Source organism: Oncorhynchus gorbuscha, linkage group LG12, assembly GCF_021184085.1.
Source record: "Oncorhynchus gorbuscha isolate QuinsamMale2020 ecotype Even-year linkage group LG12, OgorEven_v1.0, whole genome shotgun sequence".
In the NCBI taxonomy this organism is placed as follows: Eukaryota; Metazoa; Chordata; class Actinopteri; order Salmoniformes; family Salmonidae; genus Oncorhynchus; species Oncorhynchus gorbuscha.
Genome location: NC_060184.1, coordinates 66,077,868 through 66,222,046, shown reverse-complemented (window position 1 = coordinate 66,222,046; position 144,179 = coordinate 66,077,868). Strand labels below are relative to the sequence as shown.

General features: G+C 43.3%; 1 protein-coding gene across 6 annotated transcripts; it reads left to right on the top strand.

Moving 5' to 3' along the window:
* The first annotated feature begins 43,054 nt into the window (after window positions 1-43,054).
* On the top strand, window positions 43,055-127,139 carry tpk1 (thiamin pyrophosphokinase 1). Of its 6 annotated transcripts, XM_046292669.1 has the most exons (10): window positions 43,060-43,141; window positions 43,252-43,304; window positions 44,076-44,155; window positions 68,486-68,560; window positions 70,126-70,195; window positions 73,828-73,900; window positions 93,235-93,330; window positions 100,355-100,501; window positions 106,513-106,624; window positions 124,986-127,139. In XM_046292669.1, the coding sequence occupies exons 3-10, from the start codon at window positions 44,110-44,112 to the stop codon at window positions 125,129-125,131; spliced, it is 765 nt and encodes a 254-aa protein (XP_046148625.1). In that variant the 5' UTR covers window positions 43,060-43,141; window positions 43,252-43,304; window positions 44,076-44,109; the 3' UTR covers window positions 125,132-127,139. The 6 variants fall into 6 exon arrangements, with proteins under 6 accessions (XP_046148630.1, XP_046148628.1, XP_046148624.1 ...); XM_046292668.1 differs by lacking the exon at window positions 43,252-43,304 and having other exon boundaries at window positions 43,057-43,141; XM_046292671.1 differs by lacking the exon at window positions 68,486-68,560.
* The last annotated feature ends 17,040 nt before the right edge of the window (window positions 127,140-144,179 follow it).

Here is a 144,179-nt window from a genome sequence, read left to right as displayed (position 1 = left end):
CAAAATAAGGCCTTCTGAAATACTTGCTGTATTGCGTTAAGGATTTACATTTTAATTATAACATATTTAATGACTTAAATGTAAATGTAAATTTCGATTTCACTTGGTGAAGGCCACAGGACTGAAAATAGTTTAAAGAAACAACCATGTCTCTTGTCACTAACAGATACACATGTACAGTCATGGGTGGTAACTCTACAATTCAATCAAAAGGCAAGGCATGGTATAACATATGCAAATAAAGCTATAGACGAAGCAGTGTGTTAATGTAACCCTGAAAAGTGTGGACCCAATTTAACACTGGAGAATATGCTGTATCGTCAACAAGAGTGGGATAGAGAAAGGGTAGGTTGATCACTCGGTCATATGTGAATTTGCATTCCAAAAATGTAAAATGTTAATGTATCTATCCCTTCAAGAGTATCTTAAATAAGTCAAAACATCTGTCATCAAAAAATAAAAAAGCTGTGCTTTACTTTTCCTACTAGCACTTACTTTGCTGATAGCTTCTTTATTGAGGAAAAATATACTGACTACGACTGTTATATGTGGGGGTCTCTCCTAGCTATCTTAAGATGAATACGCTAAGTCGCTCTGGATAAGAATTTCTGCTAAATGAGTCAAATGTGAAGTGTGAAAATGTAAATTAGTTTCATGATATGATCTTGTAGACCTATATTTGATACATACTGAAGTATACTAAACTCAGAAGCCTATCAACTAAAATTACTGTAAATTAGTTTTTTCAAAGTTGCCGAATGCCAAGTATGTCCACTTATATAAGTGCATTCGTAACCACCTAACCATTACACAACTTATGTTAGAGCAAGATTCACGCAGCAAATTAGCAATTACATTCTTTGTTAACCAAATTCAACTCTCTCGTTGACATCCTTACAAAATTCCTCACTTCGTGGTCTTATTTTCATGGGCAGATTTTGTGCGGAGGAGACGCTTCACCGTTTCCTCTCTGACAACACATAAGAATGCCAAAATGGCTCCTACACTAGACTATATTTTCAGCATTTCGCTCCTAAATGAAATTCTGCAGAATTGACTTATGTTAATTAGTGACCTTCAGTGTCAATCGCTCTGTGGATTATTAGCATATTCTCAAAATAGCACTGGAAGTACTGAAGATTATAAACATCTACACTGTCTTGTGCACTAAGCTTTCCATATGTCTGCTTGTATTATGTTACACTTTACACCATTATTATAATAATACCGTATGTAGTCTAAAGTGTGACCAAATACAAGAAGACATATACATTTCAGTAGGCTAATGTTGGAATATTACTAATATTAGTAGTAATATTATAAAATGATTATTATAATATGTATTATTATATTAAATAGCCTAGCTTCTATCAGAATAGATCATTGTATGTTATAGTATCTGAATATACGGTTAGCCTACATGTTATATTGTCAGAATGTACTGTGTACTGTACTTGTGTACAGTATGTTGAATGACTGAAATATACAAAAAGAAAAGAGGGTTGAGCACACACCTGTGGAGGAATACATTTTGGAGTATACAAGTATACCAATGTCCTGGGGTTCAAATAGGTGTTAACTCCAATATACTCCTATTTGTTTTTGTAAGCATACTATACTGTTGTAGATCAGTGTGTTGTGAAAAGCCAGAGCAAGGCTTGAACCAGTGACCTTGTAATTACAGGGTAAGTACATGATCTCCTGTGCCATAAATGCACAGACTACTATGTCTGGGATTCTTGAATGTCAGAACAATCCTAGTCCGACAGAGAAAATGTATTTTTATAGTAGAGCTACATATATATTTTTTATTATTTGAACTTTTAAAAAAAAGACATTTAGGGGTATTTTTCTAAATATTTTCAATATTATTAATTTCCATGTCAGGAAATTCCCTTCTCCAGAGCAAAGGATAACATTTTCAAAAAACTGTCAAGAATAATCTATAACTGATAAAGGATCTCATGTAGTTTCTTCCTAATAGCCCTCTCTGACTAATATTTCTCTCATAACTGTGATTCCTGAAAAAAAAAACGAAATGAATCAGAAATGAGCATCTATACCATGACAACTCCTTCTTCATCTCCTGATTACATGTAGTGCAATGAGACAACGCATGGTCCTGAAAGTCGTCTACTTTTGAAATCACCAAACAATATCGAAATCACCATGGTCACAACCATAACCTGTCAACTCCATCTCCCTTATAGATTAAGATAGAATATGAGTTTTGGTTCAAATATGTTCATTTTAAATAGGTTTTATAGTCATAAAGCAACTGAGGAAAAACACAATTGCTACTAAGTGTAGCACTTCAACAATGAAGAAAAAAATGCAATTTTGTCAACTCCGTAAAACAGAAACTCCATCAGATGTTTGACAGTCACCACCGTCAGAGTGCTGAAAGGTCTAATAGAATGGTTATGTTTTATTGGGGATTTTCAAATTAAGAATTTTTCACATTTTACAAATGTTTTTATTGAACTTTTGTTTTTAGAGACAAAACTGTCTTTTGAGTATCTGTTGTCAACTCCATCAGAGGCTTGTCAACTCCATCACGGATGGCTAACCCCTCTAAGATACATTTTCTTGTCAATATTTGGAATACATTTTTAATCACTGTTCTGCAAAATATGCTTAAATTAGTACATTGAAGTACATTACACGGCCAAAAGTATGTGGACACCTGCTCATCGAACATCTCATTTCAAAATCATGAATATTAATATGGAGTCGGTCACCCCTTTGCTGCTGTAACAGCCTCCACTCTTCTGGGAAGGCTTTCCAATAGATGTTGGAACATTGCTGTGGGGACTTGCTTCCATTCAGCCACGAGAGCAATAGTGAGGTCGGGCACTGATGTTGGACGATTAGAACTGGCTCGCAGTCGGCGTTCCAATTCATCCCAAATGTGTTCGATGGGGTTGAGGTCAGGGCTCTGTGCAAGCCAGTTACAGTCTTCCCAACGATCTCGTCAAAACATTTCTGTATGGAAATTGCTTTGTGCACGGGGCCATTGTCATGCTGACATAGGAAAGGGCCTTCCCCAAGCTGTTGCCACAAAGTTGGAAGCACAGAATCATCTACAATGTCATTGTATGCTGTAGCGTTAAGATTTCCCTTCAATGGAACTAAGGGGCCTAGCCCGAACCATGAAACACAGCGCCAGACCATTATTCCTCCTCCACCAAACTTTTCAGTTGGCACGATACATTCGGGCAGTTAGCGTTCTCCCGGCATCTGCCAAACCCAGATTCGTCCGTTGGACTGTAGGATGGTGAAGCATGATTCATCACTCCAGAGAACACATTTCTACTGCTCCAGAGTCCAATGGCTGTGAGCTTAACTCCTCTCCAGCCCATGCTTGGCAATGCGCATTGTGGTCTTAGGCTCGCGTGCTGCTATGAGGCCATGGAAACCCATTTCATGAAGCTCCCGACAAACAGTTCTTGTGCTGAAGTTGCTTCCAGAGGCAGTTTGAAACTCGGTAATGAGTGTTGCAACCGAGGACAGATTATTTTTATGCGCTACGCGTTTCAGCACTCGCCGGTCCCGTTCTGTGAGCTTGTGTGGCCTATCACTTTGCGGCTGAGCTGTTGTTGCTCCTACATTTCCACTTCACAATTAAACACAAAACACAATTATTTTCCATCAATATTGCCCCTGTCTGTCGGTGTGGTGCGTGCTTTTGTCTAACACAGTGTGTAGCCAGTTGTGATAACCATCTTGTGGCTGGGTTGAAATAAATACTTTCCCCAAAACCTTATCAATTAAATGTTAACTGCAAAATAGGCTTACCTAACAGAAGTATATCATGACTAAGTATATTATTTGTATCTATTATTTGTTATTTGCAATCTTTGCCATGAAATGTGCAGCAGCAATACCAAACCATCTGCTATACCGTCACATTAGATGACACTTTCATTACTAGCTAGATGCACAATTAAAGGGCCAGATATGCAATTAAAGGGGCATTACACCAAAAAAAAATCAAAATTTGTTTGTTTTCTTCCAGACTTTTTCTTAATTAAAAAAAAATTCTGATCTGATTTACGCATTGACATGGACACAGAACATTCAAGTTTGTTGTTTTAGTATGAACAATTGTAATTCTAAAACCATGAACATTTTCAGAGTGGTGCAGCGGTCTAAGGTACTGCAACTCAGTACAAGAGATGTCACTACAGTCCTTGATTGAAATCCAGGCTGTGTCACATCCGGCTGTGATTAAGAGTCCCAAAGGGCGGCGCACAATTGGCCCACCGTTGTCCAAGGTAGGCCGTCATTGTAAATAAGAATTTGATTTGAAGTGACTTGCCTAGTTAAATAAAGCTTAAAATAAAAATTGAGAACATAATTTGGGAAAATAAAGATTTTATTACAGTTTTTTATGAACCCTTATTTTACCAGGTATATTGACAGAAAACTTTTATAGTGCAACTAAATATTAGGAAGGTGTTCTTAATGTTTTGTACACTCAGTGCTATAAAACAAAACAAAAATAAGTTTGGAGATGCCTATTACGTATTTGAATCATCTGATGTTAGAATGAAACAATCCAGGCCTTTAAACACTCCTCGGACAATACATGTAGATGTAAAAAGCCTTTTATGTTGTCTGACGGAGTTGACATAAATCCACTTTATTGCATTTTATGAAGATTCATTTTTTAAAAGTTGTTCATTTACATAGACCAAAGTATCAGCTATCACACTATCTAAATATATACAGTGGCAAGAAAAGTATGTCAACCTTTGGATTTCCTGAATTACCTGGATTTCTGCATACATTTGATCTTCATCTAAATCACAACAATAGACAAACACAGTGTAGAGAAACTAATAACACAAACATGATTGTTGTTTTCTTGAATACATCATTTAAACGTTCCCAGTGTAGGTTGGAAAAAGTATGTGAACTCCTAGACTAATGACTTCTCCAAAAGCTATGAGATTAAGAAGAATCCTAGAGTGTCAGCTAAAGACTTCCAGAAACCTCTGGAACATGCTAACATCTCTGCCGAGTCTACAATACGTAAAACACTAAACAAGAATGGTGTTCATGGGAGGACACCAAGGAAGAAGCCACTGCTGCTGCACCTCTGAAGTTCGCAAAAGAGCACCTGGATGTTCCACAGCGCTACTGGCAAAATATTCTGTGGACAGATTAAATTAAAGTTGAGTTGTTTGCAAGGAACACACAACACTATGTGGGAGAAAAAAAGGCACAGCACACCAACTTCAAAACCTCATCCCAACTGTAAAGCATAGTGGAGGGAGCATCATGGTTTGCGGCTGCTTTGCTGTCTCAGGGCCTGGACAGCTTGCTATTATCGACGGGAAAATGAATTCCCAAGTCATTTTGCAGGAGAATGTTAGGCTATCTGTCTGTCAATTGAACCTCAACAGAAGCTGGGTGACGCAACAGGACAACGACCCAGAACACTGAAGAAAATCAACAACAGAATGGCTTCAACAGAAGAAAATATGCCTTCTGGAGTGGCCCAGTCAGACACCTGACCTCAACCCGATTGAGATGCTGTGGCATGACCTCGAGAGAGGTTCAAACCAGACATCCCAAGAATATTGCTGAACTGAAACAGTTTTGTAAAGAGGAATGGTCCAAAATGCCTCCTGACCGCTGTGCAGGTATGATCTGTAACTACAGAAAACATTTGGCTGAGGTTATTGCTGCCAAGGAGGGTCAACCAGTTATTAAATCCAAGGGTTCACATACTTTTCCACCCTGCACTGAGAATGTTTACACGGTGTGTTCAATAAAGACATGAAAACGTATAATTGTTTGTGTGTTATTAGTTTAAGCAGACTGTGTTTGTCTATTGTGACCTAGATGAAGATCTGAAGATCAGATCAAATTGTATGACCAATCTATACAGAAATCCAGGTGATTCCAAAGGGTTCACAAACTTTTTCTTGCCACTGTATTTCAAATGTAGTTAATATAATGAAAAGAATATAGATTGTCCCATCGTTCAAACATCTCTGAGGTAGATGATGCAGTGCTCTGTCATACAGAGATGTCTACTTTGGTTGCCACTTAGCACTGGCCCACTTCACCCATTAATTGTCATGTTGCTATCTTCAGGTTTCTGCACCCAACATTCTGCTAATAGGCTATTCATTCCATGACAATACCTACCTCTGGATGATGTAGCGTTTCTGTATACTTGTAGTTCCAAGCCTCCAGCCAGCCAATGACGTTAACATCTATTCAGTATTCAGGATAAAAGATCCAATATTGCCATGGCCTCGCACTCATATGTTCATTCACTACCCAAATTAACTAGAGATCCAATTTAGCACCTTCATAATGTTCTCCCGTATCTGATCTCAAGCTCTTTTCAACCCCAATAACATGACACAGAGGAGAATTCAAAGGTCTGTCATATCAACGCAGGTGAAAGCTACTGTACATACACGAAGAAGAGAGAGAGAGTAAGAAACAGAGAAAGGGAGAGAGGGGAAGAAACCATAACTTTAGAGCAGCGGTCTCCAACCTTTTCTAGCATCAGAGCTACTTTTTATTATATATATAATATGTTGCGAGTTGCTCATGTTTTTCTAGCTTTCAAATGATAGAATAACTATCTTTGAAGTAATGACTCGGGATGTCGGTTGTAAGATGAACACTTATTTGTAGTAATAATACTTCTGTTACATTTTACCACTTAGAATTCTACAAAACAAAAAAAGTTGCTAGCAAAAGCCAGAATAATCACTTGTCACTTGTACATAACTGCCGCGCTCTCGTTTTTCTTACTTCCTGTTTCAAGGCATTCTGGTACTTGTACATTATTGTACGTATGTAAAAATCTGTAAAAGAAAAATCTTTAGATACAGCTCAATTCATTAACTGTAAACATTCACTCTCTAACCCATTAAAATTACAACACAAGAAGGCACATTCTTCACTTATTCTCTCCCTTGCAACTCTTCCGAAGGTCCTTAGTGTACAAGAGAAAGTAGTGCACTATCTTTTCTGTCAATACACCTGGTAAAATAATGGTTCATTAACAACTCTAAGGGGGTGGCTATAAAATCAGAGATTTTTTTCCCGAAGTCTGTTTGATATTTTCCCAAATGATCTTCTCAGTTGACTTTTCCTGGTTTTAGATTACTTTTGTATTTTTTTTATGTCTGGAAGGAAACTATCACGTTTATATATTTTTGTGTAATTCCCCTTTAATTGAGCATCCGGCCCTTTAATTGCACATCTAGCTAGTGAGGAATGTGCCATCTAATGTGCTGGTCTAGTGATGGTTCTGTACTGCTGCTGCTCATTTCATGGTAGAGTTTGCAAATAACATATAATATACAAATGATATACTTCCTCATGATATACTTCTACTAGGTAAGCCTACTCTGCAGTGAACATTTAATTGAGAAAGTTTTGGGGAAGGTATTTCTGTCAACCCATAAGTTATCACATCAACTGGCTACACAACTGGATTGATAGACAAACACTCGCACCACACAGACAGACAGACGGGCAATATTGCTGGAAATTAATTGTCAGATATTGTGTTATGTTTTGCTTTTTAAGCCAAGAATGGCTAACCAGGGGTGTGATAATGTCAACATTGCGTTGATTAGATAATAGTTGAGAGCTCGCCGTGTCAGATACTTGTGAGATTTGTTTATGACAGTTTGTGGTGTAATGTGAAAATTGCATGTACTTTCAGAATTGTTTGGCGAGCTGCTTGTAGGTGGACTGCGAGCTACTGGTAGCCCATGATCAACCTGTTGGAGACCTCTGCTTTAGAGTGAAAGAAAAAGACAAAAAGAGAAAGGAAATTGCTGACCTCATTGATTTACTGTTAGCAAACAGGAAAAACAATCTCCCTTTCCAATAACCTCTAGGGTCATACAAGTTTCATTTTCTCAAAAAAAGAGAGAGAGGGAGATAAAGTAAGTGCTCTCACATAAGCAGCTTTATTGTAATGAATAATGTCAGGGAGTAATTGGTTTCTGAAACGTTTCATGAGCTCAATTAGCTAAATGAGTCTAAAGGATGGAGAGAAGAGGGGAAAGAGAGAAGGAGAAGCAGAAGTAGGGACAGAGAGAGAGAAAGAGAACATATAGAAAAAAAACAGAAGAAAGAAACGGCACAGATCCTGATGACACCCTCTCTCTCCTTCCCCCATGATTGGTTGGGCAAGGATTCTGAATATCTACTTCCTTTGTCCTCATTGGCCCTCAGATCTCTAAGAGCTTAGGATAGGTGGAAGAGAGGAACATTGGGGGCATTAACCACAGAACTGTTCACATCAGAAAGTTTAGTTCATTATAGCATTACAGAATGGTGCTGTCCTCACACAGGTCAAAGAAGGAAGACACTGATGGTGGTATTTTGTATTTGTATTTATTATGGATCCTCATTAGTTGCTGCCAAAGCAGCAGCTACTCTTCCTGGGGTCCAGCTAAATGAAGGCAGTTCATACCATTTTAAAACATTACAATACATTCACAGATTTCTCAACACACTGTGTGCCCTCAGGCCCCTACTCCACCACCACCACATATCTACAGTACTAAATCCATGTGTATGTATAGTGCGTATGTTATCGTGTGCGTGTGTGTGTGTGTCTGTGCCAATGTTTGTGTTGCTTCACAGTCCCTGCTGTTCCATAAGGTGTTTTTTGAATCTGTTTTTTAAAATCTAATTTTACTGCTTGCGTCAGTTACTCTATGTGGAATAGAGTTCCATGTAGTCATGGCTCTATGTAGTACTGTGTTCCTCCCATAGTCTGTTATGGACTTGGTGACTGTAAGGAGAGACCTCTTGTGGCATGTCTGTTGGGGTATGCATGGGTGTCCGAGCTGTGTGCCAGTAGTTTAGACCGACAGCTCGGTGCATTCAACATGTCAATACCTCTCATAAATAAAAGTAGTGATGAAGTCAATCTCTCCTCCACTTTCAGTCAGGAGAGATTGACATGCATATTATTAATATTAGCTCTCTGTGTACATCCAAGGGCCAGCCGTGCTGCCCTATTCTGAGCCAATTGCAATTTTCCTAAGTTCTTTTTTGTGGCACCTGACCACACGACTGAACAGTAGTCAAGGTGCGACAAAACTAGGGCCTGTAGGACCTGCCTTGTTGATAGTGTTGTTAAGGCAGAGCATCACTTTATTATAGACAGACTTCTTCCCATCTTAGCTACTACTGCATCAATATGTTTTGACCATGACAGTTTACATTCTAGTGTTACTCCAAGCAGTTTAGTCATCTCAACTTGCTCAATTTCCACATTATTTATTACAAGATTTAGTTGAGGTTTAGGTTTTACTGAGTGTTTTGTTCCAAATACAATGCTTTAAGTTTTAGAAATATTGCTTGCCACCCACTCTGAAACTAACTGCAGGTCTTTGTTGCAGTCATTTCAGTCGCTGTAGCAGCTGACGTGTATAGAGTTGGGGAAGTTATTATTATTATTATTATTATCTCAAAGCTCATAACCTGAGGGGAGATGGCCTGAGGGAAGATGCAGTTAGTTTCAGAGTGGCCCGAGAGCCCGTGGCCTGAAGGGAGATGCATATAGACCACATCCCCCTCGTCCAGATTTAATGTCAAAGCATTAGATATGTACTCATTATACCCATCATCCTGGACATTATTATACATCAGTCTCTTGTCATTGTGGTAAAGGTAAACACCAAGGGTTTGTAAACTGCGCTCCTCAAAGGCAGTGCATCTGATGTAGTAGACTTCTCTCACTGGTGCTGTGAAGATGCCTGCATCAGAGGAGAAGCAGAGAGTGATCATCACTGTCCATCTCTCATAGACACTGCTAGTAATACTGAACTGTAGCTGGATCCAGTGTGTGTTCAACTCACATTTTATTTGTCACATGGGCGGAATAGAACAGGTGTAGACTTTACTACGAAATGCCCCAAGACATTTCGAACTGGCAACAGACAAACAGAGAACACAGGTCTAAATACACAGGGGATAATGGGGCGGATGGCCGACACCTGGAGGGGGGTGGAGACAAGCACAAAGACAGGTGAAACAGATCAGGGTGTGAAAGTCAGTGTCGAGGCACAGATCTGGGGAAGGGTATCAAAAAATGTCTGCAGCATTGAAGGTCCCCAAGAACATGCCTCCATCTGTTATGCAGGTGAGTGAGGACCCAAAAGCGGTTTAACAGAAACAGAGTCATTTAATGTCCAAACACAGGGAATACATATATCCTCTTCAGATGTATCAATAGACAAAATAGACAACCCGCAGAGAGGGCGACAAAATAAATCATATAGTCCTCTGATCTATACAGGAGAGTCCCCTTCTAGCAGTAGAGGAGAATAGCAGGGTTAGCGGCAACAGACTGCTGGTCTCTCCGGGTAGGAAGGGTTGTAGAGCACAGAGGTACCTGATCACACGTAGCATCTGATGAAGAGGCAGATTACGACAGGACGGGACAAGGGTGAAGCAAACGAGAATCTGACAAAGACAGAAGCAGAAACAGAGAGAGAAATAGAGACCTAATCAGAGGGAAAAAAGGGAACAGGTGGGAGAAAGTAAACGAGGTAGTTAGAGGAGATGAGGAACAGCTGGGGGAAGGAAAGAGAGAGAAGGTAACCTAATACGACCAGCAGGGGGAAACGAAGTGAAGAGAAAGAACAGGAACAAGACATAACATGACAATACATGACACCATCATTAAAAGGAAGAAGTTTGGAACCACCAAGACTCTTCCTAAAGCTGGCCGCCCGGTAATCGGGGGGCCTTGGTCAGGGAGGTGACCAACAACCCGATAGTTCCTCTGTGGAGATGGGAGAAACTTCCAAAAGGACAACCATCTCTGCAGCACTTCACCAATCAGTCCTTTATGGTAGAGTGGCCAGACGGAAGCCACTCTTCAGTAAAAGGCACATGACAGCCCGCTTGGAGTTTGCCAAAAGGCACCTAAAGACTCTCAGACCATGAGAAACAAGATTCCCTGGTCTCGTGAAACCAAGATTAAAGTATTTGGCTGGAATGCCAAGCATCACATCTGGAGGAAACCTGCCACCATCCCTACGGTGAAGCATGGTGGTGGCAGCATCATTCGGTGGGGATGTTTTTCAGTGACAGCAACTGGGGTGAAGGTTCACCTTCCAACAGGACAATGACCCGAAGAACAAAGCCAAGACAATGCAGGAGTGGCTTCAGGACAAGTCTCTGAATGTCATTGAGTGGCCCAGCCAGAACCCGGACTTGAACCCAATCTAACATCTCAGGAGAGACCTGAAAATAGCTGTGCAGCAATGCTCCCCATCCAACCTGACAGAGCTTGAGAGGATCTGCAGAGAAGAATTGGAGAAACTCCCCAAATACAGCTGTGTCAAGCTTGTATCATCAAGGCTGTAATCGCTGCCAACGGTGCTTCAACAAAGTACTGAGTAAAGAGTCTGAATACTTATGTAAAAGTCAAGGGGTCTGAATACTTTCCAAAGGCACTGAATATACTCTCACAAGCTGTCACTCTGGCCTCCCTGGCTGAAACAACATGAAGAGAAGCATTAATAAATCAAAAACACAATGAAAACCAAACATCAATTCTACTTTTTTTATAAACAGGAATTCAATTTGAGTTAATCAAAAATGTTGATTAGACCATTAAGTCACAATTAGATTGAATGATCAGTGTTCATTTCCTCTCTCTTCATCTCCTCCAACTCCGTCTCACTGGAACTCAGTCTGCCCTCCAAGACTGCAGTTAGTGAAAAACAGTAGTTAACCAATGTAATGGAGTTGGTCTGGTGAGCCATGCTCCTGTGATGAGTAACCTGGACTGAGAACTAAAGGCTTGCATTATCTCCCTAACCTAAGCGTCTTTTAGGACAGACAACAAAGGTTCAAATCCACTCTGTTACACTCACATACACTAAAATTATGCAAAGGATTATAGTGAATCTCTTCTTTTCTTTACCTGCTTACCCACTCTCGCTGACTGTCACTCCCGCCTCCGGGGTTAACATCACTTGCAACCAAACACAGTTCCCTCAACAGTCAGTTCCAAAGGAACAATCAGTCCAATTATGATCAAGTAATAAACATAAACAAAGAAATTGAATTTCAACTATAATTTATTCTTACACAATGATTATGTGTGATGTGGCATTATACTATTACCTGCATTCTCTGTCTTCAGCTCCTCCAACTCCTCACTGGCTGTCACTCTGACCCCCATGGCTGACAGTTCAGCTGCTTGTCCTAGAATTATGGGAAATATTTTCTCCAAAATCTGTAGATCTTTTACTGTACTGACTTCACAATGAACCAAACAAATGTTAATGTTTCTACATAATGAGGCATTACCTGCATTGTCTTTCTCCAGCTCCTCCACCTTGTTCTTCTGGAGCTGCTGTTGAGTAGTGGTGATGCTCAGCTCCTCTCTAAGAGCCGTCACCTCCTTTTTCTGCTCCTCCACCTTGTTCTTCTGGAGCTGCTGTTGAGTAGTGGTGATGCTCAGCTCCTCTCTAAGAGCCATCATCTCCTTTTTCTGCTCCTCCACCTTGTTCTTCTGGAGTTGCTGTTGAGTAGTGGTGATGCTCAGCTCCTCTCTAAGAGCCGTCACCTCCTTTTTCTGCTCCTCCACCTTGTTCTTCTGGAGCTGCTGTTGAGTAGTGGTGATGCTCAGCTCCTCTCTAAGAGCCGTCACCTCCTTTTTCTGCTCCTCCACCGTGTTCTTCTGGAGCTGCTGTTGAGTAGTGGTGATGCTCAGCTCCTCTCTAAGAGCCGTCACCTCCTTTTTCTGCTCCTCCACCTCCTCACTGGCTGTCACTCTGGCCCCCATGGCTGACAGTTCAGTTGTTGATCCGCCAATGAACTGACCTCATTAATCCCAATGCTTCTAATAAATCCTGCTACAACCTCCGACGAGCCATCAAACAGGCAAAGTGCCAATACAGGACCAAAGTTGAATCCTACAATGCTGGCTCTGACGCATAACAGATGTGGCAGGACTTGCAAACTATCACCGATTACAAAGAGAAACCCATCTGAGAGTTGCCCAGCGATGCGAGCGTACCAGACGAGCTAAATGCCTTCTATGCTCGCTTTGAGGCAATCAACACTGAACCATGCATGAGAGCAACAGCTGTTCCGGATGAATGTGTCATCTCGCTCTCCATAGCCGATGTGTCAGACGGAATACAGGGCCAGACGGGATACCAGGATGCATACTCAGAGCATGTGACAAACAGCTATCAAGTACCAGGTCCCCACTGTCCTTCAGTTTTATCTCCATCTCTTTATTTTAAGACTCAATCATGGACACTCTTACTGACAGTTTAATCTCTATCTCTTCATTCTAAGACTCAATCATGGACACTCTTACTGTCAGTTTTATCTCCATCTCTTCATTCTAAGACTCAATCATGGACACTCTTACTGTCAGTTTTATCTCTATCTCTTCATTCTAAGACTCAATTATGGACACTCTTACTGTCAGTTTTATCTCCATCTCTTCATTCTAAGACTCAATCATGGACACTCTTACTGTCAGTTTTATCTCCATCTCTTCATTCTAAGACTCAATCATGGACACTTACTGACTTACTTACTGACAGTTGTGGCTGCTTGGCGTGATGTTTTGTTGTCTCTACCTTCTTGCCTTTGGGGTGTTGTCTGTGCCCAGTAATGTTTGTACCATGTTTTGTACTGCTTCCATGTTGTTGTTATGTGGTGTTGCCATGCTATGTTGTTGTCTTAGGTATCTTTTTATGTAGTGTTGTGGTGTCTCTCTTGTCATGATGTGTGTTTTGTCCTATATTTTTTTTATCCCATACCCCGTCCCCACAGGAGGCTTTTTGCCTTTTGGTAGGTCGTCATTGTAAATAAGAAATTGTTCTTAACTGACTTGCCTAGTTAAATAAAGGTTAAATAAAATAAATTCAGCCTGGCTTCAATGTTCTTCAGCAGTCTTGGACAGTCAGCTCCGCTCTCTGTTTCACCACCATGTCTCTCAGCTCCTTTAGCCGTCTCTGTAGCTTCAGTCTTTTGGCTCTCGATATGAACCACTTCCACCCTGATCTCTCCCTTCACTGTGACCTTGTTGAGTGATGCCATTATCTCTGACCCCTCCACTCTCTCTCTGAGCCCATGCTCCAGACAGACAGACAGACAGACAGACAGACAGACAGACAGACAGACAGACAGACAGACAGACAGACAGACAGACAGACAGACAGACAGACAGACAGACAGACAGACAGACAGACAGACAGACAGACAGACAGACAGACAGACAGACAGACAGACAGACAGACAGACAGACAGACAGACAGACAGACAGACAGACAGACCAGCAACACCAGCAGAGCTACAGCACCACTTATTCTGAAATAAAACCCCTTCGGAAATGATGTAGCCTATGAATCTCAGTCCCCTTCTTTCTTTAAATACACTCACAACATAGTGAGCCAATGAATTAGAATTTAGCATATGTTTCTGAAGCACACTTTAAAACTGAAGCCAAGTATTCGGATCAAGGGAGAAACTGGGTGAAGTGACCACATAGCAGGTCATTTAAATATGTTGCAAAAAGGCCTTTGGAGAGGGTGTATTTTTATATTTGGAAGCTTTTACCGGTAAACTGGTCACCAAAAAAAACTTGTTCGTAATCGCCAACATGTTGAGTTGTGTAGGGTGTCATATGTTGTAAGGGTTGTATCTCTGTGGCGTTACCACGGTGACAGTGGGAAAGTTTGTGTCAGAAAGTCATGTGCTGCAATGGCTTAGGCTGATAAGTAACATGACTGAGTCATCGTTTTAGGTCTGCCTCTGCCGCATATGCCTCCAATCCTCCCTTCTCCCCCTATCTTCCTCATCTCTCCCCTCCATACTCCTCCTTTCCTTTCTCTTCCATAATCTTCCCCTCTTCTCCTCTCTCTTTCCTCCATCCCCTGTTCTCTCCCTCCCACTTGATCTCCTCTTTTCTTTCTCCTTCCTTCCTTCCTTCCTTCCTTCCTTCCTTCCTTCCTTCCTTCCTTCCTTCCTTCCTTCCTTCCTTCCTCTCTTTCCCTCTCCCCTCTCTCGCACATCGACATTAACCTAATTATCTAGTGGCTGTTAGTTTACAGTAGGAAAAGAAGAGAAACCATTTCCAATTACCTCTAGGGTCATACAAGTTTCATTTTTCCAGGAAAGAGAGAGAGAGCTACGGTATGGTCTCAAATAAGCAGCTTTCTTTTAGTAATGTCAGGGAGTAATTGGTTTCTGAAACGTTTCATGAGCTCAATTAGCTAAATGAGTATAAAGGATAGAGAGAGAAGGGGAAAGAGAGAAGGAGAGGCAGAAGTAGGGACATAGAGAGAACAAGCGAGAGATAGAGAGAGAGGGAGAGAAACAGAGAGAGAGAAGGGGAAAGAGAGAAGGAGAGGCAGAAGTAGGGACGTAGAGAGAACAAGCAAGAGATAGAGAGAGAGGGAGAGAAAAGAGAGAGAGGGGGAAAGAGAGAAGGAGAGGCAGAAGTAGGGACATAGAGAGAACAAGCAAGAGATAGAGAGAGGGAGAGAAAAGAGAGAGAGGGGGAAAGACAGAAGGTGAGGCAGAAGTAGGGATGTAGAGAGAACAAGCAAGAGATAGAGAGAGAGGGAGAGAAAAGAGAGAGAGGGGGAAAGAGAGAAGGAGAGGCAGAAGTAGGGACATAGAGAGAGCAAGCGAGAGAGAGAGGGAGAGAAACAGATAGAGAGAGAAGGGGAAAGAGAGAATGAGAGGCAGAAGTAGGGACATAGAGAGAGCAAGCAAGAGATAGAGAGGGAGAGAAACAAAAATACAAAGAGAAGAGGTCAAATTGGAGAAAAACGTCAAGGATCCTGATAAAGCAATTAATCCCCTTTCTCCCTCACCCATGATTGGTTGACAAGGATTCAGATTCGGTAACTCTCTCCCCTTCCTCTGCCCTCATTGACCCTCAGATCTCTAAGAGCATAGGATAGGTGGAAGCTGTATACTATAGCTTCAACTTTATCAGGATAAAGCAATAACAATTTTTATCACTTCAAGTTGCTGATACTAAAATATCAATGATACAAGAGAGGGTTATCTGGCTTTTGTAATGCTTATTTATTGGTTAGAGAGGAACATTGGGGGCATTAACCACAGAACTGTTCACATCTGTAAACAGGATTAATTACAGCATGGTGCTGCCTTCACATAGGGCAGAGCAGGAAGCCACTGAAGGTGTTGTGGTTATTACTATTATTCCAGAGTCCACGGCCTGTAAAGAGATGCATGTAGACCACATCTCCCTCATCCAGCTCTAGAGACAAAGCATTAGATATGTACTCATAATACTGATCATTGGTGTCATTATTAAACATCCGTCTCTTGTCATTGTGGTAAGGGTAAACAGCCATGGCTTTCCCAGTGCGGTTTTCAAAGGCGGTGAACCTGAAGTAATAGACTCCTCTCACTGGTGCTGTGATGATACCGGTATCAGAGGAGAAGCAGGCAGTGATCATCACTGCCCATCTATCAGACACCGTTAGTAATACTGGACTGTAGCCTGATTCAGTGTGTGTGTGGTCAGTACTTGTAGTTGTGTTGTAGGCCCTGCCAGTGTTGGTGTAGACTTTACTGTAGATCAGTGTGGTGTCAGTAATGAAGGGTCCTACCCCTCCTGAAGTCAAAGCAGCAGAGAGGCCACTTTTGATCTGTCTGAACACAGATGATGTACTGAAAATAAGCACACATTATTAAAATGCATCTTCATGGCCTTCAGACCCAGGTTCGATCCCAGGCTGTGTCACAACTGGCTGTGACCAGGAGTCCCATAGGACAGTGCACAATTGGCCCAGCGTCGTCCGGGTTAGAGGCTTTGGAGGGCGGACTTTACTTGGCTCATTGAGCTCTAGCGACTCCTTGTGGTGGGCTAGGAGCCTGCAGGCTGACTTCGGTCATCAGTTGAACTGTTTTTTCTGGTGCAGCTGGCATCCAGGTTAAGTGGACGGGCATTAAGTAACGCGGTTTGGCAGGTCATGCCTCTCCCGAGCCCGTTGGGGAGTTGCAGTGATGAGACTAGATCACAATTGGATATCACGGAATTGGGGAGGAAAAGGGGGATTTAAAAACAAATGCATCTTCATACTGAGAAGAACAATTGATATTTTTTGTCAACGACTAAATTATAATTACCTTACAATCAATGTAATGAGTTTTTAATGGCGTTCTGATTTACCTGCGTTCTCTGCAAGCACATGTGCATATCAAATACACTGCTGGAACGCTGATTAAGGTGTTTACTAATAAGAATAATGAATGCTCAGGAAAGGAGAGACAGAAAAGGTTGTCATTTTCAAATAAAATGGAATTCAATATAAGATGATGTTGATTAGATGATGTTGATTAGGCTTATCAAGTAACAATTAACTTTACTCATCTGTTTTACCTGCATTCTCTCTCTTCAGCTGCTCCACCTCCCTGTCTCTGGTTTATAGTTTGGCCTCCAAAGCTGGATTTAGAAAGAAACATTTGTGCAGTTTTACTTAGTTAACCTATGTAATGTAAGTGGTTAGGTGAACCACGCTCATGTGATGAGTAACTGTCACATCTACTCCCTCTTCCCCCCCACTGGAGTTCGAAATCAGCAGTATACTAACATAGGTCCTGGAATCCATCATTTCACACAACTGGCACCAATCATTACGCACACCTGCACTTCATCATGAGGCACTCCTGGACTCCATTACCTCGCTTATATCCTCCCCTATATCTGGAACTCCTTAGGGTTTCCCCCAGTCAGTATTGTTTATGTGTAGACGCCACTGCTATGTTGTCTCAGTCTGTGTTTGTTGTTTTATTAAACGTACCACCTGCTTCTTGACTCTCAGTGTCTTTGTTACAGAATACTGATTCAAACAATGGAAGCAGCAGGAAAACAGTATCTCCCAGACAGTCGATGAGCAGGGATACCTTCTTTGTCAAGACCACGACCAGCTGGCACAACTGGGGACTGCTATGGAAGAGGTTCTTCGCAGTGTGCAACGTCTCAAATATACCCAGGAGGCGTTGCCGTCAACTAGCGGAGGATACTCTACAACAAGTCCACCCAGCAAGCCAGCACAACAGCCCATTCTGCAACTCGCTCAGGTCAGCAATGCCCGTTTTTCCCTCCCGGATAAATATGACGGCACCCCATCTAAATGCCGGGGCTTCCTACTTCAGTGCTCCCTCTACTTTGCCACCAGATGGGAGCCCCCGCCACCAGGAGGTCCAAGGTTGCCACGGTTATTTCTCTCATGACTGGGCGGGTGTTGGAATGGGCCACAGCCGTCTGGGAGAGAGGAGAGGAGATGAGAGGAGCTAGATTCATATGTGGGGTTCATGACTCTGTTTAAATGCATCTTCGATAATCCCTCGGAGGGCAGGGAGGAGGGGGGGTGGTGGTGAGTACCTACTCCAATTACGGCAGGGGGACCAGATGGCACCATCCAGTGGATGGAATTAGCCGGTGCTTTGTACGGTATTCAGAAGAGGTCTGCGAGAGGAGGTCCAGACGGAACTGGCCTGTTGAGACGACAACCTCTACATGGACGCACTCATTGCGATGGCCGTCTATCTGTATAATCTACTTCGCGAGCATCAGTACTCTCATCGCCTCACTCCCTCCCTCAGGGAACACTCTGGTTCAGAGCCTGAACCCACTGAGGTAGGGGTCACACGCCTCCCTGCAGCAGAGCGATGCAGACAGAGACATCTGGGGCTCTGTCTTTATTGTGGTCAAGGAAGGCACCAGATCCAGCAGTATCCTGTACTTCCTAACCTGGGATCCATCATAGCAGCACCACCATCTTCCACCTCCTGGGGAATGAGTGAATATTCCCTCTTCGTCACTTCCTGCTAAACTCTTTTTCGTGTCCATCACACTAGTTGACTGTCCCTCGTGTACTGTGTCTACAGCATTAGTGGATTCCGGTGCTGCAGGGAACGTTTCGGGAGAGGGTCCTATCCAGATTGCACCTATAATCCCATTCTTTCCCAGCCCCTGTGGTCTGGGACGTAGATGTGGACATCAGTCAGGCTCTGGAGAGGGGGCTTCACCCACTAACTGTCCTCCCGAGTGCATCTATGTTCCCACAGGGATAAGGGATTGGCTGCTGACCTGGGCACACACAGCTGTCATTGCTGGTCATCCAGGTATTTCCCGCACTACCAAATCCATCTCTGAAAAGTACTGGTGGCCAACCTTGGTGCAGGATGTCACTCGCTACGTCGTTGTTACTGATCTCCCCTCTTCTGACGGTTTCGCCACCATTTTGGTGGTTGTGGATATATTTTCCAAATACTGTCATTTTATCCCTCTCTGATCTCTCAACTGCTCTCCAGGTTGCTGAGGCACTATTCCAGCAGGTCTTCCGGCATTATTCCCTTCCGGAGGATATTGTCTCTGACCGTGGCCCCCAATTCACATCACGGGTATGGAAAAGCTCGGGATCACGGTCAACCTCACTTCCGGGTATCGGCCTCAGTCCACCAGGCAGGTGGAAAGGATGAACCTGGAGCTGGGGAGGTTCCTGAGGAGTTACTGTCAGGACCGGCAGGTAGAGTGGGCACGATTCCTTCCATGGGCCGAGTACGCTAAGAATTCGCTACGTCACTCCTCCACTGTGCTGACTCCCTTCCAGTGTTCTGGGTTTTCAGCCGGCCCTGGCTCCGTGGACCCCAGTCCAGACCGAAGCTCCTGCAGTTGATCAGTTCAGGCATGCAGAGGTATGGAGCGACACTCATGTGAGACTCCAGTGTGCTGTCTACCATCAGAAGGAGCAGGCAGCCCGCCACCGCAGTGCGACCCCCGTTTTCCATCCTGGAGATCATGTCTGGCTCTCTGCCAGGAACCTCCCACTCCGCCTGCCCTGTAAGAAGCTGAGCCCCTGGTTTGTGTTGCCGTTAAAGGTTCTCTGGAGGATCAACGAGGTGATGTATAGGTTACAGGTTCCCAGTGACTACCGTATCTCACCTTTCATGTCTCCCTTCTCAGGCCGGTGGTTCCTGGGCCCCTAGCTGATGCTGTCCCCACAACACCCCTCCGCCCCCCCTGGACATCGAGGGGTTCCGGCCTATGCCGTCAGATCCCTACTGGACTCCTGACGTCGTGGGGGTCGGCTCCAGTACTTAGTGGACTGGGAGGGGCATGGCCCAGAGGAGCGGTGTTGATTTCTGGTGGAGGACATTCTGGATCCCAACAACATCCGTGATTTCCACCTTTGCTGCCCGGACCGGCCCACTCCTCGTCCTTGGGGTCGTCCCTCTGGTTTGTGTTGTCCTGCCGTAGGAGCCGCGTGTCGGGGGGTACTGTCACGTCTACTCCCGTTCCTCCCCTCCAGCGTTCGACATCGCCGGTATACTAACCACCAGTCCTGGCATCCATCATTACGCGCACGTGCACTTCATGAGCGACACCTCGACTCCATTACCTCCCTTAGATTCTTTCCCCAGTCAGTATTGTTCCTGTATTCATGCATAGATACCACTGCTATGTCTCGTTCCATGTTTTACTGCTTCTCGACTCTCAGCGTCTTTGTTACAGTAACCTTGACTGTCACAAGCTAATGGCATATCTGACTGACGGTCTTGCAGCATGCAGAAAATGCCAGTTCAAACCCAGTCACTCACCTACTTATACAACAGATGGCACTGTCTTGTTTTCCTTATGTGGTCTCAATCTCACTGGCTGTCACTCTGGTATCCAGGAATAACACCACACGAAAGGAAAATCAGTTAAATAAACAGTCACTTCTAAATGAACAACCAGTTCAATGATCACGAATTGCTACGAAATTGTAACCTTCATTTATTCTTACACATTAGTCATGTGTGATGTGGATTCAAATCACCTGCATTCTCTTTCTGCAGATCCTCCACCTTGTTCTCTCTGGCCGTCACTCTGGCCTTCGTGGCTGACAGTTCCGCTGCTTGTCCTGGAATTATGGGAACACTATTTAATTCTCAAACTGATCTTTTACTGAATTATCCTCAAAGAATTACCAAATGATCTTCCATATCCATGCATAGTGGTCGCTTACCTGAGTTCTGTTTCTCCAGTTCCCCCAACTTGTTCATTTGGCGCTGCAGTTCAGTCAGTGACAGTCAGCTCTACTATGCTCCACCACCATGTCTCATCTCCTTCAGCTCAGTCCAGATGTCAGGGGTGGTGGTAGTCTGGCCAGCCATCTGTTTGTGGGTCGTCTCTGTAGCTTCAGTCCCTTGGCTCTCAATCTGAACCTCTCTCTCCTTGCTCTCTCCCCCTTCACTGTGACCCTGTTGAGTGATGTAATTCTCTGACACCTCCACTCTCTCCCTGAGCCCATGCTCCAGACAGACAGAAGAGCAGCACCAGCAGAGCAACAGCACCACTTATTCTGAAATGAAACCTCTTCAGAAAGGATGTGGCCTGTGAATCTCAGTCCCCTTTCTTTATATACAGTCACAGCATAGTGAGCCAATGAATGAGAATTGAACGTGTTTCTTACATAAGCTTTAAAACTCAAGCCAAGTATTCTGACCTCATAGAAGGTACTTTGAATCAGATGTTATAAAAAGGCCTTTGGAGTGGTGTATTTTGATATTCCTATGCGTAACAGTAAACTGGTCAATCTTATGCTTTGTTGGTAAACTGGTCAATAAACTCTCCTCTTCCACCTACATTTCCCTTCTCTACCTCCTGCTCCATCTGCTCCTTTCTCCCTCACTCTCTCCCCAACAAGCTGTCAGTCTCACTACAGAATTAGACGTTCATCCACGTTTTCCAAACGTCACATTTTCAAAGTGTTTTTGTTGCTCATGCTGCTCTGTATCGTTCCATTTCTCCAAATGTCCAAATTTGATGTTAAGGGTTAAGTTTAGGCACTAATTCCCTAAAGTTGATTGATTCACTGGTGTGTCAATCTAAGTTTTAAAAATAAATCCCCATAACAATCTGTCAGTTTAAGCTAGAGACATGTTTTTTGTCCATTGGAAGCGTCTCAATCCACCACATCAACCAGTGTCGCACTTCCGTATCAGTGGTGAAAGGTGGCAGAGCTACCGCGCGGTTTGTCAGATCATGAGACATAATGAAAATTGGTCTTCTCACAAAAACGTCTGTAGGGTCCAAACTGTTTGACCTACAAACTTTTATTATGACCACTTTCAGTTTCAGAGGACTCGTCTGAAGTCGGTGCCATTGATGTGCCAACATCTGTTTGTAGCGTCCGAACCGTTTGGGCTACAAACTAATGTGACCCCACTGTGGAAAGGGGAGATTCCCACAAACAATGTGGTGTACTCCATTGTGCTCTTCAACCCCTACAAGTGTCACGGGACTTGTCTAAAGGTAACTGGTACCGTTTGTTTTATGAATGGAACTATGAAGGTGAAAGGGGATTAATGAAAAGGGGTTAAATACAGTGCCTTAAGAAAGTATTCATACCCTTTAAGTTATTCCACATTTAGTTGTTACAGACAGAATTCAAAATTGGTTAAATATATTTGTTTTCTTACCCAGCTACACACAATACACCATAATGACAAAGTGGAAACATGTTTTTAGACATTTTTGCAAATTAATTGAAAATGAAATAAAGAAATATCTCATTTACATAAGTATTCACACCCCTGTGTCAACACTTTGTAGAAGCACCTTAGGGTAAGCGATTACAGCTGTGAGTCTTTCTAGGTACTTCCCTAAGAGCATAGCTTTCCTCACCTGGATTGTGTAACATTTGCACGTTATTCTTTTCCAAATTCTTCAAACTCTGTCAAATTGGTTGTTGATCATTACCATGACAATCATTTTCAGGTCTTGCCATTGATTTTCAAGTAGATTTAAATCAAAACTGTAACTCGACCATTCACTGTCTTAATGGTTAGCAACTCCTGTGTAGATTTGTTTGATGTTTTAGGTTATTATCCTGCTGAAAGGTGAATTAATCTCCAAGTGTCTGGTGGAAATCAGTCTGAACAAGGTTTTCCTCTAAGATGTTGCCTGTGCTTAGCTCCATTCCATTAATTTTGTATCCTGAAAAACTCCCCATTACTTAACAATTACAATCATACCCATAGCAGCCACAACTATGCTTGAAAATATGGAGAGTTGTATTCAGTAATGTGTTGTACTGGATTTGCCTCAAACATAACACTTCATATTCAGGACAAAAAGTGAATTTATTTTCCACATTGTTTTGCTGTATTACTTTAGTGCATTGTTGCAAACAGGGTACATGTTTTGGAAGAAATGTATTCTGTACAGGCTTCATTTTCTTAACTCTGTCAATTAGGTTAATATTGTGGAGTAACTGCAATGTTGTTGGTCCATCCTCAGGTTTCTCCTTTCACAGCCGTTCAACTTTGTAAATCTTTTAAAGTCACCATTGGCCTCTGTTTTCTTCCTCCCCGGCAACTGAGTTAGGGAGGACGCCTGTATCTTTGTAGTGACTGGGTGTATTTATACACCATCCATAGTGTCATTAAGAACTTCACCATGCTCAAGGGATATTCAATGTCCATTTCTTTTTATACCCATCTACCAATAGGTGCCCTTCTTTGTGAGGCACGGAAAAACATCCCTGGCCTTTGTGGTTTAATCTGTGTTTGAAATTCATTGCTGGACTGAGGGACCTTCCAGATGATTGTATGTGTGGGGTACAGAGATGAGGTAGAATACTTATTTATTTCAAGACATTTAATCTTTTCCTTTGTCATTCGTTTGTAAAAATTTCTAAAAACATTAGACATTGTGTGTAGGCCAGTGACAAAGAAATCTAAGTTTGATCTATTTTAAATTCAGGCTGTAACACAACAAATGTGGAAAGTCAAGGGGTGTGAATACCTTCTGAAGGCACTGTAATGAATGAATGAAATTCATTACATTTTATTTTTTTGTCTAATCTCCAGTTGGCAACCCATCACTTATGGGATTAATTGACACATAAACAAACATTACAATAATTTAATGTGATAATTCAGTGATAATTCTTCTTCCGGTGTTCTCTGCAGTGCGCATCACATACAGAGTGAAACAAATTAAAGATAAAATCAATACGTAATAGTAAATAATGTTATCCAAACAATAATTATGTCCCTGGAGCAGTAAAAAATATACTTACTGTACATACATGCATACATGTATACATACATACATACATACATACATACATACATACATACATACATACATACAGACATACAGACATACAGACATACAGACATACATACATACATACATACATACATACATACATACATACATACATACATACATACATACATACATACATACATACATACATACATAACATATACAGATAAATAAATACAATAAAATGAAACAGAAGGCATTTGAGCCCAGTCTGACACAAACAGATGATTCATGTGGGAGACAATTTCAGTCGCTCAGCCTCATAATGCCAGGGTATATCTGGTGTGCTTTCTGGAATAAGATCAAGCGTATATAGTGGAACAAAGGGCAATAGAGAATAACATGAGTTTCATTCTCTATTTCTTCGAGGTCACAATAGTTACATCGTCTTTTCTCTTCTAATTCACCACAATACCTGTTTCAATACGCAGACACAATATCTCTGATCGTACCTGTTTCAATACGCAGACACAATATCCCTGATCGCACCTGTTTCAATACGCAGAGACAATACCCCTGATCGTACCTGTTTCAATACGCAGACACAATATCCCTGATCGTACCTGTTTCAATACGCAGACAGAATATCCCTGATCTTACCTGTTTTCATATGCAGACACAATATCCCTGATCGTACCTGTTTCAATACGCAGACACAATACCCCTGATCGTACCTGTTTCAATACGCAGACACAATATCCCTGATCGTACCTGTTTCAATATGCAGACAGAATATCCCTGATCTTACCTGTTTTCATATGCAGACACAATATCCCTGATCGTACCTGTTTCAATACGCAGACACAATATCCCTGATCGTACCTGTTTCAATACGCAGACACAATATCCCTGATCTTACCTGTTTCAATACGCAGACACAAAATCACTGATCGCACCTGTTTCAATACGCAGAGACAAATACCTGATCTTGCCTGTTTCAATATGCAGAGACAATATCCCTGATCGTATCTGCTTCAATACGCAGACACAATATCCCTGATCTTACCTGTTTCAATACGCAGAGACAAATCCCTGATCTTACCTGTTTCAATATGCAGAGACAATACCCCTGATCATATCTGCTTCAATACGCAGACACAATATCCCTGATCTTACCTGTTTCAATACGCAGAGACAAATCCCTGATCTTACCTGTTTCAATACGCAGAGACAAATCCCTGATCTGACCTGTTTCAATACGCAGACACAATATCCCTGATCTTACCTGTTTCAATATGCAGAGACAAATCCCTGATCTTACCTGTTTCAATACGCAGACACAATATCGTACCTGTTTCAATATGCAGACACAATATCCCTGATCGTACCTGTTTCAATACGCATACACAATATCCCTGATCGTACCTGTTTCAATACGCAGACAGAATATCCCTGATCTTACCTGTTTTCATACGCAGACACAATATCCCTGATCGTACCTGTTTCAATACGCAGACACAATATCCCTGATCGTACCTGTTTCAATACGCAGACACAATATCCCTGATCTTACCTGTTTCAATACGCAGACACAAAATCACTGATCGCACCTGTTTCAATACGCAGAGACAAATACCTGATCTTACCTGTTTCAATATGCAGAGACAATATCCCTGATCGTATCTGCTTCAATACGCAGACACAATATCCCTGATCTTACCTGTTTCAATACGCAGAGACAAATCCCTGATCTTACCTGTTTCAATATGCAGAGACAATACCCCTGATCGTATTTGCTTCAATACGCAGACACAATATCCCTGATCTTACCTGTTTCAATACGCAGAGACAAATCCCTGATCTTACCTGTTTCAATACGCAGAGACAAATCCCTGATCTGACCTGTTTCAATACGCAGACACAATATCCCTGATCTTACCTGTTTCAATATGCAGAGACAAATCCCTGATCTTACCTGTTTCAATACGCAGACACAGTACCTGTTTCAATATGCAGACACAATATCCCTGATGACCTGTTTCAATACGCATACACAATATCCCTGAGTACCTGTTTCAATACGCAGACAGAATATGATCTTACCTGTTTTCCAGACACAATATCCCTGATACCTGTTTTACGCAGACACAATTTGAGTACCTGTTTCAATACGCAGACACAATATCCCTGATCTTACCTGTTTCAAACGCAGACACAAAATCACTGATCGCACCTGTTTCAATACGCAGAGACAAATACCTGATCTTACCTGTTTCAATATATATCCCTGATCGTATCTGCTTCAATATGCAGACACAATATCCCTGATCTTACCTGTTTCAATACGCAGAGACAAATCCCTGATCTTACCTGTTTCAATATGCAGAGACAATACCCCTGATATCTGCTTCAATACGCAGACACAATATCCCTGATCTTACCTGTTTCAATACGCAGAGACAAATCCCTGATCTTACCTGTTTCAATACGCAGAGACAAATCCCTGATCTGACCTGTTTCAATACGCAGACACAATATCCCTGATCTTACCTGTTTCAATATGCAGAGACAAATCCCTGATCTTACCTGTTTCAATATGCAGAGGCAAATACCTGATCTGACCTGTTTCAATATGCAGAGGCAATATCCCTGATCTGTTTTTAGTGTAACAGTAACGTTAAAGGCATACCATGCTATGCCATTATATTCAGTTCTGTTATGTAAAATACTAATCATTATGTGATCTTACCTGTTTCAATATGCAGAGGCAATATCCCTGATCTGACCTGTTTCAATATGCAGGGGCAATATCCCTGATCTTACCTGTTTCAATACGCAGACAGAATATCCCTGATCTTACCTGTTTTAATACGCAGACACAATATCCCTGATCGTACCTGTTTCAATACGCAGACACAATATCCCTGATCTTACCTGTTTCAATACGCAGACACAAAATCACTGATCGCACCTGTTTCAATACGCAGAGACAAATACCTGATCTTACCTGTTTCAATATGCAGAGACAATATCCCTGATCGTATCTGCTTCAATACGCAGACACAATATCCCTGATCTTACCTGTTTCAATACGCAGAGACAAATCCCTGATCTTACCTGTTTCAATACGCAGAGACAAATCCCTGATCTGACCTGTTTCAATACACAGACACAATATCCCTGATCTTACCTGTTTCAATATGCAGAGACAAATCCCTGATCTTACCTGTTTCAATACGCAGACACAATATCGTACCTGTTTCAATACGCAGACACAATATCCCTGATCGTACCTGTTTCAATACGCATACACAATATCCCTGATCGTACCTGTTTCAATACGCAGACAGAATATCCCTGATCGTACCTGTTTCAATATGCAGACACAATATCCCTGATCTTACCTGTTTCAATACGCAGACACAAAATCACTGATCGCACCTGTTTCAATACGCAGAGACAAATACCTGATCTTACCTGTTTCAATATGCAGAGACAATATCCCTGATCGTATCTGCTTCAATACGCAGACACAATATCCCTGATCTTACCTGTTTCAATACGCAGAGACAAATCCCTGATCTTACCTGTTTCAATATGCAGAGACAATACCCCTGATCGTATCTGCTTCAATACGCAGACACAATATCCCTGATCTTACCTGTTTCAATACGCAGAGACAAATCCCTGATCTTACCTGTTTCAATACGCAGAGACAAATCCCTGATCTGACCTGTTTCAATATGCAGAGACAAATCCCTGATCTTACCTGTTTCAATACGCAGAGGCAAATACCTGATCTGACCTGTTTCAATATGCAGAGGCAATATCCCTGATCTGTTTTTAGTGTAACAGTAACGTTAAAGGCCTACCATGCTATGCCATTATATTCAGTTCTGTTATGTAAAATACTAATCATTATGTGATCTTACCTGTTTCAATATGCAGAGGCAATATCCCTGATCTGACCTGTTTCAATATGCAGGGGCAATATCCCTGATTGTACCTGTTTCAATACGCAGACAGAATATCCCTGATCTTACCTGTTTTAATACGCAGACACAATATCCCTGATCGTACCTGTTTCAATACGCAGACACAATATCCCTGATCGTACCTGTTTCAATACGCAGACACAATATCCCTGATCGCACCTGTTTCAATACGCAGAGACAAATACCTGATCTTACCTGTTTCAATACGCAGACACAAAATCCCTGATCTTACCTGTTTCAATATGCAGAGGCAATATCCCTGATCTTACCTGTTTCAATATGCAGGGGCAATATCCCTGATCTTACCTGTTTCAATACGCAGACACAATATCCCTGATCTGACCTGTTTCAATACGCAGACACAATATCCCTGATCTTACCTGTTTCAATATGCAGGGGCAATATCCCTGATCTTACCTGTTTCAATATGCAGGGGCAATATCCCTGATCTGTTTTTAGTGTAACAGTAACGTTAAAGGCCTACCATGCTATGCCATTATATTCAGTTCTGTTATGTAAAATACTAATCATTATGTGATCTTGCATGACACTGATTCAGCTTCAGGAATTATTTCCCAGAAATGATTTTTACCAGCTCTGTGTATTTGCAAATTGAATAAAAGTGAGGGGGTGCCGCTCCCGCGCACACCGGCAGCACTACATCCCTGCTCAGCTGTCTTCCTAAGCCCCTGATCCCCCCCCACCATTAAAACCCACCAGACTCAAATGAGAAAACCTGCTTCAGGAGACTACATAATTCCCAGCTAGCACATTTGCTTCCTTGAAAGTTCTGGGAAAGTACGTTTTTTGTTCCCCATTGGTTCTGGGAACATAGCCATAAGTTTCTTGTAAAACTGCACGTTATTCAAACTTTCTGAGACCGGAAGTGAATATTTCGCCAGTTCTTGGAATGTACATTTTTAGGTTCCCGGAAGGTTCTGAGAACGGAAACCATAGATTATTGGAAGGTAATTAAATAACATTCTGAGAACGTGTTTCAATAAGACTTTTAATAACACTGCCGGCTTAGGTTAAATCAGGGTTTCCTTGGGACCCCAGGGGGTTCACGTTTTTGGTTTTTGCCCTAGCACCACACAGCTGATTCAAATAATCAACTAATTATCTAGTTTTGATCATTTGAATCAGCTGTGTGGTGTTAGGGCAAAAATGTGCACCCCTTAGAACTACTTTTCGGAAATGCCGGGTACACTGTTTTGGAATCCAAGCATATAGAAATTAATTTGCTTAGGCATTAATCATTCAAACCCATTAATTTTTTTATTGTGGCGTGGCATCAGTGAGATTTGAATCTACGATCTTTTGTTCCCTATCTATGTAATTAGTCCAATTGGCCACGGACGGAGCTATTGTTCAATGTTCTTTTATTCGTACAAAGCTGTTCATTTTTGTCTATTCAAACAGACCACATTTAAAAGGAAACAAGCACTAATTAAGATCATGTGTGGCCAATTAGTAGACCCGGCCAACACACCTGAACACACTTAACAAGATAGAGGATAGAGTTTTGTTGATGCCGAGAATGGAATGTATATATTTTTAAAAACATTCTTAGAATGTTTGCTAAAGTTTTCTTGTGGTTTTTAGAGACAATTTTCTTAACGTTCTCGGAACAATTTGACATTAAATAAAACCATGAGGAAACCTGTAGGAAATGTTATGCTGAAGTACTGAAATTCCCTCAGAAGAACGTTGTTTCTTAATGTTTTCTGAACTATTTGAGAACATTCCCAATGTCAAACCGGTTGGAGAACGTTCCTAGAACATTGAAATTAAATGTAACCATGTTTGAACTTTTAGGAAACGTTCTATTAAAGTAATGAAATACAAAGAAAATTCAATTTTTTGTAGATTTCCTTAAATGTGCTGAGAATGTTCCAAAGCCAAGCAACTATCCTGCACCATTCCCAGAAAGATGTGGGAAGGTTGTATGCAAAATAACCATAGGAAAATCACACTCTCACCGAGCTCAATGGAACATATGATTCTAAGAATGTTATGCTCTTGCCACGACTCCCACCAAAGGTGGCTCCCCTGCCTGTTCGGACGTTGCTCGGCGGTCGTCGTCACCAGTCTACTAGCCGCCACCGATCACTTTTTCCTTTTCTGTTCGTTTGGTCTTATTAGTTGCACCTGTTCCTTTTTGTGTTTCTTGATTTTTGTCTATTTAAACCTGTTAGGCCCACGGGATTGCTATGCTGTTAGTTTGTGGATGTTCATTTGTATTTAATGTTTCCGGACAGTTTTGGGTCCTGTGTATGGGCCGGTCAGTTGATGCTTGTGTTTTTGGCGTGACTGTTTTTCCGGTAATAAAAAATATAAATTTAATCGAACCCTCTGCTCTCTGCGCCTGACTCCAAACCCACTGTTCTTGAAGAACTCTGACAGAATCCCGCACCAAGTGTGGTCGGAGAGGACACACTGCCGATTGGTGCTGGAAGAGCTCGTCTGGGAGTCGGGATGGCAGGCAGAGCACTCCTCGTTCCCCCCAGGTGAGTCAGCACCAGACTCACCCAGAGCTCCCTGTTGGCCATATGTTCTTATTCTTTTTTTCCCCTGGTTTTTCTCCCTCTCTACAACATAAGACGCTAGTTGATTCAGGCGCAGCTGAGAACTTTATGGATCGTGGGCTCGTGTTAAGGCTAGGGATTCCCCTGGTGTCATTAGACCACCATTTCCACGTGCACTCCTTAGATAGCCAACCATTAGGGTCAGGGAAGTGAGGGAGGCCACGGTTCCACTGGACATGGTAATGCAGGGGAAACATAAGGAGCGGATTAGTCTCTTCCTTATTGATTCACCTGCGTTTCCAGTGGTGCTGGGAATTCCCTGGCTGGCTAATCACAATCCGGAGATTTCATGGAGACAGGGGGCTCTCCGAGGGTGGTCTGAGGAGTGTTCAGGCAGGTGCATAGGAGCTTCCATCGGTGCGACGAAAATTAGTTCACAGTGGGGTTTAGTTACCCACTACCTCTCATTGCCACGGTGGTGGAATCATTTCACGGGGCGCGTTTCTTCACAAAACTGGACCCTAGGAGTGTGTATAATCTGGTGCGTATCCGGGAGGGAGATGAGTGGGAGACAGCGTTTAGTACCACATCTGGCCATTATGAGTACCTCGTCATGCCGTATGGGTTGATGAATGCTGCAGATTCTCAAAGACCTGCACGGGCAGGGGGTGGTAGTGTATATCGATGACATACTGATCTATTCTGTACGTGTCTCTGGTGCATAAGGTACTTGGGCAACTGCTGGAGCATGACCTGTACATCAAGGCTGAGAAATGTGTGTTCTCCAAACAAGCCGTTTCCTTCCTGGGTTTTCGCATTTCCACCTCTGGGGTGGTGATGGAGTGTGACCGCGTTATTGTCCGACTCCGACCGTGGTAAAGGAGGTGCAGCGGTTTTTAGGGTTTGCCAATTTCCCCGGAGGTTTATCCGGAGTTTTGGTCAGGTGGCTGCTCCAATTACCTCACTGCTGAAGGGGGGGGCCAGCGCGCTTGCTCTGGTCAGCAGAGGCGGGCAGAGCTTTCAGTCGCCTGAAGGAGCTGTTCACCAACGCTCCAGAGGGCTCATCCGGACCCCTCTTTGGCGTTCATAGTGGAGGTGGACGTGTCCGAGGCTGGGGTGGGAGCCGTGCTATCACAGTGCTCGGGCACGCCACCAAAGCTCCGCCCCTGCGTTTTTTTCCGAAGAAGCTTGGTCCGGCAGAGCGGAACTATGACGTGGGGGACTGGGAGTTGTTAGCTGTAGCCAAGGCTCTGAAGGTGTGGAGACATTGGCTTGAGGGGGCCAAGCACCCTTTCCTCATCTGGACTGACCATCGTAATCTCGAGTATATCCGGGCAGTGACGAGACTGAATCCGCGTCAGGCCAGGTGGGCCATGTTCTTTACCCCGTTTCCGTTTTACGATTTCATATCGGCCAGGCTCCCAAAATACGAAGGCCGACGCGCTGTCTCGCCACTATGACACCGAGGAGCGGCCCATCGAGCTGACTCCCATCCTCCCAGCTTCATGTCTGATGGCACCGGTGGTATGGTGGACGTGGAGATCGAGCAGGCGTTATGGTTGGAAACTGCACCCCCTCAGTGTCCAGCAGGGGTTCAGTACGTGCCGCTTGGTGTCCGTGATAAGTTGATTCGATGGGCCCATACACTACCCTCTTTGGGTCATCCTGTGATCGAGAGGACAGTGCGGAGTCTTAGGGGGAGGTACTGGTGGCCCACGTTGGTAAAGGATGTGATGTGTTATGTCTCCTTCTGCTCTGTGTGCGTTCAGAGCAAGGCTCCTCGTCACCTGCCTAGAGGGAAGTTACAGCCCCTCCCCATTCCACAACGGCCGTGGTCGCACTTGTCGGTGGACTTTCTCACCTACCTTCCCCCGTCTCAGGGAAACACCACGATTCTGGTCGTTGTGGATCGGTTTTCTAAGTCCTTCCGTCTCATCCCTTGGCCCGGTCTCCCTACGGCCCTCTAGACTGTGGAGGCTCTGTTTACCCTTGGCCCGGTCTCCCTATGGCCCTCTAGACTGTGGAGGCTCTGTTTACCCTTCCGGAACTACGGGGTGCCTGAGGACATTGTTTCTGATTGGGGTCCCCAGTTTACGTCCAGAGTTTGGTGGGCGTTCATGGAACGGCTGGGAGTCTCGGTCAGCCTGACCTCGGGTTTCCACCCCGAGAGTAATGGGCAGGTGGAGAGAGTAAACCAGGATGTGGGTAGATTTCTGTGGTCGTATTGCCTGGACCGGCCTGGTGAGTGAGCGAGGTACGTCCCATGGGCGGAGCTAGCCCAGAACTCCCTCCGCCACTCCTCTACTAAAATGTCTCCATTCCAGTGCGTGTTGGGCTACCAGCCGGTCCTGGCTCCATGGCATCAGAGCCAGACCGAGGCTCCTGTGGTGGAGGAATGGGTGCAGCGCTCAAAGGACACCTGGAGTGCCGTCCAGGAACCTTTAAAACAGGCTGGTGGACGGCAGAAGAGGAGCGCTGACCAGCACCGAAGTGAGGCCCCCCGTGTTCGCACCGGGGGACTGGGTCTGGCTCTCGACCCAAAACCTGCCCCTCCGCCTGCCCTGCCGGAAGCTGAGGCCGCAGTGTGCGTGGCCATTTACAGTCCTGAGGAGGATAAATGAGGTGTGTTATAGGTTACAGCTTCCTACTTACTATCGTATTAACCCCTCTTTTCATGTGTCTCTCCTCAGGCCGGTGGTGGCTGGTCCCCTGCAGGAAGGTGAGGTGCCGGAGGTCCCTCCACCCCCTCTGGACATCGAGGGGTCCCCGGCGTACACAGTACGTGCTATTCTGGACTCGAGACGCTGGGTGAGTGGCCTACAGTACCTCGTGGACTGGGAGGGGTACGGTCCGGAGGAGAGGTGCTGGGTACCGGTGGGGGACATTTTGGACCCTTCTCTACTGAGGGACTTCCACCGCCTCCGCCCGGATCGCCCAGTGCCTCTCCCCCCGGGTCGCCATCGAGGCCATTGGCGGCTTGCTGCAGGAGCCGCGCATCGAGGAAGGGGGGCGGGGGGGGGTACTGTGGCTCCCCTGCCTGCTCGGATGGTGCTCGGCGGTCTACTCGCCGCCACCGATCCCTTTTTCCTTTTCTGTTCGCTTGGTCTTATTAATTGCACCTGTTCCTGTTTGTTTTTCTTGATTTTTGTCTATTTAAGCCTGTTAGGCCCGCCTAGGTTTGTGCGGAATTGCTATGCTGTTAGTTTGTGGATGTTAGTTTTTTTTGTATTTCTCCAGACAGTTTTGGGTCCTGTGTATGGGCCGGTCAGTTAATGTGCCTTGTGTTTTGTTTCTCCAGACAGTTTTGGGTCCTGTGTATGGGCCGGTCAGTTAATGTGCTTTGTGTTTTGTTTCTCCAGACAGTTTTGGGTCCTGTGTATGGGCCGGTCAGTTAATGTGCTTTGTGTTTTGTTTCTCCAGACAGTTTTGGGTCCTGTGTATGGGCCGGTCAGTTAATGTGCTTTGTGTTTTGTTTCTCCAGACAGTTTTGGGTCCTGTGTATGGGCCGGTCAGTTAATGTGCCTTGTGTTTTGTTTCTCCAGACAGTTTTGGGTCCTGTGTATGGGCCGGTCAGTTAATGTGCTTTGTGTTTTGTTTCTCCAGACAGTTTTGGGTCCTGTGTATGGGCCGGTCAGTTAATGTGCCTTGTGTTTTGTTTCTCCAGACAGTTTTGGGTCCTGTGTATGGGCCGGTCAGTTGATGTGCCTTGTGTTTTGTTTCTCCAGACAGTTTTGGGTCTTGTGTATGGGCCGGTCAGTTAATGTGCTTTGTGTTTTGTTTCTCCAGACAGTTTTGGGTCCTGTGTATGGGCCGGTCAGTTAATGTGCCTTGTGTTTTGTTTCTCCAGACAGTTTTGGGTCCTGTGTATGGGCCGGTCAGTTAATGTGCTTTGTGTTTTGTTTCTCCAGACAGTTTTGGGTCCTGTGTATGGGCCGGTCAGTTAATGTGCCTTGTGTTTTGTTTCTCCAGACAGTTTTGGGTCCTGTGTATGGGCCGGTCAGTTGATGTGCCTTGTGTTTTGTTTCTCCAGACAGTTTTGGGTCTTGTGTATGGGCCGGTCAGTTAATGTGCTTTGTGTTTTGTTTCTCCAGACAGTTTTGGGTCCTGTGTATGGGCCGGTCAGTTAATGTGCCTTGTGTTTTGTTTCTCCAGACAGTTTTGGGTCCTGTGTATGGGCCGGTCAGTTAATGTGCCTTGTGTTTTGTTTCTCCAGACAGTTTTGGGTCCTGTGTATGGGCCGGTCAGTTAATGTGCCTTGTGTTTTGTTTCTCCAGACAGTTTTGGGTCCTGTGTATGGGCCGGTCAGTTGATGTGCCTTGTGTTTTGTTTCTCCAGACAGTTTTGGGTCCTGTGTATGGGCCGGTCAGTTGATGTGCCTTGTGTTTTGTTTCTCCAGACAGTTTTGGGTCCTGTGTATGGGCCGGTCAGTTGATGTGCCTTGTGTTTTGTTTCTCCAGACAGTTTTGGGTCCTGTGTATGGGCCGGTCAGTTGATGTGCTTTGTGTTTTTGGCGTGACCGTTTTTTCCGGTCATATTAAAAAAAAAAATCAATTCCTCTGCTCCCTGCGTCTGACTCCAAACCCACTGTTCTTGAAGAACTCTGACAGCTCTAGCTGGGAGAGAAAGAGAGCACCCCCCCACAACCCTGCACACTTGGCATAACCCAAGTGTGCATTACTCAAGTTCCACTCTGATAACACCAATGTACACAAGCAAAACTCCACAACGTCCACAAACACACAGCATGCACTCTCTCGTTTTTCCTCTTCTCCTACTTCTCCCTGCCATCTTGTTCCATTATAAGGCATCTTTACACCCAGGCTGGTATTAGTGTTATGTTAGTGGTGAGTGGGTGGGATTGGCTCCTATATAAAACCTGATTATAGTGATTAGGAAGGATATTTTGTGGTGCAGTTTAGCAACTGATTTGAGATGCCTGGTCAGTAAGTATATGGAATCAGAGGGAGCTGAAAGTCATTTACATATGCCCGCTGCACTGTTGTATGATAATACTGATTTATTTCATTTGTACAGTACACTTTTTATTTTGAAATCATCATTGCTAGGTGCTTAACGGCAATCATAAAACAGATTATCTCTCTCCATCTCTCTCTCTCTCGCTCTCTCTCTGTCTCTCCATCTCTCTCTCTCTCTCTCTCTCTCTCTCTCTCTCTCTCTCTCTCTCTCTCTCTCTCTCTCTCTCTCTCTCTCTCTACCTATTGGCATGCACATTCGTAGTCTCTAACTTTCTTTCTTCCTCTCTTTCTCTTGTCTCCAAGAATATTGCAGTTCAAATTCTTAAGCGCTGGATACACCCAGAGGGGGAAATACAAGCGTTTATATTTGATCTCGTCTCCTCTCTTCCTGTGTGTGTGTGTGTGTGTGTGTGTGTGTGTGTGTGTGTGTGTGTGTGTGTGTGTGTGTGTGTGTGTGTGTGTGTGTGTGTGTGTGTGTGTGTGTGTGTGTGTGTGTGTGTGTGTGTGTGTGTGTGTGTGTGTGTGTGTGTGTGTGTGTATATATATATATGCACGTGTATGTGTGTTTGTTTGTTAGTATGTGTGTGTGTATGCGTGTGTCAGATGAGGTAAATAAAAGCAGGCATCCACATCCATCGCTGTCTCCATCGATCTCTAGAGATGACAGGCAAAGTGCTGACACCACCTTATTTACTCTCTCTCACACACACACACACACACACACACACACACACACACACACACACACACACACACACACACACACACACACACACACACACACACACACACACACACACACACACACACACACACACACACACACACACACACACACACACACGCACGCTGACACCAACTTATTCTAGAATTGAATTTAATAAATCATAAATTTCTGGTTTAATGTAAGAGGCAAATCATGGGCAAATAACTCTCTTGTTTCTGTCTCCCTCTTGTTTCTCTGTCTCTGATGTTTCTGTCTCTCTCTGCCTCCTGTTTATTTCTCCCACCTGTTTCTCTCTCCCTCCTGTAAATTCTCCTACCTGTCTCTCTCTCCCTCCAGTTAATTTCTCCCACCTGTTTCTCTCTCCCTCCTGTTAATTTCTCCTACCTGTCTCTCTGTCCCTCCTGTTAATACTCCTACCTGGCTCTCTCCCTCCTGTTAATACTCCTACCTGTCTCTCTCCCCCCTGTTAATTTCTCCTACCTGTCTCTCCCCCTCCTGTTAATTTCTCCCACCTGTTTCTCTCTCCCTCCTGTTAATCTCTCCTACCTGTCTCTCTCCCTCCTGTTAATTTCTCCAACCTGTCTCTCTCCCTCCTGTTAATTTCTCCAACCTGTTTCTCTCTCCCTCCTGTTAATTTTTCCTACCTGTTTCTCTCTCCCTCCTGTTTATTTCTCCCACCTGTTTCTCTCTCCCTCCTGTTAATTTCTCCCACCTGTTTCTCTCTCCCTCCTGTTAATTTCTCCTACCTGTCTCTCTCCCTCCTGTTAATTTCTCCCACCTGTTTCTCTCTCCCTCCTGTTTATTTCTCCCACCTGTTTCTCTCTCTCTCCTGTTAATTTCTCCTACCTGTCGCTCTCCCTCCAGTGAATTTCTCCCACCTGTTTCTCTCTCCCTCCTGTTTATTTCTCCCACCTGTTTCTCTCTCCCTCCTGTTAATTTCTCCTACCTGTCTCTCTCCCTCCTGTTAATTTCTCCCACCTGTTTCTCTCTCCCTCCTGTTAATTTATCCGACCTGTTAATTTCTCCTACCTGTTTCTCTCTCCCTCCTGTTAATTTATCCTACATGTCTCTCTCCCTCCTGTTAATTTCTCCTACCTGTCTTTCTCCCTCCTGTTAATTTCTCCTACCTGTTTCTCTCTCCCTCCTGTTAATTTATCCTACATGTCTCTCTCCCTCCTGTTAATTTATCCTACCTGTCTCTCTCCCTCCTGTTAATTTCTCCTACCTGTCTCTCTCCCTCCTGTTTCTCTCTCCCTCCTGTTAATTTATCCTACCTGTTTCTCTCTCCCTCCTGTTAATTTCTCCTACCTGTCTCTCTCCCTCCTGTTAATTGCTCCTACCTGTCTCTCTCTCCCTCCTGTTAATTTCTCCTACCTGTCTCTCTCCCTCCTGTTAATTTATCCTACCTGTCTCTCTCCCTCCTGTTAATAACCCTACCTGTCTCTCTCCCTCCTGTTAATTTCTCCTACCTGTCTCTCTCTCCCTCCTGTTAATTTATCCTACCTGTCTCTCTCCCTCCTGTTAATTTCTCCCACCTGTTTCTCTCTCCCTCCTGTTAATTTCTCCTACCTGTCTCTCTCCCTCCTGTTAATTGCTCCTACCTGTCTCTCTCTCCCTCCTGTTAATTTATCCTACCTGTCTCTCTCCCTCCTGTTAATTTCTCCTACCTGTCTCTGTCCCTCCTGTTAATAACCCTACCTGTCTCTCTCCCTCCTGTTAATTGCTCCTACCTGTCTCTCTCTCCCTCCTGTTAATTTATCCTACCTGTCTCTCTCCCTCCTGTTAATTTCTCCTACCTGTCTCTCTCCCTCCTGTTAATAACCCTACCTGTCTCTCTCCCTCCTGTTAATTTCTCCCACCTGTTTCTCTCTCCCTCCTGTTAATTTCTCCTACCTGTCTCTCTCTCCCTCCTGTTAATTTCTCCTACCTGTCTCTCTCCCTCCTGTTAATTTCTCCTACCTGTCTCTCTCCCTCCTGTTAATTTCTCCTACCTGTCTCTCTCCCTCGTCTCTGCTTCTTCTTTCTATTTCAGACCGTTCTCTCTCTCTGCCTGTTTTCTCTTCCTCTCTCTGTCTTTCACTACTCTTTCTTTCTCTCTCTCTATCTCTCACTCCTCTCTTAATTATCCCTGGCGAATACGCATCCAGCTGTATAAGGTATACAGTATAAGGTATGTATGATATAATATACTGTATAAATACATACAGATAATTTTTGCATACTTTATACCACAGAGTATTCAAATTAACCTTCACATTCAAATCAGTTCCCTGATGATGGAAAGGTAAAAAAGAAAAATACAAGCATTTGTTGAATATTCAAACTGATCTTTGTTTTCCCTGTAGCCTATAACCTTGCTTTCTTTTATGTGTGCATTTCATTAGATTCCTGTACAACCATTAATGCTAGAGTGTGTGCATGGGAAATAAAACATGTTTTTTTATGGGAGGACATCTTTCACGCACACACACACACACACACACACACACACACACACACACACACACACACACACACACACACACACACACACACACACACACACACACACACACACACACACACACACACACACACACATACAGAGCCACAAGGAGTTCCTATAAGCACCCTCGTGTGTGTGGTCATCTCGCACCATGAGGAGGAGATCTGTCATCTTAGACCAACAGTATTTTTCTCTCCCTCTGAGCACAACATTGTGCCTCAGCCTGACTTTGTTTATAATTTGTTAAGTGAAATGTTGGGGTTGGGACAGGTGAAGTTGGAAAGTCATTCATCTCTACCTTGCCTCCCTTCCCTCCCGTGTAACTAGCCAGAGGGGATGTGTGTGTGTGTGTGTGTGTGTGTGTGTTTTGTGTGTGTGTGTGTGTGTGTGTGTGTGTGTGTGTGTGTGTGTGTGTGTGTGTGTGTGTGTGTGTGTGTGTGTGTGTGTGTGTGTGTGTGTGTGTGTGCGCGTGCGCGTGCGTGTGCCAGCCCTAGCCAGAGCAGACGTTTCAAGCAGGGTGACAGATTGGCTAGACGATTGCTTTTAACAAGCCAGAAAGAAAGTAGGGCAAAAATACTAATGTCTTTCCCCAAAGGCTGCTATCCTACTCTTTATACACACTCTCTTTCCAGACAACTGGATAGAATGTGTGTGTGTGTGTGTGTGTGTGTGTGTGTGTGTGTGTGTGTGTGTGTGTGTGTGTGTGTGTGTGTGTGTGTGTGTGTGTGTGTGTGTGTGTGTGTGTGTGTGTGTGTGTGTGTGTGTGTGTGTGTGTGTGCGTGCGTGTGTGTGTGCGTGTGTGTGTATAAATGCCATTCAATGTATTTTTGCATTCCCGCATGTGGGGGGCAGGGGTTGTATTTGTATGCACTTGAAAATGACTGAAGGTTTTAGTAGACTGATTAGTTCATGGGCTCCATATATTTATACCCCTGATTCACAGTATATTTTGAATTCACCCCCTGTATTGTCTGTCATGTTGCAGGATACCCTTCAGATTAAGGTTTTTACTTTTGGAGGATTAAACCCCCATCGGACAGACAGCTGGTGTACTGTGAGTGTGTGTGTGTGTGTTGGTTTTGGGGGGCATGGATTATGATTCACTGTTGCTGTGTGTGGCTCCTAAGACTCCAACACAATCTATATATATATATATATATATATATATATATATATATATATATATATATATATATATATATATATATTATTTATTTTATTTATTTAAATTTGACCCCTTTTTCTCCCCAATTTCGTGGTATCTAATTGTTTAGTAGCTTCTATCTTGTCTCATCGCCACAACTCCCGTACGGGCTCGGGAGAGACGAAGGTTGAAAGTCATGCGTCCTCCGATACACAACCCAACCAAGCCGCACTGCTTCTTAACACAGCGCCATCCAACCCGAAAGCCAGCCGCACCAATGTGTCGGAGGAAACACCGTGCACCTGGCAACCTTGGTTAGCACGCACTGCGCCCGGCCTGCCACAGGAGTCGCTGGTGCGCAATGAAACAAGGATTTCCCTACCGGCCAAACCCTCCCAAACCCGGACGACGCTAGGCCAATTGTGCGTCGCCCCACGGACCTCCCGGGCGCGGCCGGTTACGACAGAGCCTGGGCGCGAACCCAGAGTCTCTGGTGGCACAGCTGGCGCTGCAGTACAGCGCCCTTAACCACTGCGCCACCCGGGAGGCCCGACTCCAACACAATCATTAAGTTTGCCGATGGCACGACGGTAATAGGCCTGATTACCTCCTATAGGGAGGAGACCTGGCAGTGGGGTGCAAGGACAACAACCTCTCCCTCAACGTCAGCAAGACAAAGGAGCTGATCATGGACTACAAGAAACTTAGGGCAGAGCACGCCCCCATTCACATCGAAGGGGCTGTAGTGGAGCGGGTCGAGAGCATCAAGTTCCTCGGTGTCCACATCACTAAGGATCTACCATGATCCGAACACACCAATACATTTGTGAAGAGGGCACGACAAAGTCTATTCCCTTTCAGGAGCCCGAAAAGATCTGGCATGGGTCCTCAAGCATCACTGCTTGTTATGGCAACTGCTTGGCATCCGACCACAAGGAGCTACAGAGGGTAGTGCGTACGGCCCAGTACATGACTGGGGACGAGCTCCCTGCCATCCAGGACCTCTATACCAGGCGGTGTCAGAGGAAGACCCTAAAAATGGTCAAACTCTCCAGCCACCCAAATCATATACTGTTCTCTCTGCTACTGCATGGCAAGCGGTCCCAACGCATCAAGTCTGGAAGCAACAGGACCTTGAACATCTTCTACCCCAAAGCCATAATACTGGTAAATATTTAACCAAATAGCCAACTGGATTATCTGCATTGACCCTTTTTGCAGTAACTTTTTTGACTCCTCACATACTTTCTTCCTAGTTACAGAGTGCATTTGGAAAGTATTCAGACCCTTTGACTTTCCCCCCATTTTGTTACGTTTCTACCTTATTCTAAAATTGATGAAAACATTTTTTTTCATCAATCTACACCACAATACCCGATTATGACAAAGCAAAAACATTTTTTTTTAAATCTTTGCAAAATAAATACAGAAATATCACATTGACATAATTATTCAGACCCTTTACTCGGTACTTTGTTGAAGCACCTTTGTCGGCGATTACAATCTTGAGTCTTCGAGTCTTTTTGGGTATGATGCTACAAGCATGACTCACCTGTATTTGGGGAGTTTCTCCCAATCTTCTCTGCAGATCCTCTCAACCTCTGTCAGGTTGAATGGGGGGCATCGCTGCACAGCTATTTTCTGGTCTCTCCAGAGATGTTCGATCGGGTTCAAGTCCGGGCTCTGGCTGGGCCACTCAAGGACATTCAAAGACCTGTCCCAAAGCCACTCCGGCATTGTCTTGGCTGTGCGCTTAGGGTAGTTGTCCTGTTGGAAGGTGAACCTACGCCCCAGTCTGAGGTCCTGAGTGCTCTGGAGCAGGTTTTCATCAAGGATCACTCTGTACTTTGCCTCGTTCATCTTTACCTCGATCCTGACTAGTCTCTCAGTCCCTGCCAGTGAAAACATCCACACAGCATGATGCTGCCACCACCATGCTTCACCGTAGGGATGGTGCCAGGTTTCCTCCAGAAGTGACGCTTGGCATTCAGGCCAAAGAGTTCAATCTTGGTTTCATCAGACAAGACAATATTGTTTCTCATGGTCTGAGAGTTCTTTAGGTCCCTTTTGGCAAACTCCAAGCAGGCTGTCATGTGCCTTTTACTGAGGAGTGGCTTCCGTCTGGCTACTCTACCATAAAGGCCTGATTGATAGAGTGCTGCAGAGAGGGTTGTCCTTCTGGAAGGTATTCCCATCTCCACAGAGGAACTCTAGGGCTCTGTCAGATTGACCATTGGGTTCTTGGTAACCTCCCTGACCAAGACCCTTTCACCCACTGATTACTCAGTTTGGCCGGGAGGCCAGCTCTAGGAAAAGTCTTCTTCCATTTAAGCCACTGTGTTGTTGGAGCCTTCAATACTGCAGAATATTTTTGGTACCTTCCCCAGTTCTGTGCCTCTACACAATCATGTCTCGAAGTTCCACGGACAATTCCTTTGACCTCATGGTTTGGTTTTTGCTCTGACATGCACTGTCAACTGTGGGACCTTATCTAGACAGGTGTGTGCCTTTCCAAATCATGTCCAATCAATTGAATTTACCACAGGTGGACTCCAACAATGTCTCAAGGATGATCAATGGAAACAGGATGCACCTGAGTTCAATTTCGAATCTCATAGCAAAGGGTCTGAATACTTATGTAAAAAAGGTATTTTCTGTTTTCACTTTGGCATTATGGAGTATTGTGTTTAGATTGATGAGGACATTTTTTTATTTAATCACTTTTAGAATAATGCTGTAACGTAACAAAATGTGTAAAACGTCTTGGGGTCTGAATACTTTCTGAATTCACTGTATGTACATACCTTAATTACCTCATACTCCCCTGCAAGTTATCATTACTTGCTGTGTATTTATTATTACATGTTTTATTTTTCTATTATTTGTCAATTTTATTTTTCTCTACATTGTTGGGAAGGGCCCGTAAGTAAGTATTTTATTGTTAGTGAGCACCTGTTGTTTACGAAATATGTTACAATTCAAATTTGATTGAGGCACAGATCTAGGATTTATTCTCAGTACTGGATAGATGGACCTATAACCTAATAGTCATACCCGGCATATTGTTATTATATTTTATGTTGGTTCACCGATAGATGGCGCCATCACAGAGTCTATGGACCTTTTCCACCAGAGCAGGATATCTTGCTGTCAGATCCGGAGCTGTTGTTGACTATACACAAATCTGACCAGGAACTCTTGCGTTAGTTACTTTACTCAGTGAGTATGAATTTAGAACCTAAATACGACATACATAATTGTTCTACCAAAGTCACTTAGCTAGATGTGTTGAGAGTAAATGGCGATTGTAATGTGTTTGTGTATCTAAGCATGTGAGAGCAAACTCGGCATCTCTGTCCTTGCCGACTCCCGGTTTACCGAGGTAAAATTAGTTAATATTGAATATTCGTTTTTTTATTCACAATCGGGAAGATGGACAAATGTATTTTTATTTTTGGGGTCTTTCGATCTTCAATAGCTCTTACACAAAGCGTGCCATGACTATGAAAATGATCCTGTATATTCTGAATCAGGAAGGATAGAGAAAAATCTAAACAATTTGTAATTTGTCGTTGTTGTTGTGTTTGTTGATTATTTTACTCACTACATAATTTATTCTGTATAATGGGACCCTGTTGACACCATCTGTCTTTAACCATGTCACATGTAAAACCTCACAATATATTGACTGTTGTCATAGTATCTGCCTCTTTGTCACTTTCAGTTACCCTCAAATATTATTCAGAACTATTCCCACCACTCTTCATATTGCTGAGATGTAACTAACTGGTATGAAGCTGCCAATGGCTAACTGATCAAAAGTTCAGGTTGCAGATTAGAGATTAAATTATTTTGCAACGCTCAGATAAGCAATCAGTGTTGGGGTCAGAGGTTGTTAGAATGTTGGGAAACCTGTTCCTTTAACTTATTCCTCCTAGAGTCTGCCTCTTGGCTTGGCAGGTATGGTATGTTGTTGACATGTAATTGGGAGGAATTGCCTTAATAGTGAGAGTTTATGATAATGCTTTGTTACTTGTTTTCAAACTGTTGGGTGTCAGGCAATTATTTTGAAGGTTTGATGAACTCTGAAGAAATAAATAAATAAAGGAAGAAAGAATAGTATAAAGTGACTGTGTGTGTTTCTCTGTTCCAGTTGAGTACTTCTGCAGAAGAGACGGAACATCTGGATGATCATGGATGAATTCACTCCTTTAGACTGTCTGCTGCCTACAGGTACTGTATTCCCTCTCTCTCTCTGACAGACGCACTTAAAAAAAAAGAATAATATATATATATATATATATATTTCACCTTTATTTAACCAGGTAGGCTAGTTGAGAAGAAGTTCTCATTTACAACTGCGACCTGGCCAAGATAAAGCAAAGAAGTTCGTCACATATAACAACACAGAGTTACACATGGAATAAACAAACATACAGTCAATAATACAGTATAAAATAAGTATATATGCAGTGTGTGCAAAGGAGGTAAAATAAGGGAGGTAAGGCAATAAATAGGCCACACCGGTGAGGTAATTACAATATAGCAATTAAACACTGGAGTGATAGATGTGCAGAAGATGAATGTGCAAGTAGAGATATTGGGGTGCAAAGGAGCAAGATAAATAAATAAATACAGTATGGGGATGAGGTAGTTGGATGGGCTATTTACAGATGGGCTGTGATCTGTGAGCTGATCTGACAGCTGGTGCTTAAAGCTAGTGAGGGAGATATGAGTCTCCAGCTTCAGTGATTTTTGCAGTTCGTTCCAGTCATTGGCAGCAAAGAACTGGAAGGAAAAGCGGCCAAAGGAGGAATTGGCTTTGGCGATGACCAGTAAAATATACCTTCAGGGTTGGTGCTGCTATGGTGACCATTGACCTGAGATACAGCGGGGCTTTACCTAGCAAAGACTTGTAGATGACCTGGAGCCAGTGGGTTTGGCAACGAGTATGAAGCGATGAGCCAGCCAATGAGAGCATACAGGTCGCAGTGGTGGGTAGTATTTGGGGCTTTGGTGACAAAACGGATGGCACTGTGATGGACTGCATCCAATTTGTTGATTATTTGTGTTGGAGGCTATTTTGTAAATGACATCGCCGAAGTCGAGGATCGGTAGGAGGGTCAGTTTTATGAGGGTATGTTTGGCAGCATGCTTTGTTTGCGAAATAAGAAGCCGATTCGAGATTTAATGTGCTTAATGTGGGTCTGTAAGGAGAGTTTACAGTCTAACCAGACACCTAGGTATTTGTAGCTGTCCACATATTCTAAGTCAGAACCAACCAGAGTAGAGGTCGGCCGATTAATCGGAATTGCGGATTAATTAGGGCCGATTTCAAGTTTTCATAACAATCGGAAATCGGTATTTTTGGGCATTTGCCAATTTTTTTAAATGTATTTTTTTCCACCTTTATTTAATCTGTATTTAACTAGGCAAGTCGGTTAAGAACACATTCTTATTTTTAATGACGGCCTAGGAACAGTAGGTTAACTGCCTTGTTCAGGGGCAGAACGACAGATTTTCACCTTGTCAGCTCGGGGGACCCAATCTTGCAACCCTAACTAGTCCAACGCAATAACGACCTGCCTCTCTCTCGTTGCACTCGACAAGGAGTTACGCGAATGCAGTAAACCGATGTAAGTTGCTAGCTAGCTTTAAACTTATCTTATAAAAAACAATCAATCATAATCACTAGTTAACTACACATGGTTGATGATATTACTAGATATTATCTAGAATGTCCTGCGTTGCATATAATCTAACTGAGCATACAAGTATCTGACTGAGCGGTGGTAGGCAGAAGCAGGCGCGTAAACATTCATTCAAACAGCACTTTCGTGCGTTTTGCCAGCAGCTCTTCGTTGTGCGTCAAGCATTGTGCTGTTTATGACTTCAAGCCTATCAACTCCCAAGATGAGGCTCGTGTAACCAAAGTGAAATGGCTAGCTAGTTAGTGCGCGCTAATTGTCGTTGTGTTGCTGGTTCGATCCCAGGGGGGAGCGAGGAGAGGGACGGAAGCTATACTGTTACACTGGCAATACTAAAGTGCCTATAAGAACATCCAATATTCAAAGGTTAATGAAATACAAATGGTATAGAGGGAAATAGTCCTATAATTCCTATAATAACTACAACCTAAAACTTCTTACCTGTGAATATTGAAGACTCATGTTAAAGGGAACCACCAGCTTTCATATGTTCTCATGTTCTGAGCAAGGAACTGAAACGTTAGCTTTCTTACATGGCACATATTTGACATGGAACATATTGCACTTTTACTTTCTTCTCCAACACTTTGTTTTTGCATTATTTAAACCAAATTGAACATGTTTCATTATTTACTTGAGGCTAAATGGATTTTATTGATGTATTATATTAAGTTAAAATAAGTGTTCATTCAGAATTGTTGTAATTGTCATTATTACAAATAAATAAATAAAAATTGGCCGATTAATCGGTATCGGCTTTTATGGTCCTCCAATAATCGGTATTGGTGGTGAAAAATCATAATCGGTCGACTTCTAATCCAGAGTAGTGATGCTGGACGGGTGGGCAGGTGCAGGCAGCGATCGGTTGAAGCATGCATTTAGTTTTGAGAGCAGGAGAGTTGTATGGCATTGAAGCTCGTCCAAAGAAGACCTTAGAATGGCAGGGTAGGATAGATATAGGTCTGTAGCAGTTTGGGTCTAGAGTGTCTCCCCCTTTGAAGAGGGGGATGACCGCGGCAGCTTCCCAATCTTTGGGGATTTCAGTCAATACGAAAGAGAGGTTGAACAGGCTAGTAATGGGGGTTGCAACGATCTCGGCAAATAATTTTAGAATGAGAGGGTCCAGATTTGTAGCCGTAGAAAAATGCTATCGGTGGTGACAGTGTTTATCGGTGGTGACAGTGTTTATCGGTGGTGACAGTGTTTATCGGTGGTGACAGTGTTTCCTAGCCTCAGTGCAGTGGGCAGCTGGGAGGAGGTGCTCTTATTCTCCATAGACTTTACAGTGTCCCAGAACTCTTTTGAATTTGTGCTACAGGATGCAAATTTCTGTTTTGAAAAGCTAGCCTTAGCTTTTCTAACTGATTGTGTATATTGGTTCCTAACTTCTCTGAAAAGTTGCATATCACGGGGGCTATTTGATGATAATGCAGTACGCCACAGGATGTTTTTGTGCTGGTCAAGGGCAGACAGGTCTGGAGTGAACACAGGCACATACAGGAGTTTTTCACTGCATAATGCAGCCATTCAGTTTTTCCTCTTTGTTGTGGGCTATGTTGGGCATCATGCATTGAAGTAGCCTATCTAAACAATTCAGTGATTTGCCCTGCAGATATATTGTAGTAGATAACATAGAAAACTAACTCCTAAGACAATTCAGTGATTTGCCCTGCAGATATATTGTAGTAGATAACATAGAAAACTAACTCCTAAGACAATTCAGTGATTTGCCCTGCAAATATATTGTAGTAGATAACATAGAAAACTAACTCCTAAGACAATTCAGTGATTTGCCCTGCAGATATATTGTAGTAGATAACATAGAAAACTAACTCCTAAGACAATTCAGTGATTTGCCCTGCAAATATATTGTAGTAGATAACATAGAAATCTAACTCATAAGACAATTCACGGTAGCCAAAGTATTTTCCTATTACAGTAAGTGGGACTGAGTGTCTGAGTTGTTTAAACACCTCCAGCCCCTAGAGTTTCCCTGGGCTTTACTATTTTTACAGAGAGCAGAGCTCAAGGCAAAACAAGAGACACGCATCTATTAACATGGTCTGGAATAACTCTGACATGGTCCTGCACTTAACAGAGGGCTAAAATATCGCTGCTTTGTTCCCCCGGTAGTTTACACACATTCTATCCTTCCTTAGCCCACTCTCTTTCTGTGTTGGTTTTGAAATTCAGAATAGGGAGGAAAAGAGGGGCGATGAATTCACTGTTATCTACTGTTAATACACTGCCTAGAAGTGTGTGTGTGTGTGTTTGGGTTCGCGTGTGTGTGTGTGTGTGTGTGTGTGTGTGTGTGTGTGTGTGTGTGTGTGTGTGTGTGTGTGTGTGTGTGTGTGTGTGTGTGTGTGTGTGTGTGTGTGTGTGTGTGTGTGTGTGTGTGTGTGTGTGTGTGTGTGTGTTTGGGTTCGCGTGTTTGCGTTCGCGTGTGTGTGTTTGCGTTCGCGTGCGCTCGCTGTGCAAGTGAGTGCAGGCAAATTTGTTCCGAAACAGGCTTTTCATTCTGCTATATAAAGAAATATGAAGATATAATACCATATTCCAGACATCTGAGTGTGTTGGACATGTTGTTTGTGCTTGTAGAGAAAACTCACAGGTTTTGAAAACTCACAGGTTTTCTTGATCTCCCTTTCTTGATCCCCTCTCTTCTCCCTCTCCCTTTCTTGATCTCTCCCTTTCCTCCCCCTCCCTTTCTTGATCTCCCCCTCTCCCTTTCTTGATCTCCCCCTCTCCCTTTCTTGATCTCCCCCTCTCCCTTTCTTGATCTCCCCCTCTCCCTTTCTTGATCTCCCCTCTCCCTTTCTTGATCTCCCCCTCTCCCTTTCTTGATCTCCCCCTCTCCCTTTCTTGATCTCCCCTTGATCTCTCCCTTTCTTGATCTCCCCCTCTCCCTTTCTTGATCTCCCCCTCTCCCTTTCTTGATCTCCCCCTCTCCCTTTCTTGATCTCCCCCTCTCCCTTTCTTGATCTCCCCCTCTCCCTTTCTTGATCTCCCCCTCTCCATTTCTCCATTCCACTCATGAGTCAGACTCTTCTAACATGAGACTAGCTTAGTCCTGAGTGATTCATCGAAATGCTGGTTATTTTTTGTTTTTTAAACATCTAATTCACCTATGTAGGTTCAATTATTTGAATTCCATTTAGTTTTAGTTTTTTTCTTCTGTGAACTCAATGTGAACATTGCAGTTTCTCCAGAGATAAATCAGATCCAGACTGAACATTGCGATGTAGTACGGAGTTGTAGTTTCCAACTGGCCAATATTCTACCATAATCCATTGCTCATCTACTTGTCCAGTCTGTGCTTCTTTTACGCCTGCTACAGAAGAGGAAAGAATGCATGATGGTGAGGCGATATAGAGAGAACAGCTGTTGCTTTGCAAGTTATCTAAGTGACTCATAGTTGTTATTCAGCAGTCATAAAAATGACTTATTTATTTTTGAAGAACAACAAAACAGTGATTTTTTTCAGACAGCATAGGCAGCAGCTCTATAGAGATGAGGACTTGGAATGAAATAATGAAGTCATCAAATAAAACAAATGTCAAATACACAACTGAAATATTTTTATTAAATTCAAATAATGTTAATAAATTGTTAATAATTGATAAGCAGTAATGGGCAGTCACTACCATCATGAGACTTTTATTAATTAAAAATAATTGAAATCAATTAAAACTGTGATTATTTTGTAATAATCTAACCGAATCAGACCTAAAAAAACACTAATCGCTCAGCACTAGACTAGCGCTACATATTTATTACACGTAGGTATTCCATGAGGTGTATTAGGATCATATTATGAGTCCAGCATGCTAATTTATTAGGAGAATGTTCCATTGTATTCTAATGAACACAAATTCCCTTAGCACAGTCATTTGGGTTATATGATAATGTGTAAGTGACAGACGGCTATCTGCAATAAGACACTAAATGAGAGTTGATGAAAACAGCTTGGCTCTCTTGCTGTCAACAGATCCTCATTAAGAGGAGACATCAAAGTATATAGACTGTCAGACTGGATTGACGAGAGAGAGAGAGAGAGAGAGAGAGAGAGAGAGAGAGAGAGAGAGAGAGAGAGAGAGAGAGAGAGAGAGAGAGAGAGAGAGAGAGAGAGAGAGAGAGAGAGAGAGAGAGAGAGAGAGAGAGAGAGAGAGAGAGAGAGAGAGAGAGAGAGAGAGAGAGAGAGAGAGAGAGAGAGAGAGAGATTTCCTCAACCATAGTAGCTGACTTTTGTACCAGTGCCCATTTAAGAGTCCTTGAAATAACTATTCCGACTTTTTCAAAGTGTTTAAAAAATATATATAAAAACAAAGAACATAACAGTACGTACGACTGAAAAACAGAAAACAACAGTCCGCAGTAACAAAACTTGAAAGGTCATTGAAAAAATCCTCTCAACAGAAAGTACAAGTTTCCTTTGATAAAATGCCGGTAGTCCTTGAAATGACATTAGTCAAGAGATGATAGTGTAATAAAAAGCAAGGTATTTAAAAGCCTGTCACCAATAGACACCAATACATTACCTCCCAAAACAGTATTTCATGGGCCACTCCCCATTTGTAAAGCTGGCACCCATACACGTCCATCTGCCAGATGGTGAAGTGTGATTCATCACTCCAGAAATGCGTTTCCACTGCTCCAGAGTCCAATGGCGGTGAGCTTTACACCACTCCAGTTGACGCTTGCCATTGCACGTGGTGATCTTAGGCTTGTGTGCAGCTGCTCTGCCATGGAAACACATTTCATGAATCTCCTGATTAACAGTTCTTGTGCTGACGTTGCTTCCAGAGGCAGTTTGGAACTCGGAAGTGACTGTTGCAGACTATTTTTACGCTCCACGTGCTTCAGCACTCTGCGATACCAATCTGTGAGCTTGTGTGGCCAACCACTTCACGGCTGAACCGTTGTTGCTCCTAGACGTTTCCACTTCACAATAATAGCACTTACAGTTGACCGGGGCAGCTCTAGCAGGACAGATATTTGACAAACTGACTTGATGGGAAGGTGGCATCCTATGCCAGACCCACGTTGAAAGCCACTGAGCTCTTCAGTAAGCCATTGTACTGCCAATATTTGTTTATGGAGATTGCATGGCTATGTGCTTGATTTTATACACCTGTCAGCATTGGGTGTGGCTGAAATAGCCAAATCCACTCATTTGAAGGTGTGTCCACATACTTTTGTATATGTAGTGTATAAATACAAAGTTGTATCTTCACCTTTCACCAGGCTTTGTATCTGATCTCCTCACCACCGACAATGTTACAATCTCTAACTGCCTTCTATGAAAACGGACAAAGCATTATTAGTATGGTCTTCTTGTTGCCAGGGCAGTAGTCACAGGAGGTCTTGTTGCCTGGGCAGTAGTCACCGGTCTTCTTGTTGCCAGGGCAGAAGTCACAGGAGATGTTGTTGCCAGAGCAATAGTCACAAGACGTCTTGTTGCCTGGGCAGTAATCACCGGTCTTCCTGTTGCCAGGGCAGTAGTCACAGGAGGTCTTGTTGCCTGGGCAGTAGTTACCGGTCTTCTTGTTGCCAGGGCAGAAGTCACAGGAGATGTTGTTGCCAGAGCAATAGTCACAAGACGTCTTGTTGACTGGGCAGTAATCACCGGTCTTCCTGTTGCCAGGGCAGTAGTCACAGTAGGTGTTATTACCAGGGCAGTGGACACCGATGCAGTGGCTGTAGTGTTCTGTTTAGAAGTCTCCCTCCAGTGGAAATGGTTGAGCTGCAGGTTCCTCTGCTTCCGTTGGAAATGTGAAAGCTGCAGACAGGAATGGACACATTACCAATGAGGGTCAATAATAAATTGCTCTGGATAAGAGTGTCTGCTAAATGACTAAAATGTAATGTAAGAGTAACAGTGATGGGCACTGATCAATCTATCGATATTGGTTGCATATTTTTCTATTACTCTATCGATAAATATCGTGGTTAAACAAAAAAATACTACAACTGTATGAATGTTCATTTCCACAGCTCTTTCCAGACAACCATTTGTGGATTGGCAGGGCTCTACGCTGACCTTTTCTTACAAAGGAGCATGTGTGTGTGGCGCTTATGTTGAAAAATATAGGTGCATACAAAGTCATTTAGGAGCAAAATGAAAAGATATTTGAGATTATACATTTTTGAGGTAATAAAAGTTCTTAATTTTTCGAGGTGCACTGGTGCTCCTAAATTAAAATTCCAAGTCGCAAAATATATAATATGTACTGTATACTGAAAAAATATATAAACGTAACATGTAACAATTTCAAAGGTTTTGCTGAGTTACAGTTCATATAAGGAAATCTATGGATTTCACATGACCGGGCAAGGGCGCAGCCATGGGTGGGCCTGGGAGCGCATAGGATAACTTGGGAGCCAGCCCGACCGACCCGCTGGGGAGCCAGGCCCAGCCAATCAGAATGATTGGGCTTTATTACAGACAGAAATACTCCTCAGTACTTATGGAACATTTCTGGGATCTTTTATTTCAGCTGATGAAACATGGGACCAACACTTTACATGTCGTGTTTATATTTTTGTTCAGTGTATCTGCAAGTCAAATGCTTGCACTGTAAAATGCTGAATTGGCCATTTGGCCAGGTGTGAATTTTCTGACGGCTTAATCCTACCCACTCAATATGAATTCAATGGACGCCCAGACAAATGTGTGAATGTTTGCTTTTCTTTTCACTTGCATGCCTCAGTCCAGACAACTGTTTGCAGATAGGTTATAATGCCAGGTGTGAATGTTCGTGGTGTAGGACCTACCCAAAAAGTGTGAATTCAATGGGAAATCCATCCACCTTTATGGCCCATCATTTTTCAAATGTAAGAACAAATAGTTTGTGTTTTTAACTAATAAAAACATCACCATGTTAGGATTGTGTATTGGAGGTGAAGTCAGGTGCAGGAGAGCAGAGTGTAGTGAACAGGCGCACTTTTTATTCCGGTCAAAATGACAGCACAAAGTAACATAAAATGTGCCCAAAACACTGAAAATAGACAAAAAGTAATGCGCTAACAATATCCACAATATCAAAATACACGTAACACAAAAGACATGGGGAACAGAGGAATAAATCCATATGAATTGATTGGGGAATGAAAACCAGGTGGATACAGGAAAAATGGAGCGGCGATGGCTAGAAGACCGGTGACGTCGACCGCTGAACGCCGCCCGAACAACGAGAGGAGCCCTCTTCGGATGGCTAGAAAGCCGGTGACGTCGACCGCTGAACGCCGCCCGAACAACGAGAGGAGCCCTCTTCGGATGGCTAGAAAGCCGGTGACGTCGACCGCTGAACGCCGCCCGAACAAGGAGAGGAGCCCTCTTCGGATGGCGAAAGCCGGTGACGTCGACCGCTGAACGCCTGAACAAGGAGAGGAGCCCTCCGGAACAAGGAGACCGCTGAACGCCGCCCGAACAAGGAGAGGAGCCCACTTCGGCGGAAGTCGTGACACACCATGTGAAGATATTTGTAAATATATGTGTATATATTATAGGTACATTTAGTAGTTTTATCAGCAGTTTTTATTAGTTGTTTTAGCAGTAGTTTTTATTAATTGTAGCAGTAGTTTTTATTAGTTGTAGCAGTAGTTTTTATTAGTAGTAGTTATGTTAGTTGTATTAGTAGTTTTTATTAGTTGTTTTAGCAGTAGTTGTTATTAGTTGTAGCAGTAGTTTTATTAGTTGTAGCAGTAGTTTTTATTAGTTGTAGCAGTAGTTTTTATTAGTTGTAGCAGTAGTTTTTATTAGTTGTAGCAGTAGTTTTTATTAGTTGCAGCAGTAGCTGTAGTTTTTATTAGTTGTAGCAGTAGTTTTTATTAGTTGTAGCAGTAGTTTTTATTAGTTGTAGCAGTAGTTTTTATTAGTTGTAGTTGTAGCGGTAGTTTTAATTAGTTGTATTAGTAGTTTTTATTAGTTGTAGCAGTAGTTTTTATTAGTTGTAGCAGTAGTTTTTATTAGTTGTAGTTGTAGCGGTAGTTTTAATTAGTTGTATTAGTAGTTTTTATTAGTTGTATTAGTAGTTTTTATTAGTTGTAGCAGTAGTTTTTATTAGTTGTAGTTGTAGCGGTAGTTTTAATTAGTTGTATTAGTAGTTTTTATTAATTGTAGCAGTAGTTTTTATTAGTTGTAGCAGTAGTTTTTATTAGTAGTAGTTATGTTAGTTGTATTAGTAGTTTTTATTAGTTGTTTTAGCAGTAGTTGTTATTAGTTGTAGCAGTAGTTTTATTAGTTGTAGCAGTAGTTTTTATTAGTTGTAGCAGTAGTTTTTATTAGTTGTAGCAGTAGTTTTTATTAGTTGCAGCAGTAGCTGTAGTTTTTATTAGTTGTAGCAGTAGTTTTTATTAGTTGTAGCAGTAGTTTTATTAGTTGTAGCGGTAGTTTTAATTAGTTGTAGCAGTAGTTTTTATTAGTTGTAGCAGTAGTTTTTATTAGTTGTAGTTGTAGCGGTAGTTTTAATTAGTTGTATTAGTAGTTTTTATTAGTTGTATTAGTAGTTTTTATTAGTTGTAGCAGTAGTTTTTATTAGTTGTAGTTGTAGCGGTAGTTTTAATTAGTTGTATTAGTAGTTTTTATTAATTGTAGCAGTAGTTTTTATTAGTTGTAGCAGTAGTTTTTATTAGTAGTAGTTATGTTAGTTGTATTAGTAGTTTTTATTAGTTGTTTTAGCAGTAGTTGTTATTAGTTGTAGCAGTAGTTTTATTAGTTGTAGCAGTAGTTTTTATTAGTTGTAGCAGTAGTTTTTATTAGTTGCAGCAGTAGCTGTAGTTTTTATTAGTTGTAGCAGTAGTTTTTATTAGTTGTAGCAGTAGTTTTTATTAGTTGTAGCAGTAGTTTTTATTAGTTGTAGTTGTAGCGGTAGTTTTAATTAGTTGTATTAGTAGTTTTTATTAGTTGTAGCAGTAGTTTTTATTAGTTAGTTAGCGGTAGTTTTAATTAGTTGTATTAGTAGTTTTTATTAGTTGTAGCAGTAGTTTTTATTAGTTGTAGTTGTAGCGGTAGTTTTAATTAGTTGTATTAGTAGTTTTTATTAGTTGTATTAGTCGTTTTTATTAGTTGTAGCAGTAGTTTTTATTAGTTGTTGTCACGCCTTGGTCATTGTATTTTGTGTTTTTGTTATATGTTTGTGTTCCGTTCCTGTCCCGTCGGTTCCTTGTTTAGTATTTCACCATGTCGTGTTTTTCTGATCGCCCTGTCCTGTCGTGTTTTTGTAGGCCAGGGTGTGACATGGGTTTATATGTTGTTTTTCATATTGGGGTTTGTAGTATTTGGGATCTGGCTAATTAGGGGTGTTGTATAGGCTTGGCTGCCTGAGGCGATTCTCAATTGGAGTCAGGTGCTTATCGTTGTCTCTGATTGGGAACCATATTTAGGTAGCCTGAGTTCGCTTTGTATTTTGTGGGTGTTTGTACCTGTCTCTGTATAGTAGTCACCAGATAGGCTGTAATTAGTTTCACGTTTCGTTTGTTGTTTTTGTATTTCAGTTATTTCATGTACCGTTTTCATTCATTAAAGTCATGAGTAACCTACACGCTGCATTTCGGTCTGACTCTCTTCTTACAACAGACGAACGTCGTTACAGAAACACCCACCACTCACAGACCGAGCAGTGTGTAAACTGGCAGGAGCTAAAGGAGGACGTTATGGACAGCAGAAGCATGGAGTATACGACGTGGGAGGAAATCGACAGGTGGGCGGCCGACCCAGAGCGAGTGCAGGAGCCCGCCTGGGATTCCCTGCAGCAATGCGAAGAGGGCTATAGACGAATGGAGTCTAAAAGGAAAACACGGCGACGCAGAGCGCAAAACGAAAGTAACCCCCAAATATTTATTGGGGGAAAGCGCAGAGAGAGAGTGGCTGAGTCAGGAGTCAGACCTGAGCCTACTCTCCCTGTTAATCGTGAAGAGCAGTTGCAGTGGGAGAGGCTGCACCACTTGGAGAATTGGACATGGGAGGAGGAATTAGACGGTAAAGGACCTTGGGCTCAGCCTGGAGAATATCGCCGTCCCAAGGAAGAAATAGAAGCGACTAAAGCGGAGAGGCGTAGGTATGAGGAGGCAGCACGGCGACGCGGTTGGAAGCTGGAAATGCAGCCCCAAAAAATTATTGGGGGGTGGCTAGAAGGGAGAATAGTTATGCCAGGTAGGAGACCTGCGCATACTCCCTGTGCTCACCGTTGGGCTAGAGAGACCGGGCAGGCACCGTGTTACGCTATGGAGCGCACGGTGTTTCCAGTGCGGGTGCAGAGCCATGTGCGGCACATACCAGCCCTTCCTATTGGCCGGGCTAGAGTGGGCATCGAGCCAGGTAAGCTTGGGCAGGCTCGGTGCTCAAGAGCTCCAGTGCGCCTGCACGGTCCGGTCTATCCAGAGCCACCTCTACACACCAGTCCTCCGGTAGCAGCTCCCCGCACCAGGCTTCCTGTGCGTGTCCTCGCGCCAGTACCACCAGTTCCAGCACCACGCACCAGGCCTCCAGTGCGCCTCGCCTGTTCAGCGCAGCCAGCGCTTTTCTCCTCTCCTGCGCTGTTGGAGTCTCCCGCCTGTTTAGCACAGCCAGAGCCTTTCTCCTCTCCTGCGCTGCCGGAGTCTCCAGTCTGCCCAGCGCCGCCAGTGCTCCCAGTCGGCCCAGCGCGGCCAGTGCTCCCAGTCTGCCCAGCGCGGCCAGTGCTCCCAGTCTGCCCAGCTCCGCCAGTGCTCCCAGTCTGCCCAGCTCCGCCAGTGCTCCCAGTCTGCCCAGCGCCGCCAGTGCTCCCAGTCTGCCCAGTGCTCCCAGTCTGCCCAGCGCCGCCAGTGCTCCCAGTCTGCCCAGCGCCACCAGTCAGCCCAGCGCCGCCAGACAACCAGTCTCTTCCAGATCTCCCCGACAACCAGTCTCTTCCAGATCTCCCCGACAACCAGTCTCTTCTAGATCTGCCCGACAACCAGGATTTACCGGAGCCTACTACCTGCCTGAGCTTCATCTCAGTACTGGGCTTCCTCTCAGTACTGGGCTTCCTCTCAGTACTGGGCTTCCTCTCAGTACCGGGCTTCCTCTCAGTACCGGGCTTCCCCTCAGTCCCGGGCTTCCCCTCAGTCCCGGGCTTCCTCTCAGTCCCGGGCTTCCCCTCAGTCCCGGGCTTCCCCTCAATCCTGGGCTGCCTCTGTCCTGGGCTGCCCCTCTGTCCTGAGATGCCCCTCTGTCCTGAGATGCCCCTCTGTCCTGAGATGCCCCTCTGTCCTGAGATGCCCCTCTGTCCTGAGATGCCCCTCTGTCCTGAGCTGCCCCTCTGTCCCGAGCTGCCCCTCTGTCCCGAGCTGCCCCTCTATCACGAGCTGCTCCTCAGTTATGTGGGGATCAGGGTGAGGACTATTAGGCCATGGTCGGCGGAGAAGGTGGATTATCCCAGGACGCGAAGGGGAGGAAATAGGACATTTATGGAGTGGGGTCCACGTCCCGAGCCAGAACCGCCACCATGGACAGACGCCCACCCGGACCCTCCCTATGCTCTTGAGGTGCGTCCGGGAGTCCGCACCTTAGGGGGGGTTCTGTCACGCCTTGGTCATTGTATTTTGTGTTTTGTTATATGTTTGGGTAGGCCAGGGTGTGACATGGGTTTATATGTTGTTTTTCGTATTGGGGTTTGTAGTATTTGGGATCGCGGCTAATTAGGGGTGTTGTATAGTCTTGGCTGCCTGAGGCGATTCTCAATTGGAGTCAGGTGCTTATCGTTGTCTCTGATTGGGAACCGTATTTAGGTAGCCTGAGTTCACTTTGTATTTTGTGGGTGTTTGTACCTGTCTCTGTGTAGTAGTCACCAGATAGGCTGTAATTAGTTTCACGTTTCGTTTGTTGTTTTCGTATTTCAGTTATTTCATGTACCGTTTTCATTCATTAAAGTCATGAGTAACCTACACGCTGCATTTCGGTCTGACTCTCTTCTTACAACAGACGAACGTCGTTACAGTTGTAGCTGTAGTTTTTATTTGTTGTATTAGTTGGTGTAGCAGTAGTTTTTATTAGTTGCAGCAGTAGCTGTAGTTTTTATTAGTTGTGTTAGTAGGTGTAGCAGTAGTTTTTATTAGTTGTAGCTGTAGTTTTTATTAGTTGTAGCAGTAGTTTTTATTAGTTGTAGCAGTAGTTTTTATTAGTTGTAGCAGTAGTTTTTATTAGTTGTAGCAGTAGTTTTTATTAGTTGTAGTAGTAGTTTTTATTAGTTGTATTAGTAGGTGTAGCAGTAGTTTCTATTAGTTGTAGGCCTATTCGTAGTTGTACAACAACGTTTTTACGTTGTTTATGTACATTTTTATTATTATTTAATTGTTATTATTAGACAGTAGTTGCCATATTATTCTTCTTACTAAGTATTGTGTTGTTTTTTAAATGTTCTTTTGGACACCTAAAAACGAGATGGTGCATCTCAAGAGATGTCATCCTGCAAAACGACACCATTCTATATACTTTCGGCCCGTCATTGGACACTGTGCTATCTAACCTCCAAACGAGCTTCAATGTCATACAACACTCATTCCGTGGCCTCCAACTGCTCTTAAACGCTAGTAAAACCAAATGCATGCTTTTCAACCGATCGCTGCCTGCACCCGCATGCCCGACTAGCATCACCACCCTGGATGGTTCCGACCTTGAATATGTGGACATCTATAAGTACCTAGGTGTCTGGCTAGACTGCAAACTCTCCTTCCAGACTCATATCAAACATCTCCAATCGAAAATCAAATCAAGAGTCGGCTTTCTATTCCGCAACAAAGCCTCCTTCACTCACGCCACCAAGCTTACCCTAGTAAAACTGACTATCCTACCGATCCTCGACTTCGGCGATGTCATCTACAAAATGGCTTCCAACACTCTACTCAGCAAACTGGATGCAGTCTATCACAGTGCCATCCGTTTTGTCACTAAAGCACCTTATACCACCCACCACTGCGACTTGTATGCACTAGTCGGCTGGCCCTCGCTACATATTCGTCGCCAGACCCACTGGCTCCAGGTCATCTACAAGTCCATGCTAGGTAAAGCTCCGCCTTGCGAAATAGGAAGCCGATTCTAGATTTAATTTTGGATTGGAGATGCTTAATGTGAGTCTGGAAGGAGAGTTTATAGTCTAATCAGACACCTAGGTATTTGTAGTTGTCCACGTATTCTAAGTCAGAACCATCCAGAGTAGTGATACTGGACAGGCAGGTAGGTGCGGGCAGCGATCGGTTGAAGCATGCATTTAGTTTTGCTTGCATTTAAGAGCAGTTGTATGGAATTGAAGCTCGTCTGGAAGTTAGTTAACACAGTGTCCAAAGAAGGGACAGAAGTATACAGAATGGTATCGTCTGCGTAGAGGTGGATCAGAGAATCACCAGCAGCAAGAGCGACATCATTGATGTATACAGAGAAGAGACTCAGCCCGAGAATTGAACCCTGTGTCACCTCCATAGAGACTGCCAGAGGTCCGGACAACAGGCCCTCTGATTTGACATACTGAATCAGAGAAGTCGTTGGTGAACCAGGCGAGGCAATCATTTGAAAAACCAAGGCTGTTGAGTCTGCCGATAAGAATGTGGTGATTGAGTCGAAAGCCTTGGCCAGGTCGATGAATATGGCTGCACAGTATTGTCTCTTATCGATACCTTGAGCGTGGCTGAGGTGCACCCATGACCAGCTCTGAAACAAGATTACATAGCGGAGAAGATATGGTGGGATTTGAAATGGTCTGTCATCTGTTTGTTAATTTGGCTTTTCGAAGACCGTAGAAAGGCAGGGTAGGATAGATATAGGTCTGTAGCAGTTTGGGTCTAGAGTGTCTCCCCCTTTGAAGAGGGGGGATGACCGCGGCTGCTTTCCAATCTTTGGGAATCTCAGACGATATGAAACAATTTTGGCAGATAATTTTAGAAAGAGAGGGTCCAGATTGTCTAGCCCGGCTGATTTGTAGGGGTTCAGATTTTAATTTTTTTTAAATAAATGTTCACCCCTTTTTTTGTGGTATCCAATTATTTAGTAGCTACTATCTTGTCTCATCGCTACAACTCCCGTACGGACTCGGGAAAGAATAAGGTTGAAAGTCATGCGTCCTCCGATACACAACCCAACCAAGCCGCACTGCTTCTTAACACAGCACCATCCAACCCGGAAGCCAGCAGCACCAATGTGTCGGAGGAAACACCGTGCACCTGGCAACCTTGGTTAGCGCGCACTGCGCCCGGCCCGCCACAGGGGTCGCTGGTGCGCGATGAGACAAGGATTTCCCTACCGGCCAAACCCTCCCTAACCCAGACGACGCTAGGCCAATTGTGCGTCACCCCACGGACTTCCCGGTCGCGGCCGGTTACGACAGAGCCTGGGCGCGAACCCAGAGTCTTTGGTGGCACAGCTAGTGCTGCAGTACATCACCCTTAACCACCCGGGAGCCCGGGGGTTCAGATTTTGCAGCTCTTTCAGAACATCAGCTATCTGGATTTGAAGGAGAAATTGGGGAGGCTTGGGCGAGTTGCTGTGGGGGGTGCAGGGCTGTTGGCCGGGGTAGGGGTAGCCAGGTGTAAAGCATGGCCAGCCTTAGGAAAATGCTTATTGAAATTCTCAATTATCGTGGATTTATCGGTGGTGACAGTGTTTCCTAACCTCAGTGCAATGGGCAGCTGGGAGGAGGTGCTCTTATTCTCCATGGACTTTAGTGTCCAAGAACGTTTTTGAGTTTGTGCTACAGGATGCAAATTTCTGCTTGATAAAAGTTATCTTTAGCTCTCCTATCTGCCTGTGTATATTGGTTCCTAACTTCCCTGAAAAGTTGCATATCACGGGGGCTATTCGATGCTTATGCAGAACGCCACAGGCTGTTTTTGTGCTGGTCAAGGGCAGTCAGGTCTGGAGAGAACCAAGGGCTGTATCTGTTCCTGGTTCTAATTTATTTGAATGGGGCATGCTTATTTAAGATGTTGAGGAAGGCACTTTTAAAGAATAACCAGGCAACCTCTACTGACGGATTCCTTCCAGGATACCCGGGCCAGGTCGATTAGAAAGGCATGCTCGCTGAAGTGTTTTCGGGAGCGTTTGACAGTGATGAGGGGTGGTCGTTTGACCGCAGACCCATTACGGATGCAGGCAATGAGGCTGAGATCTTTGTTGAAAACAGCAGAGCTGTATTTGGAGGGAGAGTTGGTTAGGGTGATATCTATGAGGGTGCCTGTGTTTACTGCTTTGGGCTTGTACCTGGTAGGTTCATTGATAATGTGTGTGAGATTGAGGGCATCAAGCTTAGATTGTAGGATGGCCGTGATGTTAAGCATGTCCAAGTTTAGGTCACCTAGCAGCACAAGCTCTGAAGATAGATGGGGGGCAATCAGTTCACATATGGTGTCCGGAGCACAGCTGGGGGCAGAGGGTGGTCTATAGCAAGCGGCAACGGTGAGAGACTTGTTTCTGCAAAGGTGGATTTTTAAAAGTAGAAGCTCGAGTCGTTTGGGTACAGACCCGGTGTTACGCACGCCTCTATGAAGAGGGAACGCAACACCCTGCTACAACTAAACTCTCTGTGAATTGAAAAAGGTATGGACTGTAGGTGCGAGTAAGGATGACAACAGACAGAATGTGGTACCGTTTACAAGGACTTTATTCCTTCACACGGTAATATGGGGAAAAGGGGCTGGACGGAACCAAAGCAAAGAAAGTAAATCTCAAAGCCCCCCCCCCCTCCTATCTTACCTGCCTACCCACTACTTACCTAATTTAGCACCACCTGGTGCCCTAACCAAAATACAGGGGGTGGTCCACCCAGGTCTTACCTAGTGTGCCTAGACAGCGAATATGCTACGGGTATGTGTATGCCCGCGGGCCTCTTGCCTAAGCACTCCCTAGGTGCCTTCCACTTCCCCCCTGGGAACAAATGAAACAGAATATTAAATAATTTTCACAAACAAACTAAGAAACAAAGGACATCAAATAAGCTCTATCTGAGCAACAAACTCACAAAACATACCAACTCTCAGCAATGACCTCCCAGCAAAATTCTCTAGCAAAATCTCTGCAATGACCTCCCAGCAAAACTCTCTAGCAAAATCTCTGCAATGACCTCCCAGCAAATCTCTCGAGCAAAATCTCTCTAGCAATGACCTCCCAGCAAATCTCTCCCTCCTGAACAGAACACTGGCTTTTATATAGCTTCTGAAGGAATGGGTAATTGGAGACAGCTGCGTCTTGACGAGGGGGCGGGGTCAGCTCTCCAATTAGCCATGGAGTCGACCAATCAGCTGCTTGAGGGATTTCAGGAAGCCATTTCCTGAAATAAACACATGCAAATACACAAACTACAACACATAACCTGGGGAACGTAACACCCGGATAGTAAGACAGAACTCTGCAGGCTATCTCTGCAGTAGATTGCAACAGCCCCTTTGGCAGTTCTATCTTGTCGTAAAATGTTATAGTTAGGGATGGAAATGTCAGGGTTTTTGGTGGTCTTCTTAAGCCAGGATTCAGACACGGCTAGGACATCCGGGTTGGCAGAGTGTGCTAAAGCAGTGAATTAAACAAATTTAGGGAGGAGGCTTCTAATTTTAACATGCATTAAACTAAGGCTTTTACGGTTACAGAAGTCAACAAATGAGAGCACCTGGGGAATAGGAGTGGAGCTAGGCACTGCAGGGCCTGGATTAACCTCTACATCACCATAGGAACAGAGGAGGAGTAGGATAAGGGTATAGCTAAAGGCTATAAGAACTAGTCGTCTAGTACGTCCAGAGCAGAGAGTAAAAGGAGCAGGTTTCTGGGCGCGAAAGAATAGATTCAAGGCATAATGTACAGACAAAGGTATGGTAGGATGTGAATACAGTGGAGGTAAACCTATGCTTTGAGTGATGATGAGAGAGATATTGTCTCTTGAAACATCATTTAAACCAGGTGATGTCATCGCATGTGTGAGAGGTGGAACTAATGGGTTGGATAAGGTATATTGAGCAGGGCTAGAGGCTCTACAGTGAAATAAGACAGTAATCACTAACCAGAACAGCAATGGACAAGGCACATTGACATTAAGGAGAGGCGTGCGTAGCCGAGTGATCATAAGGGTCCAGTGAGTAGTGAGGCTGGTTGGAGACAAGACGATTCAGACAGCTTGCGGGCCAGGGATAGCAAGCTAGCAGATGGGCCTCAGAGGGACGTCGCGACGGAGGAAGTCTGTTTATATCTTTTCGTGCGTTTACATCGGAAGAAAATTCTTGATGGATTAGTAGGGTTCCGTTTAGTAAAGGGGGCCAGTCCAATTGGCAAAAATAGGTATAGTGGCCCAAGAAATTGGCTAATGGACCTCTTCAGCTAACAGCCGATATGCTCTAGACCGCTAGCGGGCCGCGGCTTGCAGATGGGCATTCCGGGGACGTCGTGACGGAGGAAGTCTGTTTATAGCCTCCTCGTGCAGAGCCTTCTCGTGCGTTTACATCGGAAGAAAATTATTGATGGATTAGTAGGGTTCCTTGTGGTAAAGGGGACAGGTCCAATTGGCAAAAATAGGTATAGTGGCCCAAGAAATTGTGCAATGGACCTATTCAGCTAACAGCCGATATGTTCTAGACAGCTTGCGGGCCGCCGATAGCAGGCAGGCAGACGGGCATTCAGGGGACGCCGCAACGGAGGGGCCAGTTGAATAACCCCCTCGGGCAGATTACGTCGGTAGTCCGGTCGTGAAGGGCTGGTGGGTCTCCGCACCAGCAGTAAAATGTGTCCAGGCCAATTGACAAAATAGGTATTGTAGCTGTTGTTCGATCGGGTTCAAGTCTGGGCTCTGGCTGGGACACTCAAGGACATTCAGAGACTTGTCCCAAAGCCACTCCTGCGTTTTCTTGGCTGTGTGCTTAGGGTCACCCAAACTCCCCGGCTGGAGAGTTTGTGTGATGAAAGTTGGACAGAGGATTTCGAAATCTCTGTGCAAGAAACACTTTGAACGAACTTTGAACAAAAAATTATGTAAGGCTATTTTCTGGCAATTGTGCCAGATGTTTATAAATGGCCTATTTGCGAGATTGACGTAGGCTACTGACTAAAATCTGGGTTTAGAATTGCAATTTAACTTCGCCATTGTTTGCTGAGCTAGATGCAGGTAGCTTATAGCCACTGACAAGCCCAACATCGAATTTCAAGGAAAAGTCCACAATGAAACTGACATTAAGTGTTTTGCGAAAGAGCTGTGACCATGATCACAATGGATAACTTTAAATTGAATTAACTAAACATGGCCATGAATCATTTCATAATAACAACAACAACACACAGCGTTCTAGGCTGTTTATTACATCAGTTTGCCAGCTCCAGGTAGGCTACACAAGTGGCACAAATTGATTTACAATGACTACAGTGATATTGTATTTATTGTATCAAATGGTAGATTACAGTAGCCTACAATGGCATAGAAATGAATAGCCAACAGATGAAAATGTACCCTATCATTCTCCACATTTAATGTATTTGTAAGTGTGATCTTTGTGGACTCATCTAAAAGAGCTGTAGTGAGCCTAAAGTTGTTTTCCAATGCTTTGTCGCTGTCATATCAGTTCTAGCGCGTTGATGTTTCATGGAAAAAGGGTGTCTCCATAATGACCAATCTAAATAGCCTACCAACAACTGGTCAAAAAAAGTTGTCACGACGTGCGTGCTGCTCTGTATCTGTAGCTGTGTTTGAATACTCATAATAACCGCACTAACCATACTATTTGTGACACAAATTGTTAATGTGCAGTATGCTTATTGGTCATAGTATGGATATAGTTATTCTTTTTCTTTTTTCTTTAACTAGGCAAGTCAGTTAAAGAACAAATTCTTATTCTTGTTTACTGAAATGAACTAATAGTATGTAGTATATACTCATTAAGTATGTAGTATACAGTATGTTATTATGGGTAAACGAACACAGCTCGTGACTCAGCTGGCTCTGCTGCAGCACTCTCTCAACCAGTGCTCTCTCAGTGCACACACACCCCCGACCCTCCCCCTCCCCACCATTTACTCACTCACTCATTAACAGCCTGCTCACTGCCTGATAGTCAGCAGCAAGTAACAGTGAAATATATAGTTTTAAAAAAAATACAAAAGAGAGAAATGCCATGGCGCCCGTAGTGTAATTTAGAAGTAGCTCACCAATACATTTTCACCCACGACATCGTTTTCAGCGTAGCCTAATTTCGTCTGAAAACCAGGAAAATGGCAACACTGCACAAAAGAGTGTAGCAAGATGGCTGCGTCCCATGAGAGATGAAAACATGGGGCGCCTCTCCACACCTATAGGTCAGGGGAGAACTGCATGTCCGCTGGAGCCAAACATACAGTACGTCTCTCTATCTTGCGTGGTCCCCAAACTTGAAGGTTAAAACCGTGAGGGTTCCCGGTGGACAGGCAGGTCACACAGACAACTAAGACAAACCCTCAGTGCCGCAATACAGTACTGGTCAACCAAACCGAGTATCTCCCAGGTTGGTACACTGTCACAAGTAATCAAAACAAGGACAAAACTCAAACGAGATGGCACAAGCCAAACCGAGTGGGGGGGACAGCATAGCACCCAGATGGAGAGGCTAGCTGCTCCAAGCTATTGGAAAAAAAACAAATAAAAAACTTTAACTGGCGCGTGCCACAGTTTGGGAACCACTAATCTATACCACTAACTCTGAATTTCTAATAAAATAAAAGAATTTCCTACAAACTCACTACTCCCATCACTCCCACCCAAAATACCACCCACTCCCCATTCCAGTGCAACCTCTGACCCTGTCAAACAACCTCTCCTTTTGTTCAACCGTTTCCTCTGTCATACAGCCATTACTCATTCCAGTACCATGTTAAGAGGAATTCAATCCCATATGCCCTAATCTCATCCTAGATAACATAACTTCCTCCCTTTTGCTCCCATTATTTGACAGTATCCTGCGTACAGATTTCCTTGTAAGAAAATCCTCTCTGGAATGAGCCGAGAAAAGGAAGAGGTGGACTTCTTCTTCTGTGGTTTTTATATGGCAATTGGCAACCAACTTTAAGGTACTGCCACTAACTGGACTGGAGTGTGAACCAGAGACAGTGAAAGTCTAAATCCTACCCAATATTATTGTTTCCCGAAGGAAACCAAGTACATAATAAAATACTACTACTACTTCCCCAGCAGTTCACTTAATCCTTGCACTTTTTATTTTCATTTGAATTTAACTAGGCAAGTCAGTTAAGAACAAATTCTTATTTTCAATGACGGCCTAGGAACAGTAGGTTAACTGCCCGTTCAGGGGCAGAACGACAGATTTGTCAGCTCGGGGGTTTGAACTTGCAACCTTCCGGTTACTAGTCCAACGCTCTAACCACTAGGCTACCCTGCCGCCCCATTACTATTCCAATCTAATAACAATCTCTCCCTTTCCCTCCCATATTTCTGGCACTGAAATAGAGCGTGTTCCACAGTCTCCATCTCCTCCTGACAATGATCACACCTCACAGTCGGATGTTTCCCCACCACTTTCAATGTACTATTTAGCCTTGTTTCCTCCCTTCTCTCTCGGCCCGAGGACCTCCCTGCACCCACCTTTTCCTAGATCTTATACAGGTGTCTTTCATTTCCCTCCCTTATCCACAAATCTTTCCATTTGTTTTTAACCCCTGTTTTTATTAACCCACTGGCTTCTACTTCACTGATTAACAGTTCTATCTCAACATGAAGATGTTTTAGAGCCTGCTTGGCGATAACATCGACCTCCTCATTCCCCTCTACTTCTGTAACCAAGAGGAACATCACAAATACCCACATCTTTTTCACCCTATACAAGCACTGCAAAACCTCACACAATACATCCTTTCTGATCTGAGACACAAATTAATTTAAGCTCAACAGTGCTGCACAGGAGTCAGAGCACATGACTACCCTGTTTGGCCTCACTTCCTCCACCAACTCCGCAGCCAATAGTTTGGCCAATAACTCCTTTGTGTAAAAAGATCAATTATCCGTTGCTCTTTTTATCACTTCCACCTTAAACTCAGGAACATTAAAGCTGCACCTGTCCTCCCTGGTTTAGGGTCCTTACATCCATCTTTTAATATATTCAATAAAGCATAGTATTGTGTTTTTAAATGTTCACATACAACTGAATCTACTCCTCAACAGCTTCTTCCTCAGCTTAGGTAAATAAGGTATTTCTGTTTTTTACTTTTAATACATTTGCAAACATTGCTAAATACCGGTTTTCACTTTGTCATTATGGGGTATTGTGTGTAGATTGCTGAGGATTTTTATTTATTTAATCAATTTTAGAATAAGACTGTAACGTAACAAAATGTGGAAAAGGTCAAGGGGTCTGAATACTTTCCGAAGGTGCTATATATAGCATTTTCAATGCCATTCTATCTGCCCCTCACTTCATTCCTGACAAGCAATGCATCATATTCAATATTTTCTTTCCATTGACAACTACTCTGACACTAATATGGTCCGCCCATGTCATTCGAGTGTCAAACCAGACACCCAGGAACCTAAACACCTTCCTCTCCAGATTCCTTCCATACAGCTTCAAGTAAATTTCCTCCCCAACCTTCCTTCTAGAAGAAAACAGTGTGTTTTTCCAATTGAGAACTGGAATCCCCCCCCACCTGAGGGACCACCGCTCAACTTCACTAATCGCTTCATGAACTCTTCTGGCTGTATGAATAATATTTCTCCCTCTCTTCCACAGTGCCCTATCATCTGCAAATAATGACATCCCAATATCAGATCTCAACTTGGAGAATACATTGTCAGTGATAATGAAGAATAACAAAGGACTAATGACACTTCCCTGGGGGGTACCATTATCTACCTCATAGCTTTCTGACATAAATCTTTCCACCCTCACTTGTAATGATCGCCCAAAAATGTAATCCTTTATCCAGTTATAAGCCCTTCCTCCAACCCCCATGATATTCAGCTTGATAAGTAGGCCTGCCTTCCACATCATATCATAGGCCATTTCTACATTGTAGAAAACGGCTACCATCACCTCCTTATTTAGCTGTCCTAATGATCCTCCTTACTACTGCTTGTGCTTGTTTATTCTGAATCAGGTGCTGGTAATTATGGGACCGTTTCATCATTCTGAAAGCCCTGTTCCTACACTTCACTGCTTCTCTACATTCTTTAGTCCACTACGGACCCGAACTCGGGTCTGTAGTAATGCCTCTAACACTGAGAATCAGTGCCTCATACCGCTGCGCTACTCGAGAGGCCCTCGAATGTAGGCATTTTTGTAGAGAATTCTAGCTAACTAGCTACCGGTGGTTCATACTAGTTATATAACCATGCACATTGTAGTCAAAATCTCGCATTATTGCCACCTGCTGGAGTGCAGTGCAACGGAGTCTACTGCATATTGTGATACCTCTTGATGTACTGTGAGTCATTATGGAAGGAGAAGGGCAAAGGGGATACCTAGTCAGTTGCACAACTGATTTGCATTCAACCGAAATGAGCTGTCTGATGCTAGCATTTGATATCTCTAAAACATTTAAATGATTGAATTCTCTTGTTGTAAAATGGAGCCCAAAAGGGAAATAGTTCTGACTATCATCCCACACCCAACTGTAGGTAATGTTCAAACTCATTTCTGTTTCATCTCCGAACCAAAGCGTGATTCCTGTCTGGCTCATCCTCATTGTGGTTAACTATTTTTAACTATTTTAACTATTAAAACAACAAGAACACTGAGTGTTAAAGTAGCATTTGATTTCTCTCAGAGCTGTTGTGGAAGGAAGAGCAGTTTATGGCCTTACCGTACCTTTCTGAAGTAGACCTGCATTTCTGGTTCAGAAAAGATCTGGTATTGTGTAACAAATGCAAGTAATGATCTCCCTGCCTCCCTACAGGCACACAGAAAATATGTCTGATCATTCTCAACCAGCCATTGGAAAAAGACAGTCTTCACACACTCTGGAGTAAAGGTATTCATCTTGTAGCTTTTATATTCATTAGTGTTGGGCACCAACATTGATCATTCATATGATACCAATAATATTGTTTTTTCTTTCCTCTTAGCTTACACTATTGTGAAATAAAGCATACATGACCGTTGCACAAAACTCTTTCTCAGACCTTCGTGCAGGCTATCAAATCAGCATACTTAATTGCCCTGCTGATGGCCCATCAGAGGTGGATGATTTGAGATTGGTTGGCTTCCAGAATATTCACACCTGGCCGTTTGGCCAATTAGCAGTTGTCTGGACTCAGCAGAGCTGTGGGGGTGAATACTGAAGTGAACATTTACACCGGTTTTATTGGTATCTTGATCTTTCTTGGTATCTTTCCATATCAGTGCTCATCTATACTAATAATCAGATTCTAAAATGTATCCTTTAGTGTAAAGTTAAGACAGCATTCTTAGGTCTGTACTGATATGGCTGTCTCTAAGCCAACCCTCCTCTTGGAGTGTCTTTCCCATTGCTAGGTCTGTACTGATATGGCTGTCTCTAAGCCAACCCTCCTCGTGGAGTGTCTTTTCCCATTGCTAGGTCTGTACTGATATGGCTGTCTCTAAGCCAACCCTCCTCTTGGAGTGTCTTTTCCCATTGTTAGGTCTGTACTGATATGGCTGTCTCTAAGCCAACCCTCCTCTTGGAGTGTCTTTTCCCATTGTTAGGTCTGTACTGATATGGCTGTCTCTAAGCCAACCGTCCTCTTGGAGTGTCTTTCCCCATTGTTAGGTCTGTACTGATATGGCTGTCTCTAAGCCAACCCTCCTCGTGGAGTGTCTTTTCCCATTGTTAGGTCTGTACTGATATGGCTGTCTCTAAGCCAACCCTCCTCTTGGAGTGTCTTTCCCCATTGTTAGGTCTGTACTGATATGGCTGTCTCTAAGCCAACCGTCCTCTTGGAGTGTCTTTCCCCATTGTTAGGTCTGTACTGATATGGCTGTCTCTAAACCAACCCTCCTCGTGGAGTGTCTTTCCCATTGCTACAGACTGTTGCTCCAACTCCTATCCTTTTGTTGGGGGTATGTTTTGAATCTGTGCTTGAGAGTGGGAAAGTTCCTATAGAGAAGGGCGCTACATTCCTTATCACGGTGTGTTTGCCAGTACACACGCTCTTGTGACACACGTGTGTGTTTAAAACAGAATATTTCTCTCTGCTGAATGCATTGGTTATTTTAAACAAGGTGCTTAGAGAATGCTTCTATTGCTCCTATGCAGTCTTTCCCCATGACACAAAAACAGACTCCTTAATAAAGCCACAGATTCAATTTGAATAGCATTAATAAATTGGAAAACGGAATGCTTCAAATTCCCCAAAATACGAATAACATTAAAAGTTGGATCTGGGGACCGCATATTTTGTTTTTGGGTAAAATTAGAAAGGAGTTTTTTAAATTCCTATTGTTACACATGCATTATGTTTGGGAGCAATAGGAAATAAAAAGCAAAAAGTTGTTTGCACACAAAACAGATATATACATCTTAGCAAGATTCATCCACCTCTTTCAGCTAAGCAAGGTCTCTCTCTCTCTCTGTAGCTCTCCTGCGGGCGTGTGCAGATGGTGCGGCTAACCACCTGTATGACATCACCGCTGGACAACAAGACAGGTACAAGTAGCCACTCTGTGTGTTTGAATATTTCTCTCCTTCCTAAAGGACAGATACATTAACTCTGGGGTTCTCAAATGTTTTGGGTCTGGGCACCCCTTTTGTGATAGCAAATTCATCAGGGACCCCATCATAATCAGAACACAAGAGAATGCCAAGAGTGTGCAAACCTGTCATCAAGGCAAAGGGTGGCTATTTTGAAGAATCTCAAATATAAAATACAACACTTTTTTTAGTTAATACATGATTCCATATGTGTTATTTCATAGTTTTAATGTCTTCACTATTATTCTACAATGTAGAAAATAGTAAAACCGGCTCGGTCCTCCCCTCCCGCTCCGTGGCTCGACGACTCATTGCGAGCTCACAGAACAGGGCTCCGGGCAGCCGAGCGGAAATGGAGGAAAACTCGCCTCCCTGCGGACCTGGCATCCTTTCGCTCCCTCCTCTCTACATTTTCCTCTTCTGTCTCTGCTACTAAAGCCACTTTCTACCACTCTAAATTCCAAGCTTCTGCCTCTAACCCTAGGAAGCTCTTTGCTACCTTCTCCTCCCTCCTGAATCCCCCCCCCCCTCCTCCCTCTCTGCAGATGACTTCGTCAACCATTTTGAAAAGAAGGTCGACGACATCCGATCCTTGTTTGCTAAGTCAAACGACACTGCTGGTTCTACTCACACTGCCCTACCCTGTGCTCTGACCTCTTTCTCCCCTCTCTCTCCAGATGAAATCTCGCGTCTTGTGACGGCCGGCCGCCCAACAACCTGCCCGCTTGACGCTATCCCCTCCTCTCTTCTCCAGACCATTTCCGGAGACCTTCTCCCTTACCTCACCTCCCTCATCAACTCATCCCTGACCGCTGGCTACGTCCCTTCCGTCTTCAAGAGAGCGAGAGTTGCACCCCTTCTGAAAAAACCTACACTCGATCCCTCCGATGTCAACAACTACAGACCAGTATCCCTTCTTTCTTTTCTCTCCAAAACTCTTGAACGTGCCGTCCTTGGCCAGCTCTCCCGCTATCTCTCTCAGAATGACCTTCTTGATCCAAATCAGTCAGGTTTCAAGACTAGTCATTCAACTGAGACTGCTCTTCTCTGTATCACGGAGGCGCTCTGCACCGCTAAAGCTAACTCTCTCTCCTCTGCTCTCATCCTTCTAGACCTATCGGCTGCCTTCGATACTGTGAACCATCAGATCCTCCTCTCCACCCTCTCCGAGTTGGGCATCTCCGGCGAGGCCCACGCTTGGATTGCGTCCTACCTGACAGGTCGCTCCTACCAGGTGGCGTGGCGAGAATCTGTCTCCTCACCACGCGCTCTCACCACTGGTGTCCCCCAGGGCTCTGTTCTAGGCCCTCTCCTATTCTCGCTATACACCAAGTCACTTGGCTCTGTCATAACCTCACATGGTCTCTCCTATCATTGCTATGCAGACGACACACAATTAATCTTATCCTTTCCCCCTTCTGATGACCAGGTGGCGAATCGCATCTCTGCATGTCTGGCAGACATATCAGTGTGGATGACGGATCACCACCTCAAGCTGAACCTCGGCAAGACGGAGCTGCTCTTCCTCCCGGGGAAGGACTGCCCGTTCCATGATCTCGCCATCACGGTTGACAACTCCATTGTGTCCTCCTCCCAGAGCGCTAAGAACCTTGGCGTGATCCTGGACAACACCCTGTCGTTCTCAACTAACATCAAGGCGGTGGCCCGTTCCTGTAGGTTCATGCTCTACAACATCCGCAGAGTACGACCCTGCCTCACACAGGAGTACGACCCTGCCTCATCTCCCGTCTGGATTACTGCAACTCGCTGTTGGCTGGGCTCCCTGCCTGTGCCATTAAACCCCTACAACTCATCCAGAACGCCGCAGCCCGTCTGGTGTTCAACCTTCCCAAGTTCTCTCACGTCACCCCGCTCCTCCGCTCTCTCCACTGGCTTCCAGTTGAAGCTCGCATCCACTACAAGACCATGGTGCTTGCCTACGGAGCTGTGAGGGGAACGGCACCTCAGTACCTCCAGGCTCTGATCAGGCCCTACACCCAAACAAGGGCACTGCGTTCATCCACCTCTGGCCTGCTCGCCTCCCTACCACTGAGGAAGTACAGTTCCCGCTCAGCCCAGTCTAAACTGTTCGCTGCTCTGGCCCCCCAATGGTGGAACAAACTCCCTCACGACGCCAGGACAGCGGAGTCAATCACCACCTTCCGGAGACACCTGAAACCCCACCTCTTTAAGGAATACCTAGGATAGGATAAGTAATCCTTCTCACCCCCCTTTAAGATTTAGATGCACTATTGTAAAGTGACTGTTCCACTGGATGTCATAAGGTGAATGCACCAATTTGTAAGTCGCTCTGGATAAGAGCGTCTGCTAAATGACTCAAATGTAATGTAAATGTAAAAACCCTGGAATGAGTAGGTGTCCAAACTTTTGACTGGTACTGTATATATATATTTTTTTATATACACTACATGACCAAAAGTATGTGGACACCTGCTCGTCGAACATCTCCTTCCAAATCATTGGCATTAATATGGAGTTGGTCCTCCCTTTGCTGCTATAACAGCCTCCACTCTTCTGGGAAGGCTTTCCACTTGTTGTTGGAACATTGCTCCGGGGACTCGCTTCTATTCAGCCACGAGCATTAGTGAGGTCGGGACACTGATGTTGGCTGATTAGGTCTTGCTCACAGTCGGCATTCCAATTCATCCCAAAGGTGTTCGATGGGGTTGAGGTCAGGGCTCTGTGCAGGCCAGTCAAGTTCTTCCACACCGATCTCGACAAACCATTTCTGTATGGACCTAGCTTTGTGCACAGGGGCATTGTCATGCTGAAACAGGAAAGGTCATTCCCAAAACTGTTGCCACGAAGTTGGAAGCACAGAATCGTCTAGAATGTCATTGTATGCTGTAGCGTTAAGATTTCCCAGCCCCAGACCATTATTCGTCCTCCACCAAATTTTACAGTGGCACTATACATTGGGGCAGCTAGCCCTCTCCTGGAATCTGCCAAACCCAGATTTGTCTGTCGGACTTCCAGATGGTGAAGCGTGATTCATCACGCCAGAGAACACGTTTTCTCTGTTCCAGAGTCCAATGGCGGCGAGCTATACACCACTCCAGCCGCACTTTGCTGCTCGGCCATGGAAACCCATTTCATGAAGCTCCCGATTAACAATTATTGTGCTGACGTTGCTTCCAGAGGCAGTTTGGAACTCATTAGAGAGTGTTGCAACCGAAGACAGACGATTTTTACGCGCTACTCACTTCAGCACTTGGAGGTCCTGTTCTGTGAGCTTTTGTGGCTTACCACTTTGCGGCTGAGCCGTTGTTGCTCCTAGACGTTTCTACTTCACAATAACATCACTTATAGTTGACCGGGGCAGCTCTAGCACGGCAGAAATTTGACGAACTGACTTGTTGGAAAGGTGGCAGCTATGGAGATTGCATGGCTCTATGCTTGATTTTATACACCTGTCAGCAACGGGTGTGGCTGAAATAGCCGAAACCACAAATTTTAAGTGTTGTCCACCTACTTTTCTGTATATATATATACGGACCCCCATATTTCCCAAACTGACACTTTCCAAAATCCTCTTCTCTCTTTATTTTTCTTGTTCTCTCATCTAGTTTTCTTCCAGACTACATCAGTGGGGACTTTGATTCTATTACTGCAGAGGTCAAAGCTTTCTACACAGAGAAGGTGACACACACACACACACACACACACACACATACACACACACACAGCGTGCGATTGTATTCAGAGCCTAGGGTACATAAGTGTTTACTGTTTGAAATGGAGATGACACCCTGAGTGTTTGAGAGACGAGGAGTAGGCACCCAGCCATGATGACTCAGCCATGATGAGTCATGTAAATAGCAGCGTTCTATGTCATCTAGGAGAATGAGCCCAGTTTAACACTGATCACCCATTATTCACTGTATGCATTAAATTATGGTAGTGATATTAGAGGTACATCGCTCTGGTTCTTTACACCCACAGTACTCTGCTCCTTCTAATCAGAGACTGACTTGAACAACTGGCCAGTCACTATGTAGAGAAAAGAAAACCAATAAAAAACACATGACCTTCCAGTATCTACCTGGATTATGTTATGGTAATGTTAGAGATAATAGAGTTGGATTTATTCTAATGTTGCTCAGAGAATCACAAGCTATGGTAATGTTAGAGATAATAGAGTTGGATTTATTCTAATGTTGCTCAGAGAATCACAAGCTATGGTAATGTTAGAGATAATAGAGTTGGATTTATTCTAATGTTGCTCAGAGAATCACAAGCTATGGTAATGTTAGAGATAATAGAGTTGGATTTATTCTAATGTTGCTCAGAGAATCACAAGCTATGGTAATGTTAGAGATAATAGAGTTGGATTTATTCTAATGTTGCTCAGAGAATCACAAGCTATGGTAATGTTAGAGATAATAGAGTTGGATTTATTCTAATGTTGCTCAGAGAATCACAAGCTATGGTAATGTTAGAGATAATAGAGTTGGATTTATTCTAATGTTGCTCAGAGAATCACAAGCTATGGTAATGTTAGAGATAATAGAGTTGGATTTATTCTAATGTTGCTCAGAGAATCACAAGCTATGGTAATGTTAGAGATAATAGAGTTGGATTTATTCTAATATTACTCAGAGAATCACAAGCTATGGTAATGTTAGAGATAATAGAGTTGGATTTATTATAATATTACTCAGAGAATCACAAGCTATGGTAATGTTAGAGATAATAGAGTTGGATTTATTATAATATTACTCAGAGAATCACAAGCTATGGTAATGTTAGAGATAATAGAGTTGGATTTATTCTAATATTACTCAGAGAATCACAAGCTATGGTAATGTTAGAGATAATAGAGTTGGATTTATTATAATATTACTCAGAGAATCACAAGTTATGGTAATGTTAGAGATAATAGAGTTGGATTTATTATAATATTACTCAGAGAATCTGAAGCTATGGTAATGTTAGAGATAATAGAGTTGGATTTATTATAATATTACTCAGAGTATAACAAGCTATGGTAATGTTAGAGAATAGGGTTGGATTTATTCTAATATTACTCAGAGAATACCCCAGGAATATGTGCAATGCCGTCGGGGATACGCCAAATAAAAATGGGATTCATATTTTAAAAAATTAAACACATTTTCAAACAGTCCATTTATATTTTCCAACTGGGCTATACATTTGGGGGAGTTTTTTTCTCGCCTGAGTAGCCTGTTCATTGCCAAAAAATAACTTTTAACCATCTAGGGTTCAGCGAAATAACAACACAATGTCAAATACAGTAGCCTAGTCAAATAATTAACATCCAATCACATTAACCATTACTCTCTCGCAGGAATTCCACTAATGGTTGTCGTAGAATATCTAATCAAAAGGAAGAGAGAGTGCAGATTCTTTCAAACAACACTTTATCATAAGATTTGCAAAAATGGTGTATCAACCTCCCACTCAAAAGTGTATAGTTGAAAAGCTCAACAAACAGTGCCGGTTCCATGCTTTTATAGAGAAAATACATAAAAACCCTTTCTGTATACGTGGCAGTCAGCAGATAGTGTGTAAAATGTCAATCATTGTCTGTGTAAACTTAAGATAGCACAAACACTATATCATACTCCTTTCTGCAAGGTTCCATACATGTAACTTTCTGTAGATAGTAAACCCACAGGATTTTACATGCTGCGGTTGCACCCAAACGTCTCTTAGCTGTAAAGCCCATTCTTATGACTAGGTCACACCAATACAAGTTTGTATCAGGTTAGAATAAACACTAGCATTTAACAAGAGGCTATTCTTTAAGCAGTAAAACACGGGATAGCATGACAAATTGTGTACTTTTCCATGACATTTCCTCCCTTTTGAGTCTAAGTCTCAGCCTAATAGAAAATGACTTACAAGCATTTCCATTAAACAAGCATTAACATGAGGGAAAATAAAATATTTTCTTACACTTAGTACATTACAATTGTGAATGACCTCTGTTGTCATTGAGTTTCAACACTTCATAGAGTGCAATTCATTCTCAGAAAGGGGAAAGAAACATGAATTCAAACATCAGTACATACTTTATCACCACACACAAGGCAATAGCTTCGTTGAGATTATCCATATTGCCACAGGGTCACCATGACGGTAGGCCGTTAACTCTACTTTGGGAGCACCATTTACAGAACCCCCGCCATGAGCATGACCTATGGACAAGCAGCACCCATAACACCAAATAATGACCAAACCCATCCAAACGAATTCCAATCACCACTGAGCTCTTTCAGATGTAGAAGCTTGCCGATACAGTAGGCAAGTTACCCTCACCCTAGGGTATGAATGTACAGCGATGGTCACCTATCATTTGGCACACTCTTATGCAAGCATTAGTCTCCGTATGTACTTAGCCTCCAGCTACGAATACATTTTGCACAATTAATCATTCTATTTAACCTGTCTAGGACTAGCGGAATCCCTCGCTAACCCCTCGCCAACAACCAATGAAATTGCAGGGCGCTAAATACAAATCAACAGAAATCTCATAAATCAAATTTCTCAAACATACAAGTATTAGGCACCATTTTAAAGATAAACTTCTCGTTAATCCAGCCACAGTGTCTGATTTCAAAAATGCTTTACAGCGAAAGCTCCACAGATGATTGTTAGGTCACTACCAAGTCACAGAAAAACCCAGCCATTTTTCCAGCCAAAGAGAGGAGTCACAAAAAGCACAAATAGAGATAAAGTTAATCACTAACCTTTGATGATCTTCATCAGATGACACTCATAGGACTTCATGTTACACAATACATGTATGTTTTGTTCGATAAAGTGCATATTTATATCCAAAAATCTCATTTTACATTGGTGTGTTATGTTCAGTAGTTCAAAAACATGCTGTGATTTTGCAGAGCCACATCAATTCACAGAAATACTCATTATAAATGTTGATGAAAATTAAAGTGTTTTGCATGGAACTTTAGATACACTTCTCCTTAATGCAACCACTGTGTCAGATTTTTAAAAAAACTTACGGAAAAAGCATCATCTGAGTACGGCGCTCAGAGCCCAAACCAGCCAAAAGAAATATCTGCCATGTCAACATTAGTCAGAAATAGCATTATAAATATTAACTTTCCTTTGATGATCTTCATCAGAATGCACTCCCAGGAATCCCAGTCCCACAATAAATGTTTGATTTGTTCGATAAAGTTAATCATTTATGTCCAAATAGCTTCTTTTGTTGGGGCTTTTGGTAAATAAATCCAAACACGGGTTCAGGTTCAGCCGAACGTCGGAAGAAAAGTTTAAAAAGCTATTACAGGTCGTAGAAACTTGTCAAACTAAGTATAGAATCAATCTTTAGGATGTTTTTATCATAAATGTTCAATAATGTTCCAACCGGAGAATTCCATTGTCTGTAGAAAAGCAATGGAATGAGAGCTACCTCTCATGTGAAATGCGCTTGACTGAGATCGAGGCTGCTGCCAGACCTCTGACTCAAACCCCTCTCATCCGGCCCCCCTTCACAGTAAAAGCCTGAAACAATGTTCTAAAGACGGTTGACATCTAGTGGAAGCCGTAGGAAGTGCAAAATGACCCATATCCCACTGTGTATTCGATAGTGGCTCAGTTCAAAAACTACAAACCTCAGATTTCCCACTTCCTGTTTGGATTTTTTCTCAGGTTTTTGCCTGCCATATGAGTTCTGTTATACTCACAGACATCATTCAAACAGTTCTAGAAACTTCAGAGTGTTTTCTATCCAATACTAATAATAATATGCATATATTAGCATCTGGGACTGAGTAGGAGGCCGTTTACTCTGGGCACACTATTCATCCAAAAGTGAAAATGCTGCCCCCTATCCCAAAGAAGTTAACCTCTATGGGATCGGTGTCCCCCCGCGGGACGATTGAGCTAATGTGATTAGCATGAGGTTGTAAGTAACAAAAAAAATCTCAGGACATAGACATATCTGATATGTGCAGTACTCTTAAATTCGTGTTAATCTCACTGCACTGTCCAATTTACAGTAGCTATTACAGTGAATAAATACCATGCTATTGTTTGAGGAGAGTGCACAAGTATGAACTTGAAAATGTAATAATAATAAACCAATTAATAAACCAATTAGGCACATTTGGGCAGTCTTGATTTAAAATTTAAAAAATACAGATATGCAATGGTTCATTGGATCAGTCTAAAACGTTGCACATACTACCATCTAGTGGTAAAAATCTAAATTGCACCTTGGCTGGAATAATACATTATGACCTTTCTCTTGCATTTCAAAGACGATGGTACAAAAAAAAAAGTTTTTCCTTTGTGTTATCTTTTACTAAATCTAATGTGTTCTATTCTCCTACATGAATTTCACAGTTACACAAACTTCAAAGTGTTTCCTTTCAAATGGTATAAAATATATGCATATCCTTGTTTCAGGTCCTGCGCTACAGGCAGTTAGATTTTTGTATGCCATTTTAGGAAAACCTTTGGAAAAAAGGGGTCAGATCCTTAAGAGGTTTTAACATGTAATGCGCCAAATCCACAAAATACCTCAGCCAATTCCTAAGGGAAAAGATACATTTCGATGGGAGTTAAAATAGTTCACAATACTTGAGCCTCTTTCTGCCCACAACTTAAATTCAGTCAGTAACATGGACCCAATGCTATTGAAATGACCAGTAAATCCCCCAAATAACCCAATTATAATGGTTTGTTGTCTTAACATCTGGTACATAATAAGGACACAATTACCAGAAAATAACCTTAAAGTTCATCCAAGTATTTATTTAGCAGTCATATAGTAGAATCGACACTCTTACTGCGGGAAAAAACTAATTTTCAAGCCATATGTGCTATTTTATTTAAATGTATTAACCGGATCGAGAAAATCCCATAAGAGTTTATAGTTTCATTGGTTAGGGTAAATGAATTCCCCATACTTTCATGTCATCAATTTAACAAATATTGCCCCTACACTCACTTTTCGAATGACCAATCGCCCCACACACTACGCTTTGGGTATTTTTCTGCTACCCCTGCAATATCCATGCTGATAACAGGTGTCAAACCTGCCGTCCAAGCAGACGTACACATTCTATCAATATCAAATCTAACCTAATCACATTTTATTAGTCACATACACATGGTTAGCAGATGTTAATGTGCGTGTAGTGAAATGTTTGTGCTTCTAGTTCCGACAGTGCAGTAATATCTAACAAGTAATCTAACAAATTCACAATGACTACCTTATATACATAAATGTAAAGGAATGAATAAGAATATGTACAGTTGAAGTCGGAAGTTTACACTTAGGTTGGAGTCATTAAAACTTGTTTTTCAACCACTCCACACATTTTTTGTTAATCAAATCAAATGTATTTATATAGCCCTTCGTACATCAGCTGATATCTCAAAGTGCTGTACAGAAACCCAGCCTAAAACCCCAAACAGCAAGCAATGCAGGTGTAGAAGCACGGTGGCTAGGAAAACTCCCTAGAAAGGCCAAAACCTAGGAAGAAACCTAGAGAGGAACCAGGCTATGAGGGGTGGCCAGTCCTCTTCTGGCTGTGCCGGGTGGAGATTATAACAGAACATGGCCAAGATGTTCAAATGTTCATAAATGACCAGTATGGTCAAATAATAATAATCACAGTAGTTGTCGAGGGTGCAGCAAGTCAGCACCTCAGGAGTAAATGTCAGTTGGCTTTTCATAGCTGATCATTAAGAGTATCTCTACCACTCCTGCTGTCTCTGGAGAGTTGAAAACAGCAGGTCTGGGACAGGTAGCACGTCCAGTGAACAGGTCAGGATTCCATAGCCGCAGGCAGAACAGTTGAAACTGGAGCAGCAGCACGGCCAGGTGGACTGGGGACAGCAAGGAGTCATCATGCCAGGTAGTCCTGAGGCATGGTCCTAGGGCTCAGGTCCTCCGAGAGAGAGAGAAAGAGAGAATTAGAGAGAGCATACTTAAATTCACACAGGACACTGGATAAGACAGGAGAAGTACTCCAGATATAAACAACTGACCCTAGCCCCCCGACACATAAACTACTGCAGCATAAATACTGGAGGCTGAGACAGGAGGGGTCAGGAGACACTGTGGCCCCATCCGATGATACCTCCAGACAGGGCCAAACAGGAAGGATATAACCCCACCCACTTTGCCAAAGCACAGCCCCCACACCACTAGAGGGATATCTTCAACCACCAACTTACCATCCTGAGAAAAGGCTGAGTATAGCCCACAAAGATCTCCTCCACGGCACCCAGTATGGGGGGGCGCCAACTCAGATAGGAAGATCACATCAGTGACTCAACCCACTCAACACTCAAGTGACGCACCACTCCTAGGGACGGCATGAAAGAGCACCAGACAGCCAGTGACTCAGCCCCTGTAATAGGGTTGGGGGCAGAGAATCCCAGTGCAAAGAGGGGAACCGGCCAGGCAGAGACAGCAAGGGCGGTTCGTTGCTCCAGAGCCTTTCCGTTCACCTTCACACTCCTGGGTCAGACTACACTCAATCATATGACCCACTGAGGAGATGAGTCTTCAGTAAAGACTTAAAGGTTGAGACTGAGTTTGCGTCTCTCACATGGGTAGGTAGACCATTCCATAAAAATGGAGCTCTATAGGAGAAAGCCCTGCCTCCAGCTGTTTGCTTAGAAATTCTAGGGACAATTATGAGGCCTGCATCTTGTGACCGTAGCGTACGTGTAGGTATGTACGGCAGGACCAAATCAGAGAGATAGGTAGGAGCAAGCCCATGTAATGCTTTGTAGGTTAGCAGTAAAACCTTGAAATCAGCCCTTGCCTTGACAAGAAGCCAGTGTAGGGAGGATAGTACTGGCATTTTTTTGGTTCTAGTCAGGATTCTAGCAGCTGTATTTAGCACTAACTGAAGTTTATTTTGTGCTTTATCCGGGTAGCCGAAAAGTAGAGCATTGCAGTAGTCTAACCTAGAAGTAACAAAAGCATGGATACATTTTTCTGCATCATTTTTGGACAGAAGGTTTCTGATTTTTGCAATGTTACGTAGATGGAAAAAAAGCTGTCCTTGAAACAGTCTTGATATGTTCGTCAAAAGAGAGATCAGGGTCCAGAGTAATGCCGAGGTCCTTCCCAGTTTTATTTGAGACGACGGTACAACCATTAAGATTCATTGTCAGATTCAACAGAAGATCTCTTTGTTTCTTGGGACCTAGAACAAGCATCTCTGTTTTGTCCGAGTTTAAAAGTAGAAAGTTTGCAGCCATCCACTTCCTTATGTCTGAAACACAGGCTTCTAGCAATTTTGGGGCTTCACCATGTTTCTTTGAAATGTACAGCTGTGTGTCATCCGCATAGCAGTGAAAGTCTTATGTTTTTGAATGACATCCCCAAGAGGTAAAATATATAGTGAAAGCAATAGTGGTCTTAAAACGGAACCTTGAGGAACACCGACATTTACAGTTGATTTGTCAGAGGACAAACCATTCACAGAGACAAACTGATATCTTTCCGACAGATAAGATCTAAACCAGGCCAGAACTTGTCCGTGTAGACCAATTTGGGTTTCGAATCTCTCCAAAAGAATGTGGTGATCGATGGTATCAAAAGCAGCACTAAGGTCTAGTTAACAAACTATAGTTTTGGCAAGTCGGTTAGGACATCTACTTTGTGCATGACATAAGTCATTTTTCCAACAGTTGGTGGACCTGACTCACTTACACCAGCTCTATCAGGAGGACAACATTTTTTGGGGAAGCTTGTGGAAGGCTACCCGAAACGTTTGACCGAAGTTCAACAATTTAAAGGCAATGCTACCAAATACTCATTGAGTGTATGTAAACTTCTGACCCACTGGGAATGTGATGAAATAAATAAAAGCTGAAATAAATCATTCTCTGTACTATTATTCTGACATTTCACATTCTTAAAATAAAGTGGTGATCCTAACTGTCCTAAGACAGGGAATTTGTACTTGGATTGATGTCAGGAAATTAGTTAAATGTATTTGGCTAAGCTGTATGTAAATATCTTACTTCAACTGTACATATAAATATATAGATGAGCCATGGCCGTGCGGCATAGGCAAGATGCAGTAGATGGTATAGAATACAGTGTATACATATGAGATAAGTAATGTGGGATATGTAGACATTATTAAAGTGGCGTTATTTAAAGTGATACATTTATTAAATTGGCAAGAGATTTGAGTCTGAATGTTGGCAGCAGCCACTCTATGTTAGTGATGACTGTTTAACAGTCTGATGGCCTTGATATGAAAGTTTTTCAGTCTCTCGGTCCCAGCTCTGATTCACCTGTACTGACCTCGCCTTCTGGATGATAGCAGGGTGAACAGGCAGTGGCTCTTTTTATCCTTCCTGTGACATCGGGTGCTGTAGGTGTCCTCGAGGGCAGGTAGCTTGCCCCCGGTGATGCGTTGTGCAGACCACACTACCCTCTGGAGATCCTGCGGTTGTGGGCAGAGCAGTTGCCGTACCAGCCCGACAGGATGCTCTCGATTGTGCATCTGTAAAATGTACTCACATAACCAAGCTGTGTTCAAATACCCATACTAATATACTATATGCTACATGCTTAATGAGTATATACTATATACTATACTATTAGTTCATTTCAGTACACTGTAACCAAATGATAACCTTTTAGTTGAGCTTTGCATGTCTAGGACCATGTCCCAGGACTGCCTGACATGAGGACTCCTTGCTGTCCCCAGTCCACCTGGCCATGCTCCTGCTCCAGTTTCAACTGTTCTGCCTTACTATTATTCAACCATGCTGGTCATTTATGAACATTTGAACATCTTGGCCACGTTCTGTTATAATCTCTACCCGGCACAGCCAGAAGAGGACTGGCCACCCCACATAGCCCGGTTCCTCTCTAGGTTTCTTCCTAGGTTTTGGCCTTTCTAGGGAGTTTTTCCTAGCCACCGTGCTTTTACACCTGCATTGTTTGCTGTTTGGGGTTTTAGGCTGGGTTTCTGTACAGCACTTTGAGATATCAGCTGATGTACGAAGGGCTATATAAATAAATTTGATTTGATTTGATTACTGGAAGTTAATGCTTTTGCTTTGCAGCCTGTTGCTAGCATAGCAAATTACTAGTTAGACATTTTACTACTTTGTGTTTTGGAAATTCTGACTGTTTAGAGCACACACTGCCCTCTCTGATACAGTGCCCTACACTAATATTGGCATCCTTGGTAAATATGAGCAAAACGGGCTGTTAAAAAAATATAAATTTGCTGTTTATCCTCTTGGTCTTTCATTCAAAAATCAAACCTTTAATTGAAGTAAAATGATTGAAAAAAAATGTATGTGAAATAAATATTTTTCTCACAATTATTGGCACCCCTAGAAATTGTTATGAGTAAAATCTAACTGCAGTATATTCCCATTCATGTTTTTTTAATGTTTTTAAGTTCACCTGAGTGATTAGGAAGTGGTAAGCCATGACATCCTGTTTCACCGGGGTATAAATATGAGGTGACACACAGGCCAAGTTCCCATAGTCATCCATCACTATGGGAAAGATTCAAGAATATAGTAATGATGTGTGACAAAAGGTTGTTTAACTGCACAAATCAGGAAATGGCTATAAGAAAATAGCTCAAAGTTTGACAATGTCCACTATCAGGGCAATAATTAAGACGTTTAAAGCAACTGGAGATGTTAACAATCGGCCTGGAAGAAGACTATTGACCCCATGCACAGTGAGGAGGATGGTTCGAGTGGCCAAAAAGTCTCCAAGAATCACAGCTGGAGAATTGCAGACGTTAGTTGGGTCATGGGGTCAGAAAATCTCCAAAACTACGATCAGATGCCACCTACTTAACATAACCACTAGGGATGTCCTTATCTCATCGCGCACCAGCGACTCCTGTGATGGCCGGGCGCAGTGCGCGCTAACTAAGGTTGCCAAGTGCACGGTGTTTCCTCCGACACATTGGTGCGGCTGGCTTCCAGGTTGGATGCACATTGTGTTAAGAAGCAGTGCGGCTTGGTTGGGTTGTGTATCAGAGGACACATGACTTTCAACCTTCGTCTCTCCCGAGCCCGTATGGGAGTTGTAGTGATGAGACAAGATAGTAGCTACTACAACAATTGGATACCATGAAATTGGGGAGAAAAAGGGGTAAAAACAAACAAACAAACAACAAAAAAACATAACCACTAGTTATTTGGGAGGGTTGCCATAAAAAAACCTTTGCTGTCATCAACAACAAATTCAAGCGCCTACAGTTTGTCAAACTTTCAATGGGACAGAGTTCTATGGTCAGATGAGACCAGCATATAGCCTTTTTGGAAACAAACACCAGAGGTGGGTTTGGCGTAGACAGAAAGATATCCATGCAGAAAAGTACCTCATCCCCACTGTATTTGTGTGCATTGTGGATCTCCATTAGCTGCTGCAAAATTAAGCCAGTTTGTGAAGTATGGTGGTGGATCTTTGATGTTCTGGGGCTGTTTTTCTTCTGTTTTTCTTCCAACTTTCTTCCAAAGGCCCGGAGATTCTGTATGGAGGAATGGTCTCAGATCCCAATTTTTTCCACAGCTCATTTTGCTCATATTTACCAAGGGTGCCAATATTAGTGGAGGGCACTGTATATGCCAATTTAACCATTTTCTAAGGTAGTGATACCCAATTCCCCAGAGTGTAGTTATAGTATTTGTGCCTTTTAATTGGTAACGGTTTTGATACCTTGTATTAGAAACAATACTGGAAGTTCTGCCAATTTATTACTGGAGAATGTGTTCAAAATGACGCATCCACTCACTGACACTCCCGGCAGGTCTGAGGTGGGTCCCTCTCTGCTCCGTTTTAGTTGGAGTGTGTGGTACCCTGAGTCACGTCTAACGGCGCCCCTGCCGCAATTTAACCTCGGTCCCCTGGGAACAATCAGCAAGCGTAGTTAGCATCCCACCGCTGTCAACAATTTGTTGTGGAATATCTAATCAAAGGGAAGAGAGACTGCAGATTCTTTCAAACAACACTTTATCAGAAGATTTGTAAAAATTGAGAACCAACCTCCCACTCAACAGTGCATAGTTGAAAAGCTCAACAAACAGTGCCGGTTCCATGCTTTTATAGAGAAAATACAGTGGGGCAAAAAAGTATTTAGTCAGCCACCAATTGTGCAAGTTCTCCCACTTAAAAAGATGAGAGAGGCCTGTAATTTTCATCATAGGTACACTTCAACTATGACAGACAAAATGAGAAAATTAATCCAGAAAATCACATTGTAGGATTTTTAATGAATCGATTTGCAAATTATGGTGGAAAATAAGTATTTGGTCAATAACAAAAGTTTATCTCAATACTTTGTTATATACCCTTTGTTGGCAATGACAGAGGTCAAACATTTTCTGTAAGTCTTCACAAGGTTTTCACACACTGTTGCTGGTATTTTGGCCCATTCCTCCATGCAGATCTCCTCTAGAGCAGTGATGTTTTGGGGCTGTTGCTGGCCACCACTAACATTGAGTGGCTGCTGCCAAAACCTTTGATCATTGTTACTCTAACTTCCGCGACGCATATTTTTATTTTATTTTTTATTTTATTTCACCTTTATTTAACCAGGTAGGCTAGTTGAGAACAAGTTCTCATTTGCAACTGCGACCTGGCCAAGATAAAAGCATAGCAGTGTGAACAGACAACACAGAGTTACACATGGAATAAACAATTAACAAGTCAGTAACACAGTAGAAAAAAAAATGGGCAGTCTATATACAATGTGTGCAAAAGGCATGAGGAGGTAGGCGAATAATACAGTTTTGCAGATTAACACTGGAGTGATAAATGATCAGGTCATGTACAGGTAGAGATATTGGTGTGCAAAAGAGCAGAAAAATAAATAAATAAAAACAGTATAAAAAAAGTATGGGAATGAGGTAGGTGAAAATGGGTGGGCTATTTTCCTATAGACTATGTACAGCTGCAGCGATCGGTTAGCTGCTCGGATAGCTGATGTTTGAAGTTGGTGAGGGAGATAAAATGGAAGCAGTCTATATAAGGCCCTGCCCCGCCCTCCTTTCGGAAAAGCTGACCACGACTCCATTTTGTTGATCCCTGCCTACAGACAGAAACTAAAACAAGAGGCTCCCACGCTGAGGTCTGTCCAACGCTGGTCCGACCAAGCTAACTCCACACTCCAAGACTGCTTCCATCACGTGGACTGGGATATGTTTCGTATTGCGTCAGATAACAATATTGACGAATACGCTGATTCGGTGTGCGAGTTCATTAGAACGTGTGTTGAAGATGTCGTTCCCATAGCAACGATTAAAACATTCCCGAACCAGAAACCGTGGATTGATGGCAGCATTCGCGTGAAACTGAAAGCGCGAACCACTGCTTTTAATCAGGGCAAGGTGACTGGTAACATGACCGAATACAAACAGTGCAGCTATTCCCTCTGCAAGGCTATCAAACAAGCTAAGCATCAGTACAGAGACAAAGTAGAATCTCAATTCAACGGCTCAGACACAAGAGGCATGTGGCAGGGTCTACAGTCAATCACGGACTACAAGAAGAAATCCAGCCCAGTCACGGACCAGGATGTCTTGCTCCCAGGCAGACTAAATAACTTTATTGCCCGCTTTGAGGACAACACAGTGCCACTGACACGGCCTGCAACGAAAACATGCAGACTCTCCTTCACTGCAGCCGAGGTGAGTAAGACATTTAAATGTGTTAACCCTCGCAAGGCTGCAAGCCCAGACAGCATCCCCAGCCGCGCCCTCAGAGCATGCGCAGACCAGCTGGCCGGTGTGTTTACGGACATATTCAATCAATCCCTATACCAGTCTGCTGTTCCCACATGCTTCAAGAGGGCCACCATTGTTCCTGTTCCCAAGAAAGCTAAGGTAACTGAGCTAAACGACTACCACCCCGTAGCACTCACTTCCGTCATCATGAAGTGCTTTGAGAGACTAGTCAAGGACCATATCACCTCCACCTTACCTGACACCCTAGACCCACTCCAATTTGCTTACCGCCCAAATAGGTCCACAGACGATGTAATCTCAACCACACTGCACACTGCCCTAACCCATCTGGACAAGAGGAATACCTATGTGAGAATGCTGTTCATCGACTACAGCTCGGCATTCAACACCATAGTACCCTCCAAGCTCGTCATCAAGCTCGAGACCCTGGGTCCCGACCCCGCCATGTGCAACTGGGTACTGGACTTCCTGACGGGCCGCCCCCAGGTGGTGAGGGTAGGCAACAACATCTCCACCTCGCTGATCCTCAACACTGGGGCCCCACAAGGGTGCGTTCTTAGCCCTCTCCTGTACTCCCTGTTCACCCACGACTGCGTGGCCACGCACGCCTCCAACTCAATCATCAAGTTTGAGGACAACACAACAGTGGTAGGCTTGATTACCAACAACGACGAGACGGCCTACAGGGAGGAGGTGAGGGCCCTCGGAGTGTGGTGTCAGGAAAATAACCTCACACTCAACGTCAACAAAACTAAGGAGATGATTGTGGACTTCAGGAAACAGCAGAGGGAACACCCCCCTATCCACATCGATGGAACAGTAGTGGAGAGGGTAGCAAGTTTTAAGTTCCTCGGCATACACATCACAGACAAACTGAATTGGTCCACTCACACAGACAGCATCGTGAAGAAGGCGCAGCAGCGCCTCTTCAACCTCAGGAGGCTGAAGAAATTCGGCTTGTCACCAAAAGCACTCACAAACTTCTACAGATGCACAATCGAAAGCATCCTGGCGGGCTGTATCACCGCTTGGTACGGCAACTGCTCCGCCCACAACCGTAAGGCTCTCCAGAGGGTAGTGAGGTCTGCACAACGCATCACCGGGGGCAAACTACCTGCCCTCCAGGACACCTACACCACCCGATGTTACAGGAAGGCCATAAAGATCATCAAGGACAACAACCACCCGAGCCACTGCCTGTTCACCCCGCTATCATCCAGAAGGTGAGGTCAGTACAGGTGCATCAAAGCTGGGACCGAGAGACTGAAAAACAGCTTCTATCTCAAGGCCATCAGACTGTTAAACAGCCACCACTAACATTGAGTGGCTGCTGCCAACACACTGACACTGACTCAACTCCAGCCACTTTAATAATGGGAATTGATGGGAAATGAGGTAAATATATCACTAGCCACTTTAAACAGTGCTACCTTATATAATGTTACATACCCTACATTATTTATCTCATATGCATACGTATATACTGTACTCTATATCATCGACTGCATCCTTATGTAATACATGTATCACTAGCCACTTTAACTATGCCACTTTGTTTACATACTCATCTCATATGTATATACTGTACTCGATACCATCTACTGTATCTTGCCTATGCTGCTCTGTACCATCACTCATTCATATATCTTTATGTACATATTCTTTACCCCTTACACTGTGTATAAGACAGTAGTTTTGGAATTGTTAGTTAGATTACTTGTTGGTTATTACTGCATTGTCGGAACTAGAAGCACAAGCATTTCGCTACACTCGCATTATCATCTGCTAACCATGTGTATGTGACAAATACAATTTGATTTGATGATTTGATTTGACTTTCAACTCCCTCCAAAGATTTTCTTTAGGGTTGAGATCTGGAGACTGGCTAGGCCACTCCAGGACCTTGAAATGCTTCTTACGAAGCCACTCCTTCGTTGCCCGGGCGGTGTGTTTGGGATCATTGTCATGCTGAAAAACCCAGCCACGTTTCATCTTCAATGCCCTTGCTGTTTTCACTCAAAATCTCACGATACATGGCTCCATTCATTCTTTCCTTTACACGGATCAGTCGTCCTGGTCCCTTTGCAGAAAAACAGCCCCAAAGAATGATGTTTCCACCCCCATGCTTCAAAGTAGGTATGGTGTTCTTTGGATGCAACTCAGCATTATTTGTCCTCCAAACACAACAAGTTGAGTTTTTACCAAAAAGTTATATTTTGGTTTCATCTGACCATATGACATTCTACCAATCTTCTTCTGGATCATCCAAATGCTCTCTAGCAAACTTCAGACGGGCCTGGACATGTACTGGCTTAAGCAGGGGGACACGTCTGGCGGCGTAGTGTATCACTGATGGTAGGCTTTGTTACTTTGGTCCCAGCTCTCTGCAGGTCATTCACTAGGTCCCCCCGTGTGGTTCTGGGATTTTTGCTCACCATTTTTGTGATCATTTTGACCCCATGGGGTGAGATCTTGCGTGGAGCCCCAGATCAAGGGAGATTATCAGTGGTCTTGTATGTCTTCCATTTCCTAATAATTGCTCCCATAGTTGATTTCTTCAAACCAAGCTGCTTACCTATTGCAGATTCAGTCTTCCCAGCCTGGTGCATGTCTACAATTTTGTTTCTGGTGTCCTTTGACAGCTCTTTGGTCTTGGCCATAGTGAAGTTTGGAGTGTGACAGTTTGAGGTTGTGGACAGGTGTATTTTATACTGATAACAACTGCTTGTTTGTAGGTGACCAAATACTTATTCTCCACCATAATTTGCAAATAAATTCATAAAAAATCCTACAATGTGATTTTCTGGATTTTGTTTCTCTCATTTTGACTGTCATAGTTGAAGTGTACCTATGATGAAAATTACAGGCCTCTCTCATCTTTTTAAGTGGGAGAACTTGAACAATTGGTGGCTGATTAAATACTTTTTTGCCCCACTGTACATACAACCCCTTTCTGTATACGTGGCAGTCAGCAGATAGTATGTAAAAGGTCATTCGTTGTCTGTGTAAACTTAAGATAGCACAAGGTTGATTACCCCAAGGAATCAACCGTCCAACTGCATTCAGAACAACAAACACTATAATGTGGTCCTTTCTGCAAGGTTCCATACATGTGACTTTCTGTAGATAGTAAACCCACAGGATTTTACATGCTATGGTTGCACCCAAACGTCTCTTAGCTGTAAGCCTAGTCTTATGACTAGGTCACACCAATACAAGTTTGTATCAGGTTAGAAAAAACACTAGCATTTAACAAGAGACTCTTCTTTAAGCAGTAAAACAAGGAATACCATGACTAATTGTGTAATTTTCCACAACAAGGTCCGTATGTAGCCAAAAGTAGGTGCTGCTCATGTTGGTGTCTGTACTGATGATACATATACAAATACCATGACAGGGAGACATAGTGAAGTGGTAACGCGCGTGCAAGCAGTTGCTGCCGACACCACTTGGGTGACTGCAGCATCCACCGAGAGGCTCTTCCTGCCAAAGGAATGCCTGACAGCTTGAAAGCCGTTTTGGACACTACAGTGAAAATGGTTAACTTTGTCAAAGCAAGGCCACAGAACTCTTGTGTATTTTCTGCACTATGCAATGATATGGGCAGCGACCATGTAACACTTTTACAACATACAGAAGTGCGCTGGTTATCGAGGGGCAAGATATTTACACGTTTGTTTTATTGAGAGACGAGCTTAAAGTTTTCTTTATTGACCATAATGTTCACTTGTCTGACCGCTTGTATGATGACGAGTTTCTCACACAACTGGCCTATCTGGGTGATGTTTTTTCTCTCCTGAATGATCTGAATCTAGGATTAGAGGAAACCTCCGCAACGATATTCATTGTGCAGGACAGAATTGAGGCTGTGATTAAGAAGTTGGAGCTCTTCTCTGTCTGCATTAAGGACAACACACTGGTCTTTCCATCATTGTATGATTTTTTGTGTGCAAAAGAACTCAAGCTTACGGACAATGTCAAATGTGATATAGTGATAAGTACCTGAGTGAGTTGGGTGTACAATTACGCAGGTACTTTCCCGAAACGGATGACACAAACAACTGGATTCGTTATCCCTTTCATGCACTGACTCCAGTCCACTTACCGATATCTGAACAAGAGAGCCTCATCGAAATTGCATCAAGTGGTTCTGTGAAAATTGAATTTAATCAGAAGGCTCTGCCAGATTTCTGGATTGGGCTGCGCTCAGAGTATCCTAAATTGGCAAATCGCGCTGTTAAGACACTGATGTCCTTTGCAAACACGTACCTATGTGAGATTGGATTCTCGGCCCTCACTAGCATGAAAACTAAATACAGGCACAGACTGTGTGTGGAAAATGATTTAAGACTGAGACTCTCCAATACAACCCAACACTGAAGAGTTATGTGCATCCATTCAAGCACACCCTTCTCATTAACCTGTGGTGAATTATTCACTATTTTCGAAAAACAAATCAGGTTTTACATGTAAGATGGTTAAATAAAGAGCAAAATTATTGATTATTATTATATTATTATTGCTGCCCTGGTCCTATAAGGGCTCTTTGTCACTTCCCACGAGCCGTGTTGTGACAAAAACTCACAGTAATTATTTTGTTTAATAAATGTATCGTGTGTGTGTGTGTGTGTGTGTGTGTGTGTGTGTGTGTGTGTGTGTGTGTGTGTGTGTGTGTGTGTGTGTGTGTGTGTGTGTGTGTGCGTGTGCGTGTGCGTGTGCGTGTGTGTCAGGCTTACAATGATGACAAAAAACAACATTTGAGAGTGCGCTGACCCTGGTGCTAGAGGGGATACGCAGCTAGAGGTTGGATGTTTGACGGGGTACGGGACTATAAAAGTTTGGGAACCACTGTTATAGAGAATAGGGTTGGATTTATTCTAATATTACTAAGAAAGAATCACAAGCTATGGTAATGTTAGAGAATAGGGTTGGATTTATTATAATATTACTCAGAGAATCTCAAGTTATGGTAATGTTTAGAGAATAGGGTTAGATTTCTTATAATGTTGGCCAGAGAATCACAAACCATGGTAATGTTATAGAGAATAGGGTTGGATTTATTATAATGTTGCTCAGAGAATCACAAACTCTGGTAATGTTATAGAGAATAGGGTTGGACTTATTATAATGTTGCTCAGAGAACCACAAACCATGGTAATGTTATAGAGAATAGGGTTGGATTTATTATAATGATGCTCAGAGAATCACAAACTATGGTAATGTTAGAGAGAATAGTGCAAGACATCTAGGGACTTTAAGGTGTTTCAGGAGATGTGCATAACTCTACATAAATGAAAGAGAGACAGAGGGGAAGGAGGGAGAGAGGGATAAAAGTATTCATCAGGGGATGGAGGAGGCATAAAACGGAGCGGGGCAGTGAAAGAGTGTGTGAGCTGACATGAATAGAACAAAGACTGTGTGATTCCTGCTGCGAGCAGGAACTCACCTGGAACTAACTACCGTTTAGGGGCATTCACTGGAACGTTGTGTGTGGAGGTACGTTGATTTTGAGAGAGCTCAGAGACTTATTTACAGAATAAAGAAGAGGGATTTCTGCTCTTTTTGTCTCTCTGTATCTGTCTGTCTCACCTCCCCCCTCCTCTCTCCCCCCGCCCCCTCCTCTCTCTCCCCCCGCCCCTCCTCTCTCTCTACCCCTCCCTCTCCCCCTCCTCTCTCCCCCACACCCCTCCTCTCTCTCCCCCACACCCCTCCTCTCTCTTCCCCACACCCCTCTCTCTCTCCCCCACCCCCTCCTCTCTCCCCTACACCCCCTCCTCTCTCCCCCGCCCTCCTCCTTTCTCTCCCCCGCCCCCTCCTCTCACCCCCGCCCCCCTCCTCTCTCTCTCCCTCGCCCCCTCCTCTCTCCCCCCACACCCTTCCTCTCTCTCCCCTGCCCCCTCCTCTCTCTCCCCACACCCCTCCCTCTCTCTCCCTCGCCCCCTCCTCTCTCCCCGACACCTCTCCTCCTTTCTCTCCCCCGCCCCTCCTCTCTCCCCCCCGCCCCTCCTCTCTCCCTCTTCCCCCTCCTCTCTCCTCCCCCGCCCACTCCTCTCTCTCTCCCTCGCCCCCTCCTCTCTCCCCCACACCTCTCCTCCTTTCTCTCCCCCGCCCCTCCTCTCTCCCCCCGCCCCCTCCTCTCTCCCTCTTCCCCCTCCTCTCTCCTCCCCCGCCCACTCCTCTCTCTCTCCCCCACACCCCTCCTCTCTCCCCCGCCCCCTCATTTCTCTCCCCCCCGCCTCATTTCTCTCCCCCGTCCCCTCCTCTCTCTCTCCCTCTAGAAGTGTCGGTTGATAGAGACCGCTGATCAGGAGCTGACTGACTTCACTAAATGTCTGGCCATCATGGTGGAGGAGATCAAGAGAAAACAGCTTCAGGTAATCGTCCTCTTCCTCCCCCTCTTCCTCGACCCCTGTCCTTCCCCTCCGTCCTCCCCCTCCGTCGTCCCCCTCTGTCTTCCCACTCTGTCTTCCCACTCTGTCTTCCCACAATTCCTCTGCCTCTTGCTCAACTGTCAGAGAGGATGTGTGTTTATCTGGTGTGTTATTCACCTTAAGACCCTCACTGCACACATGGACCCTTCATTCTTATTGCACACACACACACACACCTGATTAACTGTCAGACAGTGAACCAGTGTCCTCAAACAGTCTGTCTAGTTAATCAGTGAGACAGATTTAGACTCTGAGCTTTGTGCTAAAACAACAATTTGAACCTTCTGTTTGTTCTTTTGAGTAATGTCTCACCTCCATATCCCTAAAGTATACACATAACCTGTTGCAGTGTTGAAAGTATGACTACAATGAAAAAGACAGGCCGCGTATAGTCATGGCCAAAAGTTTTGAGAATGACACAAATTTTAATTTTCACAAAGTTTGCTGCTTCAGTGTCTTTAGATATTTTTGTCAGATGTTACTATGGAATACTGAAGTATAATTACAAGCATTTCATAAGTGTCAGATGCTTTTATTGACTATTACATGAAGTTAATGCAAAGAGTAAATTTTTGAAGTGTTGACCCTTCTTTTTTAAGACCTCTGCAATCCGCCCTGTCATGCTGTCAATTAACTTCTGGGCCACATCCTGATTGATGGCAGCCCATTCTTGCATAATCAATGCTTGGAGTTTGTCCGAATTTGTGGGTTTTTGTTTGTCCACCCACCTCTTGAGGATTGACCACAAATTCTCATTGGGATTAAGGTCTGGGGAGTTTCCGAGCCATGGACCCAAAATATCGATGTTTTGTTCCCTGAGCCACTTAGTTATCACTTTTGTCTTATGGCAAGGTGCTCCATCGTGCTGGAAAAGGCATTGTTCATCACCGAACTGTTCCTGGATGGTTGGGAGAAGTTGCTCTCGGAGGATGTGTTGGTACCATTCTTTATTCATGGCTGTTCTTAGGCAACATTGTGAGTGAGCCCACTCCCTAGGCTGAGAAGCAACCCCACACATGAATGGTCTCAGGATGCTTTACCGTTGGCATGACACAGGACTGATGGTAGCGCTCACCTTGTCTTCTCCGCACAAGCTTTTTTCCAGAGGCCCCAAACAATTGGAAAGGGGATTCATCAGAGAAAATGACTTTACCCCAATCCTCAGCAGTCCAATCCCTGTACCCTTTTCAGAATATCAGTCTGTCCCTGATGTTTTTCCTGGAGAGAAGTGGCTTCTTTGCTGCCCTTCTTGACACCAGGCCATCCTCCAAAAGTCTTCGCCTCACTCTGCGTGCAGATACACTCGCACATGCCTGCTGAGCAATCTCTGTACTGGTGGTGCCCCGATCCCGCAGCTGAATCAACTTTAGGAGACGGTCCGGGCGCTTGCTGGACTTTCTTGGGCGCCCTGAAGCCTTCTTCACAACAATTGATCCGCTCTCGTTGAAGTTCTTGATGATCCGATAAATGGTTGATTTAGGTGCAATCTTACTGGCAGCGATATCCTTGCCTGTGAAGCCCTTTTTGCGCAAAGCAATGATGACGGCACATGTTTGCTTGCAAGTTACCATGGCTGACAGAGGAAGAACAATGATTCCAAGCACCAACCTCAATTTGAAACTTCCAGTCTGTTATTCGAACTCAATCTGCATGGGGCTGCAAGTTCAAATCCCCGAGCTGACAAGGAACAAATCTGTTGTTCTGCCCCTGAACAGGCAGTTAACCCACTGTTCCTAGGCCGTCATTGAAAATAAGAATTTGTTCTTAACTGCCTTGCCTAGTTAAATAAAGGTTTAAAAAAATATATATAAAAAATCTCCAGCCTTGTCCTCGTCAACACTCACACCTGTGTTAACGAGAGAATCACTGACATGATGTCAGCTGGTTCTTTTGTGGTAGTGCTGAAATGCAGTGGAAATGTTTTTTGGGGATTCAGTTCATTTGCATGGCAAAGAGGGACTTTGCAATTAATTGCAATTCATCTGATCACTCTTCATAACATTCTGGAGTATATGCAAATTGCCATCATACAAACTGAGGCAGCAGGCTTTGTGAATATTAATTAAATATTTGTGTCATTCTCAAAACTTTTGGCCACGACTGTAGTGAGTAACTACGATGTACCGTAACAGTCCACGTCTGGCGTGTTTCCAGCCAGACAGATTTCTGGGAATTAGACTAATTGATGGATCCTCATTAGATTTATCTTCCTGACAGTTATCATCAAAATGATCACATTATTACATTTTCAAGGCTGGAGTATAATCAGCAACAGAATGATTCTTTTGATTATGTTGTCTCTCAATAATAAGAGAACAGGCGCTGTCTGCAGATTTGTGGGGGCTGGAGTAGAAAGTGCTGTGTAACGGTATTTCAGTAGCCTGGTCCCAGATCTGTACGTCAATAACAGGAGGTGGGTAACACCTTAATTGGTGAGGACGGGCTCATGGTAATGGGCTCATGGTAATGGGCTCATGGTAATGGGCTCATGGTAATGGGCTCATGGTAATGGGCTCATGGTAATGGGCTCATGGTAATGGGCTCATGGTAATGGGCTCATGGTTGGTGGAATGGTGTCACATGGTTTCTACGTGTTTGATGCCATTCTATTCACTCCGTTCCAGCCATTATTATAATCTGTCCTCCCCTCAGCAGCCTCCACTGACTTCAACAATTAGGGCCGGGACGATACCAGTATCGCAATACTCGTTAGTATCGTGGCAAGGATAAAAAACACTAATCGGATTTAACTTCTGTAGGAAAACAGCACTAATGTTGGAAACAAACATCATTATGAGCTCAACCAAGGTCACATTTATTTATATTCCACAACACACTATTTACATACAGCAGGTTATTAAATGACCAAAGAGTTTGGTATGCTTTGTACTTGTACTGTTACAGCCCTGACGACAATAGTCATATACTTGTACTGTTACAGCCCTGACGACAATAGTCATATACTTGTACTGTTACAGCCCTGACGACAATAGTCATATACTTGTACTGTTACAGCCCTGACGACAATAGTCATATACTTGTACTGTTACAGCCCTGACGACAATAGTCATATACTTGTACTGTTACAGCCCTGACGACAATAGTCATATACTTGTACTGTTACAGCCCTGACGACAATAGTCATATACTTGTACTGTTACAGCCCACTCTCTCGCTCTCTCTTCTCTCTATCGTTCCGTTCCTGCTCCCAGCTGTTCCTATTCCCCTAATCAATAGTCATATACTTGTACTTTGTTACAGCCCTCGGTTCCTTGTTTAGTATTCAATAGTCATATACTTGTACTGTTACAGCCCTACGACGACAATAGTCATATACTTGTACTGTTTACAGCCCTGTCCTCTTTCACCTGCATGACAGAAGGAACCGACAAGGAATAGTCATATACTTGTACTGTTACAGCCCTGGTTTCCGACAATAGTCATATACTTGTACTGTTTACAGCCATCCGGGCAGCCCACTGAGTGCCGCTCCTTTCGACAATAGTCATATACTTGTACTGTTACAGCCCTGAGCTATCTGGGACAATAGTCATATACTTGTACTGTTACAGCCCTGACGACAATAGTCATACGGATTACTTGTACTGTTACAGCCCTGCTCGCTCGACAATAGTCATATACTTGTACTGTTACAGCCCTGACGACAATAGTCATATACTTGTACTGTTACAGCCCTGATTCGACAATAGTCATATACTTGTACTGTTACAGCCCTGAGCGGAGGGCAATAGTCATATACTTGTAGGTCATCTTCCCAGTTGTTTGAGACACTGTTACAGCCCTGACGACAATAGTCATATACTTGTACTGTCATCTTTACAGCCCACAGTATCGACAATAGTCATATACTGTTGTTTTGTACTGTTACAGCCCCTGGAACGTTTCTTGTCATGTGAACAATAGTCATATACTTGTACTGTTACAGCCCCGGTCTTCAGTCGGTCCCGACAATAGTCATATACTTGTACTGTTACAGTCTCCCGTACCATAGTGACAATAGTCATATACTTGTACTGTTACAGCCCTGCCGACAATAGTCATATACTTGTACTGTTACAGCCCTGGCGACAATAGTCATATACTTGTACTGTTACAGCCCTGTCTATCGACAATAGTCATATACTTGTATTGTTACAGCCCTGACGACAATAGTCATATACTTGTACTGTTACAGCCCTGATGACAATAGTCATATACTTGTACTGTTACAGCCCTGAGCTTTTGACAATAGTCATATACTTGTACTGTTACAGCCCTGAGGCGACAATAGTCATATACTTGTACTATTACAGCCCTGACGACAATAGTCATATACTTGTACTGTTACAGCCCTGACGACAATAGTCATATACTTGTATTGTTACAGCCCTGATGACAATAGTCATATACTTGTATTGTTACAGCCCTGACGACAATAGTCATATACTTGTATTGTTACAGCCCTGACGACAATAGTCATATACTTGTATTGTTACAGCCCTGACGACAATAGTCATATACTTGTATTGTTACAGCCCTGACGACAACGGTCGTATATTTGTATTGTCACAGCCCTGACGACAACGGTCGTATATTTGTATTGTCACAGCCCTGACGACAACAGTCGTATATTTGTATTGTTACAGCCCTGACGACAACAGTCGTATATTTGTATTGTCACAGCCCTGACGACAATAGTCATATATTTGTATTGTCACAGCCCTGATGCAACTGTCAGATACTGGTATCGTTACAGAGTTAACAGCAACAGTCAGATACTGGTATCGTTACAGAGTTAACAGCAACAGTCAGATACTGTCATGTTTTGTCAATTATTATCATGTCTTGTCCCTGTGCTTCCCATTCTGTTCGTTTCCCTCTGCTGGTCTTATTAGGTTCTTTCCCTCTTTCTATCCCTCTCTCTCCCCCTCCCTCTCTCACTCTCTCGCTCTCTCTTCTCTCTATCGTTCCGTTCCTGCTCCCAGCTGTTCCTATTCCCCTAATCATCATTTAGTCTTCCCACACCTGTTCCCGATCCTTTTCCCTGATTGGAGTCCCTATTTCACTCCGTGTTTTTGTTTCCCTGTACCTGCCCTGTCGGATCCTCATTTATAATTCACCGTGCTGTGTCTATGTTTTGCCCTGTCGTATCGTGTTTCCCTCAGATGCTGCGTGGTGAGCAGGTGTCTGAGTCTGCTAGGTTCAAGTGCCTTCCCGAGGCAACCTGCAGTTCTCGATCAAGTCTCCAGTCTGTTCTTGTCTTTACGTGTAGTATTATGCTTTTTGTTTTGTAAAGTTTATTCTGGATTAAATACTCTGTTTTCGCCAAGTCGCTTTTGGGTCCTCATTCACCAGCATGACAGATACTGGTATCGTTACAGAGTTAACAGCAACAGTCAGATACTGGTATCGTTACAGAGTTAACAGCAACAGTCAGATACTGGTATCGTTACAGAGTTAACAGCAACAGTCAGATACTGGTATCGTTACAGAGTTAACAGCAACAGTCAGATATTTGTATTGTCACAGAGTTAACAGCAACAGTCAGATACTGGTATCGTTACAGAGTTAACAGCAACAGTCAGATATTTGTATTGTCACAGAGTTAACAGCAACAGTCAGATACTGGTATCGTTACAGAGTTAACAGCAACAGTCAGATACTGGTATCGTTACAGAGTTAACAGCAACAGTCAGATACTGGTATCGTTACAGAGTTAACAGCAACAGTCAGATACTGGTATTGTCACAGCCCTGACGCAACAGTCAGATACTGGTATCGTTACAGAGTTAACAGCAACAGTCAGATACTGGTATTGTCACAAACTTAACGACAACAGTCAGATGCTGGTATGGTCACAGCCCTAACAGTCAAAGGGGTTGGCTGAAGCACATACAGATCTGGGACCAGGCTTCTTAGGTAGTTACATAAGTTGTGTAATATAGGCTATTCCATTGGTTTGTCCTGTTTCCCTTTATGTTGTCTGTCTGTCCTAGCAGAAGTTTATTTATTTGTCTTGTTCTAGGCTGTGGTTAAAGGTGCTGAAGTTGCAAAGTAAAGATTTAACATAATACTTTCTTTCTGTTTTATAATCTCTCTCTGTCTCCAAGGACCGTAGCTTGGCAACGCTTGTTTACAGAACGCTGTCATTCAGATGATAAGACAAATTATTTTCTAAAGCAGTTCGGTGTTTATTCATGCGTGGGTGTGTTTGTGTGTGCAGCCTAATAAGAGAAAGGGTTTTTCTAAAGCTGTCCTCTGTTGTGTGTATGTGGGTGTTTGACAGATGTGGATTTAACCTCAATAAGCACATTTCTAAATCAGTTTAGAAGATGTAAATTAAGACGATCACTGTCTCCAAGTCATTATCATATCTTAACTCGGGTCCAAGTGCCGTGGCGTGTCAGACAGTATGAAAGTGTTTGTGCTTATGCAGTGCTATACGGAGTGCAATTCCACCGAGAGCAAACCAACTAGTACACTATCTTTATTTCCTCAATGTAAAATGGTTGCACACCATGAACTCTCCAAACTCTTTGCGACATTGTGTCCTTAGAACACTCTTGGGGAGAGAGTGAAAGATATGGTGGGCGAGACACAGAGGGAGAGAGCTAGACTGAAGAGAGAGACTGGTAAGTAGAGAGAGGAGGAGGGAGTAAAGGAGAGCGGGGGTACAGGGGGAGAGATGGGTATGAGGTCAGAAGAAAAGAGGGAAAGAGAGGGAGAGAGAGAGGTTTGGGTAAATTATAGTTATTACGATGGCTCTCTGGATGTTTCAAGTGCTGAAAAGAACTCAACCTTTCTGTCTAAAGGCTACATGTTTCTCCTTCCAGACATAAATAGCATACTCACAGTTTGTAATATGTTCCAAAGTTTTCTAAAGTGGTCTGAAGTTGTACCACCTGGTGGACCCATGATTGGGAGATTATGATAATGAATCCCCCCCACCCCACCCCTCCTCCCCCAGGTGGATACTATAGTGACTCTGGGTGGTCTAGCAGGAAGATTTGACCAGACCATGGCTTCAGTAGAGACTTTGTACCACGCCCTCAATATGACAGAACTACCTCTGGTGGTTCTACAGGGATGCAGTCTGGCCTACCTGCTACGACCGGTAACTATACGCACGCACACACGTTTGTTTTCAGTGTTGGAAAAAGTACCCAATTTTCATACTTGAGGAAAAGTAAAGATACCTTAATAGAAAATGACTCAAGTAAAAGTGAAAGCCACCGAGTAAAGGTCTAAAAGTATTTGCTTTTAAATATACTTAAGTATCAAATGTAATTGTAATTGCAAGTATAAATCATTTCAAATTCTTTATAGTTATTTACCAGTTGGCAAAATTGTATTTTTTATTTACATAGCCAGGGGCACACTCCAACACGCAGACACATTTTACAAACTATGCGTGTGTATTTAGTGAGTACACCAGATCAGAGACAGTTTGAACAGGGATGTTCTCTTGATAAGTGCGTGAATTGGACCATTTTCCTGTCCTGCTAAGCATTCAAAATGTAGCAAGTACTTTTGGGTGTCAGGGAAAATGTATGGAGTAGAAAGTACATAATTTTCTTTCGAAATGTAGTGAAGTAAAAGTAAAAGTAGTAAAAATGATAAATAGTGAAGTAAAATACACATACCCCAAAAAATGATTAAGTAGTACTTTAAAGTATGTTTAATTAAGTACTTTACACCACTGTCCACTGTTTGTTTTACTATACTTGAGGACTTTTTGGGGACCAACAATTGATTCCCATCCAAAATCTTATTTTCCCTTACCCCCCTATTTTCCCTTACCCCCTTACCCTCCTAATTCTACCCCCCCCCAGGGGACTACAAAGCACTTTAGTTACAAATGTTGGTATAAGGGTCCTTGACAAGGTTGTGTTGATCTTTGAATTTAACCATGTACGTTCAGTCAGTTCATTACATCCAGACTGCAGTGACAAACCAGCTTGATTAAGTGTGTGTGTGTGTGTGTGTGTGTGTGTGTGTGTGTGTGTGTGTGTGTGTGTGTGTGTGTGTGTGTGTGTGTGTGTGTGTGTGTGTGTGTGTGTGTGTGTGTGTGTGTGTGTGTGTGTGTGTGTGTGTGTGTGTGTGTGTGTGTGTGCGCGCGCGTGTGTGTCTGTCAGAGGAGATTAATTGGAGGTATGTACATATGAAGCAGCAAATGAGAACATGTATTTAATAATGACAAACGAGAGAGTGGGGGAAGAGGAGAGAAATATGGAGAGGGGGAGAGAGAGACAAGGGAAGAGGAGAGAAAGATGGAGAGGGGTGAGAGAGAGACAAGGGAAGAGGAGAGAAAGATGGAGAGGGGTGAGAGAGAGACAAGGGAAGAGGAGAGAAAGATGGAGAGGGGGAGAGAGAGACAGGGAAGAGGAGAGAAAGATGGAGAGGGGGAGAGAGAGACAAGGGAAGAGGAGAGAAAGATGGAGAGGGGGAGAGAGAGACAAGGGGAAGAGGAGAGAAAGATGGAGAGGGGGAGAGAGAGACAAGACAAGGGAAGAGGAGAGAAAGATGGAGAGGGGGAGAGAGAGACAAGGGAAGAGGAGAGAAAGATGGAGAGGGGAGAGAGAGACAAGGGAAGAGGAGAGAAAGATGGAGAGGGGTGAGAGAGAGACAAGGGGAAGAGGAGAGAAAGATGGAGAGGGGGAGAGAGAGACAAGGGAAGAGGAGAGAAAGATGGAGAGGGGGAGAGAGAGACAAGGGAAGAGGAGAGAAAGATGGAGAGGGGGAGAGAGAGACAAGGGAAGAGGAGAGAAAGATGGAGAGGGGGAGAGAGAGACAAGGGGAAGAAAGATGGGAGAGAAAGGGATGGAGAGGGGGAGAGAGAGACAAGGGAAGAGGAGAGAAAGATGGAGAGGGGGAGAGAGAGACAAGGGAAGAGGAGAAAGAAAGATGGAGAGAGGGGGAGAGAGAGATGGAAGGGAAGAGGAGAGAAAGATGGAGAGGGGGAGAGAGAGACAAGGGGAAGAGGAGAGAAAGATGGAGAGGGGAGAGAGAGACAAGGGAAGAGGAGAGAAAGATGGAGAGGGGGAGAGAGAGACAAGGGAAGAGGAGAGAAAGATGGAGAGGGGGAGAGAGAGACAAGGGAAGATGGAGAAAGATGGAGAGGGGTGAGAGAGAGACAAGGGAAGAGGGAAGATGGAGAGAAAGATGGAGAGGATGGAGAGGGGTGAGAGAGAGACAAGGGAAGAGGAGAGAAAGATGGAGAGGGGGAGAGAGAGACAAGGGGAAGAGGAGAGAAAGATGGAGAGGGGTGAGAGAGAGACAAGGGGAAGAGGAGAAAGATGGAGAGGGGTGAGAGAGAGACAAGGGGATGGAGAGAAAGATGGGAGGGAGAGAGAGATGGAGAGGGGTGAGAGAGAGAGACAAGGGGAAGAGGAGAGAAAGATGGAGAGGGGGAGAGAGAGACAAGGGAAGAGGAGAGAAAGATGGAGATGGGGGGAGAGAGAGACAAGGGGAAGAGGGAGAAAGATGGAGAGAGAAAGATGGAGAGGGGAGAGAGGGGGGAGAGAGACAAGGGAAGAGGAGAGAAAGATGGAGAGGGGGAAGAGAGACAAGGGGAAGAGGAGAGAAAGATGGAGAGGGGGAGAGAGAGACAAGGGAAGAGGAGAGAAAGATGGAGAGAGAGAGACAAGGGAATGGAGAAAGATGGAGAGGGGGAGAGAGAGACAAGGGGAAGAGGAGAGAAAGATGGAGAGGGGAGAGAGAGACAAGGGGAGAGGAGAGAAAGATGGAGAGGGGGAGAGAGAGACAAGGGAAGAGGAGAGAAAGATGGAGAGGGGGAGAGAGAGGGGAAGAGGAGAGAAAGATGGAGAGGGGGAGAGAGAGACAAGGGGAAGAGGAGAGAAAGATGGAGAGGGGGAGAGAGAGACAAGGGGAAGAGGAGAGAAAGATGGAGAGATGGGGGAGAGAGAGACAAGGGAAGAGGAGAGAAAGATGGAGAGGGGGAGAGAGAGACAAGGGAAGAGGAGAGAAAGATGGAGAGGGGGAGAGAGAGACAAGAGAGAAAGATGGACAAGGAGAGACAAGGGGAAGAGGAGAGAAAGATGGAGAGGGGAGAGAGAGACAAGGGGAAGAGGAGAGAAAGATGGAGAGGGGGAGAGAGAGACAAGGGAAGAGGAGAGAAAGATGGAGAGGGGTGAGAGAGAGACAAGGGGAAGAGGAGAGAAAGATGGAGAGGGGGAAGAGAGACAAGGGAAGAGGAGAGAAAGATGGAGAGGGGGGAGAGAGAGACAAGGGGAAGAGGAGAGAAAGATGGAGAGGGGGAGAAAGAGGAAAGAGGGAAGAGAAAGAGAGAAAGATGGAGAGAAAGATGGAGAGGGGGAGAGAGAGACAAGGGGAAGAGGAGAGAAAGATGGAGAGGGGAGGGAAAAGGGGGGTGAAGGGGGAGAGAGAGTGAAATAAGTGGGTATGTTTGTAGTATTGCTAGAGCAAAAGATGGAAATGACTGTGCTCAGCCTCACAGTAAACTCAATCATCTGAGAAGAGGGAGGGAGGGAATGGATTGATTTGGAGATGATGTAATTTTGGAAAAGCAAATTAGACACCCTCATAACAACAAACGATTTAGGGTAATAGGAGAGGGAGATGTGTGTGTATCTGCATGCGTGTGTGCGTGTGTGTTCTACAAATGAGATTGCAGGTATTTGGTTCGAAAATACTGTATATGCTTGTTTACAATGACCTTTTAGTAGGGCATGTCAGGAGCGGAGGTGATTTACATGATGGAGGATTGTACTGTGGTGAACTGCAGCTGCTGAAGGGATGAACATGGACAGATGCAGACAGATCCCGTAGACAGATGACTTTGACATTCTAAGTTTTATAGAACAATACAATGGAATGAAGAATACAGATACTCTAGAGATGTCCTTGACAAAAAATAACTGCAACATTTCAAGGCACTTAATCCAAATTGAGTTTTGAAAACTCCAGCTCTCATAAAGGCTTTTCAATTAAATCCCATCATGAGATTTCTGGACTCCCGAGTGAAGCACTGCATCTCAGTGCTAGAGGCGTCACTACAGACCATGGTTCGATTCCTGGCTGTATCACAACCAGACGTGATTGGGAGTCCCATAGGGCGGTGAACAATTGGCCCAGCGTCGTCCGGCTTAGGGTTCGGCCGGGTTAGACCGTCATTGTAAATAAGAATTTGTTCTTGCTTATGTGCATTGCTGTGAGGCTACGGTCTCTTTCTCTCCACCTCTCTGTACATTTTGTTGTCCCTCCATGTCTCTGTAAAGTATGTGTGGGCTGAATCTCAGGTGGGAGAAAGTTGTATTAGTGAGGATTCTATATCTCAGAGGCGTTCTATGATCACTGGTATTTATAAACCAAGCAACATAAAGCTACTGAGAAAGCTGCTTAGAACACACGCGTACACACACACCCTGAGGCCAGATTAGCACAACAGCAAGAGCTGGAGATGATTCTGTCTCTCCGAGTTTCCTTCCTTTTGAGAACATTCCATCTATCCCTGTCTTTCTCCCTCTGGCTACTGTCTTTATACCGCCAAGGAGGAAACATATCCGCCATTTTACCTGTCATCGTTTCAGACAGTTGTTCAGCTTCAAACTTTTCTCTTTGGGGTCCTTCTGCTAACTTTCCTTGAATGCACTGACTGTAACATCACATCCAAAATTATTGGCACCCCTGTTAAAGATGCAAAAAAGACTATATAAAATAAATCATATAAATACTGAGCAATATTGTATGCTCAAAACAATATTTTGTTTAACAATTAATCTTAAAAAAAAAAAAGGAAGATACATGTCAAAATGATTGGCACCCCTGTTTTCAGTGCATTGTGCCCCCTCCCCTTGTGAGCATAGCAGAACTTAGCCTTTTTCTGTCATTCTTTATGGGATTGAAGTACACATTGGGAGGTATCTTAGACCTTTCCTCCATACATAATCTTTACGGACCCTTGATATCCTTCGATCTGCTCTCATGGACTGCCTTCTTTAATTCAAACCACAGGTTTTCAATAGGGTACAAGTCCAGAGCCTGAGATGGACATAGCAAAATGTTGATTTTGGGTCAATTAACCATTTCATTGTGGATTTTGATGTGCGCCTTGGGTTATTGTCTTGCTGAAAGAGCCACTTGAGGCCAAGTTTCAGCCTCCTGGCAGAGGCAACCAGGTTTTTGGTTAAAATGTCCTGATACTTGGTAGAGTTCACGATGCGGTTGATCTTAAGCAGGGGTCCCCAGGACCAGTGGAAGCTAAACAGCTCCGTTACATCACAGATCCACCACCATATTTTACATTTACAGTACATATGAGGTTATTTTCTGCATATGCATCCTTCTTTCGAGGCCAAACCAACAAGTTGTGTGCTTGGCCAAAGAGCTCTATTTTCATGTCATCTGACCATAGCACCTGGTTGCAGTCCAAGTGCCAATGCTGTTTAGCAAACTCCAGGCATTTACATTAGTTGTTTGCTCTCAATAAAGCTGTTTCATGGCAACCCTTCCGAATAGCTTATTGGCATGGAGGTGGTGTCTAATTGTAGATTCCAGTAATATATCCTCCCTTTGCAACTTTACGGATGACAAATGGATTTTACATGCGTGTTACCTCATTTTTATACCCCAGTGAAACAGGAAGCCATGAAAGGCCACCATACAGTTCTTTCAACTGATATTCATTTGAATTCAGATTGCTGTTTGATTTTTATTCATAACAATCATTCGGGGTGCCATTCATTTTGACATCTATCTTTTTAAGATTGTGTTTTACAACATCTCTTTCTCTGAGCAATTGTATTAGTATAAAATAAGATAATTTCCCCATTTCTTTGAGCATACAATCTAGCTTAGTATTTGTGTTATTTATTGGAGTATTTTTTGCTCATCTTTATCAAGGGAGCCAATCATATCAGATGTGACTGTAGGTGGGAATTGTCAGCGCTACGACAGTATTAGATCCAGAGTTATTCTGGAAGCTCATTCTCTCTGTGTGTGTGTGTGTGTGTGTGTGTGTGTGTGTGTGTGTGTGTGTGTGTGTGTGTGTGTGTGTGTGTGTGTGTGTGTGTGTGTGTGTGTGTGTGTGTGTGTGTGTGTGTGTGTGTGTGTGTGTGTGTGTGTGTGTGTGTGTGTGTGTTTTAGGACATGAGACACAGGTTGGGAGTGAATACAGGACTGGAGGGGGAATGGTGCAGTCTAATACCTATAGGAGGACCATGCAAAACACACACCACTGGACTCAAATGGAACCTGGGTGAGCACACACACACACACACACACACACACACACACACACACACACACACACACACACACACACACACACACACACACACACACACACACACACACACACACACACACACACACACACACACACACACACACACACACACACACACACACACGAGCACTCATCTTCCCTACGCTTTGTTCACACAATCACACACTCCCCTTGTGGTTTGTCCCAGTCCTAGGCCCAGTGGCCAGCTGTGTTCTTAATGAGTTGGCTCAGACCACTGCACCACCGGTACAGGGCGGGACCTCAACAATCTGTTGGTTGTATAACTCAGTGTCAAGGGGAATCCAGGCAGGAAGTGTGTGTGCGTGCGTGCATGCGCTTGTTGGTTGGTTGGCTGCTGGCCTGGGAATGTGTGTGTGTTACTTTCCCAGTCAACCTGTTACCTCGGCACCTGATTGATAATGCAGTGGGATTATGCGTGAGAGGCTCCTTCAGATTAACCAGTCATAATAAAATGCATAATTAATCACACACATAATTAAAGAGGAGGCAGTGGAATATTTCCCCGGGGATCAGATGGATGAAGGTAGAAAATAAGAAATACACACTTTTACAAAGTGGACCCTCAGCTTTTGTGTGTGTGTGTGCGTATGCAAATGTTCCATCTTTCTGCATGTTGTTATGTGCAGGTACCTTGGTTATAGTGTTTAAAGGGGCAATCTGCAGTTTTTTTAAATTAATGAAATGATTCTTGAAGAATATCTCATAAATGCCCCATGACCTTAGTTCAACTGTCTTACCCCATCAGAACCCAAAATATAAGCTTTTTTAACTCTACTGTTTGTTAACAAAGTGAATGTCAACAAACACTATATAGCCTCAAAACTTGGTTAAAAATATAATTTTGATATTCTTCTGGGCCCTATAGTTGGTTTGAGTTCATTTGAAGGTCAATTTCATTTTTGCTGCTCACTAATACGTTTCTATATCCTGTAAAAGAAGAGTCCTTATTAGTATTGCAAATGGTGAAAGTCACTGTAGAGCTGCAGATATTATCAAACTCCATCCTTCTTGCAGTCAATTTGTAGAAGCAATTTGCTGAAGCACCTGGATCTGTGTCAACTTCCCTCCCGTGCAGAGAAGTCTCGGAGTGAGCTGGGATGTCACAGAGGATGTCTTCACATTTCAGGTGTCTTCAGCGGAGAAACCATACACTAGACGTGGAGTCTTGTTGACTATCAACAGCTTGTTCGACCCACTTTGATTCCTCGCCCCAGTAAGCATTCGAGGAAGGTCTCTACTTAGAGAGCTCTCCATGGAGGATTGTGACTAGAAGCCCCCCTCCCAGAAGTGAAGTTCAAGGAATGGAAAGTATGGAGAGACTCTTTGAAGGAGCTTGAGCAGGTCAAGATCTCTCCCACGTACAGATCAATCTCTCGTCTTCAATGATGCATCCACAAACGCCATCGCGGCAGTAGCCTACCTGAAGACAACTGATGCCAGTGGGAATATGGATGTTTGCTTCATATTTGGTAAAGGTAAGCTCGCTCCACGTTCAGAGATCCCCGTTCCAAGACTCAAGCTGTGCGTCGCTGTTCTAGCTGTGCGAAATAGCAGAAGCAATCGGCGATGAGATTGACATCCAACTCGATGTTGTCACATTCTACTCTGATAGTGGTCCTGGGTTACATACAAAATGACTCCAGGGCATTCTACATGTATGTGAATAAGAGGGTGCAATGTATTAGGAGATATATTTGCCCAGAGCAGTGAAAGCACGTCCCTACTGACCAGAACACTGACCCCTGGATCTTACTACAAGATTCGCCTCCAAGTTGCACCTTTTGACTTGGTTGACCCCCGGATCTTACTACAATATTCGCCCCCAAGTTGCACCTTTTGACTTGGTTGACCCCCGGATCTTACTACAAGATTCGCCCCCAAGTTGCACCTTTTGACTTGATTGACCCCCGGATCTTACTACAAGATTCGCCCCCAAGTTGCACCTTTTGACTTGGTTGACCCCCGGATCTTACTACAAGATTCGCCCCCAAGTTGCACCTTTTGACTTGGTTGACCCCCGGATCTTACTACAAGATTCGCCCCCAAGTTGCTTGTCACGCCACCATTGTCTCAAGCAACAAGTTAGACTCCAAGGTCTTTGAGAGGTTTACAAGGCTTGCGCATGTGTTAGGAAGGCAGCAGCTGCAAAGAATGGCACATTTGCAACAAACCCTGCTCCACCGAAGATCTGGATCAACTCAAGACCATCCTAATCCGCAGTCTGCAACACAATGCCTTTCAAGAGGAATTGGAATGCATCAGTGAACGTGAAGCCATTCCTAAGCTGAGCCCACTCTTCAGGGTCCTTACATCAGCCTTTCTTAAAGTATGAGTCACGGACGGTGGGTCACGACTTGTCAGAGTAAATGTATAATTATTTCATTAATTACTGGAATGGATTTGGCCAAGTGCATCTGTGCTCTCTGCTTAGCAACAGTCTCTGCTCGGTTTGGCAGCTGCGCGAGTATGAGAGGGAGATGCCCGTGTGCTTTGCGGTTTACCCAATCTTTTTTTATGCCGTTTCCTTGAAGATCACTCTGCGATGCACACAAGATGCAGCGCTGTCGTTCAGCAGCAGATGATGCGCTGTCAGCCACTGACTTGTCATTCCCACTCGCCATCACTCACTGCTGTCATCAAATGGACTCATGCTAGCCACCACTTCTGACTCAGCTCAATTGTCATGAAATGCATGTACAATGATGATTTTCTCTCTCTTTCATACAAACTTATAACGAAGATCGCCCACAATGTGTTTTGTGCGGGGAAGTGCTTAGTAGTGAGTCTCTCATAACGAACAAATGAATAAAAGGACACGCCCCGACCTAACATCCACAGCATGATGGCAAACCCAGGGAGTTCTGTCAGAACAGGACAGAATGCTTCAGGAAACGGTGCTTCGACAGTGGAAAAGTAAGTCAACTAGCAAGGCATTGTTGTCATGTTATAACAGGTGATGATAAGCAGAAATAAGGGAGTACTAACTAACTCTCATAGTAGTACAGTTGAAGTTGGAAGTTTACATACACTTAGGTTGAAGTCATTAAAACTTGTTTATAAACCAATCCACAAATTCCTTGTTAACAAACTATAGTTTTGGCAAGTTGGTTAGGACATTTACTTTGTGCATGACACAAGTCATTTTTCCAACAATTGTTTACAGACAGATTATTTCACTGTACCACAAATCCAGTGGGTCGGAAGTTTACATACACTAAGTTGACTGTGCCTTTAAAAAGCTTGGTAAATTCCAGAAAATGATGTCATGGCTTTAGAAGCTTCTGATAGGCGAATTGACATAATTTGAGTGAATTGGAGGTGTACCTGTGGATGTACTTCAAGACCTACCTTCAAACTTCAGTGCCTCTTTGCTTGCCATCATGGGAAAATCAAAAGAAATCACCCAAGACCTCAGAAAAAACATTCTAAACCTCCACAAGTCTGGTTCATCCTTGGGAGCAATTTACAAACGCCTGAATGTACCACGTTCATTTGTACAAACAATAGTGTTAGAGACGATTTGGACATATCTGTATAAAAGACATAACATATAGAGCTCCATGTACATTTGTGTAAATATATTAAATATTAATTTACATGATGAAATATTAGGTACGTACGTACCTTTATGATTTATATTTACCTGATTGAGATATATTAATTTGTTGTTAGTGTAACTCAGTTTTGCCACCCCCCCCTCTTGCCCATTCATTGTATTGTGGTAAGTGTGTTAGGATAACGGCAGGATGTTGAGCCTTCGGGGGAGTCCTTGCTAGACGTGGGAGCGGTATAGTTTTTTGACCATACAGACATACAAACAGGTCATATTATGTATTTTCCATGTCAAGTAATCTATGCTTTAATAAGTTGATTGGATAATCATTTTTTTGTTAAATATAAGAAGAATAAACCTTTTTGTTGCACCATATCCCTGGATTTCATTGAATGTTTTGGCTGTTTGGAAACCTTGACTGTGAACTGTATGCTTACGAAAACCCCGCTTCAGGCTAGGGCAGTGGCTAAGGTTAAGAGGAAAGGAAGCCACTATAATCAAGTCAAAAACCTCCTGTACAAACAATAGTACGCAAGTATAAACACCATGGGACCACGCAGTCGTCATACTGCTCAGGAAGGAGGCGCGTTCTGTCTCCTAGAGATGAACGTACTTTGGTGCGAAAAGTGCAAATCAATCCCAGAACAACAGCAAAGGACATTGTGAAGATGCTGGTAGAAACAGGTACAAAAGTATCTATATCCACAGTAAAACGAGTCCATAAAATCAACATAATCTGAAAAGCCACTCAGCAAGGAAGAAGCCACTACTCTAAAAACACCATAAAAAAAGCCAGACTACGGTTTGCAACTGCACAAGGGGACAAAGATCATACTTTTTGGAGAAATGTCCTCTGGTCTGATGAAACAAAAATAGAACTGTTTGGCCATAATGACCATTGTTATGTTTGGAGGTAAAAGGGGGAGGCTTGCAAGCCGAAGAACACCATCCCAACCTTGAAGCATGGGGGTGGCAGCATCATGTTGTGGGGCTGCTTTGCTGCAGGAGGGACTGGTGCACTTCACAAAATAGATTGCATAATGAAGAACAACAATTATGTGTATATATTTAAGCAACATCTCAAGTCAACAACATCAGTCAGGAAGTTAAAGCTTGGTCGCAAATGGGTCTTCCAAATGGACAATGACCCCAAGCATACTTCCAATGTTGTGGGAAAATGGCTTAAGCATAACAAGGTCAAGCTATTGGAGTGGCCATCACAAAGCCCTGACCTCAATCCTATAAAAACTTTGTGGGCAGAACTGAAAAAGCATGTGTGAGCAAGGAGGCCTACAAATCTGACTCAGTTACCCCAGCTCTGTCAGGAGGAATGGGCCAAAATTCACCCAACGTATTGTGGGATGCTTGTGGAAGGCTACCCAAAACTTTTGACCCAAGTTAAACAATTTAACGGCAATGCTACCAAATACTAATTGAGTTTATGTAAACTTCTGACCCACTGGGAATGTGATGAAATAAATAAAAGCTGAAATAAATCATTCTCTGTACTATTATTCTGACATTTCACATTCTTAAAATAAAGTGGTGATCCTAACTGACCTAAGAGAGGTTAAATGTCAGGAATTGTGAAAAATTGAGTTAAATGTATTTGGCTAAGGTGTATGTAAACTTCCGACTTCAACTGTAGATGTGAGTTTCTCTTTCAAACAGTCCCCTGACCTTGTACACAGCTAATAGCTAACATTTGCCTAAGCCAGCTAGCTACTGATAGTGCGACCCTAGTAACAGTACAGATGAAGATGAATAATGATCAGGCCCACTAAAATTATTGTTGAAAATTAGTCTGGGTTGGAACTGTTGCTGTGAAAATACAATAATCATTTTTATTCTTAACTGGAATAAACTGATTGAAGCAAGATGCTTTTTGAGGCAAATACTCACACAGTTCTGGGTTGCTCATCTACAGCAGGACTGAGAAAGCAGTAGATGTTCTGGTCCAGTTTGGCACCACATACCTATGCAAGTCAGGGTTCTCAACTCTGACATACTTGAAAAACAAGTACAGAAACTGTTTCAATGCTGAGCATGACCTCAGTGTTACACTGTCAAAAACAGAGCCCAGAATAGATATGCTCTCATTAGGACTGTGTGTGTTCTGGTCTACATCTGTGTGATGTGATCAATCAGTTTATTCCAGTTCAGAATAAAACATATGTATTGTATTAACAGCAACAGTTTCAACCTAGACTTTCTTTCAACAATCATTTCTACAGTAAGATGTATAATTTTTCATCTGTACTGTTACTTGGGGTTGCATTATCAAAAAGCCTGTGTGTGTGCTCTGTTATACATCTGTGTGATGTGATCAATCTGTATATTCCAGTTCAGAATGAAAATGATTTATTGTATTTTAACAGCAACCGTTCCAACCTAGACAGATATGTATGAGTGTTTTTAATGGGGAGAATAAACATTAATAGATATTTATATGGATATTTATTTCCATTGTTCTTTGTTTTTGTCTATATTGCATTTGTTTTAGGCATAAAGGCAATAAAATGTACCGATATTTATGTATAGTTGCATATATTCCTAAGCTTGGGTCCCAGGAAAACACCGAATTTCTCATTTGGGTCCCAGGCTGAAAAAGTTTAAGAACAACTGCCCTACATTGACGATTCAGGCCCACTGAGGATTGCAGTACGCCTGTCCCAAGCAAGTCTAGGTAAAGATTAAACCAAACCTCTTACTGACACCACCACGAGCAGGCCCATCATCAAGGACACCACTTCACTGAGGGCGCTTTGAGAACAGTTGGGTCTGTGGCCCAGAGGCCTGCAGAGAGTTGAAGATGGAGACCATGTAGAGCGAGAAGAAGGTCCAACAGTACCAGAGTGACAAAGGGTGTACTTGGGTCTTCAATCCACAGCACGCGTCTCATATGGGAGGCAGCTGGGGGAGAATGATCGCCATCCATTATGCTGAAGGTGGGTCCATCCAAGCTGACTTATGAAGTCATGATTACATTCATGGCGGAAGTCGCAGCCATTATGAGTGCTCGTCCATTAGTTCCTTGATGACAGCAAAACTGTTCTCCCTAAAGGTTGGTGCACTCCCCCCCCCAAGGTGAATTCAATGAGAAAGATGTCTTCAGCCGGCAGTGACGGCAAGTTCAAAGCTTTGCCAACACCTTCTGGCACCGCTAGAAGAAAGAGTATCTTCCTTCCCTGCAAAACCAAAGGAAGTGGCAGAAAGAGAAGCCCAACCTTCAGGAGAGAGACATTGTGATGCTGAGAGACAGTCAAGTGAAAAGGAAAGACAGGCCCATGGGCATCTTCGTGAAGACCTTTCCTGGCAGAGGTGGGAAATTAAGAAAGGTTGAAGTCAATACAGCAAGAGATGTGTCATGCGAGACTTTTCTGTATCCAGTTTCAGAGACTACTAGTGATGTACTAGTGATGTTCTATTGATGTACTAGTGATGTTCTGGCCCCCCAATGGTGGAACAAACTCCCTCACGACGCCAGGACAGTGGAGTCAATCACCACCTTCCGGAGACACCTGAAACCCCACCTCTTTAAGGAATACCTAGGATAGGATAAGTAATCCCTCTCACCCCCCCCCTAAGTTTTAGATGCACTATTGTTAAGTGACTGTCCCACTGGATGTCATAAGGTGAATGCACCAATTTGTAAGTCGCTCTGGATAAGAGCGTCTGCTAAATGACTTAAATGTAAATGTAAATGTAATGTTCTAGTGATGTTCTATTGATGTACTAGTGATGTTCTAGTGATGTTCTATTGATGTACTAGTGATGTTCTATTGATGTACTAGTGATGTTCTATTGATGTACTAGTGATGTTCTATTGATGTACTAGTGATGTACTAGTGATGTTCTAGTGATGTTCTATTGATGTACTAGTGATGTACTAGTGATGTTCTATTGATGTTCTAGTGATGTTCTAGTGATGTTCTATTGATGTACTAGTGATGTTCTATTGATGTACTAGTGATGTTCTATTGATGTACTAGTGATGTTCTATTGATGTACTAGTGATGTTCTAGTGATGTTCTAGTGATGTTCTAGTGATGTACTAGTGATGTTCTATTGATGTACTAGTGATGTTCTAGTGATGTTCTATTGATGTACTAGTGATGTACTAGTGATGTTCTATTGATGTACTAGTGATGTTCTAGTGATGTTCTATTGATGTACTAGTGATGTACTAGTGATGTACTAGTGATGTTCTAGTGATGTTATATTGATGTTCTAGTGATGTACTAGTGATGTTCTATTGATGTACTAGTGATGTTCTAGTGATGTTCTAGTGATGTACTAGTGATGTACTAGTGATGTTCTATTGATGTACTAGTGATGTTCTAGTGATGTTCTAGTGATGTACTAGTGATGTACTAGTGATGTTCTAGTGATGTTCTATTGATGTTCTAGTGATGTACTAGTGATGTTCTATTGATGTTCTAGTGATGTTCTAGTGATGTACTAGTGATGTACTAGTGATGTTCTATTGATGTACTAGTGATGTTCTAGTGATGTTCTATTGATGTTCTAGTGATGTACTAGTGATGTTCTATTGATGTTCTAGTGATGTTCTAGTGATGTACTAGTGATGTACTAGTGATGTACTAGTGATGTTCTATTGATGTACTAGTGATGTTCTATTGATGTACTAGTGATGTTCTATTGATGTACTAGTGATGTTCTAGTGATGTTCTAGTGATGTACTAGTGATGTACTAGTGATGTTCTATTGATGTACTAGTGATGTTCTAGTGATGTTCTATTGATGTACTAGTGATGTACTAGTGATGTTCTATTGATGTACTAGTGATGTTCTAGTGATGTTCTATTGATGTACTTGTGATGTACTAGTGATGTACTAGTGATGTTCTAGTGATGTTCTATTGATGTTCTAGTGATGTACTAGTGATGTTCTATTGATGTACTAGTGATGTTCTAGTGATGTTCTAGTGATGTACTAGTGATGTTCTATTGATGCACTAGTGATGTTCTAGTGATGTTCTATTGATGTACTAGTGATGTACTAGTGATGTACTAGTGATGTTCTAGTGATGTTCTATTGATGTTCTAGTGATGTACTAGTGATGTTCTATTGATGTACTAGTGATGTTCTAGTGATGTTCTAGTGATGTTCTAGTGATGTACTAGTGATGTTCTATTGATGTACTAGTGATGTTCTAGTGATGTTCTAGTGATGTACTAGTGATGTTCTATTGATGTACTAGTGATGTTCTAGTGATGTTCTAGTGATGTACTAGTGATGTACTAGTGATGTACTAGTGATGTTCTATTGATGTACTAGTGATGTTCTATTGATGTACTAGCGATGTTCTATTGATGTACTAGTGATGTTCTATTGATGTTCTATTGATGTACTAGTGATGTTCTATTGATGTTCTATTGATGTACTAGTGATGTTCTATTCATTTACTAGTGATGTACTAGTGATGTTCTATTGATGTACTAGTGATGTACTAGTGATGTTCTAGTGATGTACTAGTGATGTACTAGTGATGTTCTAGTGATGTACTAGTGATGTTCTATTGATGTACTAGTGATGTTCTATTGATGTTCTAGTGATGTACTAGTGATGTTCTATTGATGTACTAGTGATGTTCTATTGATGTTCTAGTGATGTACTAGTGATGTTCTAGTGATGTTCTATTGATGTACTAGTGATGTTCTAGTGATGTTCTAGTGATGTACTAGTAATAATGGTGGCATCCTTACAGATACTAGGCGGGGAGTGTTCTGGCCCCTGTAGTAGGTTTGAGTTCATTTTAAAGTCTATTTAATTTTTGTCCTCTGTATGGCACTGCTTACTGATAAGGCCTACGTTTCTATGTTCTGTCAAATAAGAATCCTTGTTAGCGTTGCAAATGGTGAAAGTCACTCTGTGGAGCTGCAGATATGATCAAACTCCATCCGTGCAGTCAATTTGAGAAGAACTATTCTGTATGGATGATCGTTTAAGTGATAGATTTAAGTCTTTTCTTGATGGCTGCATGGTTGGAGATATCTGTTCTATTTAATTGATCTTGCCATGTTTGGGGAATTGTTATTGCATACGGCAGCATATTTTTGAGTTCATGATAATATGACATAAGTAAAAAAATAATTAAATTAAAACATTTAACCTTTATTTAACTAGGCAAGTCAGTTGAGAACAAATTCTTATTTACAATGTCGGCCTACCAAAAGGCAAAAATGCCTCCTGCGGTGACAGGGACTGGGATTAAAAATAAAAATATAGGACAAAACACACATCACGACAAGAGAGACAACACAACACTACATAAAGAGAGACATAAGACAACAACATAGCATGGCAGCACCACATGAAAACACAGCATGGTAGCAACACAACATGACAACAACATGGTAGCAACACATCATGGTAGCAAAACAACATGGTAGCAACACATCATGGTAGCAACACATCATGGTAGCAACACAACATGGTAGCAACACAACATGGCAGCAGCACAACATGGTAGCAACACAACATGGTAGCAACACAACATGGTAGAAACACATCATGGTAGCAACACAACATGGTAGAAACACAACATGGCAGCAGCACAACATGGTAGCAGCACAAACCATGGTACAGACATTATTGGGCACAGACAACAGCACAAAGGGCAAGAAGGTAGAGACAACAATACATGACATGCTGTGATGTGATGTGCTGTTAGTGAAGCTTTAATAATCAACATCATCTTACTTCATGTTGTTTTTCCTTCTTCTATGTCAGTTTTACTCCGTTTCTAATACTGTACCTACGAACTGGTGGTAATAAATCATTATGCAATATGATAGATCAACTCTATCCAGCAACTATCTGCTAAACTTAAGAAGGGGACTCTTGCAAGGGCAGAATAGATATTGTGAATGATTAGTCCTTGCATCCATAGCTTATGAAGTTGAGAGTAGTTCCATTTCTCCAACCTCATCGCTTGTAGAAGCATGGCTTTTTTTCCCGAAACAAGGGGTGGTGGGAACACTTTGATATTGTTTCAACTGCTGATTGCTGCTTAGTTGACAGATGATTTTAAAGAGTGCGTGCTTGTGTGTGTGTTAGAAGTCCATATAAATGATTATCCCTTTTTAAAGCGTGATTGGAATGAATAATATATGCTGTATTATAAAGAGAGACCTGAGCAGTTAGCGGCTGTCTGGCCTAAAGGGACTTAGTGTCAGGGCTTTGGCTTTGTTCGAAGTATGCACATTAAAGAGAGAAAGACAGAGAGAACCTGCACTACAGGGCATACAGATCTGTAGTGTGGCAACTGGTTCAACCCCTGTAGATCCATGTCAGAATTCAAAGTTGACAGTACAAGTTAGTTCATTGTAACCCCATTATCTATGTGAAACCTACTTATTGAGCATACTTTATTTTGTGAAGCAGAGCCCTGAGGGTATATCAGGTTGTTTTAGTTGAGCATTCTGTTTGACAGGGGTTACTGTTTTAATAATGATGTTGTTTGAGGGTGTTGATGGTGGAGTTTAAAAGTCGGGGCTTAGCAGAGGAAGAAGGTAGGAGAGTAGATAAATAAATCATCTGAGAAAATGTCAATCATCAACATCTCCGCTCTGCATTTTGGTCCACACACACACACACACACCCATACACACAACAAATATTTCAGAAGTGGTTGATATACGTGAACAGACAGGAGGAGGGAGGGGGAGAGAGGCAGTATTCTCCTTAGCAGTAAGTCTAGTTGTGGCCTTGAACTGACTGTAACATTGGCCTCAGTCCTTCGTCTTTAAAGCTCCTGCATTGTGTGTGACTGTGATTTAAATAAAGTTATGGGGGATTCAAACATGGCAAGATCCCCAAAATGGCAGCTGGGCAGACACTTAGTAAGAGTAGCCTCTGACCCCCATTAACTTTAATGGCTCTGTTGAGCAAAGCTACAACCTCTCTAAAAGATCACAAAGTTAATGTGGGCCAATGTAGGAGGCCCAATTGAAAAGCTGTGGTTTTATAGAGATTCAATGTACAGTTTAATTATGTACAGTAGCATAAGTGATGTGTGTCATCGACCATTTCAGTTTGTTTTCTAGTATTCACATTTCACACACGGTCTTCCTTGTATTGTAATTAATGATGACATCACAAGGTGAATCTCTCTTCTCCTCGGTTGTGGAAAGACAGGACCCGTAGAGAGAGAAAGTTGTGTGTGTGTGCGTGTGTGTGTGTGTGTGTGTGTGTGTGTGTGTGTGTGTGTGTGTGTGTGTGTGTGTGTGTGTGTGTGTGTGTGTGTGTGTGTGTGTGTGTGTGTGTGTGTGTGTGTGTGTGTGTGTGTGTGTGTGTGTGTGTGTGTGTGTGTGTGTGTGTGTGTGTGTGTGTGTGTGTGTGTGTGTGTGTGTGTGCTATGCTCAGTAAGACATCTGTAGGAACTATTGTAGGATGTGTTTGGAGGATTCATGAAATCTGTAGTTGTTCTAACTGAAGTGTGTGGTTGGATGGGTAAGGTTTAATGCTTGTCGTCGGGAGAGTTGAGTCAGAAGGAGATTCTTTTTTACAAAAACCAAAAGGATTACTTTTGCTTTTATATTTGCCCCTTTTTCTATGATGTAATCAGTGATGGAACTTTGAGCACTGGCTAGCTGGCCTAGTAGATCACATTTTCTACTAGCCTGGTCTGAAAAGTACTAGCCACAGGATTGCTTAATTTCCATCCCTGGTTGAAATGATGTAACTTTAGGTTACGCACCTACAAAAACCTAACTGTGTGTGTGTGAGAGAGAGAGAGGTGTAAGAGTAAGTAACATCAGACAATAGTAAGAATAAAACAGTATACATTTCCATACTGTCTAGACAGGAAGTGTTTAGAAAGGTGAAAATATGTCCTCATACTAACTGCTAGAGTCAAGCCACCTCTCTATCTCTCCTCTGATCTGTCCTTTGCTTTCTCTGTTTGTCTCTCCTTGTTCTTAGAGAAACCAATCTGTAATGACGCACTCTTTTCTTTCTTTGCACACACACACACACACACACACACACACACACACACACACACACACACACACACACACACACACACACACACACACACACACACACACACACACACACACACACACACACACACACACACACACACACACACACACACACACACACACACACACACACCTGAATCAACTGTCAGTCAGTGAGCCAGTGTCCTCAAACAGTCTGTCTAGTTAATCAGTGAGACAGATTTAGACTCTGAGCTTTGTGGTAAAACAACCATTTGAACCTTCTGTTTGTTCTTTTGAGTAATGTCTCACCTCCATATCCCTAAAGTATACACATAACCTGTAGAAGTGTTGAAAGTATGACTACAATGAAAAAGACAGACAGTGTAGTGAGTAACTACGATGTACTGTAACAGACCACGTCTGGCGTGTTTCCAGCCAGACAGATTACTGGGAATTAGACTAATTGATGGATCCTCATTAGATTTATCTCCCTGACAGTTATCATCAAAATGATCACATTATAACATTTTCAAGGCTGGAATATCATCTGTGTTTTCTTTACTTTCTTGCACGCACACAGGTGGATGAATACATATATTTCCGTTACCTATAGCTGCAGTATCCCTGTGAAACCTCCTGTACTAATGGCTGTCTGGGTTTGGGTTTATTCTCTGCAGGCAAAGAGAGAGGGAAGGAGAGGGAAAGGGAGTGAGCTAGAGAGTTTTCTCTTGGACGGATTCAGATGCTGCTGAGCTATCCGGCTCTCACCTTGGCAGTCTCTTTTCTTTTTCCCCTTCTTATTCCCACTTTCTCTCTCTCTCTCTCCCCCATCTCTGTCTTAAAGTCTATAGAAAGAGCAAAACGAGAGGGAGATGAAGTACCCTGTAAGTATTCTCCAGCCATGCTGTGGGAGGGAGGGAAACTGCCATAGTACAGTTTCATTTTTTCCTTTTAGATCTGAGTCATGTTGAGAGAGGAGGAAATGGACAAATACCTGATGTGAACCACACACATACACACAGGTTTAGGGGAAGGTTGGGGGGGTGTACAGCTACCTCAGCTGACCCTGTCAAGGTACAGCATTTGACCACACACACACACACAGTTTCCATCCTCAATTACCCACACAAACAGCCTACGGAGCCTGAGGATAGCTTCATTAGTAATCCTCTCCTCAGCCCTGATAACGATCGATGGCGGCCGGTGTTGCGCTGGGGACCGGAATGAGCGTCGCACCTCCACTGATAACAATAAAGCTGTTTGCTGGCTGTAATTGCATTTCCAGCACTGAGACCAGAGAGGGTGACCGCTTTAAATACCCACATTTACACTACAAATTACTCTGGAGAGAGAGGTGGGAGGGTGGGGTATGTGTGTGTGTGTGTGGGGGGGGGGTGATTCCAAATAGTCTCTAGGGGAAGGGTGTTTCTTTCTCCTGTTTAAAATTTTATCAGGCGCGGAGCCGCAACTTAAACTAGATTCATTAGCCCTATCCTATCTGCCAGTAAATGATAGGGCTGACTATTAAATGTTTATGATGGATTGTGTGTGTGTGTGTGTGTGTGTGTGTGTGTGTGTGTGTGTGTGTGTGTGTGTGTGTGTGTGTGTGTGTGTGTGTGTGTGTGTGTGTGTGTGTGTGTGTGTGTGTGTGTGTGTGTGTGTGTGTGTGTGTGTGTGTGTGTGTGTGTGTGTGTGTGTGTGTGTGTGTCAGAAAATTATGTGCATGTATCTGACAGTCTCCCCTCTTTCCACAGTGCAGTGCTTGTAGTGGTTTAATTGTACTACAGTGCCTTCAGCATTGGTTGTTTGTGGTGCCTCTGTGTGTTCTCTGTGTGTTTTCACTCCCTATTCCTCTTATTGGTTGTCTAATATCATGGCTGTCACACACACACAGTGGTCACCCAGTGTGTCAGAAAATTATGTGCATGTATCTGACAGTCTCCCCTCTTTCCACAGTGCAGCGCTTCCCCTAGTGGTTTAATTAACTACTACAGTGCCTTCAGCATTGGTTCAGCAGAGAACGGTTTAGGCTATGGTATGCCTCTGCCTCAGTGTTCTCTACGGTCAATTACTTCCTTTCAGTACTGTTTTCACTCCCTATTCCTCTTATTGGTTGTCTAATATCATGGCTGTTCACAACACACTCACACACACACAGTTTAATATCATGGCTATTCACAACACACTCACCCAGTGTAATATCATGGCTATTCACAACACACTCACCCAGTTTAATATCATGGCTATTCACAACACACTCACACACACAGTTTAATATCATGGCTATTCACAACACACTCACCCAGTGTAATATCATGGCTATTCACAACACACTCACCCAGTGTAATATCATGGCTATTCACAACACACTCACCCAGTGTAATATCATGACTATTCACAACACACTCACCCAGTCTAATATCATGGCTGTTCACAACACACTCACCCAGTGTAATATCATGGCTATTCACAACACACTCACCCAGTGTAATATCATGGCTATTCACAACACACTCACCCAGTGTAATATCATGGCTATTCACAACACACTCACCCAGTTTAATATCATGGCTATTCACAACACACTCACACACACAGTTTAATATCATGGCTATTCACAACACACTCACCCAGTGTAATATCATGGCTATTCACAACACACTCACCCAGTGTAATATCATGGCTATTCTCAACACACTCACCCAGTGTAATATCATGGCTATTCACAACACACTCACCCAGTTTAATATCATGGCTATTCACAACACACTCACAGTGTAATCACAACACACACTATTCACAACACACTCACCCAGTTGTAATATCATGGCTATTCACAACACACTCACCCAGTGTAATATCATGGCTATTCACAACACACTCACCCAGTGTAATATCATGGCTATTCTCAACACACTCACCCAGTGTAATATCATGGCTGTTCACAACACACTCACCCAGTGTAATATCATGGCTATTCACAACACACTCACCCAGTGTAATATCATGGCTGTTCACAACACACTCACCCAGTGTAATATCATGGCTGTTCACAACACACTCACCCAGTGTAATATCATGGCTGTTCACAACACACTCACCCAGTGTAATATCATGGCTATTCTCAACACACTCACCCAGTGTAATATCATGGCTATTCACAACACACTCACCCAGTGTAATATCATGGCTATTCACAACACACTCACCCAGTGTAATATCATGGACATTCACAACACACTCACCCAGTGTAATATCATGGCTATTCACAACACACTCACCCAGTGTAATATCATGGCTATTCACAACACACTCACCCAGTGTAATATCATGGCTATTCACAACACACTCACCCAGTGTAATATCATGGCTATTCACAACACACTCACCCAGTGTAATATCATGGATATTCACAACACACTCACCCAATGTAATATCATGGCTGTTCACAACACACTCACCCAGTGTAATATCATGGCTATTCACAACACACTCACCCAGTGTAATATCATGGATATTCACAACACACTCACCCAGTGTAATATCATGGCTATTCACAACACATTCACCCAGTTTAATATCATGGCTATTCACAACACACTCACCCAGTGTAATATCATGGCTGTTCACAACACACTCACCCAGTGTAATATCATGGCTATTCACAACACACTCACCCAGTGTAATATCATGGCTATTCACAACACACTCACCGAGTGTAATATCATGGCTATTCACAACACACTCACCCAGTGTAATATCATGGCTATTCACAACACACTCACCCAGTGTAATATCATGGCTGTTCACAACACACTCACCCAGTGTAATATCATGGCTATTCACAACACACTCACCCAGTGTAATATCATGGCTATTCACAACACACTCACACACCCAGTGTAATATCATGGCTATTCACAACACACTCACCCAGTGTAATATCATGGCTGTTCACAACACACTCACCCAGTGTAATATCATGGCTATTCACAACACACTCACCCAGTGTAATATCATGGCTGTTCACAACACACTCACCCAGTGTAATATCATGACTATTCACAACACACTCACCCAGTGTAATATCATGGCTGTTCACAACACACTCACCCAGTGTAATATCATGGCTATTCACAACACACTCACCCAGTGTAATATCATGGCTATTCACAACATACTCACCCAGTGTAATATCATGGCTGTTCACAACACACTCACCCAGTGTAATATCATGGCTGTTCACAACACACTCACCCAGTGTAATATCATGGCTATTCACAACACACTCACCCAGTGTAATATCATGGCTGTTCACAACACACTCACCCAGTGTAATATCATGGCTGTTCACAACACACTCACCCAGTGTAATATCATGGCTATTCACAACACACTCACCCAGTGTAATATCATGGCTATTCACAACACACTCACCCAGTGTAATATCATGGCTATTCACAACACACTCACCCAGTGTAATATCATGGCTATTCACAACACACTCACCCAGTGTAACATCATGGCTGTTCACAGGGCTTTGAAGCAGAAGGGCATTTTGTCAGTCTTTGAAGTGTATTCATCTGCCTGTGGTCATTTGATTTGTTCTCTTTGCTGTGTTCTTTCTTCTCCTTCTGTTTGTTTAGTTCCATCCTGGAGACTATTTTTAATACGCATTCAAAAACAAATGTATAATTCTACATATGTTTTGTTCTCCTGTCCCAATAGACGTTTGAAAAGCAAAGTGATTATGAGATGTGTTGATGCAGTGGAATAGAATGCTTTTTGATCCTGACTGTCAGTAAAATGGGGTAATAGAATAACTTCATTGTTTCCAAGGGAACACCAGGTGTGTTGTTAATTCATAAATCACAAAAGACAATGTAAACAATGGCAAAACCAGACAGTCCATATGAGTTAAACACACAGAACAGAATTTTCTGTCCATTAAACCAATCAATGAATCATTGAAACGTTATTTATAACCCCTTTTTACATCAACCCTTGAGGTTGAGTCTGTATTAAATAGATCTGGCATGACAATAAGACTTCTGATGTTAGTCATCCTGCAATACCAGAATTGGCCATAGGAGGTCAGTGTTGTCCTGGATTCAAGGCTAACATCTTCAGTAACCTCCAAGACAAATATCATCCCCTTAGCTACAGTCCTCTCACTTTGTAATGAAAAGTCTCCACTTGTGTGTTGAAGCATGTTATTTTATTACTCCTAATGGACACACGAAAAGAGAACCTGAAAACCCTCAACTTATTGCAGCTCTTCGGTGTAAGTCTCTCCTGCCTGTCTGGACCAAAAGGTTGGCTTGGAGAGGATTTGTCGACCCACCAGTTCCCAGTTTCCTTATGCTCAGTGGTCAAGCATAATGCTAGTCCTTGTGTCTCCCTCTCACCCGAGATGACCTTCCCTTCACTGTTTCCCAGGTCCCAGCTGAGTGCTTACACAGAATAGGGTGGACTCAGACTGGACCCCCCTGGGGGTTACACAGAGAGGACAGTATATTTGTAAATGGTGGTGTGGTTGGAATGAACTTGCATTACCCCACAAGTGTTTTTCACTCCACTGCTTGCTGAGTTTTTTAAAATTTATTTTACCTTTATTTAACCAGGCAAGTCAGTTAAGAACACATTCTTATTTTCAATGACGGTCTAGGAACAGTGGGTTAACTGCCTGTTCAGGGGCAGAACGACAGATTTATACCTTGTCAGCTCGGGGAGTAGGTTCTGTAGGCTAAGGAGCATGTCTGACTGACTCTGTGTGTTATAGACAACCAGGTACTGCAGTTCGGGAAGCTGGTGAGCACATCCAACATCTACGAGCCTGTCGCCCAGGGAGACCAGAGGAAGCCTGTAACCGTGACAACGGACCAGCCACTGCTCTGGAGCATGGGCATCTGCAGGGACAGGAAATGACATCATCGACCAGGGTGCTCCACCTCCTTCCAGAATGAACAAATGGGTGTCATTTAAATAGGCTAATGGCTTCCTCTCTCTCCCCAACTGGAAATTCACACTTCTGCTTAGTTGAAATAGTGTAAAAATGCCTCTTTCCTTCCTTGGTGAAGGAATTTCTGAATGGTCACAAGAGGAAGCCACTTTACATTATAGATTCACCACTAGCCTAGAAAACTCTGTCCTGATTCCAAACTGGAGACTTGTCCCTTCCCCTTAAAGACTAACCATTGCATATCTGACGTGGGGGTCAAATCCATACTTCTCAAGGGTGGATTTTAGGGTGCAAGTCTACGGTTTGGAACTCAGCCCCAATGTGCCTTCACCGTTGTCGCATAACAAACAGAGATACACATTATATACAAGTCAAACATAAGTCAAGCTGCGTATTTCCTTGATTTATTAACACAGTCAAATAAAAACATTGCAAACAATGTTTTTTAAAAATGGCATCCCTTCACTATCCTCCCACCACCACTTTTCCACATTGCCCTGCTGCCAAATGTCTCTGGTTATTGTAGTTCTGTAGTTGTAGTTCTGTAACATCTCCAGAGGTTAAACCGCCCCTGAGAGAGATAAGAGAACTCACAATAACAGGGCCACACAGAGGCTAATTCAGTTTCTCCCCTTTACCCAAAAGTATACAATCATCCACACCTCTTAACTGTAGTGGCAGAAATGCTATATGCCTTATGATTTAAAATAGTGTGTTTCACGCATTCCATCAAATCAAATAGAACTGCAAAACATAGTTTGATATTATCGCAGATCTACATGCATCTATGCACATATCTTGTGGTCCTTCTGTAGCTCAGTTGGTAGAGCATGGCGCTTGTAACGCCAGGGTAGTGGGTTCGGTTCCCGGGACCACCCATACGTAGAATGTATGCACACATGACTGTAAGTCGCTTTGGATAAAAGCGTCTGCTAAATGGCATATATTATTATTATATTATTATTATTATTATATCTTGATAACAAATGAATCATATATGTGGATCTTGTAGACAGGTAGCATTAGTGCACTTTAGAACACTGTAGTCAAATCACCCAAACCCTAACCTAACCTAAAAAGCCAAATGGACTGAACTTGAATTGTTTTCTACCAATAATGTGCACAATACAGCACTGAATGACTACTGTCCAACTGACTCCTGGTGTGTGTGTCCTGCAGTGTTGAAGGTGTGGTCCTACTTTCACAATGTTATTGTTGAAGATGTGGATGAGCTTGACAAAGAACCCGATGAAGCTCATGATGGCAAACCCAATCACTGTCGCCATGGCAATCTTCTGGAATTCTAGAACAGAGATCAAGAGAGATGGTACAATAATATTCTCTCGTCATGACATTTTACAGACCTACAATTCCCGAGAACTCCACAAGAACCGTCTTGATCGGTGTGGTTTCTTTCTGAGAAAGATGGAACTTTTGTCAGCAAGGCAATGATGACTGTTTTACAGGAGTTTTATTGAATCTGTGTGGATGTTTTCGACGGTGGCCTGGTTTGACAATCTTAATGTTTGTAACAAAAACAGGCTAGACAGTGGTAGGGGTGGCCAGCAAGGTCATCGGGGTGCAGCAGACACAGCTCTTAGAAAGTTTTAGGAAGTAAGTGATGAGGAGAGCTAACAGTATCCTAGACTGTCCTAATCACCCGGGCATTGACGATTTTGAGCTCGTCCCTTCAGGTCATTGTTTTCAACTTCCCAAATTCAAGAGCAATAGATCCAAGAACTCATCCCACAGGCCATAAACTTTCTACATCTACACAGGAAAATAAATCATGCATATTTATTGATGCACGTTTTCACAATGACTGCGCCTTTTATTGATCGTACACTGTAACCAATCGCATGATGTATATCTGTTGTATGGTTGTCACTGTTTTTAAATGTTGCCTTTATTGTTGAACCCTGACTGCACAACACATTTCCCAATTGGGACAATAAAGACATTGGTTTGTTTGATTGAAGGGGTTTAAAATATAAACATGGCTACTCCGTTCACTTGATGTCATGCTAAAATAACTAGATTCCTTTGGATTATGATCTGTGGTTATGTTACAGCCAAATTCTACAGTGGATTAAATAAAATAAAAAGTCCCCTAATCTACACCCCATAATGACAAAGCGAAACAGATTTTTTAGAATGTTTGCAAATGTATTAGAAATTAAAAACAGAAATACCAAATTTACATAAGTATTCAGACCCTTTGCTATGAGACTCAAAATTGAGCTCAGGTGCATTCTGTTTCCATTTATCATCCTTGAGACTGTGGTAAATTCAGTTGATTGGACATGATTTGGAAAGGCGTACACCTGTCTATATAAAAGGTCCCACAGTTGACAGTGCATGTCAGATCAAAAAACCAAAGCTATGAGGTCGAAGGAATTGTCCGTCCACTTGATTGTGTAGAGGCACAGATCGGGGGAAGGGTACCAAAAAAATGTCTGCAGCATTGAAGGTCCCCAAAAACACAGTGGCCTCCATCATTCTTAAATGGAAGAAGTTTGAAACCACCAAGACTCTTCCTAGAGCTGTCAAACTGAGCAATCGGGGGAGAAGGCCAGGCAGGTGACCAAAAACCCAATGGTCACTCTGAAAAAGCTGCAGAGTTCCTCTGTGGAGATGGGAGAACCTTCCAGAAGGGACAATCATCTCTGAAGCATTCCACCAACCTGGCCTTTATGGTAGAGTGGCCAGACGGAAGCCACTCCTCAGTAAAAGGCACATGACAGCCTACTTGGAGTTTGTCAAAAGGCACCTAAAGGACTCTGACCATGAGAAACCAGATTCTCTGGTCAGATGAAACCAAGATTGAACTCTTTGGCCTGAATGCCAAGCGTCATATCTGGAGGAAACCTGGCACCGTCCCTACGGTGAAGCATGGTGGTGGCAACAGCATGCTGTCGGGATGTTTTTCAGTGGCAGGGACTGGGAGACTAGTCAGGATCGAGGGAAAGAAACGAAGCAAAGTGTAGATCCTTGACGAAGACAATGACCCTACACAGCCGAGACAATGCAGGAGTGGCTTTGGGGACAAGTCTCTGAATGTCCTTGAGTGACCCAGCTGGAACCTGGACTTGAACCCGATCGAACATCTCTGGAGAGACCAGAAAATAGCTGTGCAGCGACCGCTCCCCATCCAACCTGACAAAGCTTAAGAGGATCTGCAGAGAATCATCGCATCATACCAAAGAGAAGGCTGTAATCCTTTCCAAAGGTGCTTATACAAAGTACCAAGTAAATGGGGAGAATACTTTGTTTTTTATTTTTAATAAATTTGCAAAAATGTGTTTTTGCTTTGTCATTATGGGGTATTGTGTGTAGATTGTTGAGGGAGTAAAACTATTCTAAAATGGATTAAGTTGGTAAAGTAATACAATTTGGAAAAAGGGAAGGGGGTCTAAATACTTTTGTTTATGTAGCTGTGCATTTGGAAAGTATGTGGACACCTGCTCATTGAACATCTCATTCCAAAATCATGGGCATTAATATGGAGTTGGTCTCCCCTTTCTGCTATAACAGCCTCCAGTCTTTTGGGAAGGCTTTCCACTAGATGTTGGAACATTGCTGCGGGTTTAGCCACAAGGGCATGAGTGAGGTCGGGCCCTGATGTTGGGCGATTAGGCCTGGCTTGCAGTCAGCGTTCCAATTCATCCCAAAGGTGTTCAATGGGGTTGAGATTGGGGCTCTGTGCAGGCCAGTCAAGGTCTTCCACAGATATCTTGAGACACCATTTCTGTATGGACCTCGCTTTGTGCACAGGGTCATGAGGAAACAGGAAGCAGGAAAGGGCCTTCCCCAAACTCTTGCCACGAAGTCGGAAGCGCGTCTATAATGTCATTGTATGCTGTAGCATTAAGATTTCCCTTCATTGAAACAGGGGCCTACCCTAAACTATGAAAAACAGCCCCAGACCATTATTCCTCCTCCACCTAACTTTACAGTTGGCACTATGTATTTGGGCAGGTAGCATTCTCCAGGCATCTACCAAACCCGGATTAGTCTGTCAGTCTGCCAGATGGTGAAGCGTGATTCATCACTACAGAGAATGCATTTCCACTGCTCCAGAGTCTAATGGCGGCGAGCTTTACACTACTCCAGCCGACACTTGGCATTGCGCATGGTGATCTTAGGCTTGTGTTTGGCTGCTCAGTCATGGAAACTCATTTCATGAAGCTCCCGACAAGCTCCCGACAAACAGTTATTGTGTTGTTTCCAGAGGCAGTTTGGAACTCGGTAGTGAGTGTTGCAACCGAGGACAGACGATTTTTACTCACTTCAGCACTCGGTGGTCCTGTTCTGTGAGCTTGTGCGGTCTACCACTTCGCGGCCAAGCCATTGTTGGTCTTAGACCTTTCCACTTCACAATAACTGCACTTAGTTGACCGGGGCAGCTCTAGCAGGACAGAAATTTGACAAACTAACTTGTTGGAAAGGTGGCATCTTATGACGGTGCCAGGTTGAAAGTCACTGAACTCGTCAGTAAGGCCATTTTACTGCCAATGTTTATCTATGGAGATTGCATGGCTGTGTGCTATATTTTATACACCGGTCAGCAAAAGGTGTAGCTGAAATAACCAAATCTACTAAATTAAAGGGGTGTCCAAATACTTGTGTGTGTATATATAGTGTATATACAGTGCCTTGCGAAAGTATTCGGCCCCCTTGAACTTTGCGACCTTTGCCACATTTCAGGCTTCAAACATAAAGATATAAAACTGTATTTTTTTGTGAAGAATCAACAACGAGTGGGACACAATCATGAAGTGGAACGACATTTATTGGATATTTCAAACTTCTTTAACAAATCAAAAACTGAAAAATTGGGCAGTTAATACTTTGTAGCGCCACCTTTTGCTGCGATTACAGCTGTAAGTCGCTTGGGGTATGTCTCTATCAGTCTTGCACATCGAAAGACTGACATTTTTTCCAATTCCTCCTTGCAAAACAGCTCGATCTCAGTGAGGTTGGATGGAGAGTATTTGTGAACAGCAGTTTTCAGGTCTTTCCACAGATTCTCGATTGGATTCAGTTCTGGACTTTGACTTGGCCATTCTAACACCTGGATATGTTTATTTTTGAACCATTCCATTGTAGATTTTGCTTTATGTTTTGGATCATTGTCTTGTTGGAAGACAAATCTCCGTCCCAGTCTCAGGTCTTTTGCAGACTCCATCAGGTTTTCTTCCAGAATGGTCCTGTATTTGGCTCCATCCATCTTCTCATCAATTTTAACCATCTTCCCTGTCCCTGCTGAAGAAAAGCAGGCCCAAACCATGATGCTGCCACCACCATGTTTGACAGTGGGGATGGTGTGTTCAGGGTGATGAGCTGTGTTGCTTTTACGCCAAACATAACGTGTTGCATTGTTGCCAAAAAGTTCAATTTTGGTTTCATCTGACCAGAGCACCTTCTTCCACATGTTTGGTGTGTCTCCCAGGTGGCTTGTGGCAAACTTTAAACGACACTTTTTATGGATATCTTTAGGAAATGACTTTCTTCTTGCCACTCGTCCATATAAAGACCAGATTTGTGCAATATACGACTGATTGTTGTCCTATGGACAGAGTCTCCCACCTCAGCTGTAGATCTCTGCAGTTCATCCAGAGTGATCATGGGCCTCTTGGCTGCATCTCTGATCAGTCTTCTCCTTGTATGAGCTGAAAGTTTAGAGGGACGGCCAGGTCTTGGTAGATTTGCAGTGGTCTGATACTCCTTCCATTATCGCTTGCACAGTGCTCCTTGGGATGTTTAAAGCTTGGGAAATCTTTTTGTATCCAAATCCGGCTTTAAACTTCTTCACAACAGTATCTCGGACCTGCCTGGTGTGTTCCTTGTTCTTCTTGATGCTCTCTGCGCTTTTAACGGACCTCTGAGACTATCACAGTGCAGGTGCATTTATACGGAGACTTGATTACACACAGTTGGATTGTATTTATCATCATTAGTCATTTAGGTCAACATTGGATCATTCAGAGATCCTCACTGAACTTCTGGAGAGAGTTTGCTGCACTGAAAGTAAAGGGGCCGAATACTTTCGTAAGGCACTGTATATACACTAAACAAAAATATAAACGCAAGTGTTGGTCCCATGTTACATGAGCTGAAATAAAAGATCCCAGAAATTGTCCATGTGCACAAAAAGCTTATTTCTCTCACATATTGTGTACACATTTGTTTACTTCCCTCTTAGTGAGAATTTATCCTCGGCCAAGATAATCCATCCACCTGACAGGTGTGGCATATCAATCAACAAGCTGATTAAAGAGCTGCACCTTATGCTTACACAACAATGCCACAGATGTCTGAAGTTTTGAGGGAGATTTGCCAGGTAATGCCAGGTAATTTATTGCTAATTTATCTACCATATGGTGCTGACTGCCAGAAGAGAATTTGGCAGTATGTCCAACCGGCCATACAACGCAGACCACGTGGAACCACGGCAGCCAGGACCTCCACAGCTGGCTTCTTCACCTGCGGGATTGTCTGAGACCAGCCAACCAGACAGCTGATGAAACGGTGGGTTTACACAAACTGTCAGAAAGCGTCTCAGGGAAGCTCATCTGTGTGCACGTCGTCCTCACCAGGTTCTTGACCTGACTGCAGTTCGGTGTCGTAACTGACTTCAGTGGGAAAATGCTCACCTGCAATCGCTACTGGCATGCTGGGGAAGTGTGCTCTTCACTGTTGAATCCCGGTTTCAACTGTACTGGGCAGATGGCAGACAGCGTGTATGGCGTCGTGTTTGCTGATGTCAGCGTTGTAAACAGAGTGCCCCATGGTGGCGGTGGGGTTGTGCTATGGGCAGGCATAAGCTACTGACAACTAAACCATTTGCAATTTATTGATGGCTGTTTGAATGCACATAGATACTGTGATGAAATCCGGAGACCCATTGTTATGCCATTAATCTGCCGCCATCACCTACTGTTTCAGCATGATAATGTACGGCCCCATGTCGCAAGGATCTGTACACAATTCCTGGAAGCTGAATATGTCCCAGTTCTTCCATGGCCTGCATACTCACCAGACATGGATCGACGTGTATGACAGCGTGTTCCAGTTCCCACCAATATCCAGCAACTTCACACAGCCATTGAAGAGGAGTGTGACAACATTCCACAGGCCACAATCAACAACATGATCAACTCTATGCGAAGGATATGTGTCATGTTGCATGAGGGAAATGGTGGTCACATCAGATACTGAATGGTTTTCTGCCCTTACTTTTTTTTGTTGGCTTCTCTGACCAACGAATGTCAGTGTATATAATGGAAACAATCCACCCTCAGAATTATTCAACATGTCAACCACATTGACAGAAACATCTTTTACCCCCAATAAAAAAAAATTGCCGTATCCACAAAAACTTTCAACCTGCCATTTCTGCTTTCTGCAACCCAAGATGTTGACAACGTCATAGCTTTCATTGGTATGATTCACTTTATTCACTATCAAAGTGTCCTTTGACACAGCATATTTATGAGCGCAAGATTTCTGAACACACAAAGGAACAGCCATGGAAGCTCCATCAGTCCACACTGTAGTTCCACCAATCTGCCTTACAGCCTCTAAATATGATGCATTATGACTGATTCTACATCTCTGAGCCTCTCTCACTCTCTGCAGCTAGAATCCACCAAATGCCGCACTATGTTCTCCCCCACAATTACAACACTAAACCTTCACATTGCTTCCACATTCACCCCGATCATGTTCCCCTCTACACTTGGTACGTCTTTTCTTTCCTTCACACTGAACAGCTACATGTCCCGTCTTTGGCAATTTAAACACTGCAATGGAGATGGGACAAATCCTCTGACATTGAAACTAAGGAATCAAATCTACTTTCCCAGGAGAAACCTTCTCAAACCTCAACAGCACTGATAAGCTTTCACTTCTGTGACTCTTTCCTACTGATCAACCTTTTGGCCTCAATCACTCTGCCTCCCTTCACATTTGATTTACTATCATCTATGGACATAGATGCTGTGACCCCTGTAATACTCCCCTCAATCTAGCATATGCCCCAGGGACATGGCTTTTAATCTTCTTCCCATTAAGCTTTTCCATTTGCACAATCTTCTCTTGCTGAGCCTGGCTACCACAAAATATTAGCAATCTACCATTTCCAATTAACCGTGCTAGCTCGACTTCACCCATCTCTTTTTCTATGGCATTGGTTAACCAGAGGGTGTAAATTACAACTTTCCACTCCAACACATTATTACTCTTGCTTCCTACTTTGGCCCTCTTAATGCTTTTTTACTAGACGCTCCACTGCTTTCAGTAGCATGATCTCTACTTCCTATGTCTTTCAGTATCATGACCTCTACTTCCTATGTCTTTCAGTAGCATGATCTCTACTTCCTATGTCTTTCAGTATCATGACCTCTACTTCCTATGTCTTTCAGTATCATGATCTCTACTTCCTATGTCTTTCAGTATCATGATCTCTACTTCCTATGTCTTTCAGTATCATGATCTCTACTTCCTGTCTTTCAGTATCATGACCTCTACTTCCTATGTCTTTCAGTATCATGACCTCTACTTCCTATGTCTTTCAGTATCATGATCTCTACTTCCTGTCTTTCAGTATCATGATCTCTACTTCCTATGTCTTTCAGTATCATGACCTCTACTTCCTATGTCTTTCAGTATCATGATCTCTACTTCCTATGTCTTTCAGTATCATGATCTCTCTACTTCCTATGTCTTTCAGTATCATGACCTCTACTTCCTATGTCTTTCAGTATCATGACCTCTACTTCCTGTCTTTCAGTATCATGACCTCTACTTCCTATGTCTTTCAGTATCATGACCTCTACTTCCTATGTCTTTCAGTATCATGATCTCTACTTCCTGTCTTTCAGTATCATGATCTCTACTTCCTATGTCTTTCAGTATCATGACCTCTACTTCCTATGTCTTTCAGTATCATGATCTCTACTTCCTATGTCTTTCAGTATCATGATCTCTCTACTTCCTATGTCTTTCAGTATCATGACCTCTACTTCCTATGTCTTTCAGTATCATGACCTCTACTTCCTATGTCTTTCAGTATCATGATCTCTACTTCCTATGTCTTTCAGTATCATGATCTCTCTACTTCCTATGTCTTTCAGTATCATGATCTCTACTTCCTATGTCTTTCAGTATCATGATCTCTCTACTTCCTATGTCTTTCAGTATCATGATCTCTACGTCCTATGTCTTTCAGTATCATGATCTCTCTACTTCCTATGTCTTTCAGTATCATGACCTCTACTTCCTATGTCTTTCAGTATCATGACCTCTACTTCCTGTCTTTCAGTATCATGACCTCTACTTCCTATGTCTTTCAGTATCATGACCTCTACTTCCTATGTCTTTCAGTATCATGATCTCTACTTCCTGTCTTTCAGTATCATGATCTCTACTTCCTATGTCTTTCAGTATCATGACCTCTACTTCCTATGTCTTTCAGTATCATGATCTCTACTTCCTATGTCTTTCAGTATCATGATCTCTCTACTTCCTATGTCTTTCAGTATCATGACCTCTACTTCCTATGTCTTTCAGTATCATGACCTCTACTTCCTATGTCTTTCAGTATCATGATCTCTACTTCCTATGTCTTTCAGTATCATGATCTCTCTACTTCCTATGTCTTTCAGTATCATGATCTCTACTTCCTATGTCTTTCAGTATCATGATCTCTCTACTTCCTATGTCTTTCAGTATCATGATCTCTACGTCCTATGTCTTTCAGTATCATGATCTCTCTACTTCCTATGTCTTTCAGTATCATGATCTCTACGTCCTATGTCTTTCCACTAGATTCCATTCAGATCCTTGACTCTCTTCCTCCCACTCCATATCATCAGAACTGTTACCCATATTGTTTGCATTCCAGCTGTTGCTTCTCCAACCTTTTCTCTATTTCCTCCACTTTGTCCGCACTACTCGCTGACATTTCCAACCATCTGCCACACGATCCTGCTGGGAAGGTCCGTCTCCAGAATTCCAAGTCCCTTTGGCTAGCCAGCCGTTATCCGCTCTGCTGCCGTGTGCTTCTCATATATCCCAGCTTTACATGGGTCGGGAGAAATTCTTTGTCAAACACCCATAACACAGAAAAAATGTCCTCTTACAGTCCATTCACAGTGTGATTTAAGTAAATCAAATATTCCTGGCATGTTCATTTTTAAACCATGAAGCCTCAATATCCACAGAGACACCTGATATGACACATTTTATCGGTGCCCTATTCAGATAATCATAGCTTTCCACTTCATGCGTCAATGATTTGCACGGTGCTTTCACCTTTTGTTCTTTTGACAGATGAAATCAACACTCCTGGTCACTCTGTCTGACTCCACTTCTCCCAAGGCTTCCTTCCATCTTTGTTCATGAAATCAACACTCCTGGTCACTCTGTCTGACTCCACTTCTCCCAAGGCTTCCTTCCATCTTTGTTCATGAAATCAACACTCCTGGTCACTCTGTCTGACTCCACTTCTCCCAAGGCTTCCTTCCATCTTTGTTCATGAAATCAACACTCCTGGTCACTCTGTCTGACTCCACTTCTCCCAAGGCTTCCTTCCATCTTTGTGATTGCAAACAGGTTTCCCCCAAAAACATCTTTGTTCATGAATCACACTCCAACAACACATGAGGCATTAATCACCCCCCTCATTTCTTATTGGCATATCACTCCTCACCTGATGGGTGGTGCGCATTGCGGCATAAAAATGGTCGCTGGGCATCACTCAGGTGGGTGGTGCACGTTGGAGGCGGGTGAAGTGATTGTTTTTTTTCCTCGCACTATGTGAAGTGCTTTGAGTACCTCAGTTGGTTAAATAAATCTAATTCAATCTCATTTTCATACCGAGGCTTATCTTGATGAACAACTTTTGGCCTTTTAGCTCCATTAGATGTGACAGTATTCCACTCATATCCTCTGTCTTCACTTGCGCCAACAATCCAACAGTGCTTCTGCCATTGCTCCCCCTTCTTCTTCCATGCCTCAGTTTTTGAAGCGCTGTGCCTTCTTTTTGTTCTGTAGATTATATATGGTGGTTATCAACCAACTTTAAGATGTTTTACTGCCACCAACTGAAGTGGAGTGTGGACCAGAGAAAGAGAAGGTCTAAATCCTATCCTATATTCTCATCTCCCTAAGGAAACGAAATACATAATTAAATACTACATCCCCTGAAGTTTTCCCCAGCACTTCACGTAACCTTGGATCTTCAACCCCTTTACTCCTTAAATCTAATAACAAATTCTCAGAGATGACTACTCTGCCTGGCCTCACCTCCTCCACCCACTCAGCCAAGAGTATTTTTTGATTTAACTTTTATTTAACTAGGCAGTATGGCCAACAACTCCTTTGTGTAAAAAGATAAATTAACCATTGCTCTTTTTATCACTTCCACCTTAAACTCAGGAACATTAAAGCTGCACCTGTCCTCCCTGGTTTAGGGTCCTTAGATCCATCTGTGCATTCAGAAAATGTTCAGACCCCTGGACTTTTTCCACATTTTGTTACATTAGACTTCTAAAATGTATTAAATATTTTTTTCCCCTCAATCTACACACTATTGAATAATGACAAACCAAAAACAGGTTTTTAGAAATGTTTGCACATTAATAAAACTTATTTTTATTTTTTAATTACATAAGTATTCAGACCCTTTACCTTTGGCAGTGATTACGGCCTCGAGTCTTCTTGGGTATGACGCTACAAGCTTGGCACACCTGTATTTGGGGAGTTTCTCCCATTCTTCTCTGCAGATACTCTTAAGCTCTGTCAGGTTGGATGGGGAGTGTCTCTGCACAGCTACATATTTTCAGGTCTCTCCAGAGATGTATAATCGGGTTCAGGTCTGGGCTCTGGCTGGGCCACTCAAGGACATTCAGAGACTTGTCCCGAAGCCACTCCTGCTTTGTCTTGGCTCTGCGCTTAGGGTTGTTGTCCTGTTGGTAGGTGGTCTGCGGTCCTAAGCGCTCTGGAGCAGGTTTTCATCAAGGATCTCTCTCTGTACTTTCCTCCGTTCATCTTCTCCTCGATACTGACTGGTCTCCCATTCCCTGCCACTGAAAAACATTCCCACAGCATGATTCTGCCACCATCATGCTTCACCGTAGGGATGGTGGCAGGTTTCCTCCAGACATGACGCTTGGCATTCAGGCCAAAGAGTTCAATATTGGTTTCATCAGACCAGAGAATCTTGTTTCTCATGTTCTGTGAGTCCTTTAGGTGCCTTTTGGCAAACTCCAAGCTGGCTGCCATGTGCCATTTACTGAGGAGTGGCTTCCTGGTGACTCTATCATAAAGGCCTGATTGGTGGAGTGTTGCAGAGAAGGTTGTCCTTCTGGAAGGTTCTATCTCCACAGAGCTAGGAGATGCTCTGTCAGAGTGACCATCGGGTTCTTGGTCACCTCCATGACCAAGGCCCTTTTCCCCTGATTTCTCAGTTTGGATTAGTGGTCAGCTCTATGAAGAGTCTTGGTGGTTTCAAACTTCTTCCATTTAAGAATGATGGAGGTCACTGTGTTCTTGGGGACCTTCAGTGCTACAGACATTTTTTTAATACCCTTCCCCAGATCTGTGCCTCGACACTATCCTGTCTAGGAGCTCGACGGACAATTCCTTTGACCTCATGGCTTGGTTTTTGCTCTGACATGCACTGACATGCACTGTCAACTGCGGGACATCAACTGATGTCCAATCAGTTGAATTTACCACAGGTGGACTCCAATCAAGTTGTAAAAACATCTCAAGAATACATTTGAGTCTCATAGCAAAGGGTCTAAATACTTGTAAATAAGGTATTTCTGTTTTTTTAACACATTTGCACAAATGTTTTTTTAAACTGTTTTTGTTTTGTCATTATGGGGTATTGTGTGTCGAAGGGTTAAATATATTTTTTTCTTGTAGATTTTAGAATAAGGTTGTAATGTAACAAAGTGGAAAAAGTCAAGTGGTCTGAATACTTTCCAAAAGGCACTGTATTCAATAAAGCATAGTACTGTGTTCTTAAATGTTCACTTACAACTGAATACACTCCTCAACAGTTCTTACCCTCTCAAGCAACCCTAGATATATCACTGGCTGAGGGAGCAACCCAGGTGGGATAGCAGGAAGAACCACTGAGGGGGTAAACTCCTTCACAAACAAACCCATCTCTCTCATTATGCCATTGCCTATCCACCCAAAACTTGTATTCAGATTTTGTTCATGTTTTCCGCAATCTAGGAGTAATTTGTAACCTTATGTCCTTGTAGATTTACCCAATAGGTTAGTTGTTGTATTCTTAACTTTACCGGCATCTCTCCCAACTCTACCTGCTTTGCTGTCACTGGGGAGGTCCTGATTGATCCACAACATATTCTTAGGGCTTGGGTCTGGATTACATCTAGAGTTTTTTTTTTTTTATGTATGTCTGAGCTGCTGATCCATATGCTACTGTTGTGGAAATTCTACACAGGGACACTACGTCTATCTCAAATTAATCATTGTTTATTATCAGCGTGCTGAAAAGGTTCCAACCAACTCAATGCACCAAGTACACATGTCAATCAGGATCTCTACCCGGGGCAGTACTGTTAGTTCTCTTATATACAGACAAGTTATATTTGCATGTTTTCTCTTATACATCATTCATCCTTAACGTTTGTTTCCTTCATGTGACCATGCATGTGTGGGTCATGCATGTGACAGACCAATAACTGACGAGGCTTCTTCTTTAAGCTGAGACCTAGAAACTGAGATAAAACGAATCCTCACTATCAGTCACTTGCATGAAGACAGAAATTGTTTATTAGAAAAGCACATGACTAGAACACAGAAATTGGTTATTAAAATGGAATAAACATTTCCGTCCCTTCCCTAATCTAGTGATGACCTTAACAGCGCTATATATACTGTATATATATATAGCATTTTCAATGGCATTCTATCTGCCCCACACTCCATTCCAGACAAAGAACGCATCACATTCACATTTTCTTTCTTTTGACAACTACTCTGACACTAATATGGTCCGCCCGTCATTCGAGTGTCAAACCAGAACCCCAGGAACCAAACACTCCCTCCCTCTCCAGATTCCTTCCATACAGCTTCCTCCCCAACAGTTTTTCTAAAAACAAAACAGTCTGTTTTCTCAACTGAGAACTTGTAGCCCCACCTGAGGGACTCAAATTTACTGATCACTTCTTGAACTCTCCTTGTTGCATGGGGAAAATGTCTGTCTCTTTCACAGTGCCCCGTCATCCGCAAACAATGACCGCCCAATATCGGGTCTCACCTGGCAGAATATATCGTCAATCATAATGGAGAACAATAAAGGACTAATGACACTTCCCTGGGGGGTACCTTTATCTACTTCATATCTTTCTGACATAGAGCTCCCCACCATCACTTATAATGATCGCCCAAAAATAAAATCCTTTATCCAGTTAAAAGCCCTTCCTCCAACCCCCATGATATTCAGCTTGATAAGTAGGCCTGCCCTCCACATCATATCATAGGCCATCTCTACATTAAAGAAAACGGCTACCATCACCTCCTTATTTTCCTGTGCCTTCCGTTTGACTGACTCAAGGCACAGTACAGGATTCATGGTTCCCCTGCCTTTCTTGAACCCAGTTTGAGCTGGTGACATTAGTCCTCTACTCTCCAGAAAGTAAGTCAGCCTTTCCGTTATCATCCTTTCCATAAGGTTACATACATCAGATGTTAACGCTATCGGCCTATAGCATGAAGGGCTAATAGGGTCTTTCCCAGGTTTCCATATCGGCATCACTACCTCCTGCTTCCAACTTCCAGGCAGTTTCTCTTCCTCCCCCACCTTATTGTAAAGACCCAATACTTTCCCCATTGCAGTTCCACTGAGATGAGCCATCATGCTGTAACACATCTCATCCTTCCCAGGAGATATTAGGGCGGCGTACAATTGGCACAGCGTCGCCAGGGTAAGCCGTCATTGTAAATAAGAATTTGTTCTTAACTGACTTGCCTAGTTTAAAAGTATGTTACCTCAACTTTATCTAATGCTCTCTTCATCTCAGCCAACGTAAAAGGGGCATTCAATGCATCCCCTACCATCTCTCTGATTCAGGACCCCCGGATGTTCTCTTCTGACACCCCTAATGTCACATTATTTGAGCTGTGCACCTTCACAAATGCCTGGGCTAAAATCTCTGCCTTCTCCATATCTCTCACAATCATGCCACTTTTCAGCACAGGGAGATCCTATCTTGTCTGACCCCACTCATCCTCTTAATCATCTCCCACAGGAGTGGTCTGGTCTGTTTCCGTCTGTTTCCACAGAACAGTACAGGCTCTTAGCTGACCTAATGGTCCTTCTTACTACTTGTGCTTGTTTATACTGTATCAGGTGCTGGTAATTATGGGACCTTTTCACCATTCTGAAAGCCCTGTTCCTACACTTCACTGCTGCTTCTCTACACTCTACAGTCGACCATAGAACTGCATTATTCCTTATTTATTTCTTTTATTTTTATTCCACCTTTATTTAACCAGGTAGGCTAGTTGAGAACAAGTTCTCATTTGTAACTGCGACCTGGCCAAGATAAAGCATAGCAGTGTGAACAGACAACAACACAGAGTTACACATGGAGTAAACAATAAACAAGTCAATAGCATAGTAGGAAAAAAAATCTATATACATTGTGTGCAAAAGGCATGAGGAGGTAGGCAATAAATAGGCCATAGGAGTGAATAATTACAATTTAGCAGATTAACACGGGAGTGATAAATGATCAGATGAACATGTGCAGGTAGAGATACTGGTGTGCAAAAGAGCAGAAAAGTCAATAAAATAAAAACAGTATGGGGATGAGGTAGGTAAATTGGGTGGGCTATATACCGATGGACTATGTACAGCTGCAGTGATCTGTTAGCTGCTCAGATAGCAGATGTTTACAGTTGGTGAGGGAAATAAAAGTCTCCAACTTCAGCGATTTTTGCAATTCGTTCCAGTCACAGCCTGCAGAGAACTGGTAGGAAAGGCGGCCAAATGAGGTTTTGGCTTTAGGGATGATCAGTGAGATACACCTTCTGGAGCACGTGCTACGGGTGGGTGTTGCCATTGTGACCAGTGAACTGAGATAAGGCGGAGCTTTACATAGCATAGACTTGTAGATGACCTGGAGCCAGTGGGTCTGGCGACGAATATGTAGCGAGGGCCAGCCGACTAGAGCATACAGGTCGCAGTGGTGGGTGGTATACGGTGCTTTAGTAACAAAACGGATGGCACTGTGATAAACTGCATCCAGTTTGCTGAGTAGAGTATTGGAAGCTATTTTGTAGATGACATCGCCGTCGAGGATCGGTAGGATACCCTAGTAAAACTGACTAAGTTTGGCGGCGTGAGTGAAGGAGGCTTTGTTGCGAAATAGAACGCCGACTCAAGATTTGATTTTGAATTGGAGATGTTTCATATGAGTCTGGAAGGAGAGTTTGCAGTCCAGCCAGACACCTAGGTACTTATAGATGTCCACATATTCTAAATCGGAACCATCCAGGGTGGTGATGCTAGTCAGGCGTGCGGGTGCAGGCAGGGAACGGTTGAAAAGCATGCATTTGGTTTTACTAGCGTTTAAGAGCAGTTGGAGGCCACGGAAGGAGTGTTGTATGGCATTGAAGCTCGTTTGGAGGTTAGATAGCACAGTGTCCAAGGAAGGGTCAGAAGTATACAGAATGGTGTCGTCTGCATGGAGGGGGATCAGGGAATCGCCCGCATCAAGAGCAACATCATTGATATATACAGAGAAAAGAGTCGGCCCGAGAATTGAACCCTGTGGTACCCCCATAGAGACTGCCAGAGGACCGGACAACATGCCCTCCGATTTGACACACTGCACTCTGTTTGCAAAGTAGTTGGTGAACCAGGCAAGACAGTTATTAGAAAAACCGAGGCTACTGAGTCTGCCGATAAGAATATGGTGATTGACAGAGTCGAAAGCCAGATTGATGAAGACTGCTGCACAGTACTGTCTTTTATCGATGGCGGTTATGATATTGTTTAGTACCTTGAGCGTGGCTGAGGTGTACCCGTGACTGGCTCGGAAACCGGATTGCACAGCAGAGAAGGTACGGTGGGATTCGAGATGGTCAGTGATCTGTTTGTTGACTTGGCTTTCGAAGACCTTAGATTGGTAGGGCAGGATGGATATAGGTCTGTAACAGTTTGGGTCTAGGGTGTCTCCCCCTTTGAAGAGGGGGATGACCGTGGCAGCTTTCCAATCCTTGGGGATCTCAGATTAATTTTTAAAATGAGAAGTTCGAACTGTTTGGGCATAGACCTGGAAAGTATGACAGAACTTTGCAGGCTATCTCTGCAGTATATTGTAACTCCTCCTCCTTTGGCAGTTCTATCTTGACGGAAAATGTTATAGTTGGGTATGGAAATCTCAGAATTTTTGGTGGACTTCCTAAGCCAGGATTCAGACACCAAATCAAAATCAAATCAAATCAAATGTATTTATATAGCCCTTCGTACATCAGCTGATATCTCAAAGTGCTGTACAGAAACCCAGCCTAAAACCCCAAACAGCAAGCAATGCAGGTGTAGAAGCACGGTGGCTAGGAAAAACTCCCTAGAAAGGCCAAAACCTAGGAAGAAACCTAGAGAGGAACCAGGCTATGTGGGGTGGCCAGTCCTCTTCTGGCTGTGCCGTGTGGAGATTATAACCGAACATGGCCAAGATGTTCAAATGTTCATAAATGACCAGCATGGTCGAATAATAACAAGGCAGAACAGTTTAAACTGGAGCAGCAGCACAGGCAGGTGGACCAGGGACAGCAAGGTGTCATCATGTCAGGTAGTCCTGGGGCACGGTCCTAGGGCTCAGGTCCTCAGAGAGAGAGAAAGAAAGAGAGAATTAGAGAGAGCATATGTGGGGTGGCCAGTCCTCTTCTGGCTGTGCCGGGTGGAGATTATAACAGAACATGGCCAAGATGTTCAAATGTTCATAAATGACCAGCATGGTCGAATAATAGTAAGGCAGAACAGTTTAAACTGGAGCAGCAGCATGGCCAGGTGGACTGGGGACAGCAAGGAGTCATCATGTCAGGTAGTCCTGGGGCATGGTCCTAGGGCTCAGGGCTCAGGTCCTCCGAGAGAGGAGAGAATTAGAGAACGCACACTTAGATTCACACAGGACACCGAATAGGACAGGAGAAGTACTCCAGATATAAAAAACTGACCCCAGCCCCCCGACACAAACTACTGAAGCATAAATACTGGAGGCTGAGACAGGAGGGGACAGGAGACACTGTGGCCCCATCCGAGGACACCCCCAGACAGGGCCAAACAGGAAGGATATAACCCCACCCACTTTGCCAAAGCACAGCCCCCACACCACTAGAGGGATATCTTCAACCACCAACTTACCATCCTGAGACAAAGCTGAGTATAGCCCACAAAGATCTCCGCCACGGCACAGCCCAAGTGGGGGGGGGGCAACCCAGACAGGATGACCACAACAGTGAATCAACCCACTCTGGTGACGCACCCCCTGCAGGGACGGCATGAGAGAGCCCCAGTAAGCCAGTGACTCAGCCCCTGTAATAGGGTTAGAGGCAGAGAATCCCAGTGGAAAGAGGGGAACCGGCCAGGCAGAGACAGCAAGGGCGGTTCGTTGCTCCAGAGCCTTTCCGTTCACCTTCTCACTCCTGGGCCAGACTACACTCAATCATATGACCCACTGAAGAGATGAGTCTTCATTAAAGACTTAAAGGTTGAGACTGAGTTTGCTTCTCTGACATGGGTAGGCAGACCGTTCCATAAAAAATGGAGCTCTATAGGAGAAAGCCCTGCCTCCAGCTGTTTGCTTAGAAATTATAGGGACAATTAGGAGGCCTGCGTCTTGTGACTGTAGCGTACGTGTAGGTATGTACGGCAGGACCAAATCAGAGAGATAGGTAGGAGCAAGCCCATGTAATGCTTTGTAGGTTAGCAGTAAAACCTTTAAAATCAGCCCTTGCTTT

Excerpts from the sequence above, each read along its gene's own strand:
- tpk1 (XM_046292668.1), top strand. The coding sequence starts at position 44,110 with ATGATCATGGATGAATTCACTCCTTTAGACTGTCTGCTGCCTACAG. Across the intron at positions 68,561-70,125 it reads TCACACACTCTGGAGTAAAG|CTCTCCTGCGGGCGTGTGCA; the intron begins GTATTCATCTTG and ends CTCTCTCTGTAG. Across the intron at positions 93,331-100,354 it reads TCAAGAGAAAACAGCTTCAG|GTGGATACTATAGTGACTCT; the intron begins GTAATCGTCCTC and ends CTCCTCCCCCAG.